This window comes from Metopolophium dirhodum, chromosome 6 (genome assembly GCF_019925205.1).
Source record: "Metopolophium dirhodum isolate CAU chromosome 6, ASM1992520v1, whole genome shotgun sequence".
NCBI lineage: Eukaryota > Metazoa > Arthropoda > Insecta > Hemiptera > Aphididae > Metopolophium > Metopolophium dirhodum.
The window spans coordinates 8,670,733-8,792,628 of record NC_083565.1 but is presented as its reverse complement, the minus strand read 5'-3'; the positions used below and the strand labels follow the sequence as shown (position 1 = coordinate 8,792,628).

General features: G+C 29.9%; 4 protein-coding genes and 1 non-coding gene across 12 annotated transcripts; 3 read left to right on the top strand and 2 right to left on the bottom strand.

The window, feature by feature from the left end:
- The first annotated feature begins 1,122 nt into the window (after nucleotides 1-1,122).
- On the top strand, nucleotides 1,123-3,512 carry LOC132946092 (hydroxyacylglutathione hydrolase, mitochondrial). Of its 5 annotated transcripts, none has more exons than XM_061015921.1 (7): nucleotides 1,137-1,262; nucleotides 1,490-1,577; nucleotides 1,643-1,868; nucleotides 2,159-2,385; nucleotides 2,863-2,966; nucleotides 3,028-3,172; nucleotides 3,233-3,512. In XM_061015921.1, the coding sequence occupies exons 1-7, from the start codon at nucleotides 1,209-1,211 to the stop codon at nucleotides 3,355-3,357; spliced, it is 969 nt and encodes a 322-aa protein (XP_060871904.1). In that variant the 5' UTR covers nucleotides 1,137-1,208; the 3' UTR covers nucleotides 3,358-3,512. The 5 variants fall into 5 exon arrangements, with proteins under 5 accessions (XP_060871908.1, XP_060871904.1, XP_060871906.1 ...); XM_061015923.1 differs by having other exon boundaries at nucleotides 1,160-1,369; XM_061015922.1 differs by having other exon boundaries at nucleotides 1,160-1,373.
- LOC132946093 (uncharacterized) lies at nucleotides 3,351-6,390 on the bottom strand. Its single transcript, XM_061015926.1, has 6 exons — nucleotides 6,235-6,390; nucleotides 5,955-6,159; nucleotides 5,716-5,786; nucleotides 5,551-5,656; nucleotides 5,238-5,474; nucleotides 3,351-3,607 (listed from the first exon to the last, which is right to left on the bottom strand). The coding sequence occupies exons 2-6, from the start codon at nucleotides 6,114-6,116 to the stop codon at nucleotides 3,491-3,493; spliced, it is 693 nt and encodes a 230-aa protein (XP_060871909.1). The 5' UTR covers nucleotides 6,117-6,159; nucleotides 6,235-6,390; the 3' UTR covers nucleotides 3,351-3,490.
- Nucleotides 6,391-6,728: 338 nt separating this feature from the next.
- LOC132946091 (monocarboxylate transporter 9-like) lies at nucleotides 6,729-26,562 on the top strand. Of its 4 annotated transcripts, none has more exons than XR_009664650.1 (9): nucleotides 6,729-7,237; nucleotides 20,785-22,464; nucleotides 22,594-22,838; nucleotides 22,904-23,021; nucleotides 23,092-23,319; nucleotides 23,381-23,663; nucleotides 23,745-23,931; nucleotides 24,431-24,586; nucleotides 26,301-26,562. XR_009664650.1 is itself a non-coding variant. In XM_061015920.1 (9 exons), exons 2-9 carry the CDS (start codon nucleotides 21,001-21,003, stop codon nucleotides 24,498-24,500), a joined length of 2,541 nt encoding a protein of 846 aa, XP_060871903.1. In that variant the 5' UTR covers nucleotides 6,729-7,237; nucleotides 20,785-21,000; the 3' UTR covers nucleotides 24,501-25,615. The 4 variants fall into 4 exon arrangements, 2 of the variants coding, with proteins under 2 accessions (XP_060871903.1, XP_060871902.1); XR_009664649.1 differs by lacking the exon at nucleotides 26,301-26,562 and adding an exon at nucleotides 25,107-25,615 and having other exon boundaries at nucleotides 24,431-25,045; XM_061015920.1 differs by lacking the exon at nucleotides 26,301-26,562 and having other exon boundaries at nucleotides 20,785-21,196; nucleotides 21,251-22,464; nucleotides 24,431-25,615.
- A 9,045-nt stretch (nucleotides 26,563-35,607) lies between these two features.
- Trnam-cau (transfer RNA methionine (anticodon CAU)) lies at nucleotides 35,608-35,680 on the top strand. The gene has a single exon. It is a non-coding gene; the product is annotated as a tRNA-Met (tRNA).
- A 9,445-nt stretch (nucleotides 35,681-45,125) lies between these two features.
- On the bottom strand, nucleotides 45,126-58,400 carry LOC132947311 (b(0,+)-type amino acid transporter 1). The gene is made up of 10 exons (XM_061017572.1): nucleotides 58,247-58,400; nucleotides 54,612-54,788; nucleotides 51,594-51,695; nucleotides 51,047-51,289; nucleotides 49,990-50,260; nucleotides 48,498-48,621; nucleotides 47,665-47,865; nucleotides 46,709-46,858; nucleotides 45,603-45,771; nucleotides 45,126-45,485 (listed from the first exon to the last, which is right to left on the bottom strand). Exons 1-10 carry the CDS (start codon nucleotides 58,272-58,274, stop codon nucleotides 45,418-45,420), a joined length of 1,533 nt encoding a protein of 510 aa, XP_060873555.1. The 5' UTR covers nucleotides 58,275-58,400; the 3' UTR covers nucleotides 45,126-45,417.
- Between the last annotated feature and the right edge of the window lie 63,496 nt (nucleotides 58,401-121,896).

Here is a 121,896-nt window from a genome sequence, read left to right as displayed (position 1 = left end):
TATTACAGATCAGCTACATAAAACTTTCTCTAGATTTATAAATCTTCATAAATAGGTAAAACATTTTTGAATGAACTTAATAAACTTCATATTTCAGTTTATAAAAATGTAAAGTACCTGCCTACAGAATTGGAGATATCCTTATTAATATGAAATATATCCCCCACTAATATTGATGTTAATAATGATTAATGTTAGCTGCCCCTGAAATTTTAATGGATTTCCGCCTATGGTTACATTTATCTGATTAGCCTGATTACCTAGATTGAAAAACGGTTCGCTTTGATAGCTAGGGGGTACAGACCATAGACAATAGACCTATAAACTAAAGAGAGAAATCACCAGACGGCATTGTTGAGAGAGAAAGAGAGGTTTTGGGCCGTTAAAATGTGCCAAAACATAGCCCAACATTTATTTTTCTCTCTGGTATGTTCAGATGTTATATTTTCTGTCTCAGTTATGTCGTCTGGATTAAGTATTAACCAATGGCAGGGCGGTGTGGGAAGCGCTGTTCATTAGTTTATAGGTCAGAAATACACATTTTGAGAACATTTCAAATTTTTAACCATAGATGATAGACCCGCTATTAACTATGTAGTTATTAGGTATGTTTTTAACTCTTTTGGTTCACGCACGCGCAATCAACTTACGGTTTTTTGAATTGCAACCCGTATTTTTGTCCTCAGATATACATATGGGGATATATTAACCATGGTCCTAAATCTAAAATTGACTGAGTTACAGGCTACAAATTTTTAAAATTTGAAAACAATTCGATTTTTATAAAAACATGTTTTATGGTATAGGTACTTTTATTAGGTACATTTTTTTCATGGATTTGGAAACATCTGAAAACAATAAAACATTTTTATTATGAAATAAAATGTAAATTACTAGAATAATAAAACTGCTGTATTAAATTCTATACACATTACAAACTTCCAGGCTCTAGTCACTTATCTATAGTCTATATGTAGATGAAAAATGTGTTCTTTTGTAGTTAATCAAAAAAATCGAATTATTTTCAAATTTTTGTTTACTCCATTATTATTATGTGTTTACCAGAGATTTTAAATAACAATTGTTATTTAAAATCTCTGGTGTTTACTTATTTCTATATCAATAGCACAAAGATAACACTTATCTTTTAAAATAATATCAAAATTGAAAATATCTTAGAAAAGTTTTAAAAGAAAGTTAATAGGTTAATGAGTAGTACTTGTTTGTTACTAAATTGCACTCTACAAATTCTGTTAAAGATTGTAAGTTTATAAAATTTTTATTTTTGTAATCTTATACAAGTAGGTAGGTGCAACCACGACTGTCTATCTCATAGAGTACTCTATGGTCTATCGCTCTATCTACAGCCATGGGTACAACTTATTTATTATCTTATTAATATAAATAACATTTTTAAGACATCATTGGTATGCTCATTATTAATTTTGTTTTTAATTCATAATTTTGGTTGAAATGCATGCTATTTCAGTTCTTTACAATTAATGACATTTTTCCAATGTTCATTAAAATTTTATCTTCACTACCAAGTGCAATAATTAAGAACTCTTCGTTTCTATGTAAGCAATTTTATAATATATAAGTAGCTGATAATTAAATATGTTTAATGTTTATATTTGTTTAGTACAAAGGCATTTAACCACGATGCATAGCAACATCATAACTAAAGAGTTTGGCAAATTTAAAGTTCAAGTGCTTCCAGCGTTATCCGATAATTTTATGTACTTATTAATTGATAATAGCACGAAAGAAGCAGCCATTGTTGATCCTGTAGCACCGGATGTGGTTTGGGACGCAGTCCGTAAAGAAAATGTTAAATTAACAACTGTACTCACAACACATCATCATTGGTAATATAAATAAATAAAGAGCTATTATTATTATACTTTTCTAAATATTGTATATGGCAAGGTATAATATGGTATCTAACTAAAATGAAAATTTTACTTAAATGTTCAGGGTATTCGTGAGTTCCTAATTTTATTGACCTGATACGGCTGTTTGCCAAAATATATTGTTTAAATTTAAGTACAAAGTTCATTGTTCATTTTTATAGCAATAATAATATGATTTAATGAGTTTAATTTACAATGATTTATGAATGCCTACTAAGTACATTTTTAATTTGAAATGTTATTAGGGATCATGCTGGTGGCAACAAAGAACTTATTAATAGCAATACCAATGATCAATTGACTGTTATTGGAGGTGACGACCGAATTGATGGCCTTACAGTTATGATTGATACACACGGAGTAGATTTTCAATTTGGATCATTAAATATTAAATGTCTGCGCACACCTTGTCACACCACTGGACACGTTTGCTATTATGTTAATGGAGGGCAAGATGATGTTGTTTTTACAGGTTATTCTATTATATGATTGCATGTATGATTTATGAAACTATCAAACCCAATACAAGTAGCATAAAATGCATTTTTTTTTTAAATATAAGTCTTAACAATCTGGTTGTCTTTTAAGTATAATGCAAAATTTAATTTTGATATTACGTTTTTTGTATAGGTAACCCAGGTATAATTATTATTATAATCACTAATTTAGTCAATTATATAATATTCAGTTAAGCTAATTGCCTAATTTATGTTATAAATTGCCTGGATTCAAATTGCTACTAATCTTTCTAAATTTATCAATAAGTACAACTACAATATATCTTTTTTATAAATGTTGTCATACGAGTTAATTTTATTTAAAGAAATATAAGATTTAAATCGAATTATAGACCTAACCTAACCAAGTAGATTGATTGAGCAAAAGTTAATTGTTTCAAGTGATTGTTGACTACGAGTATGACTTCATAATTTAATCATATTTTTTTTAGGAGATACACTATTCTTAGGAGGCTGTGGTAGATTTTTTGAAGGTACTGCAACACAAATGTATGAGGCGTTAATCAAAATATTATCACAGTTACCTGACAGTACTGTAAGAAAATAATTTAATATTAATATCATTGAAATATTACAATACTACAATATTATTTCAGGCTGTGTTTTGTGGACATGAATATGCCATTCAAAATTTGAAGTTTGGGCTACATGTTGAACCATCCAACAAAAATATATTGAATAAATTGGAGGATGTCGAAACCAAACGAAAATTAAAAGAGCCAAGTGTTCCATCAACTATTGGTAACAATTTAAATTTTTAAACGTAAAAAAATATTTCATTATGGTGTTTTTTATATTTAGGATTAGAAAAGCTCATTAATCCATTCATGAGAGTAGAAAATGAATCAGTTCAAAAAGTCACTCAAACAATTGGTGATCCAATTGAAACAATGAAAATGTTGAGGGACTTAAAAAACAATTTATGAAAAATAATACTTGTTTTATTGCAATAATACATTTTCATACACTTGAATACAAATAAGTTGTGAATGATACATCACACACACATATATTGAAACTTGAAATCACAATTTGAATAATACTTAATTAAATACAATTTTATTGTGAAGATGAGAAACTAGATGTTTGTACGTTATTTATAGATTTATTAAGTGTGTACTCTTCCATATCTGCAGCATATTTTTCCTTAGATCTCTCGTACATATCATAATAAACCTAAACATAAATAATATTCAAATTTACATCATAACATTCATAACCAAATATTTTAATATTATTGACTTACTTAGTTACTTTTGTTTAATTTAAAAAATATGAAAACATATGGTATTGACCATAAAGTTAAACACAGTAATAAATATGATTTGGAAGTTGAGGAGCTAACATAATTTTAAAAATTCTAAAATATTTGAAATAATATGAAGGTACTATAAGTTAATAATCTGAGTTTTAATGTTTACAAATGAGTCATCTAACTGCAAAAGTCTTTTATCCAATCTCAAAAAACAGTGTAGGTCTATTGGTATTTGTGTATCCAAAAGTAGTATGTCTTGTGTAAAATAATATAGCTGAAAAACTGAGTAAATTCCTAGGCCAACTATTCGAATAGTTGCAATATGTAATTGTTCATCGGTTCCACAATTATTATTAAAAAATGGTTTTTACTTCATGGTTTAATAATTTATAGAAGCATGTTGGTTTAAAAACTAAAAATATATTTTGATAAGGATTAATTTCATGATAATATTCAAGTTCAAAAATTTTATTTATTTCAAGTAATCAAATTCATTTTTTAGTTTCAAAAAAAAATATGTACCTACAAGTTAAAATACAGAAGATTAAAATTCATAATTTTTTATGTATTTATGGATAAAAATCAGGGAGTTTTTTGAAATATTAAAGAAATAATAGTTTTTCGCTTGTACTAAAAAAATTGTTTTGGCATAAGACCTTTTGCAATTGGATGACTCAAATATTTAAAATTATAAATAATATTATTCTTTAATCATAAAATTACTAGTTAAAAAATGTAATAATATGATATTAAAATATTAAAATAATTAAACAACATATATTTTCTGAAAACATCAAATGGTAACAATTTTTATTATAGATACCTATTTACATTAAAACATTAAAAAATAATTTTATATTTTGTTTTTAAAATTATATAGCATGAACAGAACAATTTTGAATTCAAGTTGATATTAGGTATAACAAAATTAATTTGAATTTTATATTGATTCTAATAAGATTTTCCCAAAAAAATATGAAAATAATTCAATATATTCATACTTCTAAGCCTTGGTTATAAACTACTAACAGCTTAACTGTTTGGTAATGTAGAATAAAAAATTCATACTTAAATTTAGTGCAAAAATATAGTATTTTAGGCATAATTTACTTTTTCTAAATCCATACATTGACTAAGAGTTGGGACGATCAATTTTCTTTTTTAAAATAACCATCAGTCTACATTTTAAGAAATGTAATTTTTAAAAAAAATCCTGTATAAAATTGTACTATTTTAATTATTATTCATTGGCCATTGGAATATGATAGTTTTTAAAAGATACCTAGATGCCCAAAATCAATTAAATAATTGTTTTTGAAACGACAAAAAATATTTTTTGAAGTCAAAATGTCAAAATAACATTTTAGTCATATTTAAACAATACATAAAAATTACTTAAAAGGGTTGAAGAAATCAAATTGCTTCATTAAAATAAAATGTTTTCTAGGTATTTATAATATGCAATAACAGCTAGCCAGAAATTAATTTTTCGTTAATGCCCAGCCTTGAAAATAACTAACGTTCCAAAAACTTAAAATGGTTTTAACATACTTTTTTATCATTATGTTCCATAGTATTCCAAGTAATTGCTAGTCGTTTTGTAAGATCTTGTTTCGTTGGTTCCCCTTCACCTGACATAATGATTTGATCAAGTACAATTGGTCTTTGTTCTTGACAAAACCTAAAAAATGGATTTGCCGGTCTTTTTGGCAAATTAGGATCTTTTTTTTCAGTGGATTTTATGTTCAAATTCTTTTTCCCGTTGGGTGTTTCTACAGTTCCCTGATTCTTTATAAATAATTAGTAATAGGTATTAATAAGAATAAAAAAATTACATTAATATTTTATGAACATTAAGTATTACTTTTAAATTGACTGCTTCAGGTAAAGGCAAATCAGTTCCTAGATCTATTTTTAATTCAGCTTCTCTCCAGTTGTCTTTGTGCGTGTCCAATCGATCCATAATAAACCTGAAGACGAACAAGTTACATTTAATTGAGTCTTTACAACAATAAAAACACATACCAACCTTCGCTCCAATCGGATCCGTCTCAACTGTTTGGCCACTTGATGTATCCTGTGTACTAGACGTTCGTTGTCCTTAAACATTAAGATTACATGCATAAAAAATTGACAAACAAAAGAAGTAGTATTGAAGCAGAATTGTATACAAAAGATTTATACCCCGGTAACGTGGGTGTCTAGAATTAGTTTTACCTATGCAACAAATTACACTGCATAAGGGGTGGCACCATCTAAACATTTTACCTGCTGTATGATTTCGCATCGTTCCAAGAGAGCCACAAAATGCTGCCTGTACAGCTTTTTCTTTTTTGGGTGGCGTTCGGTCTCGTTCACATCTGTTGATGTCGACGGTGCCGGCGTCGCTAAAGTGACCGTAGCCGAAGTCTCCTGGTCAGAGTTTTCCATCGATAATTATCGCATCATTGCACCAGTGACGGTAAATATCGATCTGTTAAATGAATAACTAATGAGGTACAGTTTACAACAAATAATAGTAGGTTATGAATAATAATAGATACAATACCATTCAGCCATCACTCAATATTGATTATTGACTATTGAACCTATTAAATATTAATTATTTAATTAATAATTAAACGATTTACGATACGGAACGGACGCTGCCGGCGACCAACAACGAGAGCCGGCCTCCAGAACCAACCACCGTCTTATCAGGCCGATGTCGGGTGATAAGTGATAACGCAGCTGTGTTTACTATTTTCATAGGCTTTGAAATGACAATATTTCATGCGCATATTAACGATTATTACGCGGCCAAAACATGAAATTCGACCGTAGGTCCGTGGCTCGTGGTAAGCTGAACACCCAGTACCGACCTGTATAGCACCGTAGCACATATATTGTATTATCTTTCGTGCGGTTAACGTTTTAAGAAACACTGATCGGCAAGCAAGCTACAACTGTTTTTTGCCCCACTGAGCCAAACTGCCAAACAGCTGTAATCGCCGCACTGCCGCAGTACCGCCGCGCCGTACGCTTCGTGTAATGTGTAGACTGTAGAGCGTAGACTGTTTCACTTCGTTTATAACTATTGTTAATTCCGTTTCTCCACTCGAAGCAGTCGAAACTCGACGATCTGCACAATAGCCGATTGTACGCGCGCATATTTTCAATCATTTACTTGTTATTTGTTATTAATACGTTACTTTACAGTACACACTTGTTTCACCCTGATCACGTTATTTCTAAAACCTATTGTTTTTGTATTAATTTTTAGTTATTCGCTAACCACCCCGACCACAAATATATATATATATATATTTTTTATACATAATATATATGTATATATTTGGCGGAACAGTAACACCATAACTGTTCTGATTCCTGGTATATTAAAATATATACAATCGTCTATAAAACACGGTCACGCGTCAATGGTAATTTAGTCGCATGCTTCAAATATATTACAAAATACAATAAAATAGTGGACAATATCAGTAATTCGCGTCCGGATCACTACGCGTCCGAGATTCAAAAATGTTCTACGACTGTGGTTTCTAGCAAAGGTAAGCAATTCATTCCTCGTAGTATCCCTTTTCGATTGGCCGCTTCTATAGCAATCCAATAAATACCTCCACGTAAATGCCTATTATTCAGATATTCTGTGTGACTCGATTGGTAGTTAACAGCACGATGTACCTATGTATTATTTATTGTTGGAAACTGGATGGACTGTATTACAAACAGTTTTTGTTTAGTCGATTGATTATATTATAATATACCTATCAAGTACCTATATTATATAAATTATGAGTTACCTATTATTATAAATATTATATTGTGTTTCGGTCAAAGAGACTGTACTTCCTATGGTAGTATTATAATATAGGGTGAACTCCAGTCTCTAAAGCGGCCCATATACTATCGATATTCGATGTTGACAATTTTATTGACCGTGTATGGGTTAGGTATATTGAAGGTACCTACTTCAACAATATTAAAAATATCATAGGTAACCATTTGATATTTATTGACATGTTTTTATTGATATCAATAATATTGAATGTGTATGGGCCGCAGTCAGTCAGTAATCTGATATTATCTATAACCTATATCATACATACATATTATATTCTTGTTGCCATTATGCTATATTTTTCACTATCATTGTGCCCAGGATTATTGGAGTCAATCGTTTATAGATTTTCTATAATCGTTTGTACCTATATAATATTATGACATAACCATTTAGGTATTAGGGATTGTGTGTTTTCACTTGTTCTAAGTTATGTCAAACATTTTTTTGAAATTGCCTACTTTTTTTTAATATATAGGTAATAATCACAATGTTTTGTTTTCTGACACTGTCTAAATCTGCTTACTTATTTATACATAATAGATGTTTAATTATTACACACTACCTATTAGAAATTATATAAAATAAACCAGACTTTTTATAATAGGTAAATAGAACTTTCCAATGAATAACTAGGTACCTACTGCATGGATTCACTTAGGTAGGTTATCAAAGTATGAAAATAATAGGTACCCGCTAGTAAATAATAGTTATTAGTTATAACAATATTATAAAATGCAATGGTCTTATCTCAGGGTTCAACAATTTAAAAGGACGTCAGCACACTATTTGTTTTCCTTTTTACAGTCTGACTCACAACCCCCACAACCAACATAATATCAAACTTGAGTCCAGCCGATCCGATTTTGTGTTCTTAGTGTAAATTGATCTATTATGTATTTTAATTTTAAAGCAAATTATGAGTATTTGAAAATTATAATATTTGTGTTTTGAATCACATTGAATTTAAAATATCATTAAAAACTTATGATGTTACCATTTTACCGAGGATTTTACTATAGGTTAAGAGGATTTAAGCATACTATCTGTTTTCTTTTTCCGACCCACTCAAAACATAGCAAATTTATGTTTAGTAGAACCAACCATGTGGTTTTATTTTTAATATGTGAGTGAATTCACCTATTATCAAATTGTATAAGGTAATGTAATATACCTATGTCCATACGATGGCTTTTTTATAATATTTTAATGTTTACACAATTTATAAGCATTTTTAAATTGTAATTATTTACACGCTAATAACTCACATAAAAATTAAAACATCATAAAAAAGCCAACATAGGAACTCAGGTAATGTTCTTAACGTAATAGGTGAAATCACTCTATTTATTAATAGGTAGGTACTATTATGTTATATAAATTACAATGTTAATTTAAATTTGTTATTTGATAGGGATAATTAAATAGAATTTGAAACAATTTGATTATTTATATTATAAGGTTAAATTTGGGAAAAACATGGTACCTATTTAATATCTAATGTAGCATATAATAATACATGCCTAATTAAAATTATATTTTCCTCAACAATAAAAAAATTAAATAATGTTGTTTTAGTGTTTTACTGAGCACAATATTACAATATTTATTAATTTTAATAATTAACAAATTCTTAAGTACCTAACCTATATGATAAAATTAAAATGACCTTTAGTTCATGACTAAATAAACTAAGTCATGCTTTAGTTATTAAAATATTTAATATAAGCACAACATTTATTCTGTGAAATAATAAGGTTCAAGGTATCTTCTAAGATATCTAATTCCAATTGGGTACCTACCTATAAAAATGGAATATTATTTTTGTTTGTACTTTATTATCAAAGATTGGTTTATGGATTGTTATTAACTTTTGATTAAATTTACGAAATACTTATCTAAAGAGGTATTGACACCATATTATGAAAAATCTTTTTTATTGCAATTAGAGATAAAATATACAATTTTCTTATTCAAACATACAAAAATATCATAACAAAATTGTATTTTTTCTGTTCCTTGTTCCTGTGTATAGATTTCACAATATCTACTCTTATAGATTGGAAATTGAATACTGACAATATTTCAGAGAGGTCATATTATTTTTATTTCTCACAGGTCCTTAGTTGCAAATTATAGTGAATATGAAAATTTGACATTGAAAATTAAACAAATTAATATTACTTTCAAGTTTCATGTTTAATAAAAATATGCCTGTACCCTGTACTGGTTCATCTATATTATATATGATATGTTTATATAATATATTTTAATAGATAAAGTTTAACTTATTTAATTTCAATTAAGGAATTGAGTGTATTTACTATGGTGCTTATAACCAGTGTACTTATTCTGAAAGCATTTGTAGCTTTTTATTATCTTGGTAATTTTTTTGGTTTGTACTACTTTAATGCATGGGTACTATGTTTAAAAACACAGATAATAATATAATATTAACAAAAGTAATTTGTATTGTTGGGTTTAGTAAATTAATTTAAATTTATCCCTGATTAAGCATCTTAGATTATTATCTAGGGCATCCGGGGCCTTTCATTGATACTTTTATTAAGAAGCAAGTTATAACTATTTTTAAACTGTATATTTTTTAATGATCATAACTTACTTAAAAATAATAATATCAATAAAATCCTTCTATGCCTTAGATAATATTCTTATCTTTAAATTTTATAAGAGGTAAATTCACTCAAATTTTAAAAATTATAGAGTAAAATGTATTATAAAAATTTGCCATGTTTTGCGTAAGACGGGAACAACAAATGCCCATGTGGCATCCTCTTAATGTAGTTCTAAACCGGATTTAGGAGTATTTACATATTAGTATTTACATATTATAGTGTTCAGTACTTACTATATTTTACTAATGTACTATAGTGTTGTACATTTGGAAGCAATGATAAATCATCCCATACTAAAACCAATTTTAAGGTTAGAACTGTTAGAAGTGGTGAAAAAATAAATTATGCTCGTTTAAAATTCTCTGTTTTTTCAACACTTGTTATTTTCTTACAAAAAACTAGGTATAGAAAAATTCAGTTATAAGTCTCAGTTAACCTCGAGTCTTGAATATACAGACTCTAAACTTAATTTTAAATTGATTAATAACAGTACTTGAAACTTTAAGAGCAATTCTCTGCTCAAAAAATATTGTACAGTTCACTGTTTATACTTTCACATAAAAAATTTAAAAAAACATTATTACAAAAGGGCCAAAGTAATACATAATATTAGTGTTTAAAAATGTCATGAAATTTAAAAAAAATAAATTATTTTATTAAATATTTCAAATGTGTGAAATATGTCAGTATTTTAATAATTTTTTTTTATTTATAAATAAGTTTTATATTTACATAATATAATTTTCATGAATTACCTTCATAATTGTATGGTACTTATATGTATACCTTTGGTATTATACATTTAAAATGTTATTCAAAATTTTAAAATATTTTAATGTTTAAATGATACAAATAGGTATACAATATTATACATGTATATTGTATACCTACTGAATTCTTACATTAGAATTTAGAACACTGAACACTGTGTTAAAAAAATAAAAAAATAGTTTTTTATTTGTGTTAAAAAAAATTTCAATGTTTCATGTTTTTGTGAAATATTTCATACTTCAAACATAACATAATATACTATAAATTACAGAATAAATTATAATATAAACTCAAAAATTCAATAATACCTGCATTTATGAAGAATTTAAATCTGAGTCCTGACCAACGACTAACTTTTATTACCTACCTATTGCTTGCAATACCTTAAGCTTAGTTTTAATTTAGTAATTAATAAGGAGAATACTTATTTGTGTTATGATACCAAATTTCTCAAAAGAGACATTATAATTTGCTATTACCTATATAGCATGAGAATCGAGAGGATTTCTTGATTTTATTTTATTTTGTCTCAAACATATTGGATTTTGGCCCTTGAAAGATATTTCATTAAACACTAAAAAATTTGTATTTTCAACAAAATTATATTATTTTAAAATTGTATGGTAAATTTACTTAATTTAAAATACATTGTTGAAAATTGAAAAATAATTTATTATATTTTTACGTAATCGCAAAGTTTGCAAACAGAAAAAAAATCAATAATACATTTTTTCCCGTAGTTTCACGTTAGGTTACGTGCGCAAATAAAATAAAAACTTGACTTGAAACTTTTAAACTACCATTACTCAGTGGTTTTAAACTCTGAAAATTGATTTTACCACTAAAATGCACATTACGTCATTGTTGGCCAGATGAAAGGCAAACTTGAAAATATTCCGAAACCGTTCTGCATAAAAATGTGTGTTAGGTATTAAAGTGACGGCAATTAATAATCAAAATTAATTAAATAAATTGAAACTGAATTGCGCTTAGTAGGGCTTTCTATACGTATTATCTAAAAATTATTAATCCACACTTGGAAATGTTTCCTCGTTATTAATCAAATAGTGGAATCTGTTAAAATCGACAAATGTTGGTACAAAGTAATTACCAATTGGTGATACCTAAAAGAATAATCTCAACAATTATTAAGTGCTCTAAATTTGTATATAGAGCAGTACTGTAGCCAGGGGGGCACTGGGGCACACGTACCCCCTGAAGTGTTTTTGAACATTTTTTTATATTAAATTATATGTTTGTTAAAAATTTAAAGTTAAGGCTGTTAAATTTAAAAGCAAACTATTTTTAAGTGGTCGGATTTAGGAAATATTCTATATCCATCGTTAGTGCTGTGTGGCTGTGTGTAGTAACTTATCATTAGTTTACGCTTTATGCAATTAAAGATAAACTACGGCTAAGATTCTAAGAAATTTAAAACATACATACGTGCAGTCACCCGTCACAATAATTTGCGATAAAACATTTTCAACTCCCATGTGCCACAAAAATCCCAAAAAACGGAAAAAAATTCACCCAGTACCAAAAGTCCTATTTAAATTTTGAAACATTTGAATTCGTTACTTTCATATTACTTGAAATAAAAAATTAATTACCTACAAAACAGACAAAACGCAAAGAAATTCTAATATTTTTTCAAAATTAAAATTGGACCTCTGGAAATATAATTTTTCCGCTTATTGGTCTAAATGCGCAAAAAACGACCAGCTTTCAACAGCCTTAATATAATAAAGTCTTGTATTATAACAATAATTGTTAGAAGGTGGTAATCATATTCTAACAATAAATAAATTTTTTTATTTACAGCATATATTGAAATAATGATTACTGATTAGTGAAATATTAATAAACTTATATTAATGAAAACATTACCTACATTACTATATGGTTTACAATAATGTTAATACATTGTTATATTAAATGTAGGACGTACCTACCGTAGTTATTAGTTAACATAAATAAATAGTCATAAAAAGAGTAAATACACTTTATGAACAAAAGCCACTAGGATTTTGAAAAGGGACAAATATTATTTTTGAAAAATAATTGCGGACTACATGCTATAAATAAATCTAAATTTGTGCATAATATTGACCGAAGGCTTATTTTTTTCCTAGATATATTTTGAATGATGATAATTGTAAGTTATAGAAGTTAAAAAAAATATTATTTTAATATACCTAAGTATTTTATTTTATTTACTCGAGTGTAGAATGTTGGATTTTAGTATGTAAAGTTCAGTTTTAGTGCTGGCCGCACAAAATTTGTTAAAGGGCCACATGTGGCCCGCGGGCCGCGCGTAGTGGAGACCGCTGAACAAAGGGGTCATAATTAAATATTCTAGCATTGTAAAAACTAGAAAAAAAATTAAGTGCTCCACCAACAATTTTTCTGGGTATGACACTGATATAGAGTATATAGTATAGACATATTAATATAGTAGGTACCTATACTTAAATTTGTATTATTTGGTGAGAACGTAAATTCGTTCAATAATATTATGCCTACTTATACGTTTAGATGATAATTTGTAATATTTTTTATATTAATTATATATTATTACTTATGTTTATACGTTGTACTTTCGTACTTGTAAAATAATATAATAAACGTAGGAATTTTCCGAAATTCATTCAGTGTAAAAATGTTTTTATCTTCATGCGATAACATTCGTTCTGTCGTCCTATTTATAATATTATATCTTTACGTGAATCATCAATTAGGTAGGTAATAAATATCTCAAGAAAATGTGTCGTTGCATTATTAGATTAGTTAGGCAAAAAACTGCTTTTATATACTGCTCTAATAAAAATGTTTTTGGTCCTATGTCAATTGTCAGTGTTGGGTGGGTTGGATACATTAAGGACTTCGATCATAATATTAAATATGTCAGTTAAAAATACACATTTAGTGATTGGAATTTTAGCCTTAAGGTATTACAATTAAGGTTTGTACTGGTTTATACTGAGTTAATTTCACTCAGATAGTTGAGTTCATTGTGCTTATCGATGCCTTACAGTCTTTTACGATGTCTGTAATATTTATTAGGATATTTTTTGTTTAAGTTATTTTTTTACCCAATTTTCGTGCGTTCCAAGACAAAAGACAGATTACTAAGTGAACGTGAGGTGCGACGATTTTTTGTTGTTTTTACTTTAATATCTTATATCACCACTGACTACGTAGTACGTATCATCGATGACATAATATGGTAAAAGTGTTTCATAGTTATTCTAAAATACCTGATGTACCCAAAATAATAGCCAATATATAATTAATATTTTATACTAATTTGGTAACTATAATGTATAGTCTATTTACATGGAATTGTTATTTTCTTTTACCAACGCATGAATGTATAATTAGTTTAATTTCTCCATAAGATATGTTTTTATAATTTACCAATGGATTACTGGTGTCCTAAGTCCTCGCGCCTAGTCATGTTCATGCTTCATATTTCATGCCATATTATCTATTAATTTATCAAATTTACTTATTGTCGTATATATTGTATATTTTCTTCTTTTAAATTTATTTAGATAATGTTTTAAAACTTTTCTAAAAAAAAATCATTATTGCATTTTTGTGTAACTCTAAATGGCAAACAGTATTACATAATATGAATGAATGATATAACACGTATGATTGAATGATCTTATTATAAGTTATAACACGTATAAGATTCTCCAAATGATAATACACGAACTAAATTCTTTTATTTTTATAGAATTAAAAATCCTGTTGGTTAATCGTTCATGATTATAATTTTAAAAAAATCGTTTTATAAACTAGATTCGATTGTACTCTGTAACTAATTGTTTTTTTTTTGGTATCATAAAAATAAATAATTTTTGATTTACAAAACAAAACATTTTGAAATAAATATAATGGCCTTAAAAACATTTTAGTAGCTATTACCTTATCTAATTATCATCTCAAACCAACAGTTATAAAATATTAAATTTAAATAGTAACTTAATAAAATTAATATAGATAATTCCTGTTTAATATTTTATGTAAATAAAAATTATTTTCAATAGCTAAGGTATTAAAAATTGAAGCAACTATAGTTTTGTAATAATAATTTTTTGTAGAAAAAATTGATTTTACCTAAATATATTCATACTAAATAGGTACTAATAAATAATAATGAATTTGTTTTTTAATTTAACTAGCGCAAAATTAAATACTATTAAAAAAATTATTAATTTATTTTTATAAAAATAATTTCTAAAGAGATTTAATAATCTACAATTTGTATGTAATGCGTATGCTATTACACTACTAAAATTATTTTTTTTTCTCGGCAACAACAACAAACATCAAATATTCAAATATAAAGTTACAGTGCACTTTTCAAACCATGTTTTATGTTGTTACATAAAAAAGTGCCTATTCAAAATTCTTAAAGAAAGGTCAACAGTTTTAAATGTGTATATATAATATTGTATAACCGAAGGACGAAATTGTATTCAATTTACTTTTATAAGAATGTATTGTGCTTTCTATTACAGTGTTTGTATTTTCTTAATAGATTGAAGTATTAAACATATCTCTATAGATAAGTAAACGCATAATTGGAAAACTAGCATCGCACAATTGAAATCCATTATAGTATATTTTAAAATCCAACACATATTTATGGACTGCTAATCAATGCACATGGGTGTTGGCTGTCTAGGCTAATAGTATGATAGCAGTTTTAGTAGGTGTCAATAAAACGTAACAATACAAATAAATCTACACCTATTATATTCTGTGCCTATACCACATTACCACCTATATACAATACATATATGGCTACACCTATATGGCCACATAGTATATCTGTATATACTATGTTATTACATTGATAATTTAAAATGTGTTTTTTAATCATTATTTATCTTAAATAATCAATTTTGCTTATACTATAATAGCGTTTATTATTTTTATAGTATCGCTGTTATTTAATACGTGTTAACAGAGCGGCGTTGTCTCTAAAAATCTTTTCATCCTTTTAATTCCTTAGATTTCATTCCAACAACTATTATGAAAATAGTAGATTAAAGATAAGCAGATAATATGTATTACGTAGGTATGAGTTCTGTTAATAATTGTAAAACTAATTAAACATGATGCACTATACATCATCATATTATTGTAATAGGACTCACAGTCCATAATATATTATTTGAAATAAATAAATAATTTACGATAATATAGGTACTATCAGAATTCACAACTTATCAATTCGAAAGAAGTACATTAATAGAGGAGATGGTTATATATTTAGCCCTAAAAAGCACATGTTTTTTTTCTTATGACTTAATGAAAATTAAAAAAATAAATAGTAAGTAGGTATCTTATTTTTATAAATATTTAAATAAGATACGGCATAACCTGTCTCAAATATTAACAATTTCCATAAAAACTATGACATTTTTGTCATTTCTGGAAACGATATTTAGGTTTTTATGGTATGGACAAAAACGTGTCTATAAATAAATCTTAATGGAATAAAGGACCACGCGAGGCGCACATTGTCGTCACTGTGTTGGCGATGAGATTTGAGCGGTGTGTAGGTATAACTGTCTGAGTGCGGAGGTTACAATTATATAATAACTGATCGTTTTGATGTACGTATTAAAAAAATATATATATTATGTAACTTAAAATTTCAATTTATGCCCAAACATATTGACAAACATGACTATAACATGAAATAAATTTGTTTCCATCTGGCTTTTTTAACGGTTGCGTAAAACAAGTATGCAAATTTCACATAGTAGAAGTTTTTTACCCCAGTCACTTGCTACCATGGTATCTTTTTCTGTTTTAAAATATTTTTTTTAAATTTTAGATGATTAACTTATTTGGTTTTGTATTTAATAACAAAATGATGAATTCAAAATTGTAAACACTCATGTTTACAAAAATGTACATAATGTAACTGGTAAAATTAGTAATACGTATTATATTTCTTAGTATGTATATATTATAATATATTTAGTACTTTTATTTATCAAACTCTAAGAAATTACAATCACGTATACAATTCTTAATAAATCAATATACAGGTCATCTAAATCATATTATGTAGTAAGGATTACATAAATATCTAATTAGAATATTATGATACCATTATGATAACGTACAATATTTAGATGACTTATTTATATACAATATACATTATACATAATTTATTATGTTACACCAATTTTATAAAAGGGTAAAATATATTAATATTATTTTATTTATAATTTAACTTACTCCCTTTGATAAATTATTCAAAAAAACTTAAATAACCTATTGTATCTATTATTCCAATTGGCCTATCCAAAAAAATGAAATAAAATTCTTTTAGTGGATTGTTAACTTATTGTTAATTTATACCAATATAATAATTTTAATCAAAGTTCATGTTGACCACGACGAGGTAGTGGTACTTGTACTGGTCAAAGTACATATTTTTGTTTGAGAATACTACTTGACTTAATACATATTTTTTCTACGTTGTCATAAATCTATAGTTATTGTTTGCTATTAATAGTTTATAGTCTTTATAGGTACCTACTGTTAGTAGTCCCTTGTTAAGAATAAAAAATAAATAAATATTTGTTTGTTACACTTATTATAATATTATATAATGAGGCAATGAGCTTTTATTTATTTTTTTATTTATTCAAAATTAATTGATAGTAATAAACAAACACATTTATTATAAAATCTCATTTTAGATTATTGGACATTTTCTCCGTATTGTTTATCTATGTATAAAAAATAACCTTGACAAATTTGGAAGCTGTGTTTCCCGAGCACTGTTTTATCCAAGCTATGTACGTTTACAATTGTTTTTTTCTAATGAGATGATTTATCATTATTATTTAATATTATAGATTGACAGCACATCGTCTGTCACACGGTTGTCGAGTTCCCGACATTCTTATCTCTGTATCCTGTCCTTTACTCCTTTATTATGACTTATATAGAATATAATTTATAAACAACACATATACATTATTTAAAACAAATATGTGTAATATTAGACTATAAGTATATTGTATATCGTATATTACGTATTTATATTATATATTATCATCATATTTATGACTAGTGAATATTTTATGTTCCTCTCGGTTTCAACAATATTGTCGAGGTCAATAATTTAAGCTTAACGTTTAATGATTCTAAAAACTATTTCAAATTAAAACTCTATTAAAGTTTAATAAATGAATTGTGTAGTAGATATTTGTTAATATTTGTAATTGATGCTTGAATATCAATCTCTAATCGCTTATCAAAATAATAAATCAAGATATTTCACAATTAATTATAATATTCTCATTAATTTCAATGAACACCGAAAGAGATAATAGGAAATAGGTATAATGTTAATTTATGTGATAGTAAATTATTTCGTTGCATAGGTTCTATTCCTAGTTACACATTTAAGTGGAGGTAGAGAATTTTTTTTCGTTTCTTTAACAGGAAATGTGATTGCACTGCGATAACTGCTATCATTTTAAATATTATTTTTATACTTGGTACCGTATACACAGTAGTTTTACAAATGGTCAGCTATAATACTAACTTGTAGTCACTGTTTAACAAGAATTACTCGGTGGCTTAATTATAATTGTTTCAGTTAACCTATTGTAGATTATATTAAACTCGTTTAATTTTTGAGTTGAATACAATGCTACTAATGATTAAAATTGGAAGAAGTATTTTTTATTTTATCTACTATTATACCTTTTATGATATAACATGTTATATCTTTATTCATTAGTATAATAGTATTAACAATTCATAATTTTTTTACCTTGTGGGAACGTTTATTTTTTATGGTATAATATTATTGTGTTTGACATGACATCATGGAGCCATTCATTAAGTATGACTATTGACTTATTTAATAAAACACCAATGTTATTCGAAAATATAATAAATAATAATAAACTATGTGTGAATTGTAATAAAATCATTATAATATTATTGCTTGAATATAATTTTATACTTTCAAAGTTTTATAATAATATACTACTTTTGTTTTTAGTAAACGCTAATTGAGCATTTTATGCTCTACTTCTTTCTCTATGTAGACCTCTATAGGTAAAGTTTTAGGTATGTTTAGGCTGTGTCATTAATTCTATGAATGCGTGTGGTGTATTTAAAAAACATCTAATTAATTCAAACAATAGACTATAAAAGCAGTAATTAACAATTAAATTCTTAATTAAATTTAAAAAATATGTTGAATAATCTATTATTTTATTCAACAAATATAGCAGCGTTGTTTGAATTTTAATAATTTACAATTATGTAATATTTTATATTTGTACAAAATCGGAACATGTTCCAAATTACGAATACACCTGGTTTGACATATTCATTGGTCTAAAAATAATTTATTATTTACTGACAATGTTCACAAATATATTGTGCAAATTTTCATAGAAGATTGGCATATCTATTCAGTGTTCACCCATCAAATTTGGCAAAACATCAAAGTTGTACATAATTTTCAATATATTTTTTGCAAAAACATTGCCAAGTTTCAACGTAGTTGAGTAGTTGACATAAAATAAACATATTTTCGTATACAATATAAAGGGAAACGATGTGTTCTTTATAGAATATGTAATTCACTATTTTAAATGTGGCGTTTTTAGCAATCACTCGAATTCCCATATAAATGGTCTCACCTCGATCAAATTTTAGGTAACCTAACTATATAGGCTATACATTATAATACGCCTGATTGCATGAAAAGGAACTGTTGGGGCCTATACACTCCCCCTAAAATTATCCCTGGGGTTGTCACTTGTCCGCCAATGTACAACTTTCATCACTGAAATACTGAATCATATTTTCGCATTATATAAAATGTGATTATTGTGCTGTAGAATATAACATTATGTAGGTACATATTTTAGATTAACTGTTAAGAGGAGAGCGTTACACCCCCATGCGTTTCTCCTTCTACAAACGAATAACATACCAAATTGTATTTTCAGCAGATCACGTTTAGCTCTGTTAGTTTAAAAATTAGAGTGAATTGACCTCTTGTAACATTTAAAGGTAGATGATTCTAGTGAACCTCATAGGTTTTTTTTTGGATTTTAATTAGCAAGTTATGAGTTATGAGTATTTTAAAATGCACAAACAATTTACAATATTAAAATATTTTAAAGTAGGCTTATACAATTGCTAGTGTGGTAAGATGAAATTGACGTAATGAAGCTTATAATCAGAACCTAAGATATAATTTAAGTTAAGAAGTTAAAATATTTAGGATACTTGTGCAAGATAACTGAAGAATATATAAAGATTTGGTGTGTAAGAAAAGTTGTAGCTAGATGAAGTTGAATATATGGATATGAGTGTTGTGAGTAGGTCCATTATATAAAAGACAATGGTTAGAGTTTCTAAAAAACTAATGAGAGGTGGGCATAAATCATATAAAAATGATAGGTAATATAATAAAAAATGTATTAGATAATCATATACGTATTATATATATTCACACTTATGAAATTAATATTCGTAGGTAGTTCATAGATTTAGTGATAGACGATGAGATACCTTACATAATATAATCCTTATTGTTGGGTACTATATTATCTCGACCACTATATTTGCAGTAGACTGAAAATATGCACACCTTCGTGATACGCTATAGTTAGGGAATAATATTAATGCAGTCGACAATTTAGATTAGGAGGCCGATCGCGTGCACGATAAAATTAATTAAGAATGCGATGATAATATATTAAATTCGCGTAATTTAAAAAAAATAAGTCATGAACGAAATGTGTTTGTAATTGTTTTGTATGCGATTTTGTTGCAGGTGTCTGGAAAAGACAGTTACTTAGAAGCCTTGAAATTTCCAAAAATTAAACCGCATGGAAACCACGTTTGCATACAGACCCTTGAAAGATCACGACCACAATCACCGCTGCGACGGTGATCGTCGTCTGGCCGTCAAGAACGCATCCCCAAGAAGTAGCCGCATGAGGAGAATCGGGGCGAGAAAGCGCAGAAGTAAACAACGCGAGTTGACGGAATGGCGGACAACGTCGACGACGCGGCCGAGCAACAAACGGAAGCCGAGCACATCGCATTGAAAAACGCGAACGGTTGCATCCCAGAAGAAACTAGTGATCTCTTTAGACGCGTTAAGTATAATGTTGGTGAGCAGTCGGACGACAACGAGCGTCGCTACAAACCGTCCGGGTCGCGGAACAGCGGCGACAATAACAGTAATAGGAGTAGCAATTGTAGTAACGATAAGAGTAATAATAAAATAACCGTAGAAAATAGGAACCACGTTACGTTCTACAAGAACGACGAACCGACGGACGACGACAGCAGCAGCGGCGGGGGCGGCTGTTCCAAACATCACCACCGCGTACACGATTCGTATGCTTCGTACACGCCGACGACCACCGCCACTGATTCGGACGATTCGTCATCGTCGTCGTCGTCTTCGGACCTGCACAATCAGGCCCCGGATGGCGGCTGGGGCTGGGTGGTCGTGTTCGCTTCGTTCATGGTGAACATGATCGCGGACGGCGTGACGTTCTCGTTCGGCGTCATATTTATCGAGTTCGAGAAGTACTTCGAGGAGGGCAAAAGCAAGACGGCCTGGATCGGGTCCCTGTTCATGGCCGTGCCCTTGCTGTCCGGGCCCATAGCCAGCTTCCTGACCGACCGATACGGATGCCAGAAGGTGACCGTCATCGGAGCGATAATCGCGTCCACCGGGTTCGTCATATCCGCGTTTGCCGACTCATTGTTCACGCTGTTCATAACGTTCGGTCTCATATCCGGGTTCGGGCTGTCGCTGTGCTACGTGGCGGCCGTCGTCATTGTCGCGTACTACTTCGACAAGAAACGGTCCATGGCCACCGGGCTGTCCGTGTGCGGCAGCGGCATCGGCACGTTCATCTTCGCGCCGCTCAACCACGAGCTGCTCAGCTACTACGGATGGCGCGGCTGCACGCTCATCCTGGCCGGGCTGTTCCTCAACCTTTGCGTGTTTGGCATGCTGATGCGCGACCTGCCTTGGACCAAGGAGCGGGCCCAGAACGAGTGGAAGCGCAAGAAGAACGCCCGGCTCCAGAAGCGACGGCTAAAGTCCACCGCCAGCTACGACCGGCATTCCCAGCACACACAGCTACCGTCGTCCCCGACTTCCGGTGGCGGCGCCGGCAAGGACGAAGCGGCTGTCCTAACTCATCCCGGTGGTGGTGTCGTGTCGTTCCTCCAGGAACAAGACGGAGGAGGTGATATGGCGGCACAATTGGTCGGCAGGGGCGGCCTGCTCGACTGCGCTGCCAAAGACCAGCGGCTATGCAATTCCCTAGTCGACTTGCCCACGTTTGTCAATAATCACGAGCACGTCCCGCTGGAGGTGCTCGAGGCACTCACTCAGAAAAAGCAACTCTACTCCGTGCTCGTCCAAAACTACCCGAGTTTGCTAATACCCTCTAAGAGTTTCAGCGACAGCGGACGCATCAACGAATCGGTAAACACCGTGCACATACTTTTTTAGCTTTCTATTTTGTTAGAATATTATATCCCTGGATAAGAGCTCTTATATTTTTGATTAGTTCAAGGATCACTCTGTGATGATATTTATTATTTTTTTTTCAAGGGTAATATGTCACCGACACAAGGTTTACACATCAATCAAATTCTTGGTATTCAAAAGTTATTAGATCACCAAGAAAATAAAACAGATGCTGCCAGTGGTAAATGTAATCAAGTCGGTATAATGAAAATCAATAATGGTACTAATATTATTTTAAAAAATGGCGATTATGATTGGTGGATAAAAAAAGATAACCCACAAGTTAAACGTCTTCAAACTGCTTATCTTCAAGATATTAAGATTCATAGGTAAGTTATTTTAAATTTATCATCATTGATTGATTTTATTTACAACCAAAACAATTTTATTACAGACATTCGTTAACATATAGAGGCGCAATGCTCAATATAAACAGATATAGACTAAGAGCATCGTCTTGTCCAAATATTTACCGCAACTCAATGACAACAATCGCTAAAGAAAAACATGAAGTACCTATTACAAATAATTCTATAATTTATAATGTTGACATCATTAATTTTTATTAAATGTGATTAATAGTGGTCAGCTGGACTTTGGGAACTATGGTACCTACTACTTGATATGATGGATTTTTCTCACTTCAAAAACATGCCCTTCCTATTGTTTGCAATATCAAATTTCCTGCTGTATACATGGTATGATGTACCATATGTTTACATTGCTGACTTGGCTATAAAGAAAGGACACACCAATGAAGACGCATCATACTTAATCAGCTTGATAGGAATACTAAATATGTTTGGAGAGGTAAATTTAATTAATAATAATACAACTTAAACTCATTTTATAAAATTGTTTTTTGTCTTAGATATTGTTAGGGTGGGCTGGTGATAAAGCTTGGGTTAACGCCAACATGGTATATGCAGTTTCAATGGTACTCTGTGGTCTAGTCATTGCATTAGTTCCATTGTTTGGAAGTTATTTAAGTTTGGGTATTTTATCTGGGTTTTTTGGCCTATTTATTTCCGCAAATTATTCATTCACCTCAATCATATTAGTTGAAATCATCTCCTTAGAACGATTCACCAATGCTTATGGTGTTCTGCTATTGGTACAAGGAATCGCGAATTTGATCGGACCCCCTTTAGCTGGTTAGTACAATATAAACAGTGTTTGATTTTATATAATGTAAAATGTAAATAATTAAATATGTATGTATTTTGTTGTTGTAGGTGGTCTATTTGATATAACAGAAAGTTATGACTTATCTTTTTATCTAGCAGGATTATTCATTGCATTGTCAGGGTTATTATTATTTGTTCATCCTATAATAAAAAAAATGGCACGGTATAGAAGGAAGCAAACACTATTGAAAAGTCACAAAAACAAGATAATAAGCATAGCCTCAAATTGCAAAAAGTAATTTTATCATTTTAAATTTATACAAATATTTATCATGTAGAATTTTTTACCTATAAATATAATTTTGTTGGATCATCGTACATAGGAATATCCGTAGAATTTCAAACTTGAAAAATAATATTCTAGAGTATCAAAAGACACATTAATGTGATAAAAATTAGAGTCAAATTGATGATTCACCAAGAGTGCTTATGCTCTTATCTTATTGATTTTTGGATTTTTTTTATTCCTAAATAAATTTTCAGATTCTAACATATTTTATCATCCCATTTAAATACTCTTAATGAGAACCACTTACCAAAAAATCAAACGTAATAATATGATAACCTTCCATTATTATATTTGTAGTAATTTCTAATTTTTTTTAACAAGATTCTCTTTAAATTCAAGTATTTCCATATATTATTATATCTAAACAATCTCTATGTTTGTAGTTTGATGGTTTTTAATGTATACAATTTATATTTTTATAATTTTTGTTTTTTGTTTTTATTAGATGTGCAGCAATTGAAGACAATGTGATATTTACACCTAAAAGACGTGCAAGTTTAGCAACAAGTGTCTGAATACTGACTATTACTTATTAACAAATTAAAATCTTTATAATGATGTGTTTATATTCCAATTGGATTTGACTCCTCATTTTTTAAATGTATGAACATTTTATTTTTCATTACAGTGTCATACTAAACATATTATAATTTATTATTAGATACTCCTATTTTTTCTTTTCAAATTGTTTATTCATACAAAAAAAACAATTTTAATTAGTTTTTATTTGAAACAAATATTTTAACAATGAAATCTAGTAAATGGTTTTCAATTTGCAATTCTAAATGTCTAATAAAAATTTTAAATTGACCTTGATATAATATTTATTCTAAAGTATACTTCTTATGAGTATTAAATAATTAATATGAAAAGCACAGACGTTTATAGATATAGAATTATTAATTAGTATTCAATGTATAAGTGTCATTTAATAAGTATTTTACTGTTATATCAACAGCATTTTGATTTTTTATAACAGTGTAGTTGTGTACTCATCGATCAAAATCTTTGGCCACTACTTTATTGCTTTTTTATAGACTACTTGCAAATTTATTATCAGGTATTATAATTTAATAATGAATTTGCTCAGTTATTAAAACAATTTTATTATTTATTTCCAGTTATGCAATAATTTTTATTTGTAAAATTGATGCTACTTGTGATCATATTTATTTATTATGATATTCCAATACATAAATGTATACTTACATTCATATAATATTATTATGTTTGTCAATATATAAAAAAAAAACATACATATATTTGAAATTCCTAAATACAATTTTCACATAATTTGCAATTGCAGTTTTTCTTAATATTACAAGTACAGTAAAAATACAAGGAGTGTATGAGTTATACTACAAAATTATTTTTTGAAGACTGCTATTTAGATTTATGATTGTGATTTTAATGGCATTAAGCATTTTTTTTTTAGATGCAAACTAAAATAAATTACATTTTTTTATAATTAGTTCAATTGAATATAATTGTTCACTCAAAACTGTGACTGATATAGTTCTTTTTTATTTATTATTATACAACTATTATTTGTTTACAAATTGTTAATCATTTTGTTTATGTTAAAATTCTTTAACTATGTTTCTAATTGAATTACATTTTATTATTTACATATTTTTTTTAAATTTATTATCCTTTGATCATTGTCTTTTCTTGCCATATTGTTGTTTGTAGAGAGCTTTTTGTAAGATCTCTGGTTTGGATATAAAATCTTCTCTGGCAACTACTATTCTTGAAAAACAACATTAAACATTATATATGTTTAACCATAGTTAAGCCTGTGTTTCTAAGTAAACTGAGCGGCGAAATCAAATGGGCTCGCCGCACATAGGTTGAGTTTATGACTATAACTATAATATGCACACAACTATGAAAACTGTGGGAAACCGATCGCTACCTGTTCAACGAGGTGCATTCTTATTCTGCCCGAAGAAATTAGCATTGTTTTAAGATACAGATTAGATTCAGGACTAGTAGGGAAGTAAGACCTAACATTCATAGATCATGGAAATAATTTTTAATTTCGGAGGGGGGGGGGCTATAGCCCCTCCCTCACCTGGCTATGCCACTACTATATATATTCATTTTTCTGATTTAAAAGTATTCTCTGATTATGTTTTTGATTTTTTTCAACATCATATTTTCTGGTAGAAAAGTGAACCTAGTTGGTACTTTGTTGGTAGGTACTTAAATTACCAATAGTTTTCAAAAGCGTCAGGAAGAACAAACAAAAAATTAGGAAAAACAGATTTTTCGCAAAACCAGTTGTCGAAAAAAATGTATTTTGTTTTTTACAGGGATCGAACCTGATTTAACCAGCATTCAACATTTATTTAAAACCGCTGTTTTTTTCATATTTGAACACAGTAAACGGAACTGAAACCAGAAGCTTTAAAAAACCGATTATAATTTATTGAAAACTAATATCGGTTCCTTCGAATTTTATAGAGTTAATTAACTACCTATATTATTTATAATTCTAGTCAAAACTAGTATTTTTATGCGTAGATAATATTTTGCTTGAATCTCGATGCTATTTTACTGTGTATTTCGAAATATTAATAGGTAGGTAATACGAATATTATTCAATTTATATTTTATTATATTATTACTACCTATACTTATTTATTTCAAAATTAAAATACAAATATCACAATATTGTTATTTTGTTCGTCCATATGTGGTATTGTCTGTATTGTTGTTATTTGAAGTATTTATGTGTATTATTATTTATTAATGTTATTAAAATTGTTTTGTATTCCACTGATCTGCGTCTGTCCGTCTGTCATCATTCATCAATCGCTTATGTCATTATCATCAGTCGACAGTCTTCTCAGTGTGTCCCTAAATTACAAATGTGTGTACCAAATCTCATTACGTGTATTTGAATCTTAATTGCAGTAAGCCTTTTTAAATGATAATATTTTCAATACACTTTTTTAGTATCCATTTAAATTAATATTTTGTTCAAATGTCACAAGCATTTATTAATTATGAACATAAATTTGCTATATTGTATGTACCTACGGCAACACCAATTATACAAATTCAAAATTGAAAATATTTTAGGTCTTTGGGCTACAGTAATTAGGTACAGTAAAATAAAAACAAATTTTAAAAACCAAAACCAATAATTTTCAAAAACCGTTCTTGATACCGATAATATATTTTTTGAAACCGTAACCAAAACCAAAAAATTTGAAAAACCTATTTTTAAACTTAAACCAAAACCAGAAAATGTTCTCAAAAACCGAGATCGTAACCGTTAAAATTTGAAACGGTTTTAATCCCTTGTTTTTTATTGTAATTCTAATTTTCCCTGAATATTTATATTTGCAATTTCTATTCACCATACAATTTTCGAAATATTGCGACTCTTTTTGAGCTATTTAAAGACAAGCAAATTCCGAGTTTCATTAGTTTTTTTGAACTACTGTAGATAAAATATTTTTAGTCAACGTTCTTCAAAAGTTGTTTCTGAAATTTAAAAAAAAAGCCACAATAATCAGAAACCCACAATAATTTTCGTTATTTGATATTCGGTGTAGAGAAGTTCAAAACCTTCGTTGGTCATCTTGAATCTCAAAATACTTGTGCAAGCATCACTTTAAAATGGGAATTTTGGAAAATACTTTCTTAGTGCACGCTAAACGTTTACATGGTGGTACGAAGGTACAGTAACTATTTTAAACCTCAAGCTATGGATGTGAAAAAAAAGGCATAAGTAGACGGACAGATCGTTTAACAGTATTTTTTTTTAAATATCTCAATACTTCCACTTTCCAGTTCGAAGCGCGATGAAGACAGATGAAGAAAGTCTGAAAGTGTTCCTCCGGCATCGGTGTACTGCACTATATTGCTCTCTAGATATAGGTATAGATCATTTATACATATTTAACCGGAAGAGTCGATGCATACGTACCTAAGTTTGTTTTAATATTCTTTTAAATTTACTTATTAGTTTTTGAATACCTAATTAATATTTATTGCCATGGACAATCTGCTAACCGAGTGATATAAACTCAAATGGTATATTCCCGATCGCACAATACTAAAATACTTTGCAAATCATTTTATTTTTATTTATAAAATATACTTTTTTATTACAGTAAATGTAGTTAAATGTGGTTACCACATCCAAATTAGTTTTTATAACTTAGGCGTTAATATATATATATAAATAAATATATATATATTTACGTATGTGTGTGTGTGTTAATGTGTTATTACTACCCTACCAGAAATATCTACTCACGCTTATATACGTTTTGGTTAAATTTATAGAAATACATGTTATAACTGATAAGTCATAAGATACGATTTTAATTGATGGATAGAAATTTTTTTCCAATTCCAACGTTAGAAGTTATATCTTTATAAGTAACTATATTAGCCATTTTTATACAAATTATTTATATTAATAAATCAATAGTAATTAGTAATTCCTACTAACTGTTTCAAATCATATAAGTCCCTTAATCTAGGCCCCCTATCTACATAATCCATTACCAAAAACTGAATATTATCCTTTAAGTTATCCTTATAAAGTTATATAACTCAAAAACTACTCGCTTGAATGTAGATAAAAGATACATCAAAATTCTTAAAAAAAATATCTTAAAATTTATTTAGGTATATTTTTATATATTTTTTTCTGATAAAGGTAGGAAAACTTATGAGAAATCTTATATTACATTTTCAAATCGTATAGATTTAAATAGAAAAAATTTTATGAATTTTTAATTTAAAATAATTTGCTCATTTTAGTGAATTTTACGTATTTTGTAAATATTTGAACTTTAAATGCTTAAAAAAAAATTGTGACTGGATTTTTAATATTTTTTATCTGTCTTTCAAACAATATATTAAGAACCTTCCATTAAATGTTCAAGCTTTTTTACCCAAAAAATACAATTTTATTGATATTTATAGAATAAAAAACTAAAAAAATCGGAAACTGAAATTTCAGGCTCACATTTCCTCGCGTTATTGTTAATGCGATTAATATGAATATTCCATTTAAATTAATAGTCAGTATAAACAGTAAACGCCCAGATATTTTACATAGTTAACATTATTATTTATTCAACACACATTTTTCGGTATTATTTATATTATTCGACATACGTATAATACTATCTATTATTATTTTATATCTCAAATTATCCAAGATTTAAAACGTTAATACTAAAACGTATTCGTTATTTTATAGGTATCGTATTATTGTTCATAATATACCATGCCCATTGTACCTGTACGGCTGTACTTATATACTTGTAGACTACAGTGTTATTAGGTAGCATTGTAGCAACCTATAGCAGTAATCACGATTTCAGATATTTATCTTAAATCGTAGTAGTAATACACGATAGTCAATAGTCTGTAGTCGGTACATCTTTACTATCTATTTTTATACTTATAATAACGCGTTATTTTAATTGCACACAACGCTCGTCTGTATAATATGTATAGTATTTATAACCAATGGTAATACTTTATGTTTTAATTTAAAACTCCCACATTCCATTACTGTCCTTGAAATAAAAAATTATTTTATTTTATACACAATAGATCTTAATCGTAGCAGCCTAACCTAAGTAATTTTTGAAAGCAATACACATACTGGATAACCAAATGTGCGTAATGCGTGTCTTTTACACGCTAACCGCTCCGACTAACCGCGTCATGAAAACCGTTTTAAATACCTACATAATATTATTATAGGTAATTCTTGACCAATTTTTGTGCATGAATCCGGTATAAACTATAGTTGAAAAAATAGTAATACAAATACATACGGACATCTCACACCTCCACCCGCACCTGCAATAACCTATATCATGTATTTATTTATGTTTATGAATGCTATAAATTATGCATAAATTAACTCTCAAGTCTCAACGTGTCGTTAATAACATTGAGTAGGTATGTTTAATGTTTATAATATAAGTCTATTTTCATGCATTTAATGAGTGATAATTATATATTATATTGTTATGTAGATTTCGATGTCAATTTCGGTGTAACTAAACATTGAAGGTACATGTTTGCAGTGAGTATTTAAGAAATAAGTAATGATAACTATAAAGATTATCGTTCCCTTAATTTGTTCATATACTATTTTATTTATGTATATACACCGATATGCATATAAATAATAATCACTTATTTAAAATTAAAGCTATATAAGTTACGTTCAAGTTTGTTAAATAAGATGAATTCCTGAATACTCAAATTAATAAAATAAATTTCTAAGGCTTATGGTAAATAATATTCAGATGAGCAGTGACAGAGTGAGGAATGATAACTCAGGAAACCGCAGAATCAGCAAATCTATATAGTACGTCTTACTATAGGAGCACCTAAAGATAAAAAAATCACCTAAAAACAGCAACTTTATTTGTAACGAGCATTGCTTTTACTAAGGAGATCGGTGATGAAGCGTTTATATCCTAAAGAATACCTAGGACATTTTATTTTTTTGAAATTTTGCTAGGGCGCGCGTTTTACTTTTTTGCAGTAACCGTAACCAATAGTAGAATATATTAAATATTGGGTATTTATCCATCAAATAACTGTAAGTATACATTTTACCGGATATCTTTTCAAATAGATTAATTTTTTCTTGTATTTTGGTATAAATACATTATTAAAAAAAAAACCAATTTTGATTTTAAACTTTAAGTTGTATAAATAATATACTTACTATGCCGAAACACATTTTTAGCAATTTACTTAAGTGTTGGTATATTTAATTTGTTTCTGGTATTCGTCCGTCAGCCTCAAGACAAAAACGAGGCATTGCCACTAAAGTAGTATTAATTGACAGGCCGTTTGTATTTTTTGTTTTTAACATATTAACTAGACTAATTATGTTGGCAGGGAAAATTACAAACCCTACACAAGTGTCTTCCATGAGTTGAAAATTAATTTAAAAGTTATAGCCTATAGGTAATTCACAAATAATAATAATAATTGCTATAATATGTAGTATGTACTATATCAAGTAGGTAGCCAGGTAGGTAATTAAAATGTATATAATAATTACTTACTACCTTATTAGCAAGTTATATAATTATATTGGTTATACTTTAAATCTAATTTAGTATTAATATGTTTTAATGTAAAATCGTGAATGGAATATTTATTTGTACATAAAATGTTAATATTTTTGTATGTATAATTTAATTTAGTTTTGATTTTTAGATGCTTATATGACTATAATTTAATTGTATATATAGACATATAGAAGTACATGTATTATAAAAACTAGTTGACAAAACATACTTAATCAATATGTGCTAGAAAAGTTTTTATTTAAAAAAATATATCTCAAAAAAAATTACATTTTTAATTAATGGCTTTTTTTAATATTATACAATTAATTTTAGATTCTGAATGGAGCGATGAATGTTTTGATTTTACAATGATGTGTATGTGTGTGTGTGTGTTTTGTGTATGTACACAGTATGATAAGCAGTCGAAAAAGTTCTTTGATTTTCAACTTTAGTATCTTTTCTGGTAGGAAAGTGAATTTAGTTTGTACATTAAAGAGGTTAAAATGGAAAATTCCCAGAAGTCTTCAAAGCGTGGGGAAAAACAATAAAAAAAATTAATGAAAACGGGGATTTTCTCGCAATACTAGTTATTGAGAAAATTGATTTAGTTTTTTTTGTTGTGACTTAAAAATGAATGGCCAAGGAAACTTGAAATGTTGCTTATAATAAAAAATAATATTCTAACCTAAACCAAAAATATTAAAAAATGTAAAATAATGTACACAATTCATTATTCAAACCCTGTACTGAGAAATGTCTTTTAAAATGCACAAACAATTAAATTAGCATAAAATCCACAGTTCAAAAGAACAAATTAAATATTAACTAAAAGGTAATATACATATTATTATTTATCATTTAAGCAAGTGTGTTAAATTATACAGAACTCAATTTTTCGGTATAACATTGTAACAATTTTATAAATATTTATAGATAAATGGCTCGATTTATGTCTTAGTGGTAGTTAAATTAATTTATAATTAAATTATGTTTATAAAAAGTAATCGAATTCAATAAAATCTTTTTGGAACATTGTATTTAGGATAAAAGCAAGTTTTAAAATTAATGTTGTCCTTACAACGACTACAACGTACCTACCCCACCTACCTACCTGATTAATACATACTTCGTTTGTAATATTGAACTTTTCATTTTTAACATCTATTTTGAACTTAAATTAAGTAAAACTTAGCGACTTTCAAAATATACAAAAAAAAAGTATTTTAATATACCTAACTATGATTGTTACATTTAAATGTATTAGATATGTAATGTAATATTATTTATAATATTACTATAATATTTTAATAGTTTTAACGTTATAAAAAATAAAAGCAATATGGCTGAATATATTATGTTTATCATACATAGGCCTTTGAAGAGTTTGAACCTTTGATTAATATTTTAACTATTCACGTAATGAATCACAATACAATATTCAGTTGACTGAATTATTATATATTTTATTGTAGGTACTGGTTTAGGTTTATGTACATATTATGTATATATATTAGGTACATATTATGTACTTACATATATTTTGTCTATAAATGTTAATAAAAAAAACAACAGAATTAAGGTTTTTGTCATTTGTGTGAATATAATATATAATATTAAACATTTTTACAAAACGGGATCCACTTATAATAAATTTCCATGCCTTTTTTGGTAGTATACTCTTAATATGTTCAAAAAAAAATAGTAAATTATATTTAAAAAATTGTAAAATGTCTACATTTTGAGTAATACCCTAAAAAAAAGTTTAATAATAAAATATCAGAACATTTTACTTTAAAAAAACTACAATAATATTTTATAGACATGACTCTTTTTCACAGTGTTATAAATGTAATTTTTATAATTTATAACTATCACAGAAACACTAAACGAATAGCAGTTATTACTACTTTTCTTTTATATGATAAGAGATAACCATATTATGAAGCTGAGTATTAAGTTTTTGAAATTTGAGTGATATTTTGAAAGTAAAATTGAAAGATAAATTGAAATATTGACGAATTTACAATTTTTTGATTTAACAATTTTTCTAACGTTCACTAAGAAAAATAAGAAGTGGTGTATTGATTGTTATTTTTTGTGTCAACCATATTTTTTTTAAACTGCTAATGGATTTTTTTTTGACATGAGTTTTCCCTACTAAATTTATATTTTTAATTCAAACGTCGATAAATCAAAACTTACAGAATTATTATAGCTGTATATACATTGCGTTTCAAATAAATATTCGTTTGTTTTTAATAACTAAAAAAAAAATAGTTTCCTATAAAAAAGGCAGTTGAGATGACTTCAGGTCCGAATGCATTTGTTTTTAAAAATATTGATAAATGATAATTTCATAACTAAAAAACTTAAAATTGCAATTTGAACACGCATACCTATCCACTTGTAATTAAAAACAATACATTTTAATTTTGTTTTATCATAGAATATAATATGGGTACACCAAAGTTTAAAAGTCACATAAACGCGGTGGTTATTTTATTTATGACCAATATTTTGGATGGTATAAGACTACAAAATTTTCTACTCTCAATAAGACAATAACTGAGGGTTAAATGTCCTATGGTTATGGACAGAATTTAAAAATATATATTATAATTTATAATATATTATACTCGATGATGATTGCAATAGGTAAGACCCTACCGTTGAAAGTGCTGAGTGATTATTTAGCGATTCCGCGGTGATGGATTGTTTTTTTTAACTGTAAGTATACACAACAGAGGCTTTTTATAAAATAATCTCGTTAATAAAGTCGTTTTGTGAATAATTTTTTTTTCATTCTTTTCATGTTTTCTAAGTGGAGTGTCTCTCCTACTTACCGCTGCAGTAAAATGTATACTTTAGTGAGCCGTTTCAATAGTACAAAATGTCTGATTGGATAAATCATTAAAATGTAATAGTATTAAAAATGTAATGTTTATTATTTATTCATAGTATTATCAATAAGCAATCAATGGAGCTTAAATTGAATTTAAAACTTTTTTTCGTTTACAATTATTAAGGATTAAATACAAATAAAATAAGTAGAAAATAAAAATAATTAAAACTGATTAAATTAAATTTGAAGCTTTATAATATACAGCCAAGTGGGTATGATAATTGATAAACTTAATATAGAGATAAACCCTACCAAAAACAGAAAAAAAACTTTACCTATAGCTTAAATAAAATAACATAATTAAGCCCGATATATTATATATATACATATATAAAGTATAGGGGAGATTGGGAGAATGGAGGAATTATAGAATTTTTATTCTAGTCACTTAGCTAAGCAAGAAATCATATAAATCTCTGAAAATAATAATTTAATAATTATCATAGTTTTATTGAGAATTGAAGCACTTTCACTTTGGGACTGGGAAACATATTGTCGGAGTGTCGGACTAAGTTTGAAGTTCAGAAGTATAAGACATATTTTTTATATTAGCCTGTTAGTTTTGATAGAAATATTACTCATTTCTTATTACATGTATATTGTATGTTTCACAAAATTAACTATGATCATAAAAACATATTTTGAATGTGTTTTAGACAGACTCCGGGTCCGGACTTAGCATAAGGCATTTTTTCTGCTTTAACACTTGTGAACTTTTGACTTAGGGGTTTCCTATGGAATTTAAATAAACAACTTATACTAGTACTGAACTAAAAAAAAGTCAAGTAGGTAGGTAACCACTTGCTGCGGTACAGTATATGTCGAGTGTACCTCATCATTAATACGTAGATCATATTATAGTATAATACTATAATATGTTGAATAGACTAGGTACTTAAAGTCTAAAAAAAACTAAACCAATTAATATACTAATTTGATCTTGGCCCTGGTTGAATTTATCCTGCGCATGCACTTACTCTTGAAAATAGTGTCAAACATCAAATGATTAAAAAATTAAAAAATCTTAATTTTTTCAATTAAATTTTTTATTGATAATAATAGGATAGTTGTAAAATTCTAATGTTAATTTGTATTATATAGCAATGGTTGGTAGTATCTTTCTGATTTTGGATCCTGTAAACAATTTTTTTTGTACAATGCATAATAATAGGTAGATTGGTAGAATTGTAGTTCTTTGACCCTCCTACAAATCTAAGTATATATTGACATATTGTACCTATATCTTATATTATTATATTGACAAATCGTATGTAAGGAATAACCATAAATAATATTTCCCAGTAGGTAACCCACTGAGTACAAAATATATTTCAAATTATTACGCAATGAATATCTGAACAACACTACTCGTAAATATAATTTATTAAACACCTAACGCGAAAGCTGGTAACGTACCTAACTTAACTATTTGTTCTTCTGTGTAAGTCATCAACTTTAAAAAAGAACCCTCATCCCCTCTAAAAGTTTTATATTGATAATAGATTTTATTGGTTTTAAATAATTGTAATGTGTTCCATAGCACTATTATTTACTATTTAAGTAGATAATATGATTATAAACATTCAATTTTTAACAACGTTTTTTGCAACTTTAAATAGTTTGAACTTGGACAGAACTTTCGTAGCCTCGGTAGCGCAGTAGGCAGCGCGTAAGTCTCATAATCTTAAGGTCGTGAGTTCGATCCTCACCCGGGGCAAAAACTTTTTGTATTTCAATTTATACCTACCCTATTTATATTATTATGACGTAACTTCAATTAATTAATTAAACCCTAGAAAGCCTTGTTTTACACTTTCAGCAACTTAACATACCTGTGCAGTATGCATATTGCGTACACTTCAAAAATAAATAAAAATGAAGTTATATAATATTATTTTGCATTATAGTCGCTTCGTATTCACAGACTATAATTATGACTATAGATTTTGTACACATATATTATATCAGGAAAGACAAAAGCACCCCGAACACAGGACGCATATACCCTCAAATAACGGTCAACGGTGCATTACTATTTTTTACTCCTTACATTTTTTGTTTAATATTCTTAAGCAGAAAATAATTCGAAGCATTTCAATCTATAAAAATGAAAACTAGGACAAGTAGGTGGTTTATTAATTATAACTTATAAGTTATAAGTATTTAAAGTTTTATAAGAGTGGTATAGTGGACCATCATTTTGCGGTGTGCAGGGGTACCGCTCCAATTCCCTCATCTAAACTTTAAAGCTTAAATATACTTATAAATCACAACCTACTTATTCAACATTTGATTATTATGTATCGAACTACTTACTTCATAAAATACTCTGCTTTGGAAAAACTAATTTAAAATGCATGTTATCATTAAAAAAGTGAAACATTTAAAAAATGACAATGATAAAAAAATATTTTCATAAACGTTAGTAGTTTTTAAAATACTGAGTGTCTTACGTTAAATGGATTACGTGGTATGTGCATAATTTGGCAAAACCCGTATTGCTAATTATCGTCGTAAAATCTGCTTGCAAGTAAGGTTTTCATAAAAAAAAACATTTTAATAACTTTGGCGAATATTAATCTGTACCTATCCTAATTTTTACCTATACTACCTACTCTGGTTGTTATCGGTGAATACTTTAACGATTTTAGAGTAAACGTTCAAAACGTTACAAACCTCTGGATTATGGATATTATATTCATGTCTTGTTATTAATTATTTTTCACCATTGATACTTTGATTGGATTTAGCCATTTTGAGTTTTTAATGATTTTTATGTTATTGCAGGTGATGGGATTCCGTGGTAATACAGAACCAATGTGAAATCGCACGTTCTTATATTATATATTTATATTTATTTTTATTATTTCTGACAAATCCCTTCTTCCTGTTGTGTAATAGGAGAGTTAATATATATACACAAGTACTTTTTTTATAGGTTTTTTTTACGTCTAAAATTATTAAGGTACCTTACCTATACTTAGGGTAATGCAAAAATAACAATAAATGAAATAATTATTAAATAATAATAATTTATGTTTAATTATATATAACTATTAAATATAGTGGTTATAAAATAATATTATTTGAAAATACAATATTTTGCTTCATTTTAGACATCAGAAAAAAATAGTATAAATGTTTGTTCAATAAATAAGATAAATAATAAATTCTCTAAAATAAACATTACCATGAAATAATAATGGCATTTAATTAACAATATACAAACAATCATAGTGATTATCTTCAAAATTCAAAAATATGAATATACCTAGGTATTATGCTATATTAGTTATTTATTACCATTATAGCTTTAAAGCAACCACAGCTAAAGATTGACGTTTTTTTAATGTTCTTAAATATTATTGTAATATCGGTCCAGTAAGTAGTAAATCTTCAAGTTCAGACATTTTTAAGTTTTCAACAATATTTCATACAGTTAATAGTGTGTAGCACACTTACAAAACATTTTGTCGAAATAAACGAACAATCAAAAATATGGTGTACCTCCAGGAACAATTCTCATAAAACTGATTGCGATATAACTAAAGTAAGTTTTAGTCAAACAATATTATTATGTTTTACAAACTTCCACGGAACGGTGAAGTATTCTAAATACGGGAAAGCTATTTCTAAGAATACCGTACCACCTTAATTAATTAATATATACATTTTGATAAATTATTTATTCGTATGCTTTCAAATTCTATTTGTTTCGCCATGTTATAGAAACGTTTTGTATATGTGAAATTATAATTTATAATAATTAGGTATTATACTAATATTGTAGTCTAATCATAAACATAAATATTTTATATAACATAATTGTGTTGTAATTACGCTCTTTCAGATTCACATAGTTAAGCTTCTGACCATCTACCTACCGCATAAAAAAACTGTATAATCCCTAAAGAATACTTTCGTCACGTCATACTGTAGGTTGCATAACTTATTTTGTCTTTGCTTGAAATATCGCTAAAATAGAGAAATATTTGACCTTGTGGGCAGTTCTTCTCACTCCTTACATAACGTATTAATTCGTAAGTTTATAACTATAATATGTAATATATGTATAATGTGTAATGTATATATGTAATATATATACTACACGGGTTCTATTATAAGCTAATAACTTGAAGTTTTGTTTTTAATTTTTAGAAGTAGACATCCAAAAGTTATAAATTTGCAATGGTAAGTGCGATCGGAGTAAAACAATTATCCTATGGTTGTTATGAAGCCAGTGGCCTGCCTGAGTTGAGGCGGTAAGTATGAACATTTTTGACACAGTTATTTAAATATTTATGTGAAATATGAAGACAGTTTTTATATTTTTTATATTTGATGAGATCTTCCACACTGGATTATGCGAGGGGAGAAAATAAATATTATCATAATTGGTTCGTCCGTTGCAGGTAAAATTTCGAAGACGCAGTTTTGACATTCCATCACCGTTAGTGGAGGTTCCTGCTTACTCTCAATTCGATCACATAAAAAACAACCCCTGTTACGCAGACTGTCTCACCTAGTGCGAACTCCCAAAACACGAATCGTTAAAAATTACGACAGAATGGACGATGCTGTACTGGGAGTTCGTGATAGTCCCTCAGATCAAAAAAGGAGAGCGGATTATAATATAGCAGCTCATGAAAATAGCCTCAGGGGCATAATAAAACATTTGGACACTGAGGGGTTATATTGTTTTTATCGATATCGACGACGCGTTCGGTGATCGATCGAGTGATTTATTTTTTGTATCCTCGCAACATAAGTGACAATATTATACACTGTCTAAAATTACGGAAATTCGAGTGCGTTAATACAGCATACCAAAAATAATAGGTACGTATTGTTTATAAGTAAGGATGATGGAACACTTTGTATTGTTTTCCAAAGTTTTGCGATGCTCGTTTTATAATATATTATATATATTTTAGGTATAATTTTATAAAAGTACGAAAATAAATTAATTTTGACGGTTTGTCCCATTAATAAAATTAACTTTTGTTTACCGGAAAGTAACATTAATATTTTATGATTGTTCAAATAAGCATCATCAGATATGAAGAAAAATGATTATTTGCAGAGTTAAGCTTATGTAAAGGTACAAAAATAATATTTCGCAGTAATATTTAGGTTTCTAAAGGAGTAAAGGACTCTTTATAATGGATCAGTTCATTTATTTATTTATGATGCAAATAATATAGAAGGAACTTATAATACCAAAATACACCACTATGTGTACTAGAAGGTTTTCCTAAGTATACTAGACTGTAACATAATGGAGAATCTATTACCATTAACTAACTGTTATCCATTACTATAACAACATCGTCGTTAAAAAAAATAATATGTTTCTTGCTATCGAAAAGATTTTCTTTGATTCTCAGTTAACCTGATAGGCGATAGCATACATCGATCACAGCGAATAACATTGAAAAAATCTATAGTTGATAAATTGGTGATGCCGTGTTTCGAATTGGCTTAACGTATGTTGCACTCAAGCGTGTAAAGGCATTAAGCGGATTACTATTAAAGCCATTTTTCATTTACGACCGATTGTTGAAAATCAACAACTGTGAAGCTATAATAGAATTCTGGGACGAGTTGCAGAGCTTGTAGAATTTATATCAAGAAAATTGATATAGCAATACTCTTTTGTGTAAAATTGTATGTTTTATCTAAATCTAGAATCCAAAATATGTTATTTTCGTATATGAAAATAGGTACCGTGATAAATCAATCATAAACTATACGGCTAATGATGCTGTATTGTGACAAGTTGTGATAACTGATAATAAACAATATATAGGTATCTTGCAAGGTAAATAACAATTTGATTGACTTTTGTCTACCGAGTCAACTAGTGAAATAGTGGCGAGGACTGTGGAGATTTTAGTCTGGTATATACAAATAATTGGAGCGTTTTAAACGAATAATTAAAAAGAATATCACCATGATATGAAATAAGAAAGTTAAATCGTACAAGATACACGTACGTTATTGAATTACTTAATTTAAAATTAGGATCGTCGAGAGAGCACTGACTGGCAGTTTTTGGGGTATGTGTGGTCTATTTGTAAGGTCGGAGGTGATGACCACTCCCCCCCCCCCCATCTGTTCAATCGAGACACTATATACCTACTAGGAGCGTAATATGTCCGTTTGATGGTCGTGGTTGTTAGGGTATGGGATTTTTAATATTTTTGTTCGTCTGTAATGTTTTGAAGAATGTTAGGTATTTTTGGGTGAAGAATTATTCTTTTTGTTTTATATGATTTCGTTGGATGGTAAAGTGCGAATATGTAGTGTCTGGCCACTGGAATGTGTCTCAAGTCTCAGTCACTATTTGAAGCCAGTGCAAGGGTGAATATTTTATTATTGTTCGATCGTATTGGTGTTTTAGTTGCTGTGTGTCTTTCGTTAAAGTGTAAAAATATAGTGATATATTTATATAATATTCGACTAAAATAAATATTATACACGATTATATCATAATTATAATTATTTATCAAATGCCCTCCTCCCGCACACATACACACACGCTCACACACACAAACACACGCATAAGTACCATAAAATAGAAATAAAGTGAAATGGTTTTTTTTTGTTTTGCAGGATGGCGAGGGGTTGGTGTTAAAAAATCACGCTGCTATTGTAAAAATAATATTGTGATACTGGATACAGGATATTCAACACTATCATAAATTCACCGAGGTAAATCCCACGGACTTTTGTATCGTGTCTATACATAGATTAGAGTTCGAGGCAGTATGCTATACAAATATACGATACAATATGTGTAATAGAACGAAACACTATTATAAATTGTTAGTAATATACGAGGGAGCGCCACCTGCAGCATATTTTACCAGTGGCACTGGCGCGTCGTAAATCGTAATCTGTAAACGAATATACTAATATACAACATCTATATTATCATTTCAACATGTATTGCTTGATGCCGTGTATTTTATAGTTAACTCGTAATCACGGATACAGAGTTCGATTTTGAATGGAGGGATAATTTATTATCACTACTGTAGGCAAGTTGGGAACATGGGCTTCGCCCCTCTTCTATATTTGTATGGTCTTAAGTCTTAACTTCCTTTTTATAAAACATAACGTTAACGTGTCGCGGTCCGGTGACTATAATGACACAAGTCAAAAAAAGGTATTTTTTCAGGAAAGAGATTCCAAATTTGCTTATAACTAAATACCTGTTTTAATAAAATATCAACTATTTCTTCAATCGTTTTTGAAATCGTACTGAATTTTATTTTTTTTTTTAAAGATATTTAATTTTTATCACTAGGTAATATCAAAATAAATAAGGTAGATAATATTATATTCACAAAAAAAATCGGTATAATTAGGTAAGTAACCTCTCTGCTGTTGTACAGTTATATGTTTCGAGTGTATCTCGTCATTGAATAGATGGGTCATTGTATAGGTAATGCTTTTTTGTTAAAACTTAAAGTTAACTTTAAGATTTTTATTATAAACCGTTGCATACTAAAAATAATTCTCAGTTTAGACGACTTGTACATTACTGAGCATATTTTATTTATTTATTATGATATTATATTATGTATGTTGCTATTAAAGCAATTTATTTTACTATTAATAAAATAAATAATACGCAGTAGGTTAAATTCATTTTTGCCAAAAAACATTGTGTTTGAGAATATTATTGCTTGTATAAAAACATAATATTACCTATATAAAAAGATTCAAGTCCCCAAGAATATTGTTTTTAAAGTCTAACAAAATAACTAAAATTTTTTTTCTTCTTTGAAGTATTTAGTTTTGTCCAAATTTCAACTTAAAATGTCTTTAAAAGAAAGTTGTACTTATTTTTTAGATCTTTTGGTTTTAGTATTAACTCCTTATAAGGAATCTTATAATAAATTTTCCAACATTTTTACCAAGCAAAATGTATTGAAAATAAAAATTTTTAAATATCTATAAACAGCTCTAAAAGAGTTTTTAAACCAAAAATTAAATCATAATATATTTGAAATGCCAATAAAAATGTTAAGTGAACATTTCTCGCATCTATGGTTATTCGTTTTGGAAACAAAATCAATTTTGGTTAAAAACGGGTTTTGCGTAACATTTCCAGTTTTCCTTAATTTGTTTTCCTATTATTTTGAAAAATTTCGAGAATCTTTTAATTTTGGTCCCCTCTCCCCAAGTGACAAATAGCTACAATTTGCTACCAGAAACCACCACCAAAGATGAAAAGAAGCATTGTATTGTTTCAAAAGGTGATGACGGAAAAATAAAAACACACATGATTGTAAAATCAATAAACTCATTGCTCCATGCTCCACTCAGAATCAAAAACGGTCGGTATCAAATCTCGTTAAAAATAAAACTTTTTTTGTTAACATAACATCTTATGATGTTATTACAATTTTTAAGTATATAGGTACACACATAAGCAGTGTAATTTTTTGGATTATCCACTACAAGTTTAAATTAGATACTTAGGTATAACTATACTTTTATACTTAGGTATAACTGGTATAAGGTATAACAGGTATTATAGCAGGTATTATAGGATTCAGAGTCGAAAGTTTTGGGATTATATTGTTTTTATTATACTTGGCTTATCAATTTTTTATAATAAATAATAATTCTATTTCTTTTTAATTTGTACAATCTTTTCTTAAATCTCTCTTGACTTCCATCTGATCGATTTAAATTTTTCATATGGATACCTTGCATATTATATTGTCACCGACAGTGGCGTAATTCGAAATTTGTCCTGGGAGAGAGGGGATATAATTTTTTTTTAGAAAATACTAAATTTTCAAGTGGTGGTGAGTGGTATATATAATTATTAGACGACGCGCACTGGGAACTCTGAAGTTTTTACTTCCAGAATTTAGATTTAACCCATATATTTATAATACTTACTATACATTGTCATTAAGTCTTTTATGTATGTATGTTACGGTCAATGTACGCATTCCTAGTAAATCATGTACAAATATATTGTAAATAGGAAATAATAAAATTCTAAATAATTAGTAAGTATAAGTAAGTAAATAAGTATAATAATGAATAATAATTTATTTTATTTTTTCGTCTACCGTTGTGTTATCAATACCTATTATAGGTTCATAATTATTGTCAGCATTATAATTGTTTTCATGACAAAATATGCAGGACATAATACAATGAAATATTATTGTTTTAAATTATTCAGAATATAACAGGCAATAATACAATTATAATATTAATCAATTTTTATTTTTGTTTGTTTTTCATCAATATTATATGATTTCCAGCTGTAATCCTAACGTCGCGGGGGGAAAAAACATAAACCACGGTGCTTTATCGATGTATCTCTGTTTTATTGTCCAGTTCACAGACAAATCGGATTCCGTGTACATAATAATATATACCTCGCTTTGTGAAATAATTCGACCACGTAGGGTAATCCACCTTTAGCGGGTTAGATATAGCACTTGGTATATTTTCGAACGTGGTTCAAACTATACTCTCTAAATATTTCTGATATCTCAAGAACAATATCTGAAACTTTTTTCGATATCGGTTGAATAGTTTTTGAGTATGTAAGCTACAAACAATAAGACATGCATTTCGTTGTAATTTGGAATAACAAAAAATAAATTTAATATTATTTTATTTTATTTAAAAAAGATCTCATAACAACGAATAGTGCGTTTGAAAGTTTATACCAATTTTTTATTTAGTTTTATTTCTATAACCAATGGCAATCATAACAATATACATATGATATGTACAGACAAATTATTTGATTTTCGTGATCTAAAACAAAATTTGTGTGTGAGCCACTCTATATTGGTTGAAAGAATACGCTTAAAACACTATCTGAGTCTCAATCGATCTATTGATTTAACTTTTATTGAAATCGGTCACGTAAATTCTGAGGATTAGCGCGTTCAAATATACAATCTCTTCAGCTTGTAATAGGCATTAGAACAGACTACTGATAACTGTAATAATGCATTTAATAAAAAAAAATATTGCATAAAAAATGATTTGATAGTATTCGTGGTTCAAATTTCAGGGCAGGATAAAATTGCCTGAGAATTTTGTACACTGCCCGGAATTCCACATTTTCCATTATATATATTATATATACTATTTTTAAGACCATAATAGTCTCTTCGCGCGTTACTGTCATCTTATTGCGTAATTTTCATCCGTTCCATACAACACACCGAAGATTAATGTTATCGTATCAAAATATTCGCATATACCATTAATTAACTTAATTTTCGTGACAGAAATATTTGTATTAAACTTGAATTGTTTTTCAGTAATTTTAGTTACCTATCTGCTAAACTCTATAGGTAGGTACGTCTCATCGTCTATCTTAACATAAGATTATTTTAATTCCTTGTAATTATTTGTAAGCCTAAAATATGAGTTAGACATTTAAACAATGTATATAATATTATGTTCAATGTATTAATATATCATCTAAATTATAATGCATGTACTGTAGCCCGTTAATTGAGCTTAATATGAAATAAATATGAATAATATTTAATATGCCATTAAATAATTAATAATAATTACAATTAAATAAGAAAATATATTATCTGAAACAGCATCTAAAAGTGGTGATATAGGTCACTATCACGAAATACATCAGTAAGAACTTAATTTGATTGTTAGGTATATTATGTTATTTTCATATTTATTCGTATTATAGATTCTGAGAGGATCGATGAGTATTGAGTGTATATTTTGTCATAATGATGTGTTTTTTTATGCCCTCTGACGTTACCTTGAGGAGCAGTAAAAAAGCTTCGATTCTCAATTTTGAGGTAAGGTTTCTCTGAATACTTTTCAGAATAATCGATAAAAAAATGTAATACCTACAGTTTGCGACAATATTATGTTATATTTTAGCTAAAAACTTAACAATTTTAAATTTTTATACCAAAAAAGTACGATTAAAAAATGTAATACAAACATTCTCATAAATATTGTTCTTACTGTAAATAAAAAAAAAATGATCGACATTATTTTTATTTTATTTATCAAAAATTGTATTCTTTTTTATAGGTACTATTTTCGGATCGAATATATAATATAATATTTTATGTATATGAAGAAATTAAGAATAGATATTAAATGGTAGGAAATAACCAAACAACTCTTTATTAACATAGGTATAATCATCAAACATATTATAATGTATTTTGCGGTGAACGATACAATATAATACTATATATGTATACAGCATATTTAACTAGGTAGTAATATAATAATCTCTAACAAAATATAAAATAATAAAAACCACTGTTTAATGACGTTTTTACAAATTGCTTAGATTTGTGTAACTCTATAATATAATAATATACAGTACAACTGATATATTATACTGTATTGTCTATTTTGATAACTGGATATGCAATTAATGGAAGACTTGACTGCTATTATTCAACTTTATTCTGGCAGCACTAATTTAGTGGGCGCTACCTGCAACAGCAACTGTATAATGACCGTCCACCGATCTATATAATATATAAGAAAAAATTCGAATCAATGAAGATGTGTATACGGAATAATAATGATATAACACTGTCGTGTCTGAGCTGCCACAGTCAGTGCACACTTGGAATGACGCTCACCGATTATGCGGAATTTGTATCCCAGGCGTACGAACGGCACGTAAAATATCATCCCAGCTATCATAAACATCACCGAATACAGATATTCGATCTGAGGTTTATCTATTATGGGCGCTACCACCAAATAAAGGGAAATAACAAATATGATTAACGGAATGATTATGGGGACCTGAAAAAATAAAACATATTTCCATTAGTAAGTTATAGGTATGTCTGTTTATGAAATATTACTTATTGGGTACTTTGGTATTTGTTCTATATGCGTTTTACCCACCTGCCACTAATGTAGATTCCACCGAAAAAAATAATGTTCTAGTTCAAGGAACGTCAAAAACTATACTCATAATTCTGGCCAATTCGATTTTCACAGTCGAACGTGGTTAACTCGAAGTTGAAGTATATCGAAGAATTCGAGTTATCCAAGGATAATTCAACCATCGGATATTGTAAGAACCGGGGGGAAAGTTCAGGGTATCGACGATTTTGAGTTAAAGAAGTTCGAGTTAACCACGTTCGACTGTGTCATTATTAAAAAGGCAACTCAAAATACCTTCTGTTTGATTTATGTATCGTGTCTAATATTTTTAACGCAATTAGTTATTCGTTGGCAAATTATATAGTATTGGTACAATGGTAACTATATACTAACTAAATATTAACCTCCAAAATTTTTTTTTTTTGATATAGGTATTCACAATTTTTTTTGTTATTCCTTCTCAGATTTGGTAAGCAGACATTTGATATATTAGAATGGTTAGGATTGTCAATCCCCCCCTTGAATTTTACCTCGGTTGGCAATTTCACCAGTTCATTGAATTATACAAATTTTATAATTTATTATTATGATAAAGAACATTCACAATTTATTATTTATAATAAAAATCGATAAAATAAAAATCTGGTAATAAGTCACTATACATTTATAATTGAATAGTCCAAACCTAACCTATACCCTTTAGTCACCCGAATTATTTCGGTAGAATATCATCATATTGTTAGCCATGCATAAATAATATATTGAACTAAAGTCTTCGTGTTGCCGTCAGTTAGTCGTTTTTATTTATAATTTTTAATATTATAATTAAATATTAGGTATGTGTACTCACTTTATATGGTCTCGGCACGTCGGGTCTTGTGTAGCGCATCACTAGCAACGCTAACATGGCACTTCCGTAGAATATCCACGCCGTGAAACTGAAGAAGTCTATTAGAGAGTTGATCGTACCAGAGGCCACCATCACAATTGTTATGATCGACTAAAATCAAATAGTGGGCAACATCTCATTTGGTAACACGACGCCGAACGAGGCATTGGCGAATCCAGGGCTTAATTTCGGGAGGTGGGGGACATGGAGGGGACAAAAGTACGAAAAGTACATACATTTGCTACAAAATTGGCTAAATACAGTGTAAAACAAAGGGAAACTACGGTGATTTGGGGGGGGGGGGCAAATGCGCCCTTTGCCCTCCCCCTGGATCCGCCACTGGAACGAGGACATAATAAAATAGGGTAAAATTATATAGCGTCAAAAGATCATAAAAAAATACAATACGAGGAACGAACGAGCGACGGTGATTTAATATTACGTATACATTCTCGGATTTATTCGAAGGCAGGCCTGAGAATTTCGAGCGGGAAGAGTGATAAGAAAATAAGTCGATTGTCGCAAACGTCAATTATGCAAAACTGCGGCCGACATGCTATCAGCAAAAACGCTGTTGCGCGCTGTTTGAGTTTTGTCGCATTCTTCTTTTCCGAGATGCATTTTACTTTAACGTAGGTATACAGTACCTACGTACTAATGAAGGGCGACTATTTAATTTCAAATATCGTTAAATTTTCACTGATATTGTGTTAAAAAAATACCGAATCATTAATATTTTTTTAAAAGCATTTTACTGTATTACATTTTAAAAAACGATATGAAAACAAATTCGGTACCGCTGATCACCTGCACTATTACACAACGGTACGTTGCGCGATGGTAATATTAAAAACAGCCTATTCGTGAAATCGGACGCATGCATACCCCAAAATCTGTACCGTCACTCAGTCACTTACGTGAAATATGATGCTTGGCATGGGAGTGAGCTTTTTTATGTGAATGTACGACAGAACGTGCATCAGGTGTCCTTCGCGGCTGGCTGCGAAACATAGTCTTCCAGCGGCGAACAATGTGCCGTTGGCCGATCCGAAAGTGGATATAGTGATTGACAGCGGTATCACCCAGGCAATGGAGCCCAGTGCTCTGATTCCGAAAGTCTAATAATAAAACACAACGTTTCGATGTATTATAATATTATAGGTATAATAATAATTATAAGGCGAACAGACAGAAGGAGGGGAGGGCGTTCAATTAAAGTAGGCACTATAAGCACTATAAGCACATTGAATATTTTTTACACCAATCAAGTAAACTCTTAACACGTCTGTGCGCATAAGCATTGGTTATCATCATAAGATTTAAAAACAATAGTAATGTTAAGTTCAACGTAAACAAAGCACAAACGTTATCTCGAAAAACGTTATTTGAAATTTATTTATGTTACGTTTATTGCTTATTTTTAATCATTTATTATGATTAATGATATATTAAGTTTAATGATATTAGATTATTTTCGTTTTTTGATTTCGTTTATTTTTTTTTTTATTATTTTCCGTTATAACTTTTTGAAACCTATAGACAAACGTATTACATGAGAAGTGAATATTCCGAGTGTTAGTAACTTTTTTTACTATACACGTTTAGACTTTATACATACTTAAAGTTCTTAAATATCTTAAATGGTACTAATAAAAAACCATCGGAAAAATGTTCTTATTTCAAAGTAGAAGTTGTCATCATGTATTATGTGTGTGTTTGTGTTTGTGTGTGTGTATGTGTTTATACTGACCACAGCAACAGCTTCGTTTCGTACTATTTCGTCAGGTGACATAATGGTGAGGTACGCCACGTTCACCAACAAGTAACACATCGTCACCAATGGTATGCTAATGTATATCGCTTTTGGAATGTTCCTTAAAATTACAAAATGGAGTGATATTATATCGTTCACACATAGATTAACATAGTATATTATATTATTATATTATATTAAATTAGTATCTATAAAAGTTCATAGAACTCAAGAATTTGCAATAGGTAATAATAATTTATCATAATATAAAAATAGTCAACAACAATAATGAAAGTGTTAAAGCCGAAATGGCCGTTGTGTGTTGATAAGTATTTTATGATAACTTATGGTACTTCTTTTTGTAAATAATGGATCGTGATCTTTTCTTTTTTCTTATGACAAATATCTGAAATATCAGAGCAAAACCTCATCATCTTCTTCTTTTAGTAAAATAATTTCAAGATAATATCCGTATCAATTGTATCCAGTATAATAATTTTTAAAAACCATAAATACACGTGCACTTGTGAACTTCAGCACTTTAAAATATTGAAGACGGCTAAATGTTAAATAATGAAATATTTAATTATAAAATTCTAGATAGCAACGTAGAATCGTCTAGAATAAACCAAGATAACGCGAACGCAATCTTAGTTTGTGGTCCGCGTTTGTGATCCCTCAAGTGAAAAAATACCTTTACTGCGACAAATGTCCTCAAGTGGTATCTAAGGTGTGCTAAACGTAAATTGGCGAAGATCAAACAGGCTATATATTATATTATAACTATTAACTATTAGTTATTATATAGGTATTCAAGTTGCTACTTATAAATGTCCAAAAAAGAATTCAAATCACATCGACTTAGGTATTCTGGTATTCATCACACAGTTACTAAAAACGATACAATCATAGTTCAGCTACACACAACCATGTAAATTCATTATAATATGCATTTATTACTTCTGGATCTTAATTAAAGTTTATAGTTGAAGTTAAAGTTTGAATTAACATTTAACTAATTTATTTCGAACTTCAAAGCTGTTGTAATTAAACCCGACCACCTTCTGGCTACGTTTATCACGACCATGCATGGTCTTATATAAAACAATTTAACATTGCATAAACTATTAGATTCTTATCAATAAATTATCATAAGTGTACTTGGTAGGTACCTAATAAAAATAAATTACCTTATCTTATTTTCCTACTATAATATAATATAATATTTATGTTAATATATTTAATGTATGTATGCAGTTGTATATATAAGTACTATCAAGGTCGGTACCAGAGAAATATTTGAGGGGGGGGTCTTTCCCGGGAGCCAAGCCTGGGTACTGTTGTAATTATTAGTTACTGATTAATAATTACATCTACGTTGAGGTTTACGTTATATGTTATAATACTGTGTCATGGCAAATATATTATTTTATTTGGCCGGTGTCGACGTGTAAAGGTACCTGCTATTATTGTATAATATTATTATTACTTTGAAGGGTTTTTTATTTCTTCGGTGACGTAATTGAGATTGTTCCAACCATCGTACGCCCACAGTCCCGAGTAAAACGCCGTTGCCACGTCACCCATACTTGTGGTCGTGTTTTCAAAATAATTCCGAAAGTGTTCAGTACGTCCCTGGATGATCTTGTACACACCCCCGGCGACCACCACGAAAACAGCTACCAGCTTCGCAGCCGTAAACGCGTTTTGCACTCCGGTGGCCAAGTTTACGCTGTAGCAGTTTATGTAAGTGATGATCACTGGACAAACAAATAACATGAATAATTTGTTTTAAAGTCGCGTGACAATTTTTATCTTGTGCTTTTCAAAATGTAATAAAATTATAAACGGATGAAAGTCAACGTTTAACGGATACGTCTCGAGACCGATGAATAATATTTTGAAAAACGATAGGTACAATATTATACACCATCATCGGTACACATCATACTCGTCATGCACTAAACCCTTACCACCCACAGCCTTGTGTTATAGATTTTTTTTTTTATCAATTAGTGATATTGCATTATTACTTGGAAGTTGGAGAAACTTAAACATTCGAGTATGATCTCCAAGATGGAAACTTAAAATGTACATAATTATTTTAGTTTTACCATTATACTATTATAATTTATAAGATACCATTGATAAAAATATTACAATACAATACTAACTATAGTGCAGAATTGTAGAACTTTTAAGTACCTAGGTAAGGTCTATGTTTAACGGAGCATTAGAAAAAATTCAAAAACTACAATAAGTGGCATTAATAGTGCATGGAGATTTTTTAATAATTTTAACTCATTAAGCATCTAAATTCTAAATCATAATGTTAGGAATGTTACAAATTCGATGTAATTTTATTGTATTAGAGTATTTTAAGTATCGGCTCAATAGCGTATTATGCTATTTTATTTAAAAAATCGGCTCGTGAAAATTGTGTAAACGTCGACGAGAAACGGGTATCGAGAAAAGTCAAATATGTTATCGTAGAAACAAACTAATTAGTAAACAACGAGGATAGGTTACATTTGGCTTGAACTCACAAATAGACAGCACCGCGACGATCTTCACTACAAAATCTGAAGAACCACATTCGTCGACAAATGCCTCGACAGCATATTTGGCGAAACTCAGACATATTATAGCCACCTGTGACGGTTTGAGTATCAATGTGGATATCCAAGAAAACAGAAACGCAGGCATTGGTCCAAAGGCGTCCATTAGGTAGGCGTATTCGGCGCCAGAACTGGGGTTCATCGTACCCAGTTCCGCGTACGCTAAAGCTCCTGTGGGCGAATGAAATTCGAAAATATAATACAATTTTATAATAAAAGTTTTTGATTTTTTTTAAAATCCTTTTAAGGACACTCAAAAGTTAAAACAATCGTGTATGCTGGCATCGATTGCATACTTCCGTTTCAATTATTATATTTCCGAAAATAGTGTGACGAATGACGAACGTGTTCGGGTAAAAATACTTGTTGAAATGTTTAGTTTTAAAAATAGATGAAAAGCGACAGTTGTTTTTTACTATTTTTTTTTTTTTTGTTACTCAGGCATAGAAACTTAATTTAGATAATACGAACGTACCCAACAGTGACATGGCACCACATGCTGCCCATATGACAAAACTCAGGCCTATTGACCCAGTTCTGATCAGCAGTCCAGTAGGAGAAACGAATATTCCAGAACCTGTATATTAACGACAAAATATTGATAGTAAATGCGTTTATCAATTTATTAATCAATATCTGATAATAATTAATAACCATTCTTTTAACTGTTATCGATGTTTATTCAACGTCACAATAATTTGAAAAAATTAATGATGATATCATATTATCATGTACGCGGATGCACGAAATACAATATGTACTTTATAGAAAAAAAAGAATGATTTAATTTTTAATTTGTTTTGTATTTCTGAGATGGCATGGAATAAAATATTATTGTATATTATACAGTATAACAATATACTATATTATAAAATGTACTAACTACAGTTATACGCATATTGTGCACGCAAATAATAATAATAATATATTAAGAAGTTTTTAATTGGGTTAATTTATTATTGATGCTGTATACGATCAAGATGTGATACCAGCATGTGTTGTCTCTGTCTTACAAATGCGTAAAATAGCAAATTTTACGCTCAGCAGAACACGTGTAGCTCCGTTAATTAAAAAAATTAGAATGAATTGATCTCTTATAAAATCTAAAGGTAAGATTACTATCCAGTCAACCTCGTGGGCTTTTTATTACATTTTGATTTTCAAGTGAGTTACGAGTACCTACTTTAAGATGTACAAACAATTTACAATTTTAAAATACTCATAACTCGCTTTAAAATTAAAATATAATAAAAAACCTAAGAGGTTGCCGAAGTAATAATCTTACCTATAGATTTTATAGGAGGTAAATTCACTCTAATATTTAAACTAACGGAGCTACACGTGTTCTGCTGAGTGTAGAATTTGGTATGTTACGCACTTGTAAGACGGAGACAACACATGCGCACGTCCTCTTAAATGTAATATGTAAAATGTAATATAATATATTATACGCATTTCCTGCTGTATACTCGTATTTTAATTTTTCAGTCAAAAACGTTTCCGTGAAATTTCTAGTTTCTGGATCGTAGTATTTTGCCGATTAGTAATCTAATTAATTTCAGGAAGGGCTCCATGAAAACGGATAACGAGATTTCCTTTCTACTATAATTACAATAATAATAATAATAATAATAAAAATAATAATAATATAATTATTATAAACAATATACATAATAATTATTGTGTTATTATCATTCGTCGGTATTTGCGACTAAAAAATAATAATACATTAAATGCAAAAAGCGTTTTACAGAGTAAACGCGTTAATAAAACCAATATATTATTATTAATATTTATTATTATAACAGCCAATCTTGGTTGACCGTTAACAAGTGCACCTATATTGTAAGTAGGTAATTGAAAACTTTTAATAGCATGTCAGTTATAACTTATAACCGCACAGAATTTCAATTTAAAATCTAAAAGTAATTACCAAACTGTATATATTATTATTATTATTATTATAATGTAATCTAAAGCCAGAAGCTCTTTTACTATAATATAATAGCATAAATCTATACATCATACTGCATATGTAGTCTATGTCGGGAGTCGTGACATCAAATTAATTTAACGTCACAACAATTTGCAGTGCTGCACAGTGCACCTACAGCAGTGCGATTTACAAAAATATTCATACATTTTAACTACATCTGAATAAAAATTAATTAAATTTTTCATTAAATTGTATACAATTTTGTACATAAGCTTGTAGCTGGTTAAATTGACTTACGCCATACACATAATATATACTCATTACTCATAAATTAATGTATATACCATACTAGGCACAGTTGGAATTATTATCGACTAAAATATGTTATATAGGAATCGTATATTAGAAAATCATAAATATTCGACTACTTGTACCTAGCTATAGTATATTATATTGTTATCTTTAAATCGTCGTCCGTCATAGATTATAATAAATAATAATAAGCATTCGTGAATCAGGAGGTTCTCCACCTTGTTGAAACTGTTCAGTACTAAGCAGATAATCTAACTAGTATTTTATTTTTTATTTTATGAAGTAGTTGAGTGAAGAAATTTTGACTTAACATAGAAATGTTATTATTATGAAGAGTAATTCACCAAATTGCAAACAGTTGCCCACCCCCATTATTTCCTTAAATAATTAATTAATTGAAATTCTGATTTTTAGTATTTTTAATTACCTACACAAAATATAAAATACATGTAGGTAATGCACTAATACCTATTCGATCTAGTATTTAATTTTTATTATACTTGGACCAATTTTACAAATTAATATTAATTGCTAACATTTTTAAATCGTGAAAGCATCCATACATCCCAAACCCGTTATCATAGATATATTATCATTAGCACACAAATTTAAATAAGTACCTCAAAAACGCAAATTTTGATTTTGATACGTCAAAACTTTTAGTAATACTACTAATTAAGGAAATTGTTATTTAAGAACAAAAGTTTGTATCTCCACAGGACACTCTTTAAGTAGTACAAAATATCTCAATTATTTGAAAATATAATAGTTAAGCTTAAGAATATTCAAAAATTCAAGCAGTCAGATTTTAAATAACTGGATAAAAAAAGGGGGTGAGCATGCTTGGCGTATCATTCTGTACATTGTTATTTTAATATAATATTGTAATGCAGTCAAACTGATACGATGTATGTTAAACAAAGCATGGGCTGGAGCAGGTGATTCAAAATATTCGGGAAAAGTTTTCGGGCCACCAAAATCCAATGTGCATATTTGTTTAAACAAAGAAAGTAAAAGCAAAATAAAAAATGTAATCAAAACCTCATTTAATTCACCATGAAAATTATAATTTAAAAAATAAAGTTCTTGTCTGTGGGTCACATAAAATACGTCCGTGGGCCACCCAATTGGTGAACCCTGGCCAAGAGGTGTCAGTTAACTACAACAAATATATTTTAACGAACTTTTAAAGGATTAGAAAAAAAAATTGTAGTGGTATTATTATATTGGTTTACTATTGCTTACCGATCATCGTGCCCACAATTAGAGCCACCCCACTGAAGAGTCCCACCCGTCTCTCGAGGTAAAGAGTGTCTCCCTTAGTTGATAGCTTCCGCGCCAACATGTTTTTTCCGTTGCCAGCAGTTTCGCCATCTCCGTCGCCACCGTCATCATCGTTCGTGTCGTTGTTGTTGTTGAACCCTATAAGACATAATGCATGGATGAGACAACTCGTGAATATGCCGAACGCAATTATTTTTTTTGTCGTCGGCGACGTTTTTGTTTATTTCAATACGATATAATATTATTATAATATCCTCGTTGTACGTGTATTATACAGACGATATAACAGAGAATAATAATAATAATAATAATAATAATAGTAATGTGTATAGGTATAATAATATAGTTATACGAGGATGGAAAATGGCAAACGGATAACGCAAAGTGGTCGATTGCTTTAAATGTTTTCCTTTCACTCGTCGTTCGATCGCGATTATCGCGTGGATATTGAATGCCATCGGAATGTAGGTGGTAGGTATGGAATGATAAATTCAAATGCTTCCTTCCAATATTTCCATTAGTGTCAATAACGCCCGGGCACGGATATCGTCGGTACACAATATAGTTTATTGTGAAATGACACTTGGCGTACAACGCACTCGGAAACGTATCTATATAGATATTTAGGTACCAGCTGAATGTAGCCTTGCCTAACCCTCCGTATATCATGTAAGTTCAATAAAACGAATATTGAATAAAAAAAAAATGTAGGGAGGCACAACTATTACCGCATATAGTATTATGTATAGTGAGTTGGTAGCTATTTATTTTTTTTCGTGCAATGGTACGTCGAGCGATCGTATTTTGCAGGTGTTTGATGAAATGCCAACGGTTTATGAACCGCTGTGCATTAATGAGAAAACATCGTTTCGACGTTCTGGATTACGATGCATATAGGTTTGGCTCTATTGCTCTATAGGCATGTAAGACAGTGTTTTTACATTTATCATCTTCGTACCTACTTGAAAATATAATTCGTATAAGATCGATAAAGTTATACGCACCTCAGTATTATTTCTTGGCATTTAATACATTTTTGAGAATTTATTATAATTATATAATAATATGTAAATTAATTCTTTAGGTCTTAGTATACTAAACTTCAATGAGAGGTACCGTTTCGTTACAATATTATATTTCTTTGAATAATATTTTTTCACTGCATGACAAAACGTGTACAAAATTACATGATAATAAAACAACAGTATACGCTATACTTTATGTAGGTGAAATTGCGTTAAAAATTCTAACATGAATTTAAATTAAACATATTATAATATTAAGAATATTACACTTGTGTTGTCTAACTTTGCTGGAAAATATTTTAAACTTTTGACTGAAAAAAAGCGAAACATCAAAAATAAAACTTTTAAGTTCTTCTGTATAGTGTAAGATTACTTTATGTAAACGTATTGTTAAAATTGTATTGCAAAACATTTTTTTTATAACATTGATAAAAATGTATTACATAAAAAAAATCAACAACAACAAAGGATAATCATATTGTTGCGTCAAACTAAAATCCGAGGATTGAAGAGTATGCGGATTAAAATAATGATAAGGAACGCGGATGGCTTAACGGAATTTAATTAAGGCGGTCCAACTCTATATTATAATAATTGCATTAATGGGTAGGTACCAGCTACCTAGTATATTGTTATATTCACGAGTAATACAATACGACGGTCCGGATGTTTTTACTCGTGCAATTCGTTCGAGCGCATCTTTCATATAATATATTACGACTTTATAGACTATATTCTAAAGACTTGTAATAATAATAATAATAATAATAATAATATATAATGTTGAGCGTATACATTATACACTATATATAGTATATATAGTGTACGCTAGGTAGGCATAGGTACCTATAAAACAATGATTATTACATGTGCTCGACGACTCTTAATGGCACAGCGCAGTGGCGAATAATTATTTATTCATCAGTCACCAATCAACATTATTACTGCATATGTCATAATATTTTATCCTTTGCGTGCCTCTACATATTTTTCGATCAACGGGATTTCGTTTACCCGACGTCTAAAAGTCTCAGAATCAACCGTCTAGGAGCATACATTTATAGTGTCATACCTCCCCTGCGCACGTATACCGAGGTTATTCCGTAAAAGGCTTCTACAGTCTGTGCAATTTTAATATTATATAATATTATATTTAAAATATATGTTCTTAGAATGTATTTATATTCGCGTTTACATTTTTTTTTTGAAAGGCTTGCACTGTACACACATAACGTCACGATAACATTATAATTCTGTACCTATACACACGGAATAAGTAACGCGTATGATGCATATTTCATAGAGTGTATTATATTATATTATAATATAATATAATCATAATAGTACGCACGGGGTGATATTTTTTTTCGTTAACCCACTGGAAACATCCGGACGTTATTTTATTTTATTTTGGATTTTTTTTTTTTTGAACTTTTAAGGATGTACTTATGCATATTTTTGTCGTAATTAAAATGTTTTATACCCTTTAGAATGAACTAATACATAGCCGGATATACGACTGCGAATTAAAATTAAAAAAAATCATTCTGTGTTCTACATCGCCACGCGGAATTAGGGAAAAAGATTTTTTCGTCATATTGAACAGTATTATATTCTTCATTAATATTTATTATTATATTGTTTGGTGCCTGGACTCGGGAGGGATGTTTTATAGTTGCACCAAATAGTTTGGACTAGCTACAACTACTAATACTAATATACTACTGCTAAGTGCTATTGTCTACAACTACTAGCTACTAAAAGTTACTATATGTTATTTTTGTTTTAATGTAATATGAATAATATTTAAAAGGTACTCGTATGCAATGATGAATCGATTGCGCTATATGAGTTATGCTAAAAATATAATCAAAATAATCAAATAATATTAATTTGTTCGAAATCGAAACGTCCATCACTATAATATTATGTATTGTAACAGTTAATATTATTATAATAATATATAAATTAATGTCGTAACGTAGCTAGGTACTTTATAAATATAATATGCACATAATATATAATATTAAGGTATAAACTATATAAAGTGGCTATGTGAAAACGTCGCATATAATATACCGGTGAATCGGCACACTTCTGTTAATTGTTATGATTTTATTTACACATGTATGTATTTCATTAACACAACCGACAAACGGTATTATTACACGTCCTAATATTATAATGAAGTACAATAATTGATGTATAATATACAACATGGTAATGATTAAAAAAGATAATACAGTTGTAGTGAAACTTCCATTTAACGAAACATTTTCGAGGACAAAATGTATTTAATTTTGTATTTTAACAAATTTCTCTGTAATACCTACGATTTTTTTTTTTTTTGTTGCCCAAGATACGAAATACTTGCGATAATATCATACAGGTATATCATGTTAAACGTACCTATATTATTTCGCGTGGACTTTGAAAACGTTATACAGACGACGAAAACGCGGGGGCGTGGGTGGCGTGGACGTGGCGCGGCATTAGATTTTTCGTTAAAAAAAATTTTTTGACGGGTTTTCGTAATGATGGATTTTTAAAGATTTTTTTTTTCATACTAACCATGTGACGTTTGCAGGTTTCGTAGCATTTCAAGTCGGACGTGCAAGCGACAGTGGTCGACTCGGCGTTTATTGCGCGACCAGACATGACACACTGGGCAGCAGACTGAGGGGCGACCCAGCGCGTGTAATATTGTTATTACAGCCGTAACCGCCGCCGCCCGCAGCGTGTCGAGCGCGCCGCCGTGTACGTAAACGGCGGCGTAACGTCAGCGGCGGCGGCGGCGGCATTTTTTCCGCCGGATTTCCTCTCACTCGTTTTTCCATTTGGGCGGCAAAACGCCGTTTTATCGACACATGCGCCGCGCTCGGCGTCCGCTAGACATCGCGCGAGTTCCACCCGCACACCACCCACCGACCGCACGCGACTAGACAGTCTGCCATTACGATAATAATATGAATTCATAATAGATATTATTATTATTATTATTATTATCATCATCATCATTATCATTATCACATTGTTGTCCCGCGCGTGATATAATTGAAATATGAAAAACGCTCATTTCTCCAGAGTCCGTCTCCGGTGCGCATCAGTCTCTTCGCATCGAGTGGGTAGCACCAATGTTATATCGTATGGCCGTGGAGTAACTACGGGAATTTATGTGGATGATAATATTATATTATAATATTTATCATGTTTCTATCGCCATTAATAGTCGAGACATGTCCTGTAAACTTTAGAGGTAAAAACATCGCAATAAAGATTTTAGTGTCTCACGCTTCTTATGTGTTTGAGATTATCCAGCGAACTTCGATAATAATATAGCACGATATAATCGTGATACATCGATGCATATGATTATAAAAAATGTCATAAGAATAAGGCAAATTTTGGTTTTTTTTACCGCTTGTGACAAAACATATGAAATCACCCCCACAAAATGGTCTTGGTTTCACCACTGCCGTAGAGTCGCATCTTGTGCGATGTATAATATATATATATATTATATACATAATACTGTAGCGGCTTTTAGTTAGTGCGCGTGCGTGTCATTACTGCTCCAATAATCCAAGTATCGACTGTAGCGCGGATCGCTGTACAGCCCCATACGATGATTCAACGGTTTATGTTGTCAGCTAAATTATATCAACGATATCTGAAGGACACCGATTTTAAAGCATCCATATAGTTATATTTGTTCTGCGACCCTGGCTACAATACTCACAGCGATCGCGACGTGACCTCCAGAAACTCAGGCCCGGATTAATGGTTATACTATGTGCCGCTCTGGAGCAATATATTATGTCATTGCTACCCCTGATCAATATTGGGACATTTAAGACTATTATAATGTACCAGCTCTATAGGTAAATAAATATTTTTAGTTCTCTTTTCGCTGTACAATCTTAGACATTAAAGATTTCTCTTTTCATTGTTTCTTATTTGATAATATATGGACATATTATGGTATTAGTATATATTACGGGGTTGTGGATATATATTTTAGATTCTGAGCGAAGCAATGAATGTATTGATTTTACAATGATGCGTGTTTTTTTTTAAATTTTTTTTTTATTTTTGAGTCTGTCATCACCTTTTAGGACAGTAAAAGTGCTTGGATTTTCTTCAACAGTAAATTTTATGGTAAGAAAGTGAATCTAGTTGGTACTTTGGGGGTCAAAAGTAAAAATTTCCCAGTAGTTTTCAAAAGCGACGTGAAAAACAAGAGAAAAATTAAGGAAAAACGGGAATTTTTACGTAAAATCTGTTTTCGAGAAAATCGATTTTGGTTTTTGGTGTAACTCTAAAACAAATGACCGTAGGGACATGAAATTTTGACTGAATGTTTATAATTGCATTTCCTATACACCATAACATTTTCCTTATATTTTGACTTATTTTGAGCTGTTTACGGACATTGTCAATTTCCATTTTTTTTTTGGTTTTTTTCTATAAATATCAATAAAATTTTACCTGTTGAGTAAAAAAGTTTGAAAATTTAATAGGAGGCTCCTAGATTATTATTTCAAAGGCAGATGAAAAAAATTAAAAATCCTTAGTCACAGTTTTTATTTATAAGCATTTAAAGTTCAAATTTTGACAAAATACGGAAAAATCACAAAAATTAGATAATATTTTGAGTTGAGAATTCATAAAAATTTTTCTTTTTAAATTTAAGATTTGAAAATGTAATAAAAGATTACTCATAAGTTTGTCTACTTTTATCAAAAAAAAAATGTCTGCAAGAAATTTAAATTAAATTTTTATGAGCGTCTGAAATTTATATTTTTACAACATTTGATATTCACTCGATTTCTTATGTAACAATTTTCTTATTTTATTGTAATTAAAAAACGAATGACTGTAGATACTTGAAAATTTTACTGAATGTTTATATTAGCATTTTCTATACACCATACAATTTCGAAAATATTTTGATGCTTTTTGAGCTGTTTACGGACATTGTAAGTTTTCAATTTTTTTAGTTTTTTTTTCTATAAATATCAATAAAATTTTATTTGTTGGGTAAAAAAGCGTGAATAATTCAGATCAATAATGACATATTAATGTTTTTAGATTCTGGGTGGAGCCATGACTAAATTGATTTTACCATAATATTATGCGTATTATTTTATTTTAGTGTGAAACTATGAACAGACTGTATAGTAGAAAAATGTTTCGATCTTAAGCTTCAGAGTGGTTTCTGATAGCAAATTAGGCATCGACACTTTGTTTTAAGAGGGGGAAGGGTAAAAAAAAACTAAAAGGAAAAACAGAAATTGTTTGCGCAAAACCAGACGTGCGTGAAGTTGGTACCCCGACACCCGCCGATCAGATTTCGACCAAATCGATTTTGTTTTTTCATTGATTTTCATAATTAAATCGTAGAAATTCGAAAATGCTGCTATAAGTGTTAACTTAATCTAATGCGAAATTATAATACCAACCTATAGTCATATTCGCAATCATTTTTATCAAAAACTGTATTATTATACCATTGAGTATACTCAATGGTTATACTTGTGAGTTAAGAGGTATTATGACTTATATGATTTATACTCAATCATATTACTATTATTGTCACATAACGTAAACGCTATATTCATAATTCATAGTATGTTATATACGTGCTACGCAAATTTATTACATTTTTCACTCTGTAAATTATTGTACAACTTTCAAAACTCACATAGGGTAAAAAGTGATCTTTGAGTGCAGCGTGGATACCTACCTGTTACAAGATTTGTTCAGATTAGAATAATATAACTCAAGTCAATAATTACCTATATAGAAAATATGGTATCGGTACTCGAGGCACATATACCGGGTAGGGGTTTAAGGGTTCAAATTCAAACTTCCCCCAGAAATGTTTTCAAACAATATTAATTTTTGACGTGCAGCTAATAGCTATATTATGTAAAATATAATTTTAAATTTGTTTTAAATATTATTTTGTTTAAACAATATTCGACTATATTGACGTTTGCATGTTCACATTACGTATACATATTATTTACAATCCTTGCACAGTTTATATACCTATCCGTATCTTGCCGTATCCGTCGGTGTTATGCTTTATTTTATGATTTATTTAGCAGTTTTCGTCGCGTTTAGTGTTTGATGGTTTAAATATTTTTTGGAACATAATATAATAATTATACTCGAGTAGCGTTTATACTGTACGTCGGTATGGTCATTAATAATATTATACTCTCCATAAAAAATATATAAATATATATTTTAACGATTTTTAGTCGTTGAATCTGTAAAAATTGATTTCTGCACTAGACATGAAAAATGAAGAAACAATAATTTTTTGTGTACCTATTCAAAAAGTATTTTTATTAATTGAACAAAATAAACGTCGTCCACATTTATACTAACGTCGTAACGTTAGTATAAGTTACTAATAAGTATAGTAAATACATAATTTTTAAATACATGGTTCAAAAACGAAAAGGTGAACATATCATTTTGGAAAAAACGAAATTAGTTAGTGGAAAAAGTAGAGCAAAGTTGCTATTATTAACATTCTATAAGTAGATGATATGTGGTTTTTAAAAGGGGAAAACAATTTTGATAAAAAGAAGATAAGTTATTTGAAAAAAATAGCACAAAGCGGCTATTATTAACATTTCATGTGTGCACGATTTTTAAAGCCTAAAAGGGGGGGGGGGCAAACAATTTAGAACAATATAAAAATCGAAAAAATACAAGACAGGTATAATATTAAATGAGAATATTGAACACTCCAGACATGAGACACGATAAACCGGGAGGGGAGAATGCGAGATGGCGAATATGGGTGCGGATATGACTTAGTGTCTTAGGCCACTCTGGTCCTCTCTGTCACGTTCTCAGGACCGGTCCCGCGGGCGGACGAGTGTCGCGGTCGCGTTTGCACGGGCGAGTGACGACCTTGCCCGGCCCGTGAGGCCAAGTCGAGACGGCCGCGGGAGCGATGGTCGACGGTGACCATATAGTGCACGTTGACGGTTGACGGATGACGACTCTGACGACGGACGGCGGAGACCAAAATATGTGGACACGAATGAAACGAGATTTTGTGTTGCGGAATCGCCGGTGACCGGACAAGCGACCCGGCCGATGAACTATCGCGGGGTGAAAAAGCGAGTTGAGTCAGTGGACAGTATAGCGCTACCGGGGGCAGACTGGGGCAACTATATGGCCCGGGAAATCTATATTTTTACCGGCCCTTGCCATTTTGTCATCACAAAATGTAAAAACTTAAATATGGTACCAACGTTTTACCAAATGAGGGCGGTTGCATCCTTCACTCAGGAAACCACTTAAAATTCAATTTGTTTAGTAATTTATATTAAGTATAGAGTATTAAGAATATTATGTACCTATTACTTGTTTTCTGTAATACTTTATAACTGAGTCACAATGGATGAAAAACATATGTCGATTTTTAAACTGCAGCTCTAACTTGATTTTCCTGAGAGTTTCCTTTTTCTCTTTAGGATTTTATCAGCACCACCCTTTTAGTTTTCCATTTTAAACAACTGATAGCGAAGTATATACTACAAAATCACCAAACAACAAACAACAATAAAATAAAAAATTCACTTTTATGAATCAAGAACGTTACATCGGACGAACGAAACTGTACCTATAGTTATCAGCCTACACATTAATATTATATTTTATTATTGTGTACAATATTGTATTATGTAATAATGTAATATTCAGTAAATACCAACTCGCTGGCTAGACGTGGATATATTAATATATTGGTAAATAAACGTCAAATTAAGTTATAAATCGGGAGAGTGGATTTAAATGCAATAAAAAACAAGAAAATAATGCCTTTAAAATACGATTTAGTACACTATAGTGTAATATCATAATATAATATTACAAGCTTAATAAACAGAAAAATTAAAAGCAAATTTAAATGAATATAAAATAAAATTTCGTTAGGTATATTCGTTATTTTTTCAATCTTGTGTTTCATTATTGTCAATCAGAAAATCTGTTTAATATTTTCAAATAAAAAACTTTGATAGTTATTGGCAAGTGGTGTTTGTAACTGAAGTCATAGGAGTGAACATAATACGTAATAAAAATAGAAATATTAGTAAAAAAAATTAGGTAATTATATTAAATTATATTTTATTTTTTTGAAAGGAATTTAAGCTATGTTGTGTAACATTTAAAAAAAATGCCTTCAAACCACAAAAAAAAACTCAAAAATTCAAAGTTTTAAAAAAATGCTAAATAAAAATTTCATCGCATATCTACATATATCATTAAAGGAACCACAATTCCAAATATCAAGAACTTACGTTTTGTATTTTAAAACCAATATTGTATATTTAAATTAGATATTTCTTTATAGATGGCGCCATTATTGTATTCTTACAACCCCTTATTTTCCCCTTTTTCCCTTTAGGGGTTGAATTTCCAAAAATCCTTTCTTAGCGGACGCCTACAACATAATAGCTATCTGTATGCCAAATTTCAGCCCGATCCGTCCAATGATTTGAGCTGTGCGTTGATAGATCAGTCAATCAGCTTACTGTTTTATATATGTATACAGATTAAGATTATAACATTTTACTTCTTATAATTATTTAATTATATACATACACGTACTTTCAATAAAAAAAAGTTTTTTTTCGAATATTTTACATTTAATATTACGACGAGCGCGTGTATTATCATTATAATGTTACGCTATCATTTTATGTTATTTAAATAATATTGCTACTATTTTTATTTAGATTTTCGTTAGGCAAATATTGAGTTTAATTTTTATAAATATGATTGCTACTAAACAGTTTTTGAGTCTTCTTAAGAAATAATTAATAAATAATTTGAATATTATTGCGATTTGCGGCTATAACTTATTATACAGAAACAAATGATTTTACTAGAACTGTCTAGAACCACTTAAGAAGATTTTATCGCAAACACAGTAACTCGTATATAAAGCCTCTGCAGGAAAAGTCTACTTATACAAGCAGTCTTACGACATTAAATATTAAATTCTATACTCTCGGTAAATTTTCTGCGGCTTCTTATGGACTAAAAGGTTGCCATGCAAGTATTTTAATTGTATCTTGTATAATTTTACTTGATAATACAATTTAAAATACTAGGTTTCCGGAAAAAAAGCTTTGTGTCCTTGGATTATCATGTAATATTCTATAAGAAATTCCTTGCACTATGACGGTGATAACAGATAATATATACATTTCTCGCCTTCTCGGTATTATAAATTGAGTTCGTGTCTAAAAGTTTATATATTATGCAGATATTGTTAATCACAGATGGCGTTGGTGTAGGAGTAAACTGTATAGAGGGGGGGGAGTGAAGGGGGACGCTTTATTTCTACTCACGATAACGTGATTACCAATATTATGTTATGAACTCAAATACTCAACAAATAAACTCCATGCAGTATAATATATAAATATAAATTAGTAGGGAGAATGTTTTCAGAATTATCTACGTCATAGTGTATAATTATATTCAAGGCAGTGGACAACTTTAGGGGTGTTTTGAAGTGCTGGCTTTAATGTAAGCACCCCAAGTATAATAAGTATCTTGTCTTTATACATTCAATTTCCAAATATAGGTATACACTATACCTAAGTCTTAACAAATTAAATGTTATTGTTCAAGAATTAATTATCAGTCCACATTTTTTTTCTTAACTCGCATTTCTACATATTATATTCGTATACTACATAATTTCGAGTACCTACGTCGTGTTAAGTATAAGAATATTAAGAACATAGCACGATCGGTGGAAAGGTTTACACGTAAAAATTAGATAGTGGTATGAGTTTGCCTTGACAATAGTTTCAACGATGGAGTAGGACAATTGGTGGAGCGGAAGAATTCATCGATCGCGGGAAACTTGGAGTGGTGTACTCAAGAGATTTAGGGACGGACTTACAAATACGCATGATTTTTGATATGTACATAATAATATTATATAGTCAGTGGAATCATTTCTGGTTTCATTTAGATACGAGGTAACATTTTGACCGGCCCTTTTAAAAATTATAATTAATATTAGTTTCTTCAGTAGTTTTTGTATTCTAAAATATGGGTCATAACCCTTCCCCCCGCATTTACCAAGCAAGTTTCATTGAACTAATGCAAGTAGCAACTATCGTAATTTTATATTTCTCACTCGTCAATGGCCGTATGTAAAAATAATCTAAGAGGTACCTAAACAACAGTAGTCGTCAGTCAACAATACAAAACAATGTGTAAATGGGTAGGTAGGAATAATACTGTATTACATATTAGTTAGTTAAAACGTTTTTTTTTATATCTTTTGGAGAAACGCAGTCGGATCGACCAACAATATCATAGATTCCAACATCAGCCCAGTGCTCCAGAAGTCCATGTAAAGTTAGACGAGTACAAATTCCCCATCGGCCACCAATCAAATGACACCACTGAATATGATATTATAATTTATGATAAGAGTGTAACGTGTACGTATATCAGATGAAATACGTCGCAGCGCGTATACGCTATATGTACGCAGTATAATATACAGTTTGGGGATAACGCACACGTTTGTGTGGGGAAGCGACGAAGAGCGCCAAGATAATCAACAATAGAAAATATATGGAGCGGATATTGTGAACCTCGAGAGAATAATACGGTGGTTTTGAGTTTTGACACTTGTAAGTACTATAATGTAGCAGCCAGAAAGTAGAGATAGGAAAAATAAAATAAAATAATTTTGTTGGACGATATTCGACTGTATCAGTGTAGGTATTATAAGATTACGCAGTCGTGAGATCATAATTTCTATACCATAAGAAATAATCTATTAGACGATAATAGAATATAGTATGGAGTGGTCGAGAGAAATTAGAAATATTATAATAGATGTGAGATACAACACTATACGTCTACAACGTAAAGGATGTATGTACATATTATATAGTTATGATTATTATGAAGCCTTTTCCCAAAGAGCAATGCCGAAACGTACAATAAGTACAATAAGTACAATAGTCAATAGCTGATACCTATTATAATACCATTTAGTTTTAAATATCACTTCATTTTAATATTTACAACCTGTTTATGATGTTTATGTACAATAAGAACAAGTTTATCAAACGACTTCAGAGAGAAGTCTCACGGCTGAGACAACCTTGATTTAGTTAACTTAATTATTTATATAAACAGGTATCTCGGTCAATTCCAGTTAGGCAATTTCTGGGTTGGTACCAAGAGATTCATATTTGAAAATAAGAACCAGGAAAATGTAGAATTATAAAATAATACTATAATAGTAAGTGAATTTTAATCTATTTATAAATCAATAATGCATATTATTATTATGTATAAAATATAAATCGATCAATAATAATAAAAACACTGAAAAATGTGTTTATTTTAGATAGTTAAAATTAGAAATTTATTTTGAAACTGACAGGGGATATTGGAAACCGATTTTGAATACCGGTTAAAACCGTTAAAAACCGAAATTGGAATCGGAAAAAAAATGTTCTGTTTCAAGCCCTGAAAATAATCTATTTCAATATTCCTAGAAAGTTATTTTGAGAAAAGCGTATCTTTCTCAAATGTTTGATATATATTTGAATTCAATCGTTATTGGGTTATTTTTAAAGTTTGGTTTCGCTCATACATATTATTATTATAAAGGTTACAAAATATGTCTTTTCCATTAACTTGGTTTAAAAATAATTATTACTTTATTAGTACTTACATAATACACATGACAAATATTGGAATTATAATGACGTCATGATTATTGTTTACACTAATAAAAATAAATAATGTGGTTTATAATTTAAGAGATTTAAATACATTTTAAACATTGAAACAGAATATCACAATGTTATAGGCACTTATTATTAAAAATTATTGTATTATTATAGTAAAAACTAAAATTTGTGATGAATTTCAAAACATTATTCTGGATTTTATCTTGCAGAAAAATGTAATTATAGTTTTATTTATACATTTGATTGACATGTTATTATTATTACTACGGTTTTTCTTCATCCCATCGTCACTGCTTAAATTTATATTATTTGAACAAACCAATAAACCATTATGGTAGGTACCTATGTGATGACAGAAAACATATATCTATTAAGATTACATAAATCCACTCTCTCGAATTGGAACTATATATAGACAGGTAAACTATGTTGTTCAAATAAAGCTTAGGCTTATTGTATTTTATTGCATATTCGAGTTTTTCATCATTTTTGAAATCTAATAATCTCCATTTGTTGTTGGATATAATTATTTTAGTTGTCATACAATTTATTATAAGTCTTATATTTTTCAAAGTGTTATGAGTGTTTGGACTTAAATTTATAGTATATTATATTGTACCTACATGGCAAGTACCTAATGTAAGAGGAACTTTTGATTATTTCTCTATGAAATGAATAGTTTCTTATAATAATTAATAAGTACATCTTAATTTGAAGAAAAATATTAATATAAAGTGTGTCATGTTTTTTTCTCAATAAAAATTACTATGAAATAATAACCACGATTTAAAATGTTATTGTAATTTATTACTTTATTATTTAATCAATTCCATGTGTTTATTTTAATTTGTTGTATATTATATTTTTGATTTACATTTTACCAACGATATTTAATATTTATTGGCTATGCATTATGTTAGTATATGTGTAAGACATGATTTTTTGAAAAAATATTCATTGTGATAACTAATAAGACAAAATGGGTTTACATTCTGAAATAAAAAATTGTTTGAACAAATTTCAAACTGTGCAGTATCGCTAGTACTATAATAGCCGTCCGACAGCATGTTATATAATTAGTCAGGATTATTATATAGGTACCTACTTCGAGTACTTAATTATCTAACTACTATAATGTTAGGTACATTTTACACGATAATATTATCTAGTATAAGTGCATAGTACAGTGTAAGTACACACTTACACACTACATAAAATACTATAATACACTTGTCAACTTATTTGTGTAAGAATACCTACGTCTTGTGAGTTTAATAGTAACAGGAGTCTGCACTCTATAGATGTTTGGTGGAACTTAAAATTATTGCAGTCTCGAAAAGTTGCAACTAAATAAAACTGCAATTGTAAAATGTATTTACAAAAAAAATAATTTGTATAAGATAGGGTAAAATAGGGTATTGACCAATTGTAGTTTGTTTAAAACATGAAAATTATAATAAGAGAGTCTCATCCCCGTATTTAATACAAACTTGCTGACTGCAGTAACTATGTTTCAATTTTCAAACTCTGGAGTTATGGGCGTTTTTAATCTTTTGAAAATTATAATTTTCAGTATATGCTTATATAGAACAATAGAACAATAATAATTCAATTGAAGGAAAATTAATCAAAAAAAGATTTTAATAGTATGAATAATATCTTGATAAAAACTGTTATTGCGATTGCTACTTTTTCTTTGACAATAGAAATTCTTAAAGCTTTTTATGGTAATAATATAATATATTGTTACGCGTAAAATTCAATTATAAACAGAAAAAAAAATATAATATAATATTTTTCATTATTCTTCAGTCTTCTTATACATTTTTTTTTGGTGGCAGTTAAATGTGATGATTAGTGATTCCTGGTAAAAACTATAAGTACTTGGTTTTGGAGATATTTTTTTATTGTTCCAAGTTACCAAATTTTGATGTAGGTAATAACATAAATTGATAAATAGGTACTTTTTATTAATCTATTAATAGATAATAGGTAGTTATAGCGACTAATACTAATAGCTGTAATCAGATATTGACAATAAAGAACTAAAAAAATATAAGATATTTAAAATGGTTTTTACTTTTTAGTAAAGTTTTTCTGATAATATAAGAAGATTTTTTTTACCCAGTTTTATAATCAAATAGATTATATTCGTTAAATAAAAATAATACTTTTTTACAACTTTACCTTTTACAAAACATTTAAAAGAAAAGTAATAATCGATAGATTTGTTTGGATACTATTTTATTTCATTTGATGGAAACAAACAGATAAACAACATTTTTAATTAATTGTTGTCCAAGTGCTTAAACTGTTTTTAAGAATTTGACACTTTAAGTCACATAGTTTAAACTTTAAAATTAATGTGGTTAGTTTATATTATGATAGTAATATTATATTGTTAGATATTACAATATTGATACCTATACCTAGATACAATCAATTTAAGAAAAAATATAATATTAAAATTTAAAAATTTAAATCTTGACAAAATACTGAAAAATAAGAAAAATTTAAAAATTATCTGGAGTTGAGAATTCATAAAAAATTTTATGAGCGTTTGAAGTTCATGTTTTTACAAGATTTGATTTTTCTATACATGGTACAATTTTCAAAATATTTTGTTTTGTTTTGAACTGTTTAGGGACATTTTCAGTTTTAAATTTTTTAAATTTTTTTTTCTATAATAAATATTCAACAACATTTTATTTGTTGGGTAAAAAAGCGTACAAATTTAATACAAGGTTCCTGATATATTGTTACAATATCAGTTGAAAAATATTAATAATACATAGGCACAATATTATATAGGGTGGGGGATGGTGACACTTCTCTCCGGGCACCGTGACTTGACCGAAGAAAAATGCCGTTCGAGGCCGAAGTTTTGAAACGCCGTCTGTGCGCGTCGCAACCGACCCCTTAGTCCGCTCGGCCACTCCGTCCCCCATAATATTGTTATATATTCCAGGTACCTGGTAGGGTGGTAGGTATAATGTATGTGTATGTGTAGAACATAAAATTCTCATAGTTATTCAATGCAGTCATAAGCTTGTTTATAGTCTATTTATAGTCTATAAAGATGAGGTGCCGTTCTTTATAAAATTTAGCCATTATCTGTCTCAGTGTAAAAATATCAATATGGTCCAATGTCGATTTACCTTTTCTAAAACCGCTTTTCCATTTCCCGGCTATTTAATTTATATATTTTCCATAAGTGGTTTGATGTTCCATAGAATAGCATAAATTTTCCACAAAATCTTCGATAATTTCCATATAAAGATTGGGGTCGTGCCGATGGCATCCTAGCAGTCGTGATGTGCGGTTTGTTAACGAAGTGCGGTTCTTTGACGTACGTGTAGTTTGTTTACAACGTGCACGTTGTTGACGTACGTGCGGTTCGCTGACGACGTGCGGGTCGCTGCCGTAACGGGCGGTTCGCTGACGACGTGCGGTTTGCTGACGACGTGCGGTGCGCTGACGACGTGTGGTTCGCTGACGACGTGCGGTTCGCTGACGTAACGTGCGGTTTGCTTACGACGCACGGTGCGCTGCAGCCGACGACGTGCGGTTCGCTGACGACATACGGTTCGCTGCGTAACTGGCGGTTCGCTGACGACGCGCGGATCGCTGACGACGTGCCGTTGCGCTGAGGACGTTCGGTTCGCTGACGACGTATGGTGCCTTGACGACGTGTGGTTGAATGACGACGCTCGGCGCGCTAAAGAAGTGTGGTTCGTTGACGAAATGTGATTCGCACGATAATTCATACATTTTCCATTAGAGGCTATATATTTCCCATTAGGTGCTTAATATTTCACAGACAAGCATACATTTATTATAAAATCATTGATGTCATCCATTATACTGTAAAAGACCTTCTTACAATGTGGACTATGCCTACCGGGGACACCACAATAAAAAAAACGCGCCATGTGTAATACCTCTTGCGTTTGAACAACATGGACGATGTAATGTCTTACGTTTAACAAGCAAATGGTGGTGAGGAAACTTACACATATTTGTCATCATGAATCGTGTTGTACTAATTGTTTCAATAAATAATTACAGAGATTTATTACATATAAAAGTGACCTTAGTTTAAAGTAATTGGGATTTAAAGTTAATATGGGTTTTCAGGAAGTAATTTCACACTTTTCTAACTTTGTGAAGTGCTAGACAAAGAAAATAGATGATAATTCAGTGATTAGAGAGTATTGGTGATTTGGTTGTAGATGGAGATGAAAATTGTTCGCGGTGCATCGTCTCTGTATTATTCAAGTCATGTACATTTATTATAAATATTATAATATTATTTTACTTAAGAATTTCGTTAATTTCTCATTTATTCCATATTTTTTTCTACTTGAGGCTAGATATTTCCCAGAAAAGCATAAATTTCCCATTAGGTGCAAAATAGGGGAAAGTACGAGTGCCCCCATAAGTCGCAGGCATGTAATTAGACTTTTTAGTTGTTCCGTTGTAATTTGAAAATATTATTAGTCGGTATATGAAACTTTTAGAGTATATTATTATTTATTATTATATACACAGTGACATTTTCAAATGTGATTTTGTTGTCGAAAAAAATTTAACCTACTGTTGTACTTATTCCTCACCGACTTCCGGAAAGCTCTTGATAAGGTGGACCATACGACTCTAGATAAAATTCTCGTGTCTAATAATATTCACGCTGGTTCACGATTGATGTTTTTATTATTTAAACTAAAATTAAAATCGTATATATTTCGTTAAGATGAATTGATACCTTAAAAATCTTTACAATAACAAACGTTAAGTAAAAAAAAAAAACGAATTCCGTACCTATACTAGCAGTTTATTGTTGAAATGTATATGAAACCGTTTATGTGCTTTTTCAATGTGTTGTGTTAAATTAACTTATGGTTTTAGTCAAACAGCATTGAGCGTATAATTTAACAGTGTATAAGACGTAATTATAAAGTAATTCTAATATTGAAATTTCGTTTACAATGAAATGCCAAACTGAAGCCAACTTTTTTAAAAAACAAATTATGTTGTATGAAGAAGGCTGGCGTTCAATCATTTTCTGGATAATTCGAAGGAAAAGCGGCAGTGGTATATTTTAAATTAAGAAATATTAATGGGTACATCAATACTTTAAATGTAGTATAAACTCTAATAGAAGATTAATGCTACTGAAATCACCATAATATATATAAATAATTGTTTTAATTGTATTTCTCCCCCGTTATTTTCTTCTATGTTTTCATTTTCGTAATATTTCCGCCCCATTTGTAATGTTTAAAAAAGTGTCTAGATATAGGTCTATCTTCTGTGGTTACTTCATATTTTCTGTTATAATTTTGTTGCTTAAACTGTTTTTAAGAGTTTGACACTTTAAGTCACATAGTTTAAACTTTAAAATTAATGTGGTTAGTTTATATTATGATAGTAATATTATATTGTTAGATATTACAATATTGATACCTATACCTAGATACAATCAATTTAAGAAAAAATATAATATTCAAATTTAAAAATTTAAATCTTGACAAAATACTGAAAAATTAGAAAAATTTAAAAATTATCTGGAGTTGAGAATTCATAAAAAATTTTATGAGCGTTTGAAGTTCATGTTTTTACAAGATTTGATTTTTCTATACATGATACAATTTTCAAAATATTTTGTTTTGTTTTGAACTGTTTAGGGACATTTTCAGTTTTAAATTTTTTAAATTTTTTTTTCTATAATAAATATTCAACAACATTTTATTTGTTGGGTAAAAAAGCGTACAAATTTAATACAAGGTTCCTGATATATTGTTACAATATCAGTTGAAAAATATTAATAATACATAGGCACAATATTATATAGGGTGGGGGATGGTGACACTTCTCTCCGGGCACCGTGACTTGACCGAAGAAAAATGCCGTTCGAGGCCGAAGTTTTGAAACGCCGTCTGTGCGCGTCGCAACCGACCCCTTAGTCCGCTCGGCCACTCCGTCCCCCATAATATTGTTATATATTCCAGGTACCTGGTAGGCATACAAAATAATTAACTCTAATTTTCACATATTTACCGTACTTCTGATATTAATAATAAAATAACAGTTACAATATTGACACCTAACTAAATTAATCTATAATTTTAGGACCCACGAATTTTTATTTACCCTTTAACTCAGGACGACCCTGGCTATAAATTATAATGTATGTGTAGGTAGGTACATAGCATTAATTATTATTATTGAGTGTTGGCTACAAACATAATTTAAAACGTTTGAAAACATTTTATTCTTATGTTATAATAAATACTATGCTGGCCAAATAATATGTCTGGTAACCAACCAATTTTCACTGTTTGTTTATTATTAATATTTATATTGTTTCAATTTTGTTCAATAACCTATTAAATTATATATTATTAAGTACATCATTTTTTACTTTCACGAATTATATTTATACTTTTCCGATTGCTGTTTTATTTTGTAATTTTTTAGTATTCACTGTTCCAAATTCTTTTTAACTTTCTTTTAGTTTGTAAAGTATTAATTATTCATTTTATTTTCAATATAAAACCATTACCTACATAGTTTTAAATTTAAAGATCTACAAATCAACAATGAACGCAGCTTTCCATGATCAAATGCCTTTTTTTATCAGAACACGGATCCGAAATAGTTGTATGTACAGGTAATGACTTTTGATCAATAATATCGAAAAGTTTTTGGACGGATTTAGAGATTTTGACACCCGGGGAGACAACATTTATCAAATTAAAAGTTTACGAATTCTTTAGTAGTTAAAAATGTATAAAATATTCAACATTTATAGCTAAGGATTGAAAATTTAAAACTAGGATTCTCATAAATAGTTCATATTGTAACCGAAAAATCAAAAAAGTATAAACCTAGTTGTTTTTTACGGACATCTTAAATTAAATTTTAGTATTTTTAGTACCTATTATATAAGTTCAAATTTTGGACGAAATTACATTTTAAAACCAAGAATTACGATTTTAGTTGTACCTAAATGAAAAATGTTATTCGTGAACACAATGACATTTTCAAATGTGATTTTTTTGCCAAAAATGAATTTAACCTACAGTTGAACTAATGCCTTATACCTAGTAAAATAAATTAGGTACAATAATATCATCAAATACACGCTTAATAATATTATTGGCTGACAGTCTGTCTTCGCTCAGAATCGTTTTTCGTATTGGATAGGTACATTGATTTTATATCATACCCCGTCGTATTTACTTATAAAACTAATAAGGTTGTTGAACAGAATAATGACCATGAAACATGCTTGTTTAATTTTTTGACTTGCAACATTGAAATGTCTTATCTCCTAGACAGTTTCTCCTGGGTGTTAACACTTGGATTGCTTCACTTCAAATGATTACTGGGATACAGCCCAGCGATTAATATTATTATTATTTTGCAGTTTGTAGTATTTGTACTCATATACCTGTATTATAATATAGATAGTATAGGAACTGTGGTAATATTATATTTGATTTAAAATATGACTGGACGAGTTATGATCATTTGATCATTGAAAAAAATACAAGTGCATCACACAATTATTCTGGATATTTTTGTAGATTTCCATAATTTAAATCTTTGATACCAATTACAAACTAGTTTATTTTTTAATCTATATATATATAAGATATATGTTATTAATTTGTATCTAGATATCATTCAACACTGGACGTAAGTCATGGACAGCTCAGCCAAGGTTAACTACTAGCTAGGTACCTAAACCAAGTAAGTAAGATAATATTATATAGATTTTGTATATATATTATATTATTTGCACACACCTGTTTAATAAACATAAAGTATTTTTAGTATTTATTGAAATAGTATACAGGGCCGCATTTAGTCATTTAGGGGGGGAGCGCAATAGAGACAACTATTGCCTCAGGCACTAAAATTTTATAGTTGAAAATTTACTCGCTTTTTAATTATTTTAAAAATATTTACTATATTAATAAATAATGATATACCTAGTATGCTGATTGAAATTTGAACAACAAATTTAAAGATATCAACGAGCGAGAATTATTATTACACCTAATAGTATTTCCTTTTCCGAAATTCGTTGTCCTTCAATACACATAGGTTCTTTTAAAAATGCTCTTAACTTTGCACTATAAACCATTTCAATATTATCATTTTAACTTAACTTATTGAAAGGTATGCTAACAACGTAGTAGGCTAATTTATATTGTACTTGCTGAGTATAGAGTTATTACACAAAATGTATTTTCTCGATACGCTCGATAATTAGAGTCTTTATATTTTCCATCAATCTAATATTTTATGCATATTATATTATACCTAATAGTACTAAGCTAATACTTAAATTATTTAAATTTAAATTTAAATATTTATAGACATTATTGTATCTAAAAACATTGTATATAAAACAAATCCTAAAAGCATCAGTCATTACATAAAATATTTAATATAACCAAAAGACTTTTATATTTCATTTAAATAATGCATTATTAATAATATCAGATCACCATGATAGTGGCCGACACTTATAAGACCAATTTAAAAAAAAAAAGATTTGTTTTTTCCCGGCACAGAAAAATTATATAGTCAGGCCGAAATGCAATCTTGATACATTTTAGGTACCTATGCATAAGCATACCCTGCAATATATTAAAAAAACTTTTCGCGGCTCATCATCTTCGTATTATTCTTGATTTTTTTCTTCTTTCATAAGTTTTTTTTGCGTTGAACTTTGGACCGTATATATTTCTCAGTACCTTCCTTTCGAAAGTCATTTGGCGTTTTCTGTCTCCTTTGGTCAGTGATTATGTTTCGCTCGTATATGTGATTATTGGTCGTATTTGGCTATGATACAGTAGTGTCTTTGAGTTATGTGACTCTGTGAAAGTAATTTTGATTTAAGAAGTATCATTATCCTATAGTAACACCGATTGCCGCATGCTATTCGATCGTTGATTTCTTCGTGTCTAACCTTGTTGCTATTTATGCTTAGGTACTTAAATACTTCCACTTTCTTGAAACTATAAGCATTTACTGTTATATGGTCTATGTTTGGGCTTCTTCTTGCTACCATTAAATGTTACCTTTTTTTTTCCCATTTACACTTAGCCCCATAGTTGTACTTTCTAATAGTCTGGACAAGTATTTTTGACTTCTATATCGCTCGTCTCCTCCATTACCACAATGTCATCTGCGTACGCCAATATTACTCGTTCCCAACATATTTCCATTTTTCGATAATCCCATACTTTTCTTATTTAATTTTTCTAATGGTTGATTAGTAGAGTGGGTGATAAAGCATTAACTTTTTAGTAGGCCTGATTTTACCTCTTAAGGTTTCAGACATTTCCTGCAGGAGACGAACGATGCATACATTTTTTTTGTTACGTCCTTTTATAAGACGCATGTACTTGTTGTGATTGCCTAGTACTTTCAGTGCTTCTCATAGTTATTCAATGCAGTCATAAGCTTGTTTATAGTCTATTTATAGTCTATAAAGATGAGGTGCCGTTCTTTATAAAATTTAGCCATTATCTGTCTCAGTGTAAAAATATCAATATGGTCCAATGTCGATTTACCTTTTCTAAAACCGCTTTTCCATTTCCCGGCTATTTAATTTATATATTTTCCATAAGTGGTTTGATGTTCCATAGAATAGCATAAATTTTCCACAAAATCTTCGATAATTTCCATATAAAGATTGGGGTCGTGCCGATGGCATCCTAGCAGTCGTGATGTGCGGTTTGTTAACGAAGTGCGGTTCTTTGACGTACGTGTAGTTTGTTTACAACGTGCACGTTGTTGACGTACGTGCGGTTCGCTGACGACGTGCGGGTCGCTGCCGTAACGGGCGGTTCGCTGACGACGTGCGGTTTGCTGACGACGTGCGGTGCGCTGACGACGTGTGGTTCGCTGACGACGTGCGGTTCGCTGACGTAACGTGCGGTTTGCTTACGACGCACGGTGCGCTGCAGCCGACGACGTGCGGTTCGCTGACGACATACGGTTCGCTGCGTAACTGGCGGTTCGCTGACGACGCGCGGATCGCTGACGACGTGCCGTTGCGCTGAGGACGTTCGGTTCGCTGACGACGTATGGTGCCTTGACGACGTGTGGTTGAATGACGACGCTCGGCGCGCTAAAGAAGTGTGGTTCGTTGACGAAATGTGATTCGCACGATAATTCATACATTTTCCATTAGAGGCTATATATTTCCCATTAGGTGCTTAATATTTCACAGACAAGCATACATTTATTATAAAATCATTGATGTCATCCATTATACTGTAAAAGACCTTCTTACAATGTGGACTATGCCTACCGGGGACACCACAATAAAAAAAACGCGCCATGTGTAATACCTCTTGCGTTTGAACAACATGGACGATGTAATGTCTTACGTTTAACAAGCAAATGGTGGTGAGGAAACTTACACATATTTGTCATCATGAATCGTGTTGTACTAATTGTTTCAATAAATAATTACAGAGATTTATTACATATAAAAGTGACCTTAGTTTAAAGTAATTGGGATTTAAAGTTAATATGGGTTTTCAGGAAGTAATTTCACACTTTTCTAACTTTGTGAAGTGCTAGACAAAGAAAATAGATGATAATTCAGTGATTAGAGAGTATTGGTGATTTGGTTGTAGATGGAGATGAAAATTGTTCGCGGTGCATCGTCTCTGTATTATTCAAGTCATGTACATTTATTATAAATATTATAATATTATTTTACTTAAGAATTTCGTTAATTTCTCATTTATTCCATATTTTTTTCTACTTGAGGCTAGATATTTCCCAGAAAAGCATAAATTTCCCATTAGGTGCAAAATAGGGGAAAGTACGAGTGCCCCCATAAGTCGCAGGCATGTAATTAGACTTTTTAGTTGTTCCGTTGTAATTTGAAAATATTATTAGTCGGTATATGAAACTTTTAGAGTATATTATTATTTATTATTATATACACAGTGACATTTTCAAATGTGATTTTGTTGTCGAAAAAAATTTAACCTACTGTTGTACTTATTCCTCACCGACTTCCGGAAAGCTCTTGATAAGGTGGACCATACGACTCTAGATAAAATTCTCGTGTCTAATAATATTCACGCTGGTTCACGATTGATGTTTTTATTATTTAAACTAAAATTAAAATCGTATATATTTCGTTAAGATGAATTGATACCTTAAAAATCTTTACAATAACAAACGTTAAGTAAAAAAAAAAAACGAATTCCGTACCTATACTAGCAGTTTATTGTTGAAATGTATATGAAACCGTTTATGTGCTTTTTCAATGTGTTGTGTTAAATTAACTTATGGTTTTAGTCAAACAGCATTGAGCGTATAATTTAACAGTGTATAAGACGTAATTATAAAGTAATTCTAATATTGAAATTTCGTTTACAATGAAATGCCAAACTGAAGCCAACTTTTTTAAAAAACAAATTATGTTGTATGAAGAAGGCTGGCGTTCAATCATTTTCTGGATAATTCGAAGGAAAAGCGGCAGTGGTATATTTTAAATTAAGAAATATTAATGGGTACATCAATACTTTAAATGTAGTATAAACTCTAATAGAAGATTAATGCTACTGAAATCACCATAATATATATAAATAATTGTTTTAATTGTATTTCTCCCCCGTTATTTTCTTCTATGTTTTCATTTTCGTAATATTTCCGCCCCATTTGTAATGTTTAAAAAAGTGTCTAGATATAGGTCTATCTTCTGTGGTTACTTCATATTTTCTGTTATAATTTTGTTGCTTAAACTGTTTTTAAGAGTTTGACACTTTAAGTCACATAGTTTAAACTTTAAAATTAATGTGGTTAGTTTATATTATGATAGTAATATTATATTGTTAGATATTACAATATTGATACCTATACCTAGATACAATCAATTTAAGAAAAAATATAATATTCAAATTTAAAAATTTAAATCTTGACAAAATACTGAAAAATTAGAAAAATTTAAAAATTATCTGGAGTTGAGAATTCATAAAAAATTTTATGAGCGTTTGAAGTTCATGTTTTTACAAGATTTGATTTTTCTATACATGATACAATTTTCAAAATATTTTGTTTTGTTTTGAACTGTTTAGGGACATTTTCAGTTTTAAATTTTTTAAATTTTTTTTTCTATAATAAATATTCAACAACATTTTATTTGTTGGGTAAAAAAGCGTACAAATTTAATACAAGGTTCCTGATATATTGTTACAATATCAGTTGAAAAATATTAATAATACATAGGCACAATATTATATAGGGTGGGGGATGGTGACACTTCTCTCCGGGCACCGTGACTTGACCGAAGAAAAATGCCGTTCGAGGCCGAAGTTTTGAAACGCCGTCTGTGCGCGTCGCAACCGACCCCTTAGTCCGCTCGGCCACTCCGTCCCCCATAATATTGTTATATATTCCAGGTACCTGGTAGGCATACAAAATAATTAACTCTAATTTTCACATATTTACCGTACTTCTGATATTAATAATAAAATAACAGTTACAATATTGACACCTAACTAAATTAATCTATAATTTTAGGACCCACGAATTTTTATTTACCCTTTAACTCAGGACGACCCTGGCTATAAATTATAATGTATGTGTAGGTAGGTACATAGCATTAATTATTATTATTGAGTGTTGGCTACAAACATAATTTAAAACGTTTGAAAACATTTTATTCTTATGTTATAATATTATAATAAATACTATGCTGGCCAAATAATATGTCTGGTAACCAACCAATTTTCACTGTTTGTTTATTATTAATATTTATATTGTTTCAATTTTGTTCAATAACCTATTAAATTATATATTATTAAGTACATCATTTTTTACTTTCACGAATTATATTTATACTTTTCCGATTGCTGTTTTATTTTGTAATTTTTTAGTATTCACTGTTCCAAATTCTTTTTAACTTTCTTTTAGTTTGTAAAGTATTAATTATTCATTTTATTTTCAATATAAAACCATTACCTACATAGTTTTAAATTTAAAGATCTACAAATCAACAATGAACGCAGCTTTCCATGATCAAATGCCTTTTTTTATCAGAACACGGATCCGAAATAGTTGTATGTACAGGTAATGACTTTTGATCAATAATATCGAAAAGTTTTTGGACGGATTTAGAGATTTTGACACCCGGGGAGACAACATTTATCAAATTAAAAGTTTACGAATTCTTTAGTAGTTAAAAATGTATAAAATATTCAACATTTATAGCTAAGGATTGAAAATTTAAAACTAGGATTCTCATAAATAGTTCATATTGTAACCGAAAAATCAAAAAAGTATAAACCTAGTTGTTTTTTACGGACATCTTAAATTAAATTTTAGTATTTTTAGTACCTATTATATAAGTTCAAATTTTGGACGAAATTACATTTTAAAACCAAGAATTACGATTTTAGTTGTACCTAAATGAAAAATGTTATTCGTGAACACAATGACATTTTCAAATGTGATTTTTTTGCCAAAAATGAATTTAACCTACAGTTGAACTAATGCCTTATACCTAGTAAAATAAATTAGGTACAATAATATCATCAAATACACGCTTAATAATATTATTGGCTGACAGTCTGTCTTCGCTCAGAATCGTTTTTCGTATTGGATAGGTACATTGATTTTATATCATACCCCGTCGTATTTACTTATAAAACTAATAAGGTTGTTGAACAGAATAATGACCATGAAACATGCTTGTTTAATTTTTTGACTTGCAACATTGAAATGTCTTATCTCCTAGACAGTTTCTCCTGGGTGTTAACACTTGGATTGCTTCACTTCAAATGATTACTGGGATACAGCCCAGCGATTAATATTATTATTATTTTGCAGTTTGTAGTATTTGTACTCATATACCTGTATTATAATATAGATAGTATAGGTACTGTGGTAATATTATATTTGATTTAAAATATGACTGGACGAGTTATGATCATTTGATCATTGAAAAAAATACAAGTGCATCACACAATTATTCTGGATATTTTTGTAGATTTCCATAATTTAAATCTTTGATACCAATTACAAACTAGTTTATTTTTTAATCTATATATATATAAGATATATGTTATTAATTTGTATCTAGATATCATTCAACACTGGACGTAAGTCATGGACAGCTCAGCCAAGGTTAACTACTAGCTAGGTACCTAAACCAAGTAAGTAAGATAATATTATATAGATTTTGTATATATATTATATTATTTGCACACACCTGTTTAATAAACATAAAGTATTTTTAGTATTTATTGAAATAGTATACAGGGCCGCATTTAGTCATTTAGGGGGGGAGCGCAATAGAGACAACTATTGCCTCAGGCACTAAAATTTTATAGTTGAAAATTTACTCGCTTTTTAATTATTTTAAAAATATTTACTATATTAATAAATAATGATATACCTAGTATGCTGATTGAAATTTGAACAACAAATTTAAAGATATCAACGAGCGAGAATTATTATTACACCTAATAGTATTTCCTTTTCCGAAATTCGTTGTCCTTCAATACACATAGGTTCTTTTAAAAATGCTCTTAACTTTGCACTATAAACCATTTCAATATTATCATTTTAACTTAACTTATTGAAAGGTATGCTAACAACGTAGTAGGCTAATTTATATTGTACTTGCTGAGTATAGAGTTATTACACAAAATGTATTTTCTCGATACGCTCGATAATTAGAGTCTTTATATTTTCCATCAATCTAATATTTTATGCATATTATATTATACCTAATAGTACTAAGCTAATACTTAAATTATTTAAATTTAAATTTAAATATTTATGGACATTATTGTATCTAAAAACATTGTATATAAAACAAATCCTAAAAGCATCAGTCATTACATAAAATATTTAATATAACCAAAACACTTTTATATTTCATTTAAATAATGCATTATTAATAATATCAGATCACCATGATAGTGGCCGACACTTATAAGACCAATTTAAAAAAAAAAAGATTTGTTTTTTCCCGGCACAGAAAAATTATATAGTCAGGCCGAAATGCAATCTTGATACATTTTAGGTACCTATGCATAAGCATACCCTGCAATATATTAAAAAAACTTTTCGCGGCTCATCATCTTCGTATTATTCTTGATTTTTTTCTTCTTTCATAAGTTTTTTTTTGCGTTGAACTTTGGACCGTATATATTTCTCAGTACCTTCCTTTCGAAAGTCATTTGGCGTTTTCTGTCTCCTTTGGTCAGTGATTATGTTTCGCTCGTATATGTGATTATTGGTCGTATTTGGCTATGATACAGTAGTGTCTTTGAGTTATGTGACTCTGTGAAAGTAATTTTGATTTAAGAAGTATCATTATCCTATAGTAACACCGATTGCCGCATGCTATTCGATCGTTGATTTCTTCGTGTCTAACCTTGTTGCTATTTATGCTTAGGTACTTAAATACTTCCACTTTCTTGAAACTATAAGCATTTACTGTTATATGGTCTATGTTTGGGCTTCTTCTTGCTACCATTAAATGTTACCTTTTTTTTCCCATTTACACTTAGCCCCATAGTTGTACTTTCTAATAGTCTGGACAAGTATTTTTGACTTCTATATCGCTCGTCTCCTCCATTACCACAATGTCATCTGCGTACGCCAATATTACTCGTTCCCAACATATTTCCATTTTTCGATAATCCCATACTTTTCTTATTTAATTTTTCTAATGGTTGATTAGTAGAGTGGGTGATAAAGCATTAACTTTTTAGTAGGCCTGATTTTACCTCTTAAGGTTTCAGACATTTCCTGCAGGAGACGAACGATGCATACATTTTTTTTGTTACGTCCTTTTATAAGACGCATGTACTTGTTGTGATTGCCTAGTACTTTCAGTGCTTCTCATAGTTATTCAATGCAGTCATAAGCTTGTTTATAGTCTATTTATAGTCTATAAAGATGAGGTGCCGTTCTTTATAAAATTTAGCCATTATCTGTCTCAGTGTAAAAATATCAATATGGTCCAATGTCGATTTACCTTTTCTAAAACCGCTTTTCCATTTCCCGGCTATTTAATTTATATATTTTCCATAAGTGGTTTGATGTTCCATAGAATAGCATAAATTTTCCACAAAATCTTCGATAATTTCCATATAAAGATTGGGGTCGTGCCGATGGCATCCTAGCAGTCGTGATGTGCGGTTTGTTAACGAAGTGCGGTTCTTTGACGTACGTGTAGTTTGTTTACAACGTGCACGTTGTTGACGTACGTGCGGTTCGCTGACGACGTGCGGGTCGCTGCCGTAACGGGCGGTTCGCTGACGACGTGCGGTTTGCTGACGACGTGCGGTGCGCTGACGACGTGTGGTTCGCTGACGACGTGCGGTTCGCTGACGTAACGTGCGGTTTGCTTACGACGCACGGTGCGCTGCAGCCGACGACGTGCGGTTCGCTGACGACATACGGTTCGCTGCGTAACTGGCGGTTCGCTGACGACGCGCGGATCGCTGACGACGTGCCGTTGCGCTGAGGACGTTCGGTTCGCTGACGACGTATGGTGCCTTGACGACGTGTGGTTGAATGACGACGCTCGGCGCGCTAAAGAAGTGTGGTTCGTTGACGAAATGTGATTCGCACGATAATTCATACATTTTCCATTAGAGGCTATATATTTCCCATTAGGTGCTTAATATTTCACAGACAAGCATACATTTATTATAAAATCATTGATGTCATCCATTATACTGTAAAAGACCTTCTTACAATGTGGACTATGCCTACCGGGGACACCACAATAAAAAAAACGCGCCATGTGTAATACCTCTTGCGTTTGAACAACATGGACGATGTAATGTCTTACGTTTAACAAGCAAATGGTGGTGAGGAAACTTACACATATTTGTCATCATGAATCGTGTTGTACTAATTGTTTCAATAAATAATTACAGAGATTTATTACATATAAAAGTGACCTTAGTTTAAAGTAATTGGGATTTAAAGTTAATATGGGTTTTCAGGAAGTAATTTCACACTTTTCTAACTTTGTGAAGTGCTAGACAAAGAAAATAGATGATAATTCAGTGATTAGAGAGTATTGGTGATTTGGTTGTAGATGGAGATGAAAATTGTTCGCGGTGCATCGTCTCTGTATTATTCAAGTCATGTACATTTATTATAAATATTATAATATTATTTTACTTAAGAATTTCGTTAATTTCTCATTTATTCCATATTTTTTTCTACTTGAGGCTAGATATTTCCCAGAAAAGCATAAATTTCCCATTAGGTGCAAAATAGGGGAAAGTACGAGTGCCCCCATAAGTCGCAGGCATGTAATTAGACTTTTTAGTTGTTCCGTTGTAATTTGAAAATATTATTAGTCGGTATATGAAACTTTTAGAGTATATTATTATTTATTATTATATACACAGTGACATTTTCAAATGTGATTTTGTTGTCGAAAAAAATTTAACCTACTGTTGTACTTATTCCTCACCGACTTCCGGAAAGCTCTTGATAAGGTGGACCATACGACTCTAGATAAAATTCTCGTGTCTAATAATATTCACGCTGGTTCACGATTGATGTTTTTATTATTTAAACTAAAATTAAAATCGTATATATTTCGTTAAGATGAATTGATACCTTAAAAATCTTTACAATAACAAACGTTAAGTAAAAAAAAAAAACGAATTCCGTACCTATACTAGCAGTTTATTGTTGAAATGTATATGAAACCGTTTATGTGCTTTTTCAATGTGTTGTGTTAAATTAACTTATGGTTTTAGTCAAACAGCATTGAGCGTATAATTTAACAGTGTATAAGACGTAATTATAAAGTAATTCTAATATTGAAATTTCGTTTACAATGAAATGCCAAACTGAAGCCAACTTTTTTAAAAAACAAATTATGTTGTATGAAGAAGGCTGGCGTTCAATCATTTTCTGGATAATTCGAAGGAAAAGCGGCAGTGGTATATTTTAAATTAAGAAATATTAATGGGTACATCAATACTTTAAATGTAGTATAAACTCTAATAGAAGATTAATGCTACTGAAATCACCATAATATATATAAATAATTGTTTTAATTGTATTTCTCCCCCGTTATTTTCTTCTATGTTTTCATTTTCGTAATATTTCCGCCCCATTTGTAATGTTTAAAAAAGTGTCTAGATATAGGTCTATCTTCTGTGGTTACTTCATATTTTCTGTTATAATTTTGTTGCTTAAACTGTTTTTAAGAGTTTGACACTTTAAGTCACATAGTTTAAACTTTAAAATTAATGTGGTTAGTTTATATTATGATAGTAATATTATATTGTTAGATATTACAATATTGATACCTATACCTAGATACAATCAATTTAAGAAAAAATATAATATTCAAATTTAAAAATTTAAATCTTGACAAAATACTGAAAAATTAGAAAAATTTAAAAATTATCTGGAGTTGAGAATTCATAAAAAATTTTATGAGCGTTTGAAGTTCATGTTTTTACAAGATTTGATTTTTCTATACATGATACAATTTTCAAAATATTTTGTTTTGTTTTGAACTGTTTAGGGACATTTTCAGTTTTAAATTTTTTAAATTTTTTTTTCTATAATAAATATTCAACAACATTTTATTTGTTGGGTAAAAAAGCGTACAAATTTAATACAAGGTTCCTGATATATTGTTACAATATCAGTTGAAAAATATTAATAATACATAGGCACAATATTATATAGGGTGGGGGATGGTGACACTTCTCTCCGGGCACCGTGACTTGACCGAAGAAAAATGCCGTTCGAGGCCGAAGTTTTGAAACGCCGTCTGTGCGCGTCGCAACCGACCCCTTAGTCCGCTCGGCCACTCCGTCCCCCATAATATTGTTATATATTCCAGGTACCTGGTAGGCATACAAAATAATTAACTCTAATTTTCACATATTTACCGTACTTCTGATATTAATAATAAAATAACAGTTACAATATTGACACCTAACTAAATTAATCTATAATTTTAGGACCCACGAATTTTTATTTACCCTTTAACTCAGGACGACCCTGGCTATAAATTATAATGTATGTGTAGGTAGGTACATAGCATTAATTATTATTATTGAGTGTTGGCTACAAACATAATTTAAAACGTTTGAAAACATTTTATTCTTATGTTATAATAAATACTATGCTGGCCAAATAATATGTCTGGTAACCAACCAATTTTCACTGTTTGTTTATTATTAATATTTATATTGTTTCAATTTTGTTCAATAACCTATTAAATTATATATTATTAAGTACATCATTTTTTACTTTCACGAATTATATTTATACTTTTCCGATTGCTGTTTTATTTTGTAATTTTTTAGTATTCACTGTTCCAAATTCTTTTTAACTTTCTTTTAGTTTGTAAAGTATTAATTATTCATTTTATTTTCAATATAAAACCATTACCTACATAGTTTTAAATTTAAAGATCTACAAATCAACAATGAACGCAGCTTTCCATGATCAAATGCCTTTTTTTATCAGAACACGGATCCGAAATAGTTGTATGTACAGGTAATGACTTTTGATCAATAATATCGAAAAGTTTTTGGACGGATTTAGAGATTTTGACACCCGGGGAGACAACATTTATCAAATTAAAAGTTTACGAATTCTTTAGTAGTTAAAAATGTATAAAATATTCAACATTTATAGCTAAGGATTGAAAATTTAAAACTAGGATTCTCATAAATAGTTCATATTGTAACCGAAAAATCAAAAAAGTATAAACCTAGTTGTTTTTTACGGACATCTTAAATTAAATTTTAGTATTTTTAGTACCTATTATATAAGTTCAAATTTTGGACGAAATTACATTTTAAAACCAAGAATTACGATTTTAGTTGTACCTAAATGAAAAATGTTATTCGTGAACACAATGACATTTTCAAATGTGATTTTTTTGCCAAAAATGAATTTAACCTACAGTTGAACTAATGCCTTATACCTAGTAAAATAAATTAGGTACAATAATATCATCAAATACACGCTTAATAATATTATTGGCTGACAGTCTGTCTTCGCTCAGAATCGTTTTTCGTATTGGATAGGTACATTGATTTTATATCATACCCCGTCGTATTTACTTATAAAACTAATAAGGTTGTTGAACAGAATAATGACCATGAAACATGCTTGTTTAATTTTTTGACTTGCAACATTGAAATGTCTTATCTCCTAGACAGTTTCTCCTGGGTGTTAACACTTGGATTGCTTCACTTCAAATGATTACTGGGATACAGCCCAGCGATTAATATTATTATTATTTTGCAGTTTGTAGTATTTGTACTCATATACCTGTATTATAATATAGATAGTATAGGAACTGTGGTAATATTATATTTGATTTAAAATATGACTGGACGAGTTATGATCATTTGATCATTGAAAAAAATACAAGTGCATCACACAATTATTCTGGATATTTTTGTAGATTTCCATAATTTAAATCTTTGATACCAATTACAAACTAGTTTATTTTTTAATCTATATATATATAAGATATATGTTATTAATTTGTATCTAGATATCATTCAACACTGGACGTAAGTCATGGACAGCTCAGCCAAGGTTAACTACTAGCTAGGTACCTAAACCAAGTAAGTAAGATAATATTATATAGATTTTGTATATATATTATATTATTTGCACACACCTGTTTAATAAACATAAAGTATTTTTAGTATTTATTGAAATAGTATACAGGGCCGCATTTAGTCATTTAGGGGGGGAGCGCAATAGAGACAACTATTGCCTCAGGCACTAAAATTTTATAGTTGAAAATTTACTCGCTTTTTAATTATTTTAAAAATATTTACTATATTAATAAATAATGATATACCTAGTATGCTGATTGAAATTTGAACAACAAATTTAAAGATATCAACGAGCGAGAATTATTATTACACCTAATAGTATTTCCTTTTCCGAAATTCGTTGTCCTTCAATACACATAGGTTCTTTTAAAAATGCTCTTAACTTTGCACTATAAACCATTTCAATATTATCATTTTAACTTAACTTATTGAAAGGTATGCTAACAACGTAGTAGGCTAATTTATATTGTACTTGCTGAGTATAGAGTTATTACACAAAATGTATTTTCTCGATACGCTCGATAATTAGAGTCTTTATATTTTCCATCAATCTAATATTTTATGCATATTATATTATACCTAATAGTACTAAGCTAATACTTAAATTATTTAAATTTAAATTTAAATATTTATAGACATTATTGTATCTAAAAACATTGTATATAAAACAAATCCTAAAAGCATCAGTCATTACATAAAATATTTAATATAACCAAAACACTTTTATATTTCATTTAAATAATGCATTATTAATAATATCAGATCACCATGATAGTGGCCGACACTTATAAGACCAATTTAAAAAAAAAAAGATTTGTTTTTTCCCGGCACAGAAAAATTATATAGTCAGGCCGAAATGCAATCTTGATACATTTTAGGTACCTATGCATAAGCATACCCTGCAATATATTAAAAAAACTTTTCGCGGCTCATCATCTTCGTATTATTCTTGATTTTTTTCTTCTTTCATAAGTTTTTTTTGCGTTGAACTTTGGACCGTATATATTTCTCAGTACCTTCCTTTCGAAAGTCATTTGGCGTTTTCTGTCTCCTTTGGTCAGTGATTATGTTTCGCTCGTATATGTGATTATTGGTCGTATTTGGCTATGATACAGTAGTGTCTTTGAGTTATGTGACTCTGTGAAAGTAATTTTGATTTAAGAAGTATCATTATCCTATAGTAACACCGATTGCCGCATGCTATTCGATCGTTGATTTCTTCGTGTCTAACCTTGTTGCTATTTATGCTTAGGTACTTAAATACTTCCACTTTCTTGAAACTATAAGCATTTACTGTTATATGGTCTATGTTTGGGCTTCTTCTTGCTACCATTAAATGTTGCCTTTTTTTTCCCATTTACACTTAGCCCCATAGTTGTACTTTCTAATAGTCTGGACAAGTATTTTTGACTTCTATATCGCTCGTCTCCTCCATTACCACAATGTCATCTGCGTACGCCAATATTACTCGTTCCCAACATATTTCCATTTTTCGATAATCCCATACTTTTCTTATTTAATTTTTCTAATGGTTGATTAGTAGAGTGGGTGATAAAGCATTAACTTTTTAGTAGGCCTGATTTTACCTCTTAAGGTTTCAGACATTTCCTGCAGGAGACGAACGATGCATACATTTTTTTTGTTACGTCCTTTTATAAGACGCATGTACTTGTTGTGATTGCCTAGTACTTTCAGTGCTTCTCATAGTTATTCAATGCAGTCATAAGCTTGTTTATAGTCTATTTATAGTCTATAAAGATGAGGTGCCGTTCTTTATAAAATTTAGCCATTATCTGTCTCAGTGTAAAAATATCAATATGGTCCAATGTCGATTTACCTTTTCTAAAACCGCTTTTCCATTTCCCGGCTATTTAATTTATATATTTTCCATAAGTGGTTTGATGTTCCATAGAATAGCATAAATTTTCCACAAAATCTTCGATAATTTCCATATAAAGATTGGGGTCGTGCCGATGGCATCCTAGCAGTCGTGATGTGCGGTTTGTTAACGAAGTGCGGTTCTTTGACGTACGTGTAGTTTGTTTACAACGTGCACGTTGTTGACGTACGTGCGGTTCGCTGACGACGTGCGGGTCGCTGCCGTAACGGGCGGTTCGCTGACGACGTGCGGTTTGCTGACGACGTGCGGTGCGCTGACGACGTGTGGTTCGCTGACGACGTGCGGTTCGCTGACGTAACGTGCGGTTTGCTTACGACGCACGGTGCGCTGCAGCCGACGACGTGCGGTTCGCTGACGACATACGGTTCGCTGCGTAACTGGCGGTTCGCTGACGACGCGCGGATCGCTGACGACGTGCCGTTGCGCTGAGGACGTTCGGTTCGCTGACGACGTATGGTGCCTTGACGACGTGTGGTTGAATGACGACGCTCGGCGCGCTAAAGAAGTGTGGTTCGTTGACGAAATGTGATTCGCACGATAATTCATTACATTTTCCATTAGAGGCTATATATTTCCCATTAGGTGCTTAATATTTCACAGACAAGCATACATTTATTATAAAATCATTGATGTCATCCATTATACTGTAAAAGACCTTCTTACAATGTGGACTATGCCTACCGGGGACACCACAATAAAAAAAAACGCGCCATGTGTAATACCTCTTGCGTTTGAACAACATGGACGATGTAATGTCTTACGTTTAACAAGCAAATGGTGGTGAGGAAACTTACACATATTTGTCATCATGAATCGTGTTGTACTAATTGTTTCAATAAATAATTACAGAGATTTATTACATATAAAAGTGACCTTAGTTTAAAGTAATTGGGATTTAAAGTTAATATGGGTTTTCAGGAAGTAATTTCACACTTTTCTAACTTTGTGAAGTGCTAGACAAAGAAAATAGATGATAATTCAGTGATTAGAGAGTATTGGTGATTTGGTTGTAGATGGAGATGAAAATTGTTCGCGGTGCATCGTCTCTGTATTATTCAAGTCATGTACATTTATTATAAATATTATAATATTATTTTACTTAAGAATTTCGTTAATTTCTCATTTATTCCATATTTTTTTCTACTTGAGGCTAGATATTTCCCAGAAAAGCATAAATTTCCCATTAGGTGCAAAATAGGGGAAAGTACGAGTGCCCCCATAAGTCGCAGGCATGTAATTAGACTTTTTAGTTGTTCCGTTGTAATTTGAAAATATTATTAGTCGGTATATGAAACTTTTAGAGTATATTATTATTTATTATTATATACACAGTGACATTTTCAAATGTGATTTTGTTGTCGAAAAAAATTTAACCTACTGTTGTACTTATTCCTCACCGACTTCCGGAAAGCTCTTGATAAGGTGGACCATACGACTCTAGATAAAATTCTCGTGTCTAATAATATTCACGCTGGTTCACGATTGATGTTTTTATTATTTAAACTAAAATTAAAATCGTATATATTTCGTTAAGATGAATTGATACCTTAAAAATCTTTACAATAACAAACGTTAAGTAAAAAAAAAAAAACGAATTCCGTACCTATACTAGCAGTTTATTGTTGAAATGTATATGAAACCGTTTATGTGCTTTTTCAATGTGTTGTGTTAAATTAACTTATGGTTTTAGTCAAACAGCATTGAGCGTATAATTTAACAGTGTATAAGACGTAATTATAAAGTAATTCTAATATTGAAATTTCGTTTACAATGAAATGCCAAACTGAAGCCAACTTTTTTAAAAAACAAATTATGTTGTATGAAGAAGGCTGGCGTTCAATCATTTTCTGGATAATTCGAAGGAAAAGCGGCAGTGGTATATTTTAAATTAAGAAATATTAATGGGTACATCAATACTTTAAATGTAGTATAAACTCTAATAGAAGATTAATGCTACTGAAATCACCATAATATATATAAATAATTGTTTTAATTGTATTTCTCCCCCGTTATTTTCTTCTATGTTTTCATTTTCGTAATATTTCCGCCCCATTTGTAATGTTTAAAAAAGTGTCTAGATATAGGTCTATCTTCTGTGGTTACTTCATATTTTCTGTTATAATTTTGTTGCTTAAACTGTTTTTAAGAGTTTGACACTTTAAGTCACATAGTTTAAACTTTAAAATTAATGTGGTTAGTTTATATTATGATAGTAATATTATATTGTTAGATATTACAATATTGATACCTATACCTAGATACAATCAATTTAAGAAAAAATATAATATTCAAATTTAAAAATTTAAATCTTGACAAAATACTGAAAAATTAGAAAAATTTAAAAATTATCTGGAGTTGAGAATTCATAAAAAATTTTATGAGCGTTTGAAGTTCATGTTTTTACAAGATTTGATTTTTCTATACATGATACAATTTTCAAAATATTTTGTTTTGTTTTGAACTGTTTAGGGACATTTTCAGTTTTAAATTTTTTAAATTTTTTTTTCTATAATAAATATTCAACAACATTTTATTTGTTGGGTAAAAAAGCGTACAAATTTAATACAAGGTTCCTGATATATTGTTACAATATCAGTTGAAAAATATTAATAATACATAGGCACAATATTATATAGGGTGGGGGATGGTGACACTTCTCTCCGGGCACCGTGACTTGACCGAAGAAAAATGCCGTTCGAGGCCGAAGTTTTGAAACGCCGTCTGTGCGCGTCGCAACCGACCCCTTAGTCCGCTCGGCCACTCCGTCCCCCATAATATTGTTATATATTCCAGGTACCTGGTAGGCATACAAAATAATTAACTCTAATTTTCACATATTTACCGTACTTCTGATATTAATAATAAAATAACAGTTACAATATTGACACCTAACTAAATTAATCTATAATTTTAGGACCCACGAATTTTTATTTACCCTTTAACTCAGGACGACCCTGGCTATAAATTATAATGTATGTGTAGGTAGGTACATAGCATTAATTATTATTATTGAGTGTTGGCTACAAACATAATTTAAAACGTTTGAAAACATTTTATTCTTATGTTATAATAAATACTATGCTGGCCAAATAATATGTCTGGTAACCAACCAATTTTCACTGTTTGTTTATTATTAATATTTATATTGTTTCAATTTTGTTCAATAACCTATTAAATTATATATTATTAAGTACATCATTTTTTACTTTCACGAATTATATTTATACTTTTCCGATTGCTGTTTTATTTTGTAATTTTTTAGTATTCACTGTTCCAAATTCTTTTTAACTTTCTTTTAGTTTGTAAAGTATTAATTATTCATTTTATTTTCAATATAAAACCATTACCTACATAGTTTTAAATTTAAAGATCTACAAATCAACAATGAACGCAGCTTTCCATGATCAAATGCCTTTTTTTATCAGAACACGGATCCGAAATAGTTGTATGTACAGGTAATGACTTTTGATCAATAATATCGAAAAGTTTTTGGACGGATTTAGAGATTTTGACACCCGGGGAGACAACATTTATCAAATTAAAAGTTTACGAATTCTTTAGTAGTTAAAAATGTATAAAATATTCAACATTTATAGCTAAGGATTGAAAATTTAAAACTAGGATTCTCATAAATAGTTCATATTGTAACCGAAAAATCAAAAAAGTATAAACCTAGTTGTTTTTTACGGACATCTTAAATTAAATTTTAGTATTTTTAGTACCTATTATATAAGTTCAAATTTTGGACGAAATTACATTTTAAAACCAAGAATTACGATTTTAGTTGTACCTAAATGAAAAATGTTATTCGTGAACACAATGACATTTTCAAATGTGATTTTTTTGCCAAAAATGAATTTAACCTACAGTTGAACTAATGCCTTATACCTAGTAAAATAAATTAGGTACAATAATATCATCAAATACACGCTTAATAATATTATTGGCTGACAGTCTGTCTTCGCTCAGAATCGTTTTTCGTATTGGATAGGTACATTGATTTTATATCATACCCCGTCGTATTTACTTATAAAACTAATAAGGTTGTTGAACAGAATAATGACCATGAAACATGCTTGTTTAATTTTTTGACTTGCAACATTGAAATGTCTTATCTCCTAGACAGTTTCTCCTGGGTGTTAACACTTGGATTGCTTCACTTCAAATGATTACTGGGATACAGCCCAGCGATTAATATTATTATTATTTTGCAGTTTGTAGTATTTGTACTCATATACCTGTATTATAATATAGATAGTATAGGAACTGTGGTAATATTATATTTGATTTAAAATATGACTGGACGAGTTATGATCATTTGATCATTGAAAAAAATACAAGTGCATCACACAATTATTCTGGATATTTTTGTAGATTTCCATAATTTAAATCTTTGATACCAATTACAAACTAGTTTATTTTTTAATCTATATATATATAAGATATATGTTATTAATTTGTATCTAGATATCATTCAACACTGGACGTAAGTCATGGACAGCTCAGCCAAGGTTAACTACTAGCTAGGTACCTAAACCAAGTAAGTAAGATAATATTATATAGATTTTGTATATATATTATATTATTTGCACACACCTGTTTAATAAACATAAAGTATTTTTAGTATTTATTGAAATAGTATACAGGGCCGCATTTAGTCATTTAGGGGGGGAGCGCAATAGAGACAACTATTGCCTCAGGCACTAAAATTTTATAGTTGAAAATTTACTCGCTTTTTAATTATTTTAAAAATATTTACTATATTAATAAATAATGATATACCTAGTATGCTGATTGAAATTTGAACAACAAATTTAAAGATATCAACGAGCGAGAATTATTATTACACCTAATAGTATTTCCTTTTCCGAAATTCGTTGTCCTTCAATACACATAGGTTCTTTTAAAAATGCTCTTAACTTTGCACTATAAACCATTTCAATATTATCATTTTAACTTAACTTATTGAAAGGTATGCTAACAACGTAGTAGGCTAATTTATATTGTACTTGCTGAGTATAGAGTTATTACACAAAATGTATTTTCTCGATACGCTCGATAATTAGAGTCTTTATATTTTCCATCAATCTAATATTTTATGCATATTATATTATACCTAATAGTACTAAGCTAATACTTAAATTATTTAAATTTAAATTTAAATATTTATAGACATTATTGTATCTAAAAACATTGTATATAAAACAAATCCTAAAAGCATCAGTCATTACATAAAATATTTAATATAACCAAAAGACTTTTATATTTCATTTAAATAATGCATTATTAATAATATCAGATCACCATGATAGTGGCCGACACTTATAAGACCAATTTAAAAAAAAAAAGATTTGTTTTTTCCCGGCACAGAAAAATTATATAGTCAGGCCGAAATGCAATCTTGATACATTTTAGGTACCTATGCATAAGCATACCCTGCAATATATTAAAAAAACTTTTCGCGGCTCATCATCTTCGTATTATTCTTGATTTTTTTCTTCTTTCATAAGTTTTTTTTGCGTTGAACTTTGGACCGTATATATTTCTCAGTACCTTCCTTTCGAAAGTCATTTGGCGTTTTCTGTCTCCTTTGGTCAGTGATTATGTTTCGCTCGTATATGTGATTATTGGTCGTATTTGGCTATGATACAGTAGTGTCTTTGAGTTATGTGACTCTGTGAAAGTAATTTTGATTTAAGAAGTATCATTATCCTATAGTAACACCGATTGCCGCATGCTATTCGATCGTTGATTTCTTCGTGTCTAACCTTGTTGCTATTTATGCTTAGGTACTTAAATACTTCCACTTTCTTGAAACTATAAGCATTTACTGTTATATGGTCTATGTTTGGGCTTCTTCTTGCTACCATTAAATGTTACCTTTTTTTTCCCATTTACACTTAGCCCCATAGTTGTACTTTCTAATAGTCTGGACAAGTATTTTTGACTTCTATATCGCTCGTCTCCTCCATTACCACAATGTCATCTGCGTACGCCAATATTACTCGTTCCCAACATATTTCCATTTTTCGATAATCCCATACTTTTCTTATTTAATTTTTCTAATGGTTGATTAGTAGAGTGGGTGATAAAGCATTAACTTTTTAGTAGGCCTGATTTTACCTCTTAAGGTTTCAGACATTTCCTGCAGGAGACGAACGATGCATACATTTTTTTTGTTACGTCCTTTTATAAGACGCATGTACTTGTTGTGATTGCCTAGTACTTTCAGTGCTTCTCATAGTTATTCAATGCAGTCATAAGCTTGTTTATAGTCTATTTATAGTCTATAAAGATGAGGTGCCGTTCTTTATAAAATTTAGCCATTATCTGTCTCAGTGTAAAAATATCAATATGGTCCAATGTCGATTTACCTTTTCTAAAACCGCTTTTCCATTTCCCGGCTATTTAATTTATATATTTTCCATAAGTGGTTTGATGTTCCATAGAATAGCATAAATTTTCCACAAAATCTTCGATAATTTCCATATAAAGATTGGGGTCGTGCCGATGGCATCCTAGCAGTCGTGATGTGCGGTTTGTTAACGAAGTGCGGTTCTTTGACGTACGTGTAGTTTGTTTACAACGTGCACGTTGTTGACGTACGTGCGGTTCGCTGACGACGTGCGGGTCGCTGCCGTAACGGGCGGTTCGCTGACGACGTGCGGTTTGCTGACGACGTGCGGTGCGCTGACGACGTGTGGTTCGCTGACGACGTGCGGTTCGCTGACGTAACGTGCGGTTTGCTTACGACGCACGGTGCGCTGCAGCCGACGACGTGCGGTTCGCTGACGACATACGGTTCGCTGCGTAACTGGCGGTTCGCTGACGACGCGCGGATCGCTGACGACGTGCCGTTGCGCTGAGGACGTTCGGTTCGCTGACGACGTATGGTGCCTTGACGACGTGTGGTCGAATGACGACGCTCGGCGCGCTAAAGAAGTGTGGTTCGTTGACGAAATGTGATTCGCACGATAATTCATACATTTTCCATTAGAGGCTATATATTTCCCATTAGGTGCTTAATATTTCACAGACAAGCATACATTTATTATAAAATCATTGATGTCATCCATTATACTGTAAAAGACCTTCTTACAATGTGGACTATGCCTACCGGGGACACCACAATAAAAAAAACGCGCCATGTGTAATACCTCTTGCGTTTGAACAACATGGACGATGTAATGTCTTACGTTTAACAAGCAAATGGTGGTGAGGAAACTTACACATATTTGTCATCATGAATCGTGTTGTACTAATTGTTTCAATAAATAATTACAGAGATTTATTACATATAAAAGTGACCTTAGTTTAAAGTAATTGGGATTTAAAGTTAATATGGGTTTTCAGGAAGTAATTTCACACTTTTCTAACTTTGTGAAGTGCTAGACAAAGAAAATAGATGATAATTCAGTGATTAGAGAGTATTGGTGATTTGGTTGTAGATGGAGATGAAAATTGTTCGCGGTGCATCGTCTCTGTATTATTCAAGTCATGTACATTTATTATAAATATTATAATATTATTTTACTTAAGAATTTCGTTAATTTCTCATTTATTCCATATTTTTTTCTACTTGAGGCTAGATATTTCCCAGAAAAGCATAAATTTCCCATTAGATGCAAAATAGGGGAAAGTACGAGTGCCCCCATAAGTCGCAGGCATGTAATTAGACTTTTTAGTTGTTCCGTTGTAATTTGAAAATATTATTAGTCGGTATATGAAACTTTTAGAGTATATTATTATTTATTATTATATACACAGTGACATTTTCAAATGTGATTTTGTTGTCGAAAAAAATTTAACCTACTGTTGTACTTATTCCTCACCGACTTCCGGAAAGCTCTTGATAAGGTGGACCATACGACTCTAGATAAAATTCTCGTGTCTAATAATATTCACGCTGGTTCACGATTGATGTTTTTATTATTTAAACTAAAATTAAAATCGTATATATTTCGTTAAGATGAATTGATACCTTAAAAATCTTTACAATAACAAACGTTAAGTAAAAAAAAAAAAACGAATTCCGTACCTATACTAGCAGTTTATTGTTGAAATGTATATGAAACCGTTTATGTGCTTTTTCAATGTGTTGTGTTAAATTAACTTATGGTTTTAGTCAAACAGCATTGAGCGTATAATTTAACAGTGTATAAGACGTAATTATAAAGTAATTCTAATATTGAAATTTCGTTTACAATGAAATGCCAAACTGAAGCCAACTTTTTTAAAAAACAAATTATGTTGTATGAAGAAGGCTGGCGTTCAATCATTTTCTGGATAATTCGAAGGAAAAGCGGCAGTGGTATATTTTAAATTAAGAAATATTAATGGGTACATCAATACTTTAAATGTAGTATAAACTCTAATAGAAGATTAATGCTACTGAAATCACCATAATATATATAAATAATTGTTTTAATTGTATTTCTCCCCCGTTATTTTCTTCTATGTTTTCATTTTCGTAATATTTCCGCCCCATTTGTAATGTTTAAAAAAGTGTCTAGATATAGGTCTATCTTCTGTGGTTACTTCATATTTTCTGTTATAATTTTGTTGCTTAAACTGTTTTTAAGAGTTTGACACTTTAAGTCACATAGTTTAAACTTTAAAATTAATGTGGTTAGTTTATATTATGATAGTAATATTATATTGTTAGATATTACAATATTGATACCTATACCTAGATACAATCAATTTAAGAAAAAATATAATATTCAAATTTAAAAATTTAAATCTTGACAAAATACTGAAAAATTAGAAAAATTTAAAAATTATCTGGAGTTGAGAATTCATAAAAAATTTTATGAGCGTTTGAAGTTCATGTTTTTACAAGATTTGATTTTTCTATACATGATACAATTTTCAAAATATTTTGTTTTGTTTTGAACTGTTTAGGGAAATTTTCAGTTTTAAATTTTTTAAATTTTTTTTTCTATAATAAATATTCAACAACATTTTATTTGTTGGGTAAAAAAGCGTACAAATTTAATACAAGGTTCCTGATATATTGTTACAATATCAGTTGAAAAATATTAATAATACATAGGCACAATATTATATAGGGTGGGGGATGGTGACACTTCTCTCCGGGCACCGTGACTTGACCGAAGAAAAATGCCGTTCGAGGCCGAAGTTTTGAAACGCCGTCTGTGCGCGTCGCAACCGACCCCTTAGTCCGCTCGGCCACTCCGTCCCCCATAATATTGTTATATATTCCAGGTACCTGGTAGGCATACAAAATAATTAACTTTAATTTTCACATATTTACCGTACTTCTGATATTAATAATAAAATAACAGTTACAATATTGACACCTAACTAAATTAATCTATAATTTTAGGACCCACGAATTTTTATTTACCCTTTAACTCAGGACGACCCTGGCTATAAATTATAATGTATGTGTAGGTAGGTACATAGCATTAATTATTATTATTGAGTGTTGGCTACAAACATAATTTAAAACGTTTGAAAACATTTTATTCTTATGTTATAATATTATAATAAATACTATGCTGGCCAAATAATATGTCTGGTAACCAACCAATTTTCACTGTTTGTTTATTATTAATATTTATATTGTTTCAATTTTGTTCAATAACCTATTAAATTATATATTATTAAGTACATCATTTTTTACTTTCACGAATTATATTTATACTTTTCCGATTGCTGTTTTATTTTGTAATTTTTTAGTATTCACTGTTCCAAATTCTTTTTAACTTTCTTTTAGTTTGTAAAGTATTAATTATTCATTTTATTTTCAATATAAAACCATTACCTACATAGTTTTAAATTTAAAGATCTACAAATCAACAATGAACGCAGCTTTCCATGATCAAATGCCTTTTTTTATCAGAACACGGATCCGAAATAGTTGTATGTACAGGTAATGACTTTTGATCAATAATATCGAAAAGTTTTTGGACGGATTTAGAGATTTTGACACCCGGGGAGACAACATTTATCAAATTAAAAGTTTACGAATTCTTTAGTAGTTAAAAATGTATAAAATATTCAACATTTATAGCTAAGGATTGAAAATTTAAAACTAGGATTCTCATAAATAGTTCATATTGTAACCGAAAAATCAAAAAAGTATAAACCTAGTTGTTTTTTACGGACATCTTAAATTAAATTTTAGTATTTTTAGTACCTATTATATAAGTTCAAATTTTGGACGAAATTACATTTTAAAACCAAGAATTACGATTTTAGTTGTACCTAAATGAAAAATGTTATTCGTGAACACAATGACATTTTCAAATGTGATTTTTTTGCCAAAAATGAATTTAACCTACAGTTGAACTAATGCCTTATACCTAGTAAAATAAATTAGGTACAATAATATCATCAAATACACGCTTAATAATATTATTGGCTGACAGTCTGTCTTCGCTCAGAATCGTTTTTCGTATTAGATAGGTACATTGATTTTATATCATACCCCGTCGTATTTACTTATAAAACTAATAAGGTTGTTGAACAGAATAATGACCATGAAACATGCTTGTTTAATTTTTTGACTTGCAACATTGAAATGTCTTATCTCCTAGACAGTTTCTCCTGGGTGTTAACACTTGGATTGCTTCACTTCAAATGATTACTGGGATACAGCCCAGCGATTAATATTATTATTATTTTGCAGTTTGTAGTATTTGTACTCATATACCTGTATTATAATATAGATAGTATAGGTACTGTGGTAATATTATATTTGATTTAAAATATGACTGGACGAGTTATGATCATTTGATCATTGAAAAAAATACAAGTGCATCACACAATTATTCTGGATATTTTTGTAGATTTCCATAATTTAAATCTTTGATACCAATTACAAACTAGTTTATTTTTTAATCTATATATATATAAGATATATGTTATTAATTTGTATCTAGATATCATTCAACACTGGACGTAAGTCATGGACAGCTCAGCCAAGGTTAACTACTAGCTAGGTACCTAAACCAAGTAAGTAAGATAATATTATATAGATTTTGTATATATATTATATTATTTGCACACACCTGTTTAATAAACATAAAGTATTTTTAGTATTTATTGAAATAGTATACAGGGCCGCATTTAGTCATTTAGGGGGGGAGCGCAATAGAGACAACTATTGCCTCAGGCACTAAAATTTTATAGTTGAAAATTTACTCGCTTTTTAATTATTTTAAAAATATTTACTATATTAATAAATAATGATATACCTAGTATGCTGATTGAAATTTGAACAACACATTTAAAGATATCAACGAGCGAGAATTATTATTACACCTAATAGTATTTCCTTTTCCGAAATTCGTTGTCCTTCAATACACATAGGTTCTTTTAAAAATGCTCTTAACTTTGCACTATAAACCATTTCAATATTATCATTTTAACTTAACTTATTGAAAGGTATGCTAACAACGTAGTAGGCTAATTTATATTGTACTTGCTGAGTATAGAGTTATTACACAAAATGTATTTTCTCGATACGCTCGATAATTAGAGTCTTTATATTTTCCATCAATCTAATATTTTATGCATATTATATTATACCTAATAGTACTAAGCTAATACTTAAATTATTTAAATTTAAATTTAAATATTTATAGACATTATTGTATCTAAAAACATTGTATATAAAACAAATCCTAAAAGCATCAGTCATTACATAAAATATTTAATATAACCAAAACACTTTTATATTTCATTTAAATAATGCATTATTAATAATATCAGATCACCATGATAGTGGCCGACACTTATAAGACCAATTTAAAAAAAAAAAGATTTGTTTTTTCCCGGCACAGAAAAATTATATAGTCAGGCCGAAATGCAATCTTGATACATTTTAGGTACCTATGCATAAGCATACCCTGCAATATATTAAAAAAACTTTTCGCGGCTCATCATCTTCGTATTATTCTTGATTTTTTTCTTCTTTCATAAGTTTTTTTTGCGTTGAACTTTGGACCGTATATATTTCTCAGTACCTTCCTTTCGAAAGTCATTTGGCGTTTTCTGTCTCCTTTGGTCAGTGATTATGTTTCGCTCGTATATGTGATTATTGGTCGTATTTGGCTATGATACAGTAGTGTCTTTGAGTTATGTGACTCTGTGAAAGTAATTTTGATTTAAGAAGTATCATTATCCTATAGTAACACCGATTGCCGCATGCTATTCGATCGTTGATTTCTTCGTGTCTAACCTTGTTGCTATTTATGCTTAGGTACTTAAATACTTCCACTTTCTTGAAACTATAAGCATTTACTGTTATATGGTCTATGTTTGGGCTTCTTCTTGCTACCATTAAATGTTACCTTTTTTTTCCCATTTACACTTAGCCCCATAGTTGTACTTTCTAATAGTCTGGACAAGTATTTTTGACTTCTATATCGCTCGTCTCCTCCATTACCACAATGTCATCTGCGTACGCCAATATTACTCGTTCCCAACATATTTCCATTTTTCGATAATCCCATACTTTTCTTATTTAATTTTTCTAATGGTTGATTAGTAGAGTGGGTGATAAAGCATTAACTTTTTAGTAGGCCTGATTTTACCTCTTAAGGTTTCAGACATTTCCTGCAGGAGACGAACGATGCATACATTTTTTTTGTTACGTCCTTTTATAAGACGCATGTACTTGTTGTGATTGCCTAGTACTTTCAGTGCTTCTCATAGTTATTCAATGCAGTCATAAGCTTGTTTATAGTCTATTTATAGTCTATAAAGATGAGGTGCCGTTCTTTATAAAATTTAGCCATTATCTGTCTCAGTGTAAAAATATCAATATGGTCCAATGTCGATTTACCTTTTCTAAAACCGCTTTTCCATTTCCCGGCTATTTAATTTATATATTTTCCATAAGTGGTTTGATGTTCCATAGAATAGCATAAATTTTCCACAAAATCTTCGATAATTTCCATATAAAGATTGGGGTCGTGCCGATGGCATCCTAGCAGTCGTGATGTGCGGTTTGTTAACGAAGTGCGGTTCTTTGACGTACGTGTAGTTTGTTTACAACGTGCACGTTGTTGACGTACGTGCGGTTCGCTGACGACGTGCGGGTCGCTGCCGTAACGGGCGGTTCGCTGACGACGTGCGGTTTGCTGACGACGTGCGGTGCGCTGACGACGTGTGGTTCGCTGACGACGTGCGGTTCGCTGACGTAACGTGCGGTTTGCTTACGACGCACGGTGCGCTGCAGCCGACGACGTGCGGTTCGCTGACGACATACGGTTCGCTGCGTAACTGGCGGTTCGCTGACGACGCGCGGATCGCTGACGACGTGCCGTTGCGCTGAGGACGTTCGGTTCGCTGACGACGTATGGTGCCTTGACGACGTGTGGTTGAATGACGACGCTCGGCGCGCTAAAGAAGTGTGGTTCGTTGACGAAATGTGATTCGCACGATAATTCATACATTTTCCATTAGAGGCTATATATTTCCCATTAGGTGCTTAATATTTCACAGACAAGCATACATTTATTATAAAATCATTGATGTCATCCATTATACTGTAAAAGACCTTCTTACAATGTGGACTATGCCTACCGGGGACACCACAATAAAAAAAACGCGCCATGTGTAATACCTCTTGCGTTTGAACAACATGGACGATGTAATGTCTTACGTTTAACAAGCAAATGGTGGTGAGGAAACTTACACATATTTGTCATCATGAATCGTGTTGTACTAATTGTTTCAATAAATAATTACAGAGATTTATTACATATAAAAGTGACCTTAGTTTAAAGTAATTGGGATTTAAAGTTAATATGGGTTTTCAGGAAGTAATTTCACACTTTTCTAACTTTGTGAAGTGCTAGACAAAGAAAATAGATGATAATTCAGTGATTAGAGAGTATTGGTGATTTGGTTGTAGATGGAGATGAAAATTGTTCGCGGTGCATCGTCTCTGTATTATTCAAGTCATGTACATTTATTATAAATATTATAATATTATTTTACTTAAGAATTTCGTTAATTTCTCATTTATTCCATATTTTTTTCTACTTGAGGCTAGATATTTCCCAGAAAAGCATAAATTTCCCATTAGGTGCAAAATAGGGGAAAGTACGAGTGCCCCCATAAGTCGCAGGCATGTAATTAGACTTTTTAGTTGTTCCGTTGTAATTTGAAAATATTATTAGTCGGTATATGAAACTTTTAGAGTATATTATTATTTATTATTATATACACAGTGACATTTTCAAATGTGATTTTGTTGTCGAAAAAAATTTAACCTACTGTTGTACTTATTCCTCACCGACTTCCGGAAAGCTCTTGATAAGGTGGACCATACGACTCTAGATAAAATTCTCGTGTCTAATAATATTCACGCTGGTTCACGATTGATGTTTTTATTATTTAAACTAAAATTAAAATCGTATATATTTCGTTAAGATGAATTGATACCTTAAAAATCTTTACAATAACAAACGTTAAGTAAAAAAAAAAACGAATTCCGTACCTATACTAGCAGTTTATTGTTGAAATGTATATGAAACCGTTTATGTGCTTTTTCAATGTGTTGTGTTAAATTAACTTATGGTTTTAGTCAAACAGCATTGAGCGTATAATTTAACAGTGTATAAGACGTAATTATAAAGTAATTCTAATATTGAAATTTCGTTTACAATGAAATGCCAAACTGAAGCCAACTTTTTTAAAAAACAAATTATGTTGTATGAAGAAGGCTGGCGTTCAATCATTTTCTGGATAATTCAAAGGAAAAGCGGCAGTGGTATATTTTAAATTAAGAAATATTAATGGGTACATCAATACTTTAAATGTAGTATAAACTCTAATAGAAGATTAATGCTACTGAAATCACCATAATATATATAAATAATTGTTTTAATTGTATTTCTCCCCCGTTATTTTCTTCTATGTTTTCATTTTCGTAATATTTCCGCCCCATTTGTAATGTTTAAAAAAGTGTCTAGATATAGGTCTATCTTCTGTGGTTACTTCATATTTTCTGTTATAATTTTGTTGCTTAAACTGTTTTTAAGAGTTTGACACTTTAAGTCACATAGTTTAAACTTTAAAATTAATGTGGTTAGTTTATATTATGATAGTAATATTATATTGTTAGATATTACAATATTGATACCTATACCTAGATACAATCAATTTAAGAAAAAATATAATATTCAAATTTAAAAATTTAAATCTTGACAAAATACTGAAAAATTAGAAAAATTTAAAAATTATCTGGAGTTGAGAATTCATAAAAAATTTTATGAGCGTTTGAAGTTCATGTTTTTACAAGATTTGATTTTTCTATACATGATACAATTTTCAAAATATTTTGTTTTGTTTTGAACTGTTTAGGGACATTTTCAGTTTTAAATTTTTTAAATTTTTTTTTCTATAATAAATATTCAACAACATTTTATTTGTTGGGTAAAAAAGCGTACAAATTTAATACAAGGTTCCTGATATATTGTTACAATATCAGTTGAAAAATATTAATAATACATAGGCACAATATTATATAGGGTGGGGGATGGTGACACTTCTCTCCGGGCACCGTGACTTGACCGAAGAAAAATGCCGTTCGAGGCCGAAGTTTTGAAACGCCGTCTGTGCGCGTCGCAACCGACCCCTTAGTCCGCTCGGCCACTCCGTCCCCCATAATATTGTTATATATTCCAGGTACCTGGTAGGCATACAAAATAATTAACTCTAATTTTCACATATTTACCGTACTTCTGATATTAATAATAAAATAACAGTTACAATATTGACACCTAACTAAATTAATCTATAATTTTAGGACCCACGAATTTTTATTTACCCTTTAACTCAGGACGACCCTGGCTATAAATTATAATGTATGTGTAGGTAGGTACATAGCATTAATTATTATTATTGAGTGTTGGCTACAAACATAATTTAAAACGTTTGAAAACATTTTATTCTTATGTTATAATAAATACTATGCTGGCCAAATAATATGTCTGGTAACCAACCAATTTTCACTGTTTGTTTATTATTAATATTTATATTGTTTCAATTTTGTTCAATAACCTATTAAATTATATATTATTAAGTACATCATTTTTTACTTTCACGAATTATATTTATACTTTTCCGATTGCTGTTTTATTTTGTAATTTTTTAGTATTCACTGTTCCAAATTCTTTTTAACTTTCTTTTAGTTTGTAAAGTATTAATTATTCATTTTATTTTCAATATAAAACCATTACCTACATAGTTTTAAATTTAAAGATCTACAAATCAACAATGAACGCAGCTTTCCATGATCAAATGCCTTTTTTTATCAGAACACGGATCCGAAATAGTTGTATGTACAGGTAATGACTTTTGATCAATAATATCGAAAAGTTTTTGGACGGATTTAGAGATTTTGACACCCGGGGAGACAACATTTATCAAATTAAAAGTTTACGAATTCTTTAGTAGTTAAAAATGTATAAAATATTCAACATTTATAGCTAAGGATTGAAAATTTAAAACTAGGATTCTCATAAATAGTTCATATTGTAACCGAAAAATCAAAAAAGTATAAACCTAGTTGTTTTTTACGGACATCTTAAATTAAATTTTAGTATTTTTAGTACCTATTATATAAGTTCAAATTTTGGACGAAATTACATTTTAAAACCAAGAATTACGATTTTAGTTGTACCTAAATGAAAAATGTTATTCGTGAACACAATGACATTTTCAAATGTGATTTTTTTGCCAAAAATGAATTTAACCTACAGTTGAACTAATGCCTTATACCTAGTAAAATAAATTAGGTACAATAATATCATCAAATACACGCTTAATAATATTATTGGCTGACAGTCTGTCTTCGCTCAGAATCGTTTTTCGTATTGGATAGGTACATTGATTTTATATCATACCCCGTCGTATTTACTTATAAAACTAATAAGGTTGTTGAACAGAATAATGACCATGAAACATGCTTGTTTAATTTTTTGACTTGCAACATTGAAATGTCTTATCTCCTAGACAGTTTCTCCTGGGTGTTAACACTTGGATTGCTTCACTTCAAATGATTACTGGGATACAGCCCAGCGATTAATATTATTATTATTTTGCAGTTTGTAGTATTTGTACTCATATACCTGTATTATAATATAGATAGTATAGGTACTGTGGTAATATTATATTTGATTTAAAATATGACTGGACGAGTTATGATCATTTGATCATTGAAAAAAATACAAGTGCATCACACAATTATTCTGGATATTTTTGTAGATTTCCATAATTTAAATCTTTGATACCAATTACAAACTAGTTTATTTTTTAATCTATATATATATAAGATATATGTTATTAATTTGTATCTAGATATCATTCAACACTGGACGTAAGTCATGGACAGCTCAGCCAAGGTTAACTACTAGCTAGGTACCTAAACCAAGTAAGTAAGATAATATTATATAGATTTTGTATATATATTATATTATTTGCACACACCTGTTTAATAAACATAAAGTATTTTTAGTATTTATTGAAATAGTATACAGGGCCGCATTTAGTCATTTAGGGGGGGAGCGCAATAGAGACAACTATTGCCTCAGGCACTAAAATTTTATAGTTGAAAATTTACTCGCTTTTTAATTATTTTAAAAATATTTACTATATTAATAAATAATGATATACCTAGTATGCTGATTGAAATTTGAACAACAAATTTAAAGATATCAACGAGCGAGAATTATTATTACACCTAATAGTATTTCCTTTTCCGAAATTCGTTGTCCTTCAATACACATAGGTTCTTTTAAAAATGCTCTTAACTTTGCACTATAAACCATTTCAATATTATCATTTTAACTTAACTTATTGAAAGGTATGCTAACAACGTAGTAGGCTAATTTATATTGTACTTGCTGAGTATAGAGTTATTACACAAAATGTATTTTCTCGATACGCTCGATAATTAGAGTCTTTATATTTTCCATCAATCTAATATTTTATGCATATTATATTATACCTAATAGTACTAAGCTAATACTTAAATTATTTAAATTTAAATTTAAATATTTATAGACATTATTGTATTTAAAAACATTGTATATAAAACAAATCCTAAAAGCATCAGTCATTACATAAAATATTTAATATAACCAAAACACTTTTATATTTCATTTAAATAATGCATTATTAATAATATCAGATCACCATGATAGTGGCCGACACTTATAAGACCAATTTAAAAAAAAAAAGATTTGTTTTTTCCCGGCACAGAAAAATTATATAGTCAGGCCGAAATGCAATCTTGATACATTTTAGGTACCTATGCATAAGCATACCCTGCAATATATTAAAAAAACTTTTCGCGGCTCATCATCTTCGTATTATTCTTGATTTTTTTCTTCTTTCATAAGTTTTTTTTGCGTTGAACTTTGGACCGTATATATTTCTCAGTACCTTCCTTTCGAAAGTCATTTGGCGTTTTCTGTCTCCTTTGGTCAGTGATTATGTTTCGCTCGTATATGTGATTATTGGTCGTATTTGACTATGATACAGTAGTGTCTTTGAGTTATGTGACTCTGTGAAAGTAATTTTGATTTAAGAAGTATCATTATCCTATAGTAACACCGATTGCCGCATGCTATTCGATCGTTGATTTCTTCGTGTCTAACCTTGTTGCTATTTATGCTTAGGTACTTAAATACTTCCACTTTCTTGAAACTATAAGCATTTACTGTTATATGGTCTATGTTTGGGCTTCTTCTTGCTACCATTAAATGTTGCCTTTTTTTTCCCATTTACACTTAGCCCCATAGTTGTACTTTCTAATAGTCTGGACAAGTATTTTTGACTTCTATATCGCTCGTCTCCTCCATTACCACAATGTCATCTGCGTACGCCAATATTACTCGTTCCCAACATATTTCCATTTTTCGATAATCCCATACTTTTCTTATTTAATTTTTCTAATGGTTGATTAGTAGAGTGGGTGATAAAGCATTAACTTTTTAGTAGGCCTGATTTTACCTCTTAAGGTTTCAGACATTTCCTGCAGGAGACGAACGATGCATACATTTTTTTTGTTACGTCCTTTTATAAGACGCATGTACTTGTTGTGATTGCCTAGTACTTTCAGTGCTTCTCATAGTTATTCAATGCAGTCATAAGCTTGTTTATAGTCTATTTATAGTCTATAAAGATGAGGTGCCGTTCTTTATAAAATTTAGCCATTATCTGTCTCAGTGTAAAAATATCAATATGGTCCAATGTCGATTTACCTTTTCTAAAACCGCTTTTCCATTTCCCGGCTATTTAATTTATATATTTTCCATAAGTGGTTTGATGTTCCATAGAATAGCATAAATTTTCCACAAAATCTTCGATAATTTCCATATAAAGATTGGGGTCGTGCCGATGGCATCCTAGCAGTCGTGATGTGCGGTTTGTTAACGAAGTGCGGTTCTTTGACGTACGTGTAGTTTGTTTACAACGTGCACGTTGTTGACGTACGTGCGGTTCGCTGACGACGTGCGGGTCGCTGCCGTAACGGGCGGTTCGCTGACGACGTGCGGTTTGCTGACGACGTGCGGTGCGCTGACGACGTGTGGTTCGCTGACGACGTGCGGTTCGCTGACGTAACGTGCGGTTTGCTTACGACGCACGGTGCGCTGCAGCCGACGACGTGCGGTTCGCTGACGACATACGGTTCGCTGCGTAACTGGCGGTTCGCTGACGACGCGCGGATCGCTGACGACGTGCCGTTGCGCTGAGGACGTTCGGTTCGCTGACGACGTATGGTGCCTTGACGACGTGTGGTTGAATGACGACGCTCGGCGCGCTAAAGAAGTGTGGTTCGTTGACGAAATGTGATTCGCACGATAATTCATACATTTTCCATTAGAGGCTATATATTTCCCATTAGGTGCTTAATATTTCACAGACAAGCATACATTTATTATAAAATCATTGATGTCATCCATTATACTGTAAAAGACCTTCTTACAATGTGGACTATGCCTACCGGGGACACCACAATAAAAAAAAACGCGCCATGTGTAATACCTCTTGCGTTTGAACAACATGGACGATGTAATGTCTTACGTTTAACAAGCAAATGGTGGTGAGGAAACTTACACATATTTGTCATCATGAATCGTGTTGTACTAATTGTTTCAATAAATAATTACAGAGATTTATTACATATAAAAGTGACCTTAGTTTAAAGTAATTGGGATTTAAAGTTAATATGGGTTTTCAGGAAGTAATTTCACACTTTTCTAACTTTGTGAAGTGCTAGACAAAGAAAATAGATGATAATTCAGTGATTAGAGAGTATTGGTGATTTGGTTGTAGATGGAGATGAAAATTGTTCGCGGTGCATCGTCTCTGTATTATTCAAGTCATGTACATTTATTATAAATATTATAATATTATTTTACTTAAGAATTTCGTTAATTTCTCATTTATTCCATATTTTTTTCTACTTGAGGCTAGATATTTCCCAGAAAAGCATACATTTCCCATTAGGTGCAAAATAGGGGAAAGTACGAGTGCCCCCATAAGTCGCAGGCATGTAATTAGACTTTTTAGTTGTTCCGTTGTAATTTGAAAATATTATTAGTCGGTATATGAAACTTTTAGAGTATATTATTATTTATTATTATATACACAGTGACATTTTCAAATGTGATTTTGTTGTCGAAAAAAATTTAACCTACTGTTGTACTTATTCCTCACCGACTTCCGGAAAGCTCTTGATAAGGTGGACCATACGACTCTAGATAAAATTCTCGTGTCTAATAATATTCACGCTGGTTCACGATTGATGTTTTTATTATTTAAACTAAAATTAAAATCGTATATATTTCGTTAAGATGAATTGATACCTTAAAAATCTTTACAATAACAAACGTTGAGTAAAAAAAAAAAAACGAATTCCGTACCTATACTAGCAGTTTATTGTTGAAATGTATATGAAACCGTTTATGTGCTTTTTCAATGTGTTGTGTTAAATTAACTTATGGTTTTAGTCAAACAGCATTGAGCGTATAATTTAACAGTGTATAAGACGTAATTATAAAGTAATTCTAATATTGAAATTTCGTTTACAATGAAATGCCAAACTGAAGCCAACTTTTTTAAAAAACAAATTATGTTGTATGAAGAAGGCTGGCGTTCAATCATTTTCTGGATAATTCGAAGGAAAAGCGGCAGTGGTATATTTTAAATTAAGAAATATTAATGGGTACATCAATACTTTAAATGTAGTATAAACTCTAATAGAAGATTAATGCTACTGAAATCACCATAATATATATAAATAATTGTTTTAATTGTATTTCTCCCCCGTTATTTTCTTCTATGTTTTCATTTTCGTAATATTTCCGCCCCATTTGTAATGTTTAAAAAAGTGTCTAGATATAGGTCTATCTTCTGTGGTTACTTCATATTTTCTGTTATAATTTTGTTGCTTAAACTGTTTTTAAGAGTTTGACACTTTAAGTCACATAGTTTAAACTTTAAAATTAATGTGGTTAGTTTATATTATGATAGTAATATTATATTGTTAGATATTACAATATTGATACCTATACCTAGATACAATCAATTTAAGAAAAAATATAATATTCAAATTTAAAAATTTAAATCTTGACAAAATACTGAAAAATTAGAAAAATTTAAAAATTATCTGGAGTTGAGAATTCATAAAAAATTTTATGAGCGTTTGAAGTTCATGTTTTTACAAGATTTGATTTTTCTATACATGATACAATTTTCAAAATATTTTGTTTTGTTTTGAACTGTTTAGGGAAATTTTCAGTTTTAAATTTTTTAAATTTTTTTTTCTATAATAAATATTCAACAACATTTTATTTGTTGGGTAAAAAAGCGTACAAATTTAATACAAGGTTCCTGATATATTGTTACAATATCAGTTGAAAAATATTAATAATACATAGGCACAATATTATATAGGGTGGGGGATGGTGACACTTCTCTCCGGGCACCGTGACTTGACCGAAGAAAAATGCCGTTCGAGGCCGAAGTTTTGAAACGCCGTCTGTGCGCGTCGCAACCGACCCCTTAGTCCGCTCGGCCACTCCGTCCCCCATAATATTGTTATATATTCCAGGTACCTGGTAGGCATACAAAATAATTAACTTTAATTTTCACATATTTACCGTACTTCTGATATTAATAATAAAATAACAGTTACAATATTGACACCTAACTAAATTAATCTATAATTTTAGGACCCACGAATTTTTATTTACCCTTTAACTCAGGACGACCCTGGCTATAAATTATAATGTATGTGTAGGTAGGTACATAGCATTAATTATTATTATTGAGTGTTGGCTACAAACATAATTTAAAACGTTTGAAAACATTTTATTCTTATGTTATAATATTATAATAAATACTATGCTGGCCAAATAATATGTCTGGTAACCAACCAATTTTCACTGTTTGTTTATTATTAATATTTATATTGTTTCAATTTTGTTCAATAACCTATTAAATTATATATTATTAAGTACATCATTTTTTACTTTCACGAATTATATTTATACTTTTCCGATTGCTGTTTTATTTTGTAATTTTTTAGTATTCACTGTTCCAAATTCTTTTTAACTTTCTTTTAGTTTGTAAAGTATTAATTATTCATTTTATTTTCAATATAAAACCATTACCTACATAGTTTTAAATTTAAAGATCTACAAATCAACAATGAACGCAGCTTTCCATGATCAAATGCCTTTTTTTATCAGAACACGGATCCGAAATAGTTGTATGTACAGGTAATGACTTTTGATCAATAATATCGAAAAGTTTTTGGACGGATTTAGAGATTTTGACACCCGGGGAGACAACATTTATCAAATTAAAAGTTTACGAATTCTTTAGTAGTTAAAAATGTATAAAATATTCAACATTTATAGCTAAGGATTGAAAATTTAAAACTAGGATTCTCATAAATAGTTCATATTGTAACCGAAAAATCAAAAAAGTATAAACCTAGTTGTTTTTTACGGACATCTTAAATTAAATTTTAGTATTTTTAGTACCTATTATATAAGTTCAAATTTTGGACGAAATTACATTTTAAAACCAAGAATTACGATTTTAGTTGTACCTAAATGAAAAATGTTATTCGTGAACACAATGACATTTTCAAATGTGATTTTTTTGCCAAAAATGAATTTAACCTACAGTTGAACTAATGCCTTATACCTAGTAAAATAAATTAGGTACAATAATATCATCAAATACACGCTTAATAATATTATTGGCTGACAGTCTGTCTTCGCTCAGAATCGTTTTTCGTATTAGATAGGTACATTGATTTTATATCATACCCCGTCGTATTTACTTATAAAACTAATAAGGTTGTTGAACAGAATAATGACCATGAAACATGCTTGTTTAATTTTTTGACTTGCAACATTGAAATGTCTTATCTCCTAGACAGTTTCTCCTGGGTGTTAACACTTGGATTGCTTCACTTCAAATGATTACTGGGATACAGCCCAGCGATTAATATTATTATTATTTTGCAGTTTGTAGTATTTGTACTCATATACCTGTATTATAATATAGATAGTATAGGTACTGTGGTAATATTATATTTGATTTAAAATATGACTGGACGAGTTATGATCATTTGATCATTGAAAAAAATACAAGTGCATCACACAATTATTCTGGATATTTTTGTAGATTTCCATAATTTAAATCTTTGATACCAATTACAAACTAGTTTATTTTTTAATCTATATATATATAAGATATATGTTATTAATTTGTATCTAGATATCATTCAACACTGGACGTAAGTCATGGACAGCTCAGCCAAGGTTAACTACTAGCTAGGTACCTAAACCAAGTAAGTAAGATAATATTATATAGATTTTGTATATATATTATATTATTTGCACACACCTGTTTAATAAACATAAAGTATTTTTAGTATTTATTGAAATAGTATACAGGGCCGCATTTAGTCATTTAGGGGGGGAGCGCAATAGAGACAACTATTGCCTCAGGCACTAAAATTTTATAGTTGAAAATTTACTCGCTTTTTAATTATTTTAAAAATATTTACTATATTAATAAATAATGATATACCTAGTATGCTGATTGAAATTTGAACAACAAATTTAAAGATATCAACGAGCGAGAATTATTATTACACCTAATAGTATTTTCTTTTCCGAAATTCGTTGTCCTTCAATACACATAGGTTCTTTTAAAAATGCTCTTAACTTTGCACTATAAACCATTTCAATATTATCATTTTAACTTAACTTATTGAAAGGTATGCTAACAACGTAGTAGGCTAATTTATATTGTACTTGCTGAGTATAGAGTTATTACACAAAATGTATTTTCTCGATACGCTCGATAATTAGAGTCTTTATATTTTCCATCAATCTAATATTTTATGCATATTATATTATACCTAATAGTACTAAGCTAATACTTAAATTATTTAAATTTAAATTTAAATATTTATAGACATTATTGTATCTAAAAACATTGTATATAAAACAAATCCTAAAAGCATCAGTCATTACATAAAATATTTAATATAACCAAAACACTTTTATATTTCATTTAAATAATGCATTATTAATAATATCAGATCACCATGATAGTGGCCGACACTTATAAGACCAATTTAAAAAAAAAAAGATTTGTTTTTTCCCGGCACAGAAAAATTATATAGTCAGGCCGAAATGCAATCTTGATACATTTTAGGTACCTATGCATAAGCATACCCTGCAATATATTAAAAAAACTTTTCGCGGCTCATCATCTTCGTATTATTCTTGATTTTTTTCTTCTTTCATAAGTTTTTTTTGCGTTGAACTTTGGACCGTATATATTTCTCAGTACCTTCCTTTCGAAAGTCATTTGGCGTTTTCTGTCTCCTTTGGTCAGTGATTATGTTTCGCTCGTATATGTGATTATTGGTCGTATTTGGCTATGATACAGTAGTGTCTTTGAGTTATGTGACTCTGTGAAAGTAATTTTGATTTAAGAAGTATCATTATCCTATAGTAACACCGATTGCCGCATGCTATTCGATCGTTGATTTCTTCGTGTCTAACCTTGTTGCTATTTATGCTTAGGTACTTAAATACTTCCACTTTCTTGAAACTATAAGCATTTACTGTTATATGGTCTATGTTTGGGCTTCTTCTTGCTACCATTAAATGTTACCTTTTTTTTTCCCATTTACACTTAGCCCCATAGTTGTACTTTCTAATAGTCTGGACAAGTATTTTTGACTTCTATATCGCTCGTCTCCTCCATTACCACAATGTCATCTGCGTACGCCAATATTACTCGTTCCCAACATATTTCCATTTTTCGATAATCCCATACTTTTCTTATTTAATTTTTCTAATGGTTTATTAGTAGAGTGGGTGATAAAGCATTAACTTTTTAGTAGGCCTGATTTTACCTCTTAAGGTTTCAGACATTTCCTGCAGGAGACGAACGATGCATACATTTTTTTTGTTACGTCCTTTTATAAGACGCATGTACTTGTTGTGATTGCCTAGTACTTTCAGTGCTTCTCATAGTTATTCAATGCAGTCATAAGCTTGTTTATAGTCTATTTATAGTCTATAAAGATGAGGTGCCGTTCTTTATAAAATTTAGCCATTATCTGTCTCAGTGTAAAAATATCAATATGGTCCAATGTCGATTTACCTTTTCTAAAACCGCTTTTCCATTTCCCGGCTATTTAATTTATATATTTTCCATAAGTGGTTTGATGTTCCATAGAATAGCATAAATTTTCCACAAAATCTTCGATAATTTCCATATAAAGATTGGGGTCGTGCCGATGGCATCCTAGCAGTCGTGATGTGCGGTTTGTTAACGAAGTGCGGTTCTTTGACGTACGTGTAGTTTGTTTACAACGTGCACGTTGTTGACGTACGTGCGGTTCGCTGACGACGTGCGGGTCGCTGCCGTAACGGGCGGTTCGCTGACGACGTGCGGTTTGCTGACGACGTGCGGTGCGCTGACGACGTGTGGTTCGCTGACGACGTGCGGTTCGCTGACGTAACGTGCGGTTTGCTTACGACGCACGGTGCGCTGCAGCCGACGACGTGCGGTTCGCTGACGACATACGGTTCGCTGCGTAACTGGCGGTTCGCTGACGACGCGCGGATCGCTGACGACGTGCCGTTGCGCTGAGGACGTTCGGTTCGCTGACGACGTATGGTGCCTTGACGACGTGTGGTCGAATGACGACGCTCGGCGCGCTAAAGAAGTGTGGTTCGTTGACGAAATGTGATTCGCACGATAATTCATACATTTTCCATTAGAGGCTATATATTTCCCATTAGGTGCTTAATATTTCACAGACAAGCATACATTTATTATAAAATCATTGATGTCATCCATTATACTGTAAAAGACCTTCTTACAATGTGGACTATGCCTACCGGGGACACCACAATAAAAAAAACGCGCCATGTGTAATACCTCTTGCGTTTGAACAACATGGACGATGTAATGTCTTACGTTTAACAAGCAAATGGTGGTGAGGAAACTTACACATATTTGTCATCATGAATCGTGTTGTACTAATTGTTTCAATAAATAATTACAGAGATTTATTACATATAAAAGTGACCTTAGTTTAAAGTAATTGGGATTTAAAGTTAATATGGGTTTTCAGGAAGTAATTTCACACTTTTCTAACTTTGTGAAGTGCTAGACAAAGAAAATAGATGATAATTCAGTGATTAGAGAGTATTGGTGATTTGGTTGTAGATGGAGATGAAAATTGTTCGCGGTGCATCGTCTCTGTATTATTCAAGTCATGTACATTTATTATAAATATTATAATATTATTTTACTTAAGAATTTCGTTAATTTCTCATTTATTCCATATTTTTTTCTACTTGAGGCTAGATATTTCCCAGAAAAGCATAAATTTCCCATTAGGTGCAAAATAGGGGAAAGTACGAGTGCCCCCATAAGTCGCAGGCATGTAATTAGACTTTTTAGTTGTTCCGTTGTAATTTGAAAATATTATTAGTCGGTATATGAAACTTTTAGAGTATATTATTATTTATTATTATATACACAGTGACATTTTCAAATGTGATTTTGTTGTCGAAAAAAATTTAACCTACTGTTGTACTTATTCCTCACCGACTTCCGGAAAGCTCTTGATAAGGTGGACCATACGACTCTAGATAAAATTCTCGTGTCTAATAATATTCACGCTGGTTCACGATTGATGTTTTTATTATTTAAACTAAAATTAAAATCGTATATATTTCGTTAAGATGAATTAATACCTTAAAAATCTTTACAATAACAAACGTTGAGTAAAAAAAAAAACGAATTCCGTACCTATACTAGCAGTTTATTGTTGAAATGTATATGAAACCGTTTATGTGCTTTTTCAATGTGTTGTGTTAAATTAACTTATGGTTTTAGTCAAACAGCATTGAGCGTATAATTTAACAGTGTATAAGACGTAATTATAAAGTAATTCTAATATTGAAATTTCGTTTACAATAAAATGCCAAACTGAAGCCAACTTTTTTAAAAAACAAATTATGTTGTATGAAGAAGGCTGGCGTTCAATCATTTTCTGGATAATTCGAAGGAAAAGCGGCAGTGGTATATTTTAAATTAAGAAATATTAATGGGTACATCAATACTTTAAATGTAGTATAAACTCTAATAGAAGATTAATGCTACTGAAATCACCATAATATATATAAATAATTGTTTTAATTGTATTTCTCCCCCGTTATTTTCTTCTATGTTTTCATTTTCGTAATATTTCCGCCCCATTTGTAATGTTTAAAAAAGTGTCTAGATATAGGTCTATCTTCTGTGGTTACTTCATATTTTCTGTTATAATTTTGTTGCTTAAACTGTTTTTAAGAGTTTGACACTTTAAGTCACATAGTTTAAACTTTAAAATTAATGTGGTTAGTTTATATTATGATAGTAATATTATATTGTTAGATATTACAATATTGATACCTATACCTAGATACAATCAATTTAAGAAAAAATATAATATTCAAATTTAAAAATTTAAATCTTGACAAAATACTGAAAAATTAGAAAAATTTAAAAATTATCTGGAGTTGAGAATTCATAAAAAATTTTATGAGCGTTTGAAGTTCATGTTTTTACAAGATTTGATTTTTCTATACATGATACAATTTTCAAAATATTTTGTTTTGTTTTGAACTGTTTAGGGACATTTTCAGTTTTAAATTTTTTAAATTTTTTTTTCTATAATAAATATTCAACAACATTTTATTTGTTGGGTAAAAAAGCGTACAAATTTAATACAAGGTTCCTGATATATTGTTACAATATCAGTTGAAAAATATTAATAATACATAGGCACAATATTATATAGGGTGGGGGATGGTGACACTTCTCTCCGGGCACCGTGACTTGACCGAAGAAAAATGCCGTTCGAGGCCGAAGTTTTGAAACGCCGTCTGTGCGCGTCGCAACCGACCCCTTAGTCCGCTCGGCCACTCCGTCCCCCATAATATTGTTATATATTCCAGGTACCTGGTAGGCATACAAAATAATTAACTCTAATTTTCACATATTTACCGTACTTCTGATATTAATAATAAAATAACAGTTACAATATTGACACCTAACTAAATTAATCTATAATTTTAGGACCCACGAATTTTTATTTACCCTTTAACTCAGGACGACCCTGGCTATAAATTATAATGTATGTGTAGGTAGGTACATAGCATTAATTATTATTATTGAGTGTTGGCTACAAACATAATTTAAAACGTTTGAAAACATTTTATTCTTATGTTATAATAAATACTATGCTGGCCAAATAATATGTCTGGTAACCAACCAATTTTCACTGTTTGTTTATTATTAATATTTATATTGTTTCAATTTTGTTCAATAACCTATTAAATTATATATTATTAAGTACATCATTTTTTACTTTCACGAATTATATTTATACTTTTCCGATTGCTGTTTTATTTTGTAATTTTTTAGTATTCACTGTTCCAAATTCTTTTTAACTTTCTTTTAGTTTGTAAAGTATTAATTATTCATTTTATTTTCAATATAAAACCATTACCTACATAGTTTTAAATTTAAAGATCTACAAATCAACAATGAACGCAGCTTTCCATGATCAAATGCCTTTTTTTATCAGAACACGGATCCGAAATAGTTGTATGTACAGGTAATGACTTTTGATCAATAATATCGAAAAGTTTTTGGACGGATTTAGAGATTTTGACACCCGGGGAGACAACATTTATCAAATTAAAAGTTTACGAATTCTTTAGTAGTTAAAAATGTATAAAATATTCAACATTTATAGCTAAGGATTGAAAATTTAAAACTAGGATTCTCATAAATAGTTCATATTGTAACCGAAAAATCAAAAAAGTATAAACCTAGTTGTTTTTTACGGACATCTTAAATTAAATTTTAGTATTTTTAGTACCTATTATATAAGTTCAAATTTTGGACGAAATTACATTTTAAAACCAAGAATTACGATTTTAGTTGTACCTAAATGAAAAATGTTATTCGTGAACACAATGACATTTTCAAATGTGATTTTTTTGCCAAAAATGAATTTAACCTACAGTTGAACTAATGCCTTATACCTAGTAAAATAAATTAGGTACAATAATATCATCAAATACACGCTTAATAATATTATTGGCTGACAGTCTGTCTTCGCTCAGAATCGTTTTTCGTATTGGATAGGTACATTGATTTTATATCATACCCCGTCGTATTTACTTATAAAACTAATAAGGTTGTTGAACAGAATAATGACCATGAAACATGCTTGTTTAATTTTTTGACTTGCAACATTGAAATGTCTTATCTCCTAGACAGTTTCTCCTGGGTGTTAACACTTGGATTGCTTCACTTCAAATGATTACTGGGATACAGCCCAGCGATTAATATTATTATTATTTTGCAGTTTGTAGTATTTGTACTCATATACCTGTATTATAATATAGATAGTATAGGTACTGTGGTAATATTATATTTGATTTAAAATATGACTGGACGAGTTATGATCATTTGATCATTGAAAAAAATACAAGTGCATCACACAATTATTCTGGATATTTTTGTAGATTTCCATAATTTAAATCTTTGATACCAATTACAAACTAGTTTATTTTTTAATCTATATATATATAAGATATATGTTATTAATTTGTATCTAGATATCATTCAACACTGGACGTAAGTCATGGACAGCTCAGCCAAGGTTAACTACTAGCTAGGTACCTAAACCAAGTAAGTAAGATAATATTATATAGATTTTGTATATATATTATATTATTTGCACACACCTGTTTAATAAACATAAAGTATTTTTAGTATTTATTGAAATAGTATACAGGGCCGCATTTAGTCATTTAGGGGGGGAGCGCAATAGAGACAACTATTGCCTCAGGCACTAAAATTTTATAGTTGAAAATTTACTCGCTTTTTAATTATTTTAAAAATATTTACTATATTAATAAATAATGATATACCTAGTATGCTGATTGAAATTTGAACAACAAATTTAAAGATATCAACGAGCGAGAATTATTATTACACCTAATAGTATTTTCTTTTCCGAAATTCGTTGTCCTTCAATACACATAGGTTCTTTTAAAAATGCTCTTAACTTTGCACTATAAACCATTTCAATATTATCATTTTAACTTAACTTATTGAAAGGTATGCTAACAACGTAGTAGGCTAATTTATATTGTACTTGCTGAGTATAGAGTTATTACACAAAATGTATTTTCTCGATACGCTCGATAATTAGAGTCTTTATATTTTCCATCAATCTAATATTTTATGCATATTATATTATACCTAATAGTACTAAGCTAATACTTAAATTATTTAAATTTAAATTTAAATATTTATAGACATTATTGTATCTAAAAACATTGTATATAAAACAAATCCTAAAAGCATCAGTCATTACATAAAATATTTAATATAACCAAAACACTTTTATATTTCATTTAAATAATGCATTATTAATAATATCAGATCACCATGATAGTGGCCGACACTTATAAGACCAATTTAAAAAAAAAAAAGATTTGTTTTTTCCCGGCACAGAAAAATTATATAGTCAGGCCGAAATGCAATCTTGATACATTTTAGGTACCTATGCATAAGCATACCCTGCAATATATTAAAAAAACTTTTCGCGGCTCATCATCTTCGTATTATTCTTGATTTTTTTCTTCTTTCATAAGTTTTTTTTGCGTTGAACTTTGGACCGTATATATTTCTCAGTACCTTCCTTTCGAAAGTCATTTGGCGTTTTCTGTCTCCTTTGGTCAGTGATTATGTTTCGCTCGTATATGTGATTATTGGTCGTATTTGGCTATGATACAGTAGTGTCTTTGAGTTATGTGACTCTGTGAAAGTAATTTTGATTTAAGAAGTATCATTATCCTATAGTAACACCGATTGCCGCATGCTATTCGATCGTTGATTTCTTCGTGTCTAACCTTGTTGCTATTTATGCTTAGGTACTTAAATACTTCCACTTTCTTGAAACTATAAGCATTTACTGTTATATGGTCTATGTTTGGGCTTCTTCTTGCTACCATTAAATGTTACCTTTTTTTTTCCCATTTACACTTAGCCCCATAGTTGTACTTTCTAATAGTCTGGACAAGTATTTTTGACTTCTATATCGCTCGTCTCCTCCATTACCACAATGTCATCTGCGTACGCCAATATTACTCGTTCCCAACATATTTCCATTTTTCGATAATCCCATACTTTTCTTATTTAATTTTTCTAATGGTTGATTAGTAGAGTGGGTGATAAAGCATTAACTTTTTAGTAGGCCTGATTTTACCTCTTAAGGTTTCAGACATTTCCTGCAGGAGACGAACGATG

What these genes read in the sequence shown, in the direction of transcription:
- LOC132946092 (XM_061015921.1), top strand. Translation starts at nt 1,209, where the DNA reads ATGAGTAGTACTTGTTTGTTACTAAATTGCACTCTACAAATTCTGTTA. An exon ending in TACAAATTCTGTTAAAGATT is followed by an intron (nt 1,263 to 1,489) that starts GTAAGTTTATAA and finishes ATGCTATTTCAG; the next exon opens with TTCTTTACAATTAATGACAT. An exon ending in CACAGTTACCTGACAGTACT is followed by an intron (nt 2,967 to 3,027) that starts GTAAGAAAATAA and finishes ATATTATTTCAG; the next exon opens with GCTGTGTTTTGTGGACATGA.
- LOC132946091 (XM_061015919.1), top strand. Translation starts at nt 21,001, where the DNA reads ATGGCGGACAACGTCGACGACGCGGCCGAGCAACAAACGGAAGCCGAG. An exon ending in CAAGATATTAAGATTCATAG is followed by an intron (nt 22,839 to 22,903) that starts GTAAGTTATTTT and finishes ATTTTATTACAG; the next exon opens with ACATTCGTTAACATATAGAG. An exon ending in TACTAAATATGTTTGGAGAG is followed by an intron (nt 23,320 to 23,380) that starts GTAAATTTAATT and finishes TTTTTGTCTTAG; the next exon opens with ATATTGTTAGGGTGGGCTGG.
- LOC132947311 (XM_061017572.1), bottom strand. Translation starts at nt 58,274, where the DNA reads ATGCTACGAAACCTGCAAACGTCACATG. An exon ending in TGGTGCCATGTCACTGTTGG is followed by an intron (nt 51,290 to 51,593) that starts GTACGTTCGTAT and finishes ATTCGCCCACAG; the next exon opens with GAGCTTTAGCGTACGCGGAA. An exon ending in ATACAAATTCCGCATAATCG is followed by an intron (nt 45,486 to 45,602) that starts GTGAGCGTCATT and finishes TATATTATATAG; the next exon opens with ATCGGTGGACGGTCATTATA.
- LOC132946093 (XM_061015926.1), bottom strand. Translation starts at nt 6,116, where the DNA reads ATGGAAAACTCTGACCAGGAGACTTCGGCTACGGTCACTTTAGCGACG. An exon ending in CGGATCCGATTGGAGCGAAG is followed by an intron (nt 5,657 to 5,715) that starts GTTGGTATGTGT and finishes GTTCGTCTTCAG; the next exon opens with GTTTATTATGGATCGATTGG. An exon ending in CTGAAGCAGTCAATTTAAAA is followed by an intron (nt 5,475 to 5,550) that starts GTAATACTTAAT and finishes TTATTTATAAAG; the next exon opens with AATCAGGGAACTGTAGAAAC.